A 134,267-nucleotide genomic window follows, 5' to 3' on the forward strand; every position below is an offset into this window, starting at 1 on the left:
CTCATGGAAGTGTCATCTGACTGTGGGCTCCAGATTAAGTTTGCCGCATCCACACTCACACAGTTTTGGATTTGTGTGAAGCAGGAGCACCCTGACCTGGGAAAGAAAGCTTTGGAGCAGCTACTACCCTATGCCTCCACATATTTATGGGAGGCCTCCTTCTCTGCAATGACTGTGATCAAAACAAAGCAGAGAAACAGACCGTGCCTGGAGAAGAGCTTGATCACAGCTGTTGCCTCCTTGCCACCAAGACTGACAAAGATTTTCAGTAAAGCACAAGTTTCTTACTAAAATGTAATTGCAAACGCAATCAGTTCAATGCAACAATGTTCAATGTTCAATCTTCAGTGCTGACAGTTTAATAAATCAGACAATGATGGCATAGCGCTGTGTATAACATATTTTTTTCAATCAAAAATGCTTTGCGCTGGTTAGGGGGTACTTGGCTGAAAAAATATTTCACAGGGGGTACAATACTGAAAAAAGGTTGAGAACCACTGTTCTAGAAGACCTCATCAATAATATCATGTAAGTAAAAGGAATGTAGTAAAAAAATAAAGGTAGTCACAATCAAAGAGGAGGCTATTAAGCATGTGCAGACCAGAAATCCAAGATCAGGCTTGCCGTGATTGTAAAATATGTAAGATATACCAACTCTCTGTTCCAACGGTCTGCCACTGCCGCAGTGGTTTCAATCTAAAAGGAAGAGAAGCTAAATCTCGGTTCGGGTCTGTTCGCTAAAGCGACGAAAAAAAGTTACGGTCAAATTTAGGTTCAATCTTGTCAGTAGGCTACTCACCTTAAGTGTGTAACTTTCCGAAGTCACCTTCATCCCAAAAGGTGTTGACTGTAGTCAATCAGAGAAGCTTGTCGACCAGGATACATGGAAACAGAGTGTCATTGTGGCAATACCTCGGGAAACTGTAACACCAATACCCAGGTACACTTGACACTCCCTTATTATGGACAGGAAGTAGGTTACTGTCTTTTCCACTCCCACTTGAGGTCATCAAAAGCAACCAGATCAGTCATTCACGGCAGAGAAACACATACAGTTTCACCTTGTCTGTTGCGTTTATAATAAACTCCTACATACATTTAGATCAATCAACGTAGTAAAAAAGACTGATCATTTAAAGAAAACACGAAGGAAACTAGGCATTCGCATTAACTGTTGTGGAGAGGGAAGGCACGCTTCTTAACGAAGCGCGCGCACCTGAACTATGAGGAAGCTTGCATCATTTGGGAATCCCCATATTTTCTGCACACATCGGCGTTAATATTGCAACACAGGCACTGGCACAGTGGCGCCCCCTGGTGTATACATGTGTCCCTTCTCTCATGTTGGATGTCTGCAGGTACAGACTGCACAGAGCTCAGTAAATGCCTTGTTATATTTGATTGTAGTAATTGTTAAATGTCCAAATACATTTTCAGAAAAAGGAAGAGCAAGAACGTCTTTGGAATGTTTTGATGATTCACGTTATAATTCGGAGACTGATATCACACTTGATCTGAACCAAATGATGTTAAAGGCACCCAGTGCAACTTTATGTAAACATTCAATGAAAAATAAACATTCAATTTCTAGTCTTTTTTACACGTAGTAAGTTTCAATAACTCCATACCATTACATATCGACATTCAAGGAGCAAAGATGAGACGTCGTTGTGTGGTGAGAACTGATAGAAAATCGTAAACAACAACAATCGCCGGTGGGGAGAAGCCATTTTTCCATTGACTGGAAGCCTGCTTTATTTATTGTAGGTAACAAAAAATGGCGGCGATTGTTGTTGTTATCGATTTTCTATCAGTTCTCACCACACAACGACGTGTCATCTTTGCTGCTTGAATGTCGGTATGTAATGGTATGGAGTTATTGAAACTTACTACGTGTAAAAAAGACTAGAAATTGAATGTTTATTTTTAAGCCTCGAAAGTTGCACTGGGTACCTTTAATGTTTCAACAATATTGTTATGTATATATATATATATATTAAAGTAATGCATAATGCTTTAAGAATGATAACTCTCCTTCTCCCTCTCTTGCTCTGTACCTATCTTTCCCTCCCTCTCTCTCTCCCTCCTTCTCTCCCTGTCTCTCTTCATCCCTCTCTCTCTCTATCTCTCTCTCTCTCCCTTCCTCTCCCTCTCTCTCTTTCTTTCAAGGGAAAATAAAGTCTCAAAGTCTCAAGTCTCAAATAAAATCCCAGTCTCAGTCACTTCCAAGCTCAAACTATAAACAGTGGGTCTAAGTATTTTAACAAAGTCAAAACAAGTGACATTGAGCAGAAATGGAATGAAGGGAGATCTTTTTATTTTTCCTTAAGAGGAACATTATGACTGACCTAGGGTAGCTGATTCCACAACTCAGGAAACATTGACATAACACAGTGGGTTGTCGTTGAAGTTGTTGTTGTCATTGAGGCTGAAATATCAAAACCATTGCTCCTCATGCTTTTCCTAAATCATCGCTCCTCATACTTTCTATTAATCATGCACCATATTTCTTATGCACCTCCTCATACATTTATTTTCCTTTCAGAGTGTTTTTTCATCCTTTTTCATCATGACTTAGTTACTCCTCTTAAATTGAAATCAATAACTGTCTTGATGAGCTCTGGACCTGGGAAATCCATAGCAATCACTCCAAGACACGGCGGCCTATTTGAGTCCTTTAGGAGCATCTCTAGATTGTGGCTGACCACTGAGTTTAATTTCTTTGCAACCTTTTCTGGCACATCAAATATATTAGTAGAGCTTGTATCTGTGACAACCAAATGATCAACACAATACTTCCCAGCCCGTCTGAGGTTTTCCGGTAGTTGTTCCTCCTTTGGTTTTCCATTATGGAAAATAAACGTGACACCATGGGCAACTCCTAGATGAAAGGTTGAGCTTTGAATCAAGACGATTTTGCCCCTGACCTGAGAAACTGAGGGTACGTTTGGTTCTTTCCATACATTTAAGTCTTGACTGAACAGGTCTTTTACAATGTGAACAGCGTTTCTATCAGGAGTGACTCGCAGAAGCACAGTTTCTAACTCCTGATTACTCAAAAATACTCTAAATGTCTTTAGAACATCTGTGAACCTGACATATTGGAAGATCGTTCCAATCTTGACATAAATGGTGGTTCTATCAATAATCCCTATCTTCAGCTCCATGTCAAAGAATCTCACTCCAGCATTGAGCTGAGCTTGTAAATCAAGCTCCTGGCACCTGTACAGCATTAGCCCATTGTAAGAGAGACTTTCATGTGTGCCGGGGATAGTGATGGACGATAGGCTCTTGTCCTCAGGTAAGGATGCCATCCAGTTGACAGGACTCAGTGGTTCTGCCATCCCTGTTTCGCCTTCTTTTTCAGGACTTTGATTATTTTGGTCTCTTGTTTTCTCTTCTTTGTTTTTGTCTAGTTGTTGCCCTTCTTCAGTCTCCGATTCTTTTTCATCTTGTGGTTCTCCTTCAGTCTCCGGTTCTTTTTCCTCTTGTGGTTCTCCTCCAGTCTCAGTTTCTTTTTCCTCTTGTGGTTCTCCTCCAGTCTCCGATTCTTTTTCCTCCTGTGGTTCTCCTTCAACCTCCGGTTCTTTTTCCTCTTGTGGTTCTCCTTCAGTCTCCGGTTCTTTTTCCTCTTGTGGTTCTCCTCCAGTCTCCGGTTCTTTTTCCTCTTGTGGTTCTCCTCCAGTCTCAGTTTCTTTTTCCTCTTGTGGTTCTCCCTCAGTCTCCGGTTCTTTTTCCTCTTGTGGTTCTCCTTCTGTCTCCGGTTCTTTTTCCTCTTGTGGTTCTCCTTCATTCTCCGGTTCTTTTTCCTCTTGTGGTTCTCCTCCAGTCTCAGTTTCTTTTTCCTCTTGTGGTTCTCCTCCAGTCTCCGATTCTTTTTCCTCCTGTGGTTCTCCTTCAACCTCCGGTTCTTTTTCCTCTCGTGGTTCTCCTTCAGTCTCAGTTTCTTTTTCCTCTTGTGGTTCTCCTTCAGTCTCCGGATCTTTTTCCTCTTGTGGTTCTCCTCCAGTCTCAGTTTCTTTGTCCTCTTGTGGTTCTCCTTCAGTCTCCGGTTCTTTTTCCTCTTGTGGTTCTCCTTCAACCTCCGGTTCTTTTTCCTCTTGTGGTTCTCCTTTAGTCTCCGGTTCTTTTTCCTCTTGTGGTTCTCCTTCAACCTCCGGTTCTTTTTCCTCTTGTGGTTTTTCTCCTTCAGTCTCCGTTTCTTTTTCCTCTTGTTCTTTTTCCTCTTGTGGTTCTCCTTCAGTCTCAGTTTCTTTTTCCTCTTGTGGTTTTTCTCCTTCAGTCTCCGTTTCTTTTTCCTCTTGTTCTTTTTCCTCTTGTGGTTCTCCTTCAGTCTCCGTTTCTTTTTCCTCTTGTGGTGTTTCTCCTTTAGTCTCCGTTTCTTTTTCTTCTTGTGGTTCTCCTTCAGTCTCCGGTTCTTTTTCCTCTTGTGGTTCTCCTTCAACCTCCGGTTCTTTTTCCTCTTGTGGTTCTCCTTTAGTCTCCGGTTCTTTTTCCTCTTGTGGTTCTCCTTCAACCTCCGGTTCTTTTTCCTCTTGTGGTTCTCCTTCAGTCTCAGTTTCTTTTTCGTCTTGTGGTTCTCCTTCAGTCTCCGGTTCCTTTTCCTCTTGTGGTTCTCCTTCAGTCTCCGGTTCTTTTTCCTCTTGTGGTTCTCCTTCAACCTCCGGTTCTTTTTCCTCTTGTGGTTCTCCTTCAGTCTCAGTTTCTTTTTCCTTTTGTGGTTCTCCTTCAGTCTCCGGTTCTTTTTCCTCTTGTTCTTTTTCCTCTTGTGGTTCTCCTCCAGTCTCAGTTTCTTTTTCCTCTTGTGGTTCTCCTTCAGTCTCCGGTTCTTTTTCCTCTTGTGGTTCTCCTTCAGTCTCCGGTTCTTTTTCCTCTGGTTCTTTTTCCTCTTGTGGTTCTCCTTCAACCTCCGGTTCTTTTTCCTCTTGTGGTTCTCCTTCAGTCTCCGTTTCTTTTTCCTCTTGTGGTTCTCCTTCAGTCTCCGTTTCTTTTTCCTCTTGTGGTTCTCCTTTAGTCTCCGGTTCTTTTTCCTCTTGTGGTTCTCCTTCAACCTCCGGTTCTTTTTCCTCTTGTGGTTCTCCTTCAGTCTCCGGTTCTTTTTCCTCTTGTGGTTCTCCTCCAGTCTCAGTTTCTTTTTCCTCTTGTGGTTTTTCTCCTTCAGTCTCCGTTTCTTTTTCCTCTTGTTCTTTTTCCTCTTGTGGTTCTCCTTCAGTCTCCGTTTCTTTTTCCTCTTGTGGTGTTTCTCCTTTAGTCTCCGTTTCTTTTTCTTCTTGTGGTTCTCCTTCAGTCTCCGGTTCTTTTTCCTCTTGTGGTTCTCCTTCAACCTCCGGTTCTTTTTCCTCTTGTGGTTCTCCTTTAGTCTCCGGTTCTTTTTCCTCTTGTGGTTCTCCTTCAACCTCCGGTTCTTTTTCCTCTTGTGGTTCTCCTTCAGTCTCAGTTTCTTTTTCCTCTTGTGGTTCTCCTTCAGTCTCCGGTTCCTTTTCCTCTTGTGGTTCTCCTTCAGTCTCCGGTTCTTTTTCCTCTTGTGGTTCTCCTTCAGTCTCCGGTTCTTTTTCCTCTTGTGGTTCTCCTTCAGTCTCCGGTTCTTTTTCCTCTTGTTCTTTTTCCTCTTGTGGTTCTCCTCCAGTCTCAGTTTCTTTTTCCTCTTGTGGTTCTCCTTCAGTCTCCGGTTCTTTTTCCTCTTGTGGTTCTCCTTCAGTCTCCGGTTCTTTTTCCTCTGGTTCTTTTTCCTCTTGTGGTTCTCCTTCAACCTCCGGTTCTTTTTCCTCTTGTGGTTCTCCTTCAGTCTCCGTTTCTTTTTCCTCTTGTGGTTCTCCTTCAGTCTCCGTTTCTTTTTCCTCTTGTGGTTCTCCTTCAGTCTCCGTTTCTTTTTCCTCTTGTGGTTCTCCTTTAGTCTCCGGTTCTTTTTCCTCTTGTGGTTCTCCTTCAGTCTCCGGTTCTTTTTCCTCTTGTGGTTCTCCTTTAGTCTCCGGTTCTTTTTCCTCATCTGGTTGTTTTCCTCCAGTCTCTGGTTCTTTTTCCTCTTGTGGTTCTCCTTCAACCTCTGGTTCTTTTTCCTCTTGTGGTTCTCCTTCAACCTCCGGTTCTTTTTCCTCTTGTGGTTCTCCTTCAACCTTCGGTTCTTTTTCCTCTTGTGGTTCTCCTTCAACCTCCGGTTCTTTTTCCTCTTGTGGTTCTCCTTCAACCTCTGTTTCTTTTTCCTCTTGTGGTTCTCCTTCAACCTCCGGTTCTTTTTCCTCTTGTGGTTCTCCTTCAACCTCTGTTTCTTTTTCCTCATCTGGTTGTTCTCCTCCAGTCTCCGGTTCTTTTTCCTCTTGTGGTTCTCCTTCAACCTCTGTTTCTTTTTCCTCATCTGGTTGTTCTCCTCCAGTCTCCGGTTCTTTTTCCTCTTGTGGTTCTCCTTCAACCTCTGTTTCTTTTTCCTCATCTGGTTGTTCTCCTTCAGTCTCCGTTTCTTTTTCCTCTTGTTCTTTTTCCTCTTGTGGTTCTCCTTCAGTCTCCGTTTCTTTTTCCTCTTGTGGTGTTTCTCCTTTAGTCTCCGTTTCTTTTTCTTCTTGTGGTTCTCCTTCAGTCTCCGGTTCTTTTTCCTCTTGTGGTTCTCCTTCAACCTCCGGTTCTTTTTCCTCTTGTGGTTCTCCTTTAGTCTCCGGTTCTTTTTCCTCTTGTGGTTCTCCTTCAACCTCCGGTTCTTTTTCCTCTTGTGGTTCTCCTTCAGTCTCAGTTTCTTTTTCCTCTTGTGGTTCTCCTTCAGTCTCCGGTTCCTTTTCCTCTTGTGGTTCTCCTTCAGTCTCCGGTTCTTTTTCCTCTTGTGGTTCTCCTTCAGTCTCCGGTTCTTTTTCCTCTTGTTCTTTTTCCTCTTGTGGTTCTCCTCCAGTCTCAGTTTCTTTTTCCTCTTGTGGTTCTCCTTCAGTCTCCGGTTCTTTTTCCTCTTGTGGTTCTCCTTCAGTCTCCGGTTCTTTTTCCTCTGGTTCTTTTTCCTCTTGTGGTTCTCCTTCAACCTCCGGTTCTTTTTCCTCTTGTGGTTCTCCTTCAGTCTCCGTTTCTTTTTCCTCTTGTGGTTCTCCTTCAGTCTCCGTTTCTTTTTCCTCTTGTGGTTCTCCTTCAGTCTCCGTTTCTTTTTCCTCTTGTGGTTCTCCTTTAGTCTCCGGTTCTTTTTCCTCTTGTGGTTCTCCTTCAGTCTCCGGTTCTTTTTCCTCTTGTGGTTCTCCTTTAGTCTCCGGTTCTTTTTCCTCATCTGGTTGTTTTCCTCCAGTCTCTGGTTCTTTTTCCTCTTGTGGTTCTCCTTCAACCTCTGGTTCTTTTTCCTCTTGTGGTTCTCCTTCAACCTCCGGTTCTTTTTCCTCTTGTGGTTCTCCTTCAACCTTCGGTTCTTTTTCCTCTTGTGGTTCTCCTTCAACCTCCGGTTCTTTTTCCTCTTGTGGTTCTCCTTCAACCTCTGTTTCTTTTTCCTCTTGTGGTTCTCCTTCAACCTCCGGTTCTTTTTCCTCTTGTGGTTCTCCTTCAACCTCTGTTTCTTTTTCCTCATCTGGTTGTTCTCCTCCAGTCTCCGGTTCTTTTTCCTCTTGTGGTTCTCCTTCAACCTCTGTTTCTTTTTCCTCATCTGGTTGTTCTCCTTCAGTCTCTGATTCTTTTTCCTCTTGTGGTTCTCCTTCAACCTTCGGTTCTTTTTCCTCTTGTGGTTCTCCTTCAGTCTCCGGTTCTTTTTCCTCTTCTTCTTCTTTTCCTTCGTCAGTCTCCGTTTTTATGCCCTCATGTGGTTGTTGTTCTTGTTCAGTCTCTAGTTCTCCTCTTGTTTTACAATTAAGATCAATGAGGGCTTTTATGAGTTCAGGTTCTGGAAAATCCATGGCAACGATCCCCAAACAGAGTGACGTGCTTGTATCTGTCATCAGCTTATCCACCAGTCGGTACATCAATCCATTCATTACATCAGCTTCTTTATGTGGAATTTGAAATCTATTTATGACTGTAATTTCTGTGTATACCAAATGGCCGGTGCAATAGTTTGCAGCTTTTCTGAAATTCTCTGTCAGCTGTTCCTCTTTTGGCTTGCCATTGTTAAAGGTAAACGTGACTCCACTGGCAATTCCCAGAGTTAACATTGAGCTTTGCATTAAGACAATTTTGCCCCTAACCTGACCCATTGAAGGGATTCCTGGCTCTTTCCATACGTCTGGATCTTGATTGAACATATCTTTTGTCTTGTGGACATCACTCTTCTCTGGTGTGACTCGCAGAAGCACAGTCTCGGACCCGTGGTTGCTCAGAAATGTTTTCAAAGCCTTCAAGACATCTGACAAATCTAATACCTTAACACTTCCTGTTTTAACATACAGAATTCCTTTTTTAAACACATTTTGAATCCCCTCTTTGGACACACTTTTGAACACATTTTTAAGCAAACTTCTCTCAACATCTACATCAAAATATCTCACTCCAGCATTAAGCTGGTCTTCTAAGCTCCAGGCCTGGTGCTGGTACCAGACAAGTCCAGTTTCCGTCAGGCTCTTATGAGTGCCTGGGATAGTCATCGATAAAAGGCTTAGATCGTTAGGCAGGGCAGCCATCCAATCTGTGCGTCTGATTGCAGGATCAAGCTTAGAGCGCTTATTGAAAGGTAGAGCATCACAGTTGAAAATGGATACCCTGAAAATAGAAAAAAACAAAAACAATCTTTGTCATAAATAAATTAGCATAACAGTACTTAACGCAGTACTGAAATCCAGTATTGCAATTTATGTACAAGAAAATGTGCACTGGTACTTACATGGCAAAAATGCAGGCCCACTTGGACAAAAACATGATACTTCTATCCTTAAAGGGGTTGGATGCAGGAAGTCTGTTCAGCAATAAAAACAATATTATTAACATTAAACATATCATTAATGTTGTTATTATTATGGAATGCTGAAATGTTGTACTCTGTGATCATGCACACTGAGGAACTGTGTATGAAAAAATCAGGAAGTACTTCATCCAGCCCATGCACAATCCTTATGTCAGGAATAATTCACTAACTACCAGTGAGGCAATTTGTATTTAAAGAAATGACAAGGAATCAGTTAGTTTGGAAATACACTTAGTAAAGGGAGAAGTAATTACAAACATGAACACAGTTAAATTCATCATTCATCAAACTGCATTAATAACTGTTTCAGCTTATGATAAAATGATAACGAAGGACAACTTTCAGTTCAGCATCAAACTCAGGAAATGTATTTGTAGTGTTAACTCTTGCAACTGGACAGTCAATAATGCATATAACCTGGAAGCAGCTGTCAAGAGAGACTTATGTACCGTATGGAGCTTTTTCCTTTTTATAATCCACCCTAGCAATGATATACTGCAACAGTAAATGGTATGATATATAGATAAAACATACCATATATACAGTACATATCTAACATAAGGTATCCTATTTCAGACATTGCTTGACTTTCTGGCAATTCAATCTCATGAGACAGGGGTAAATGGGCTATATAGCTTGTTGATTGGTCTCCAGATCATTATGTTTGTGTATATAAATGTATAAAATACTCACCTGATTATCTGAAGCGGCAGTAAAGAGTAACTTTGTACCTTCAGTCTTCTGTAGTATGTCAGTATACAATAGAAGCAGTCTAATGTTCAGCGATCACATCACTCTCCTTCTCTCTCTCTCTGTTCACACTCTATCCCCTACACACACACACACACACACACTTTCTTACGAAGTGATGGTTGGAACATTTGCATAGAGAGTTGCAAACCTCTTAATCACACCAGTGAGAAAGTACAGCACAGTTGACCTATGAAAATACCATAGCGTAGACTACTACCACTTGGCGGACTTGCTATAACCCTAATGTTTAATTGGCATTTGAAGTCTATTCTCCCAGTCAAAGAAAAAGTATGTGTACAGGTCCTCAGACATTTGTTGTCAAAACAAAAACTTGTAAGTGAACGGTCACTTCACAGGCGTTGGTCCAGGTATTCCTTGTCTATGGTTGAGAGCGAGGACATTTTTCAGAATTCAGGTCGAATTTTCTATAATAGGCACAAAAGAGGCAAATTAGTCTAATCTAACAGCATACTGCACTAATCCTGTGACTAACACCACACACAGACACTCTCACACACACACACACACACACATAGAAGCAGACATACCCACACTCACACACATACACACACCACACACACACATCACACAGAGACATTCTCACACAGATACATTTTCATACACACACACACACTTACGCCCACACTCACACACATAGAAACACACATACCCATACTCACACCACACAAACACACTCTCATTTGATGTGTAAGTGGTATTGCACAGGGGTGTACTCACTTATGTTGTATGTTACCAGGATACATGTACAGATCCAATATGGTATAAAGATATTCTAATCTCAATAAGCCTTATTCCCAATGAATTGTCTATCGGTAGCGCCTCTATATTAGTCTGTAGGGTTATACCTAAAAATGACAACCCAGGTGAAAAGGTGATGGCCAACATAAATCACAATTTATAGCCTAATGCAAGGCTTTCAGTAAACGTCATCTCATGTGTATTTTTAAAGATTATTAAGAGACTATCATATACCATTTAAATTGTGTAATAACGGAGATTATTAAGAGACCAGCATATTACATTTAAGTTGTGTAATAAAAGAAAAGGAGGTCAACGTGTGTGCTGCGTGGACTGTCCTATCCAATAGACTCGTTAAAAGGCTTTAGACGCGTGATGAGGCGAGTCGGTGCGATACTTATTCTTGCTGCTGAACTGCTGACGGTCTTAACGACATAACTACCGATGGTGATGGCCACCCCGAGAGCTGCAGGCTGTTGCGCCTTCTTTGCGAAACTCTTTATAAAATCCAGGTTTTGATGGAAGTTGTACCATGTTAACGGATGACCATGATAGCTAATAACAAAACCTGATTTTTTTTTTGTTACGTCGTTGTTAAATTATACAGGTCGGTAAAATGTCTTTAAAAACGTTGCCACTGCTGGTTCTGAATCTCGGAGGAGAAATGCTTTACGTTTTGGATCAACGCCTTCAAGTTCCGAATATCCCAGAGGATAAAGCGCAAAAGGGTAAACATAGGATAGTGACACTTTAAAGGAAAATTGGCTTGCTAGCTGGCCGGCTTTGTTAATCCCTGAATGTAGCGACAGTAGCATGCTTCCAAGTATGGTATCCCTTCCTTTCCTCGACCACATATGACCTCCCATTTCTCACTCAGGATATATCTTGAATGTTGGTTATTCGTGATTGTCATATGGCAGCAAGTCACGTTGGCTATACTCAACATCAGCGCTTCTTCAAATATAACGGTAATAGTGGCTCAGAAGTGGCTCACTGAAATGCCCAATGTACATGCTCAAAGTAGTAGATAATCCCATCCGATCCGTACAGTATGCGCCTAGCTCCTCACCGTAGCTGTTAAGAGCAGAGCCCCGAATCATTTAGGCCTTCTATGCATTGCCGTTGGGAGCCCTCAACGTCCTTCTGGTGCGTCAGACCAGACATTAAAAAGCCCACATTCACAGTACTTTTAATTCAGTTGGTGACACCAACATTTTGCATTGAACAAATTATCTTTATTCAATCTTTGCTTATTTTGCCACAGGTGTTTGGTCAGAGGATGACAGAAAAAGAGGTATATTGGTCGTCTCTCTGCCCCTGTAGATAGTGGTACCATCTCTGTCCCCCCTTGTGAAAGTTGAGCTGTAGACATCATATGTAGTTTCAATGTTCTGTGCATTAAGCGCCCTCTCCCATAGGTTTGCCTTAGAGTATAATCACCACCGCCACTAACACATACCTTTCCTTTTTTGATTGATCAACACTGTCTGCAGTGATGAGTGACATAATAAGTGCATTGTTTAACAAGCCCTTCATGGAAGAACTGTTAAAGCCTCAGGATATTTACTCACACAAGGCAATGAGAACTCTCCTGACACGCATAGCACACTCTTCAATAATGAGGCTCAACCCTGCCAGCATGGAGAAGGTATGTATGCCTCCGCCTCTCCACCGATTTGGCTATTATTGTCACAGCTGGGTGGTTACATTGACACGTATTGCGATGACAGACACTTTCATTCAAAGGTGTGGTTTGGGTGGTTAAGTGCCATGATGACAGACACCTTTATTCAAAGCTATAGTTTAGGTGAGGCACATTTAGTGCCATGACAGACACCTTCATTCAAAGCTGTAGTTTGGGTGAGGTACATTTAGTTCTATGACAGACACCTTTATTCAAAGCTATAGTTTAGGTGAGGTACATTAAGTGCCATGACAGACACCTTCATTCAAAGCTGTAGTTTGGGTGAGGTACATTTAGTTCTATGACAGACACCTTTATTCAAAGCTATAGTTTAGGTGAGGTACATTAAGTGCCATGACAGACACCTTCATTCAAAGCTGTAGTTTGGGTGAGGTACATTTAGTTCTATGACAGACACTTTTATTCAAAGCTATGGTTTAGGTGAGGTACATTTAGTGCTCTGACAGACACCTTCATTCAAAGCTATAGTTTGGGTGAGGTACATTTAAAGTGAGCAGATGATCAAGGATGAAAGAGTCAAGGGTCACTGGAAGAAAAGAGTCGTAAAAATGACCCAATGGTTGCACCAGAATCCCGATAGCTGACAGTGTTTTTGTATAATATTGCATAATATACATTGTGTTTGTTTCTGATTGTTCATAAGGGATAATACTCTACTTATCAACTTACAAATAATGCATTTATTGAGAAGTGATAGCATTTTGAATCGCTTGGCATGGAAGGGGTATTGCACAGGGGTGTATTCACATCTGTTGTATTACCAGTAGGTACAGTACATATTATCCAATATGGTATAAAGATACCAAACAGAAACAGCTTATGTCTAAGATCACAATAAGCCTAAAACATATAGTTTTCCCAATATATTGTCAATGGGTAGCGCCTATATATTATTCTGAAGGCTCTATACTCTTTTTAAAGAAAAGCCTGTGTATTTTGAAGTTAAAGCTTCTTATCTGTTTTTGTTATTTCGAAGCAACCAAAGGAGAAAATGACTACAACCCACATCGGTTATAGCCCAAGCCAACCAAACATATAATCAAATATTGCTGAAGTCAATATCAACTCTCCCCCCAACTAAGCCTGTTTTCCGTCCCCTACCATACATTGGAGACTGCAGCACACTAACAGTTTATCTGTTTTCCTTTCTATCTCATTCAGCTGTATGACCTCATGGTCATGGCATTCAAATATCAAGTGCTCCTTTGTCCAAGACCTCGGGACTTGTTGCTAGTGACATTCAATCACATTGACACCATCAGGAATTACGTTAGACACAACCCCAGACTTTCCAACCAGATTGATGAGTCTCAACGACAATTCATTGAGGTATTTGTCAAATCTGTCTAAGTCTGAGTATCAGTTCACCCAGAGTTCACCCAAATAGCTTTGCTGACTGAGATGTCCTTATAGTATCATGATAGATGTTTTCTCGTCTATTTTTTTAAGATTGTAGATTGTATTTCACTCTACCATGCCACCGTGTGAGTTTCACTGTGATGAAGGGCTAAAGGTTAATGTCTATGTACGTACTGTATGTGCATGTATGTAGTACCATGTGCTGTGGTGTTTTTTGTGGCCGTTTCAAACATAATTTAAGCATCATGCTCATCTTTGATTATAGATGTATAAACATTTGACTGACGGCGAGTTCCAACTCATCCGACAAACTCTACTAATCTTTTTCCAAGACGTGCATGTTAGGGTAAGTTATATGTCAATTTTGGCTAGATTCTTGTTTAGTTCATGGACGTTGTGAAATTTAAATTAAGTGACTGTCGGCAGGCAGATTCCTGCGCAGGTCAATGGAGAAGGATGCCATGAATACAGACTTACTTTTCATGCCATATGGTATACAGTTGAATACAGACTTTCATGCTATATGGAATACAGTTTAATACAGACTTACATTACATGCTATCTGGAATACAGTTTAATACAGACTTACATTACATGCTGTATGGAATACAGTTTAATACAGACTTACATTACATGCTGTATGGAATACTGCTGCACAACAAACTCAAACAGCCAAAACAAACAGCATCAGGCTTTACCATCCTTTGTATTACAATCCTACAGAATCAGATTGTATAATGCATAAAAGTGTCTGCCATTGTTTATGACAAAACGTAAAAGTAAAGGTTTCTACTGCTGGCTTGCATATTTTGACATGCTCCGTTCCGTGCAAAGGTGTCATTGTTCCTCAGAGAGAAGCTACAGAGTCCCAACGGACGATTTGTACTCAGCACCTCAGGGCCTGTACCTCAAGGCTCAGATGTTCCAGGACTAATCAGGTAATCTCAGATTGACTTGGGTGAAGGAAGTACCTGAGTTTATGAGGCTGGCATACCTTACCTGCACGGTAAACACGTTGGCTTCAGGGCAACAAGTGCACAACGTTCTCTAGCTGCAGATTAGACTGAGACAAAACGGCCGATGTGTTAGTTAATGTTTAGCCTTTGACCTTTGACCTGTGCTCTGTGAGTGAGATGCTAATAGTAGCGGAAATTACTTTTAAAGGGCACATGAAGGAGGTGGAGTAGTCCAAGACCAACAATGATGTTTTATGGGGTTTAAGTGTTGGGCATGGAGCACTCTGGGGACATGTTAAGTGTTGGGAATAGGGCACATTGGGAACATGTTAAGTGTTGGGAATAGGGCACATTGGGAACATGTTAAGTGTTGGGAATGGGGCACAGTGGGAACATGTTAAGTGTTGGGAATGGAGCACTCTGGGGACATGTTAAGTGTTGGGAATAGGGCACATTGGGAACATGTTAAGTGTTGGGAATAGGGTACATTGGGAACATGTTAAGTGTTGGGAATGGGGCACAGTGGGAACATGTTAAGTGTTGGGAATGGAGCACTTTGGGGACATGTTAAGTGTTGGGAATTGGGCACATTGCGGACATGTTAAGTGTTGGGAATGGGGCACATTGCGGACATGTTAAGTGTTGGGAATGGGGCACAGTGGGAACATGTTAAGTGTTGGGCATGGGGCACATTGGGAACATGTTGCCAGGACAGTTCAGTAGGGAAGTTTCGACAAAGAAATTACTCTTTCATTTGTCTGCTATCCTCTGCATGTCTATACTAAACATGTGGGTTGAATGTGATTACTTAGGGTGAATTAAATGTGTGGGAGTATTTGGATAAACTGTAAGTGGCTATTTGTGGGACATGCCCAGCTTAATATGTAAACGTTTGTGTTACTACTCCTTGTGAGGCATAGGTATACTGAGTTTCTGATCTGTTTTCAAATATTTCCCTCTCTCCAGTTTAGTTATATTTTTGTAATTGTATCATAATAGTCTTTTTATATTATAGTCTTGTAAAAGTGTCATTACATTATAGTCTTGTAATAGTCTCATTATATTATAGTCATATATATATAATATATATATATATATACATATTTGTATTTTTATATTATAATAAGAGCTATTCTTAGTTTTAGTAATATTGAGTCAGTGCCGATCTCCACAGGTCATTTAGCTGTAATGGGAAGGAGCTGAAGAGGCAGGAGTTTCCCAGCGGTGGCACCTACACCAGCCATATGCGTGAGGGCTCCTTCGACATGGCGGGGGACAGAGTCATCCGCCTGGGCACCAACATGTACAGAAACGCATCCTGTGTTCTTCATGTCTTTACTTCACATTTGTGTTCTGTCTACATTTGTGTCCTTAACCTTGAACTTTTAAAACCATCTGCCCAATGTGGTAGTTGAAGTGTACTCAGGTGCTGAACCTTTAAAACAATCTGCCCAATGTGGAAGTTGAAGTGTACTCTGGTGCTGAACCTTTTGATAGCTTTAACACTGTTAGATATTTATGTAACATCTGAAAACTGTGTGTTAATTAATGTTACATCCAAACTTTGTGATTTGTAGTAAATGTTATTTTTATTATGATATTCGTCAAAACGGACAGGTATAGTGAGTCAGCTGAAAACACACAGACCACAGGAACTCCCAGAAGGTTCAACCAGAACTCCCAGGTACAGGAACTAGCCTCTCCCCAACCTTATCTATTCAATTTAATTCAATTTGATTGATTCATATAGCGCCCTTAACAACAGACATTCAGACTAGCATGAATCAGAATGTGTGAGGTGTACACTATGTGTCTCTGTGTGTCTGCATCAGAATGTGTGAGGTACTAGCATGAATCAGAATGTGTGAGGTGTACACTATGTGCCTCTGTGTGTCTGTATTGCTAGGCTAACGCAGCACCCAACCTTTTGGCCAAAGAGGAGCTGAACATGCTGGCTAGGCTGATGGGTGGCATTGAGGTACAGGACCCCAACAGCGGGAACTCTGGCTTCCGCGTGAACCTCTTCGCTACAGACCAGGAGGAAGAGGAGGCGTGAGTAGACGTTTGTGAACAAACCTTCAAAAGTTGTAGTTGAGTTTCCAGGCTAGTTGTGATATTGGGAATGTGTGCGGCCATTTTGACACGTGATAACGGTCACATTTGCATTAAGATGTATTCATGGGGCAGGGGTATTTTATCCAGTAATTACGTCCAGTTTCATCCAGTTGTAATAGTTTTTCAACGTTTTAAATCTTTTTCAGGGAGAGTGAGACAGATGGTGGATTCGCTGTCATAAACATCCAAGCCACCCAGGTGAATATTTCTGCGTAGGACGTCTGCCTGTCTGTCTAGGACTTCTGCTGTCTGTCTGTGTAGGACTTTTGCTGTCTGTCTGCGTAGGACTTCTGCTGTCTGTTTGCGTAGGGCTTCTGCTGTTTTAATGACTGTTGGATAAATGGAGGGGCTTTCTCTCTCTTTTTCACAATACTAAATCTTCAATAAAGCCTTGGACAGTTTGTAGGACAAATAGGTCAACATGGAAGGTCAACAAGTATGAACTCCACTTTTTAAGGCACCAAAAGAAAGAACACCCAGGCTTTCATGTGAATGTTTTCAAACGAGTATATCTACAGTACATGAGTCATAGCTACATGTGAGGTTGTCTGGAATTAAAAAGCTTGCCAGTGGAGAGCTCCACCCAACAATAATTAATTTTGTTGGTAGATACTTGTTAGTATTTGTCTGAATACTTAGCTAATCCCTTGTGCGTGTGTGTGTGTGTGTGTGTGTGTGTGTGTGTGTGTGTGTGTGTGTGTGTTTGTGTGGGTGTGTGTGGGGGTGTGTGAGTATGTCTGTCAGTGAGATTTATTGTCGTGTGAGCAAGTTGGTGTTTTAGTGTGTATGAGTGCAAGTGTGTGTGCGTGTGTGTGTGTGTGTGTGTGTGTGTGTGTGTGTGTGTGTGTGTGTGTCCATGGAAACCCCCAGATCATCCCCTTTGATCCTTGATGCGTGCGCGTGTGTTTATGTGTGTGCGTGTGTGTGTGTGTGTGTGTGTGTGTGTGTGTGTGTGTGTGTGTGTGTGTGTGTGTGTGTGTGTGTGTGTGTGTGTGTGTGTGTGTGTGTGTGTGTGTGTGTGTGTGTGTGTGTGTGTGTGTGTGTGTGTGTGTGTGTGTGTGTGTGTGTATGTGGTTTAACTTTCCTAAAGAACTGCCCTAAGCACCTTTTAAGCCTTCTACCCACCTGGCCCCTACTACTACAGTGAAGACCTGATTTTTTAGTAAACCATATTTTCTTGATGTCTTTCCTCTGAGGATCACCATGCCAACTCTGAACTGGCCCGGATTGCTGGCGAGTTCACAGATCAGGAAGAGACTTCGGACGCCCCGAGCAGCAAAGGGGACCACCTGCTGTCACTGATGGATGAGCTGTGAAGAAGAGCAGAAAGGGAGAGGAGAAATATGTTTGCATAAGATGGACAAGAACGACGCTACTCATCAACACTGAATCCAAACCGTCACTCAAGCTTGTGGTTAAAAACTGGAAAGAGTCTGTTTGTATTTAAAATGTGGGTGGATTCCACAAGAGCTTCCTCACCTGTTTTGGTGTTAGTCACGTGCTGCGGTTTTCAGGGTTTTATGAGTTTTTTTGAGACTTAAAGTGCAATAAATAAGTTACTGAAAAAGTAATTAATTGTTATCCAGTTAACTTGACTGGTTCATGATATATTTTCCATGACTTGATAATTATTAAATACAGACACAAAGTATGCAAAAAAAAACTTTACAAAGAGTTTCAAAGTGCAAATAAATAATATTCACGTCCATGTAAAATGTATATTTAAAGCAATGAATAAAATGCTCTTACCTCTGCTAGGTTGTGTTTATGTAATGTGACATCCTTTAGTCACTAGGTGGAGCAGCTATCCTGATAGTTTGGTGTACTGAAAAAGGAAATGACGTTTTCATCAACGTATACCACCGGTGTCATGTGACAAACGATAGGGACGCCAAACTGGAAACTCCAGGGATGACTGAAGTGCAAATAGTCTGACATCTTTATCACTTGCTTACTGAGATTGGCCTCGAACGATTTCATCTGTACAGGTATAGACGTTGTTTGTGGAAGCTATTTTCCCGTAACATTAACCTGCTTCCTGGTCTTTTTCGTTTCCATCTACACGTAGTGCTTTTTTTCTAACACAATGCATTTGTAACGTGAGCGTAATGTCTCCACACGCTAAAACGGGCTTGTGAATAACTTCTAACGTCACTCCGACATCACCGTGTCTTTTTAAAAGTTTTATACGCTTTTCCTTGACAACTTCTTGAAAGTTGCAAATACATTGGCTTGACCCTGAGAGACAGACTATTGTCAGCTCACCAAACGTCAGATAGCCTGATATTGTCGTCATAACTACAGTAAAGGGTCAATTTAATGTGTAGCTTTCTCAAACCAGCATTCCTGGACTTAAAGAGCAGTCAGTCTAGTTCATCTTGTACAAAGTTTCAATTATTTGACTTTATGCAACAAATGTTATAAAAAAAAAAAATACCATCCTGACAAGTGTTGATGTAGGCTACTTGTTCTATGTGTTTTACCAACATTTCACATTGTAACAAAGCTTTGTATGGGGAGATGCTCACTCGCCACCAGGTCAGTCCGATGTATGGCCTGGGATAAGAACATGTGTTCTGCACTCTAGGCTTCATTGTGAAACAAAAGCAACCTACTGAGAACTGACTTTGTACCCACAGTCCAAATAGTAGAAGGACTCATCCATCCAATCATCAGTCATGTGTTCTAGGTGCACACTGATGGAGAGATTCTGGCTAATATCACATAGAATGGAAGAGAAAGATATGAGATATATTGTTCACATTGTACTTTGTCTGACAGGACCAATGGAGGTGTCGCACTCTATTCGGGAGCGAACAATCTCAGAGAACAGTCTGGTCATCCTCCTGCAGGGTCTGCAAGGCCAGGTGACCACTGTGGACCTGCGTGACGAGAGTAAAGCCAGGGGCCGCGTGGTCAACGTGGACGCTTTCATGAACGTGCGTCTAGACGAGGTGCTGTACCAGGATCGCAAGGGACGTCTCACCAACATGGCCGATCTGTTCATCACCGGCCGCAACATCCGCTACGTGCACATTCCGGATCACATGGACATCGTGGAGACGATCAAAGCCCAGCTGGCCAAGATTCACAGGGTGCGGGACTTCGCCGGGAAACAGTCTGGCAGAAAGGAGTATGCAAAGGCTAAAGGCAAGAAATGACCCAAAGGCCAAAGGCAAGCAATGACCCTTGTTTATGGTTGTGGTCAAATAATAGACTAGTGCCACAGTGCCTTTGTGGGCAGGTGCTGGCCCGTGACTGTTAAACTGTTGTTGGCCTTGGACTGTTCTAAGGTTTGGAAGAATGGGTCTCAGGCCCCCCCCCCCCCCCCCTCATGGCAAGCCGAAGTTACCAACCCATCATTTTGGTCCTTGGTGTTCGATTACTCACAGCTGAAGTATCCTGAGTCACTGGTTTTGAATGTATTCATTAGACGCTCAACCATGTGTTTTGTGCTGAACAAGAAGTACTTATGCGCACGGTTAGCAATGATGGGTAGCCTGTGCACCCCCTCAAGGGCTCTACCTTCTGTTTTAATAACCTGATTTTTGTTTTGTTTTGTTTAGGATAGCAAGGCAAGTAATGTATGCCTGACTATCAGTTTATGTTCAGTTTTGTGCTTAACAAGAAGTACTAATGCACACAGTTCGACATCAATATAGGGAGCTAGGCTCTGCCTTCTGTTTGTTTTGTTTTGTTTTGTTTAGCATAGCAAGTCAAGTAAATAAAACCTGACTATCAGTTTCTGATTAGTTATAGTGATGATGTAACAAATGAACCACCTCCTTTTCCTGAAGAATAAACGACTTGAACTGAAGTTAAGTGATGCGTTGTCAGATGTGTCAGTTGTGCATCATGAAAGTGGATATTTAATTTCCATTGTCGTACTTTAAATGCACATTATGCAGGATTTTACCTTTTTTTGATTATGTAAGTAGCTACTTCTCTGGACTGTTCATGTCCGATCTTCAGACACACACACACACACACACACACACACACACATTACACACTTCAGGTATGAACATCAGCATCCTATGAAAAATAAAAGGCTGGGAAAGCCATGACTCAAACCTATGAAAGAAAACATACAAAAACTAAATTAGAAAAACTTAACCAGCTATCTTCATGTGAACTCTCACTGACATACCCGGACCAGCGACACAAAGGGCTTAAATGTGTCGGTACAGATGAATGCCCACTGGCCATCCTCGTGCTCGTTGCTGTGTGCACTAAACCAAAGCCAAGATATTTAGATAATAGATGAAATGGCATTCTATCACAGATATCCATCAAAATATAAAACCTCTTTACAGAGTAATAGTAGTAGCTGATGGTATGGTAGAAGGTTGCAGTTTATATTAATTAAAAAGTCCTAGGGCTCCACTTGAGGTGGAGAGATCACACAATAATGCTTAAAGGAGTTAATCGGGGAGTAAAAAACGTTATTGAAGTCAAGCTTGATTACATTCATGAATGGATACACTTGTCTGGTTGTTTTAGGCTTCAAAGTTTGGATACTAAAAAATATAAAACCTATTTACTGGAAAGCAAGCTGAGGACCTGAGGTTTCATTTTCTTAATGAGTCTAGATCTTCACACAATACAGTAGAGAGACTTACTGATGTCTTTATGATTAGAGTGCAGCTATTGGCGATGAATTTCATTGGAGACGTTATCATTTTTGACTGTTCCTTCCCCCTGTTGTCCTTCATAGTGTGTACACTTGCTTAAATGTTTGCCAGAGTCATGATCGATAATGATGTAAATTAGGTTAAGGGTGGTGCTCTATATGCTCTATTGCCGGATGAGTTTGGTCAACAGCAGATTAATCATCACATTTACTCTTTCATAATGTGTGAAGAAGTGTGTTCAAAATGTAATGAGGCCATTTTACAGGTGTGTTTCTTTAGATTTTAGCAGTGTTGAAACATGTCAGAGTCGGAGGTGCACTGTCATTCAGATGGGCAAAATATTTTTCGGACACAATCTGAATGGCCTTAGTGTCTGGTTCCCCTTGTGGCTGGTATTTGTAAAGCTCTTTCATTCAAAACAATGCAGCTCAAAGTGCTTAACAGCAACGAAATTAAGTGCACAAAGAAATAAAAAAATGATATGCACAGTGAATAAGTTATGACAGGGTTATGTCCCAGTTATTGAGAATGCATTGATTTTCACCAAAAGCCTGGCCAAATACAGCACCAGGCCACATACAATGATCCAGGGACCCTTCAGCAAACTTTTCTACACAGTCATAACTTTATTAAATTATTTAATCTGAAATGAAGTACATCTGAAATCTTGTTTTTAAAAACAATTGTTTTGAATGTGGTTTGGTCTAGGGTTAGGGTGAATGTGGTTTAGTCTTGACATTTTAGGGCATCATGTTTGGCAGTCAATAGTGGTGTGTTACGGATCACGTTGAAATGGTGGCATACCATACTAGGGCAAGGCCCTCCCAGAGGTCTCGGCCTTGCCCTCAAGGGGCATTAAATTGGCTTTCATTGTTGTTGGCACAGGGTTAAGTGCCCACTGGCATAATGAGCCTTGCATAACGAGCCTGGTACTTGGCTCTCATGCTTGTCTTTAATGTAACAGCAACAAGGGAAATTGTTAGTCACAATTCATCATAGTGGCTTGGCGGGTCAAAATAAACAAGACATGTTTCCTTTTACAACAACTAAACAAACTTTCCCATGTCCCCCCTCTTTCTTCTGGATGCTGTTCTTGCCAATGATTAGTAGAAACTTCCTTAAAGAAAGCTTTCTCTAGCCGCTGAAGTTCAACAGAGTGAGAATAAAGAGGGTTCTTTTACTGCATTGGAGTTCTGATGTTTACATTACCGGCTCTTAATGTGTGTGTGAGGGAAAAGCGTATGTATGTGTTGGAGAATTCTAGGAATTTATATAAGAGGAGGGGTGTGTGGGGGTGTTATCAGAACCAGTCTTGGCTGACGGAACACATGCACAGAGACACCAGAGTGGAAACCATTTCTGGACCCAGAGCAACGTTAACACTGCGCTGATCAACTGCAGGGGGGCTTCATCGAAAGCCAATTTATACAGCTGTTTGTTTTAAAAGCCAACGATCATATCAAAGCTTGAGGTGTCTCATAACACTGAAGGAATTACCCATCTGAAGATACTGTCACTCGACAGAGAATATTGTCTGGCTCAGGGTTTTAAATCTTTAGGGCCATCTGAATCTTTCACTGCCATCAGTGGGTTTGTTTGTGTAATTAGCAGCTAGTGGGAAGAGATGAATAAATCACACACAATATCCAACGCACAGAGAAGTGAGCGTGTGTTTTTCTTTCTTTCTTTTTTCTTCCTTTCTTTGCTTTTATCCTGAGAGTGATTCATCTGTACCTCTAATTTGACTCGAGTGAATTGCTGTGTGAGCGACCTTATACTCTGCGCCTGGGACGATGTGGGAGCATTCCTGTGTCACAGTGTTTTTGTCAGGCTGCGGTTTTGATGTTTTCTCTCGTTCTCATTCTTTTCAAAAGCAAACAGCCTCCCTGCAGGACCCACGGTGGCTATGAGCAAGGCAGACCTCTTAGGGATGGCCACCACATAATGAAGGCCTCTGCAGTACTGCTCTACAAAAAATGGCCCGTACACACATAACTTAACCCGTTGGGATGATGAAGTCCAAAATAAGTCATTCCCACCACAAGGATGACATTTAATGTGTAAAACAAACACAGCACACCAAATAGCCTTCCTAGAAACTACATATATACATATAGAAACATATATATTTTTTAATATCTATTCCCAGCATGCACCTGTCTGTATGGTATTTTATGCGCTCACTGATTCCATAGCCCCCTCCGTGCCAGAGCCGTGCGCACTCTGTCCCGTCCCATCCCTCCGACCGAAAACACAAAGATCTTATTTAATCCCGTGGCCTGAGGGGGCAGGCCCTGTGCCCGGCTGCCAAAACTCAGCAGCTATTTCCTGTTACACCCTCTTGACTTAACGCTGAACAGACCTTTCATTGGCACCACTGGGCTTGACAAAGCAAGAGAGGGGGGGGGGTGGGTGCAGACCTCTCATTGGCACCACTGGGCTTGACAAAGCAAGAGGGGGGGGCAAGGTTGGAGGGGGGTTATGATCTTAGTTACCATGGCCACGCCTGGATCCATCTCTGATCAGATGAGCACCACTCCTCACAGACCCCTACTAGGCTGAAAGGCTGTGTGGGATCTGGTGTGGCTGCTTGTTTACAGTGGGGAGACTAGTGGGTTAAATCACCAACAGTTAAACATGACAGTTAAACATGACACAAGTGTCTGGGTTTGTGTTCTCTTCAGTAATACCACTGCTTGCACCTCCCTCCTCATGCGTTCTCTCCCTCCCTCCCTCTCTCTTGCTTTCTCTCTTTCCATCTCTCCCTCCCTCCCTCCCTTTCTCTCTCCCTCTCCCTCCCTCTCTCTTTCCCTGTCTTTCCATCTCTCTAGCTCTAGCCCACTCTCTATCACTCCCTCTCTCTCTCTTTCTCTCTCTTTCTATCTCTCCCTCCCTCCCGCTCTCTTCTTTCTTTCTTTCCATCTCTCTTTCCATCTCTAGCTCATGCCCATCTCTCTTTCACTCTCTCTGTATCTCTCTCTCTCTCCCTTTCTTCCTACTCTGTCTCCCTCCTTCTCTATACAGCTCTCTCCATTTCTTTCTCTACCTCTCTCTCCATGTCTTTCTCTTTCTCTGCTCTTTTCTCTCTCTCTCTCTCTCTCTCTCTCTCTCTCTCTCTCCCTTTCTTGCTCTTTCTCTGCTCTTTTCTCTATCTCTCTCTCTCTCTCTCCAGGAAACACTCCCCCTCTTCCCTGACTCGGCCCTCCCTGGCCGCTCCTCCTGTGTGTGTGTGTGTGTGTGTATGTGTGTGTGTGTGAGAGAGAGTGTGTGAGCACAGAGGGCTTGTATTGTATCCCAGGCCTCCCTGGAGCAGGGGCAGAAGGGGGCATGTGTGAGGAGTGCACTGCTTCTCTTTCACTCCAGAAGACAAGCACCTCCTCGACTCGGCTCGACTCCCTTTCCATCCTCCCCTCTACCTCACAGAGAGAACGCCGCTGACGGCACCAACTGCTCCTGGAAAACTACACCTCTCCGTTTACCCCCACGGCTGTTGTTTATAGAGTCTACAGAGCGCCTGGGGCAATTCCAGAGGCTTCTATTTAAAGTCGCCGGTCTGTGGAGAGATGACGGAGGTGAATTAAGGTGAGTGATATTAGACAACAGATGTGTCTTGTTGGTATGTGGTTGTAGGTGTGTGTGTGTGTGTGTGTGTGTGTGTGTGTGTGTGTGTTTTGGAATTGTTCTCTGGGTTTGATTAAGCAGTCACTCAGGTGTGGCTCAGGTTCCCAAAATAAAGACACTGTGCAACTGTTCCACAGAGCGCTCCTACCCGGGATGGTAAGACTACCCAGCTCACTGACCCTCCTGATTATACTGATCACGGAGGGAAGTAGAGCATCTCTGATTATAATGATCTTCAGAGGATCACGGAGAGAAGTAGAGCATCTCTGTGAAATATAGACTCTCCGTCTCTGCTGTCTCTACTTTGAGGGAGGTGTGGTGTGGCATTGACTAGGGCTTGGCTTGGGTTGGCATCTTGGCATCCTTTCTTTATGTGTGTGTGTGTGTATATATATAATTTGTTTATTATTTTATTCTGTGAAGTATATATTTACTCTTGCTTTAACTTGCTTTTGCTGTACGTACAGTATATGACCACGAAGAACTGTCATTGTCACAAACTGATATTGTCTAATGAGTTTGATATGTGGAGTGGGAACATCTGTTCAGCTGGCTGTGAAACCTCTCTCTCGCCTCCTATTGGCCCGTGTGGACCCGAGCAGCTACTGGTTCTGGGAACTGCTTGGCCCGCTCGGAAGTGGTTTGTGTTAAAGATGTTTGCCTTTGCCCGTACGAATCGGTTCCCCACCACTGGTATGCTGTTTCCTTCTTTATTTAAAGAAGAAAAGATATTTTCAGACGTTGTTGTGGCTATGTGTCGACACAAACTCCCCTGTCTGGCTGTGACACATGTTTATGGGCTCTTGGATGGTCCGGTCATGGCAAATCTGGAATGTGTTTGTTGTGTGGGCAGGTGGGTGTTAAAGAGGTTTGTTGCCTTTTTATGACTTTAATTTGGACAACTGGGTCTTTATGGGTCTGCTTGCTGAGACTGACAAGGGGAGCAGTGGCCAAGACCTCATATTTATTTTTAAAATAGAGTTAAAATCCCAGTGGGAGCATAGGGTGACTAATTGTAAAGAAGAAAGAAAGAATAAAAACAACTAAAAAAAACGCCCAAAGAATTTAGTCAGAACCAACAGATTCACTCTCTGTATTAAGGGCCACTACCTGATCCAAATCCACACGTCGCCTTGTCATCTCCAAGCAGCTTTTTTTGTAACTGAAAAGTACAGGGAGTCCACAAAAATGCTTGTGAAAAATCTGAATATCCTATTCCTGCAAAGAATCTCTGGCTGAAAATATGGCGTCGGTGAAGAGTAACTGGCCATTTGGAACTGGTTGGTGGTGGATGTGTGGCTCTGGGAGTCAGTAGGCAGACACCTCACAGCGAGGCAGCCTGAGAAGGCAGGCTGAGATGGCAGACAGCAAAGCAGTGCAGAGACTGCTGAAATATCCCAAGGCTGTACCCTTCACTCCATCCACTCCGAACATTATGTAACACATTTACTTATTTATTCATTTAAATGTGAGAAAGAGGAACTTTTCTCTTCAGATGCCATGAGGGATTTTTTTTTTCTTTTTTTTTTCTCCAGTTTGCTCAGTTTTGCCAGCCAGCAGCAGGAAGAATCAAGGTTTGGCCGTGAACCTGAAATTGAAGCAGTAACTTTGTTAATCATAGCTTAGACATGTCAGAAAACGTGAAGAAGACTCGTGAAGAAGAATGGAGACGCAAGACCTCATCACTGAACTTTTGGCAGCTTCACACTTCTGTACAGTCAGTGGATTAAAACCCTTATTTTGAATCACTAGCCTTGCACTGAAAAGCACCTCACTTGAGTCAGCCATCTTGGCAGGGTTAATTGTTACTGCCGGGCAGAGCTCTGGCTAGATAGGGATCGGCGTGGGGGAGGAAAACAGCGTCTCGATGAAGTAGATTAAAGCTAGGCGTAATTATGTGCTCCTAAGAAAAAGAGTCAGCCAAGGGAAGCAGACAACCCATTACACTTTAAGCTCTACGCAGGCAGCCCAATTGGTCATTAGTTAGCAGTTATCATAAAGCGTGAGCAGCCGAGGCAGCTGACATCATGGCTGTTTAGACAGCTTTTGTCCTCTCTGGCCTGGAGAGTCACCATCAGGTCACGTCTGGGTATCAGCATGCCTTTAATCATCTGCACATGCATCAATCATCACGTTACGTAAGACTGAGCCGAAATCTGAGTGTGGAGAACAGGCACCACATGGAAAGTTCTTCCTGGAGCTGTTTTTCCTTTTCTCTCTCTTCTCTCTCTCGCTCTCTCTCATTGCTCTCTCCTCTACTCCTTCGAGAGAGTGACATGTGTTGGACCCCTGCCAGTTTCTCAGCGGCGAGTGTGTCGGTGGGGTCTCTGTGCAGAGGGAGGACCGGGGGAGAGGGAGCAGGCATGTGAAAGCTGACATGCGGGACTTCCTGTGGGAAACATGGAACCCTGGGGCACTGAGAAAATTCAGAGGGGAGAAAGGGTCACTGCATCGTAAACAACACTGCGCATGAGAGAGGCTGAGAGGGAAAGATGAGAGAGAGAGAGAGAGAGAGAGAGAGAGAGAGAGAGAAAGAGAGAAAGAACATCTGCGCTTGGAGTCCTCATGTGAGAATAAGATGGTTATAAATAACATTACCACCTTGAGCTGGCTGGCTGGCTGCTGCTGGGCTGGCGGGATGGCAGGGCTGTAGTCTACGTGATACGCAGGTATACCGTATACGCCGTATTACCACCTAAAACGTTCGTTTGTTTGCGTATATCCACTAAAACCTATGTCTCCACTAAAACCTAGGCCAGCGGGAGCTGTGGCACCGACCCATCACAGACAGTATACCCACCACAGAAAACTAGACTACAGCACTGCTGGATGGCACAAGGTGTATTCAAAGGTTCTGATAACCACTGGTATGGCGTCTCTTACCTTCTCTTGATTACCATTTGGACAGTACAACACTGTGACAAAGTGCTAGAGTTAATGTACAGTTAATGTAGACATGTTGTGCACAACATTACTGTGTTGTGGGATCTTCCTTTATCTTCCTCCTACTTACGTCGTGCATAAACAGCAACACTGACCAAGTAGTATTGGCCTGGCTTGAAATGAAATGAACTGAACTGGAAAGAAAGAACCACCCTGTTGCATACACTATGTTAAAGAACCACCCTGTTTCATACACTAAAGAACCACCCTGTTTCATACACTAAAGAACCACCCTGTTTCATACACTAAAGAACCGCCCTGTTTAATACACTATGCAAAAGAACCACCCTGTTTCATACACTAAATAACCACCCTGTTTCACACACTATGCAAAAGAACCACCCTGTTTCACACCCTATGCGAAAGAACACTGCTACTGGTGTGGACAGTCTCTTGTTTGCTGTAGAAATGAAATTTGCCTGCCATCAGGATCCAACCAACCTCGCTGCATTGGTCACTGATGGCCAGGTCTCAATATGCCTCTACCATACACCAGTGCAGATAACATAATATCTCTCTCTCTTTCTCATTTTCTCTCTCTCTTTCTCATTTTCTCTTTCTCATTCTCAATCTCTCTCACTCATTTGTACATGGGAGGGAGAGAGGGGACACAAGAGAGAAAGAAAGATGCATAATCTGTGTGAGTGTGTAAAAGAGAAAAGGCTAAGAATATCCTCCTGGCATATTTGAACATTACTAACTTGAAAGCTTGAAAATATTCGGACCTGCTTGTAAAACTGTTACGGCACACACAAAAAAGTTAATATTCTCTCCTTTTTCTTTAAAGACGAACCCATATAGAACACATCACTATGGCAGTGCAGACACCCTGAGAAACAGAGGGGCTGGAGTCTAAAATGAATGCCACAGAAGCTGAAATGGAGCTATTGAGCAACAGCATGGCAACCTATGCCCACCTCAAAGGTAAATGCATTTACATTTTTTGGGGTTTCACATTTTGTGCTTTTAAGGAAAAAGTTTTCAGTGGTTTCATGGAGTGTGTGTGTGTGTGTGTGTGTGTGTGTGTAGGGGGGGGGGGGGGGTTGGTTGGAAAGCAGAGACATTGTGGGCAGCTCGAGCGCAAATTCAGGCCCAAATTAGAATTTCCTGCCTGAAATCTGCAGCAGTTAGGATCAACAGCCAGTCGAGTGAGCAGCAAATCATTCCTGGGACTTAACTGTTCTGTTTGACTTGGCTTTACACCTCAGGTCTATGAAAGTGTCCTCAAAAAAAGGTCCCTGTGTTTTTTCTTCCCCCAGTGTGTAGGTTTGGAATGTAACTGGCAGATTTTCTTTTTTTCTTCTCCACACACACAGTAAAAAATGCAACAGTCACTGAGGAGACACTAAGCAAGTGTAAAATGTTTTTTGTTTGGTTTAAATCTTAACAAATGTACTCTGTAGTCTTAAAAGTTCAAACCAAAAATTGTATTATGTAGTCAAAGTATACATTTATTCAGCTTCATCTGGGGGTGTCCTGGAACTTGGCCCAGGACAGCTTCATTTGCTCATGTATGAACACCATTGTTTAAGACAAACATACAGTATGTATCCTGTCAGCTCATTTTGAAGTAATTTCTTTTTCTGTTTATTTTTCCTTCCATTTCAGACAACCTGGAGAGCTTTGCTCTGTACTTCATGCTGGGCGTGTGTTCGGGCTTACTCATGGCCCTCTGCTTGCTGGTGCTGGGACTCGCGTGCCGGCCGCGCGTTAAACAAGCTCCTCGCTCACCTGACATGCGGCAGCTGCGAGAATCGAGCGAGGAGGACGAGGATGAGGACGACGGGGATGAGACCAGCCAGGGGAAAGAAGACGACGAAGAAGCGGAGATTCCGCGAGTGACAGTGGCGCCCATGAGCGATCTCAGCCAGTCCAATGGCACCTTACGGAGTGTAAACGTCTTTGCCTCAGCTGAGGAGCTCGAGAAAGCGAGACGGCTGGAAGAGCGGGAGCGCATCGTCAGGGAGATCTGGAGAAACGGACAGCCGGACATACTGTCCACGGGCACGGGCACCCTCGGACGAGTACACTACCACTGACCACCTCAGATTGAACATTGACTTGATGGTGGAGTTTGCCATTGACCTGTTCTATGCAATATGGGTCGTTTGTTAATATACATTTTCCGTTTAACACCACCCTTCAGAAAAAAAGGATCAAACGTTTGTTTGTGAAAGCTTGTATGATTTTTGGAATGGTCTGGCTTGTTTGTTTTTCTTTCACTAAGTTACTCCCTCGGGGGGTCTTAGACTTAGACATCCTATGCATAGTTTAAATCCAACAACCAAATTACTGTCAGTCTTCAGAGAATAATTACAACATTTCTAGACCTCCTTAAACCACTGAATAGAATGAAGGTGGTAACGTTCAGTAATTCATGCTTCCAGTTTGGCCATGTTGTCGGCTCATACATAAGCTAACATGTTGAGCCTTGATTTATTAGGTTTCTACAGTAGTTATTTGGGTGTGGTTGTGAATACTCTTTTTAAATTTGACAAATTTAATACCACAATCACCAGACCCCCTGGTCTTGCATTAATAATAATCCTCTGTTATCATTTTCTTAATTGTATTCTTCAACTTCACAGCTTGTTTGTGCCAATGCCATTTCACAACCAGGTTAAGGTACAGAGTTTACATTATTCTGTAACAAAAGCAACTTTGTAGTCCTAACCAACATCTTGAGGGGGGAAACTATGTAACCCCGGTCACCCCTCAACTTGTCAGCACCTTCCCGCCTCTCCTCGTCCAAGAATAACACCCCAGACATCCTCAGGCCTCTGAGGGCCTTGCTCTGTGGCAATCTGGACCCGAACACTGAAAAGCATTGTCAACCAGGAAATGCCTCTGGAATCTGACTGTTGTGAAAGCCGTTTTTACGCACTCCTACATGCATGCTAAAATATTTTGGATTTGACAATTTAGTATATTTGTGACATTGGATGTAGACTGTTACCTTGCCTGTAGCCTGTTGGCATTGGATGATGTAACTGGTGAGGTTTGTTCTCCAGCAGTAATAGGGCACAACCCCATTGCATAAGTGCTTTTAACCTCATCGGCACACACATAGCAGCAGTTAAGTCAGGTTGAGCCCCCTGGCCCATCCACAGGACCAAAGGCTAACAGAGGACAGATGTGCCTCACTGCAAGAATGCCATTCCTAGAAACAGGAGGCCAAGCGCAGCACTGCGAGGCACAGCCCGCTCTGGTCGCTCTCAAGACTGATAAATGATGAAAACCAAGTGTTACGTAAACGGATTTATTGAAAAATCACTAGGAGGACGTCCTTGAAGCACAGTGGAAGCAGGTTTTTATTCACATAGCTAGAAATTATATAGATATGTAAAGGGGTGAAACAAATGTGGATCACAGTTCTACAGCAAGATCAGTAGCCAACACAGAAAGCAAGTCCAGCAAAGACCAATAGCCCAATGACATATCAATATCTGTTTCACTCTCAGGAGGCACTGAGATTCCAGTTTCCCTTCACATTACATCTCTTGAGTGGGGGAGGGGTATGGTATACGGGCATTTTTTTTTTTACTCATTTCTTTGAACTACAAGAGACAAAACTGTATAGGGCCACTATTAACTTTCAACACTTTTCATACGAAGGCCACAATAACTGTTATACAAGCATCTATATCATTGTTTGTTGTTGTCGCTTTCTGGAAGTAAACTATGTACACTTGGAGGGCATCTTATTTGCATTAATGTTAACACTGGAGTCACAGGCTTCATTTGAAGAACTGAAGAAATCAAAAACTATTTAGTCATAGTCACTCCACACTAAGAGTTCTTATATTCAATATTAAGGTCATTTTCACTGCTGGAAAATATCTCAGACTAAAAATGAACAATTAAATGCAATTATGGACACATACTTCAAAACAGCATGGATATACTTAAGAATGAACATGAACCTGTACAGTTTAATGGGAGTCTGTTTGAGTGACACTGACAGGGGGTGGAGCTCCTTCAGGAATGAGCTGGCAGCTCACAGTGTATTGGTCCCAGAACAGGGGCTTAACTGACCACACCCCCAGAGACGCACATGACACACATCCCCAAACAAACAAACAATCAAACAAACGAACAAACAAAAGAAACTATCAAAATAATGTTTGAGAAATACATTACTAAGAGTACGCATGTGAAACTGTGATACGTACAGTATGTGTAGTTGTCATCTCTAAGGCACAAATTATTTAACTCCTCTGCCTATTTTGAAAACAAAAACAGTGACTTTGTTTTTGGATGATAATCAAATATTTTGATGACTATTTGTCAATCACAAGCAGTATCATAATGCAGTCGTTCATTATGATCCATAGTATTTCAAATGGCTGAGCAGCAGCCAACAAACAACAACAAATATACCAGGTATTGCATGAATCTAAACGATATCAACAAAAGAATATCTCTGATAAAAGGCGGTGAAGTTGTAAGGTCTTTTGCTCTAAATTTAAACCAATAATAATAATAATAATAATAATCCCTCCCTCCTTTAAAAGCTCCCACCGCCAGTGGCTACCACAGTCCACTGGACAGTTACATTCTGACGCTTGAACGCCACTGGCTGAAGCACAGGCCAGTGTGTTTCTGCTGCAATGGCTAGACATTTACAAGTCAAATAAAAAACCCAACAAAACCAAAAAAAATTACAACAATCTTAAAACTCAGAAACTCCAGAAGAAGAAGTGGGGAGGGGGGGAGAAAGAAGGGACCGGGGAACGGTGGTGGATCTACATCTTTGACATGGAAGTGTCTCCTGCCTTCTCCTCTTCCTTGTGGTTGACGTCGGAACCGTTGCTGTCCCCGAGCTCCCCTTCCTCCGAGCCCTGGAACATGTCATGGGTCCACTTCGGGCTGCCGCCCCCGGGGCCCTTACGGAACACGAAGCCCCGCCCACGGGGGTAGGGCCCGCCGCGGCCACGCCCTCGCATGTCCACCCACTTATTCTCCCCATCACGGTCATCGTGCTGAGACACAGGGACACAATCAAACAGTTAACTCATTATTCTCCCCATCACGGTCATCGTGCTGAGACACAGGGACACAATCAAACAGTTAACTCATTATTCTCCCCATCACGGTCATCCTGCTGAGACACAGGGACGCAATCAAACAGTTAACTCATTATTCTCCCCATCACGGTCATCGTGCTGAGACAAGGGAACACAATCAAACAGTTCATTTAAACATCGTGTTTGAGTAAGAGAGAAAAACAAAGACAGAAAGAGGAAAGTAAATTAAGAGAAAAGGGGGGAAGAGAGAGCGAAAGGGAAAGAAAGAGACCCAGGCACACGAAAGGAAAGTCCCACTATGCAAATCTACTTTTATGACATATTTCTCCCTCTTTCTGACTGCACATAAATCAATCTGAATTTTCTAAGCTCATCTACACATCAGTAAGGTACCTAAAGTTTGCCCTATGACGGGATGTTATGGGTTTCCCACATCAGTTAGTGACCTCCAGTACGACCTCTGAAGGGATGTTACAGGTCTCCCACTCACCAGGTAGTACTTCCTGCTCTTAGGGGTGTACTCCGGGTCCCACTCCTCCTCAGGTGGCCGCACTGGCGCCCCCATTTGCTGGGGGTTTCCATTGTTATTGTTGCCAGGGAAATTACCTCTTCCCCATCCTCTGCCTCTTATCCTGGGTTGCTGTCAATCAAACAGTAGATTTTCAACACAGGACAAGCAGACAATGTTATGGGCACCCTTTAATCATGGGTGTTTGATAACCAAGTACCTGAACTGTGCTGTTTAAGGCCTTTGCCATCAATTGGTTTGTTACAAAGCCTATCAAGACTCTGGGTCAAGACACCGCGACAGTGGGAAGAGATGAAGTAGCATAAACAGAGATGAACCCGTAATTAATACTTCCCAAAAGGCGTCTGTCTACTGCAGGAACTAGTGGGCCCTTTAAGGGCGACCCGCACCAAAGTGAGTGTTTCCACTGCAGGAACTAGTGGGCCCTTTAAGGGGGACCTGCATCGATGTGTGTGTCTCCACTGCAGGAACTAGTGGGCCCTTTAAGGGGGACCTGCATCGATGTGTGTGTTTCCACTGCAGGAACTAGTGGGCCCTTTAAGGGCAACCCGCACCAAAGTTTGTGCTTCCACTGCAGGAACTAGTGGGCCCTTTAAGGGGGACCCGCATCGATGTGTGTGTTTGCACTGCAGGAACTAGTGGGCCCTTTAAGGGCGACCCGCACCATAGTGTGTGTTTCCACTGCAGGAACTAGTGGGCCCTTTAAGGGCGACCCGCACCAAAGTGTGTGTTTCCACTGCAGGAACCTCCCCCTACAGGTGCCGTTTCAGGGTGGTTGTCGGAGGAGACAGAAGTGCTTAATTTTGGGGAGGTACTTCTGTGCAGGCCTGAAGCTGCTGGGTGGGGGCGTGCAGTGATGGTTACTGAATGACAACAAGCGCCATTTTTAAAACCAACGTTGTGGAATTAATGTTGTGTCAAAATTATTAGGCTACGTAAACTTGGTAGGTCCGGTGGTTGCTACGCCGTGGTGCAAATGCAAAACACAAAGGAGCAGTGGGCTGTTCCTAAAAAAGTCCCTGCAGTGGGCAGACGCCTTAGATCCCTGCATAGAACTATGAACTATAGTAACCCCACAACCCCTCATTCAGCATAGGAAGGAATTAGACTGTGATGTCACAGAGGCGTGTGCTTTAAGAGATACTCACAAATCCCCCACGGCCGCCGTCGTGCCCTCCACGGCCGCCGTCGTACCCTCCACGGCCGCCATCGTAACCCCCACGGCCGCCGTCGTAACCCCCTCGACCGCGTCCGTAACCCCCGCGGCCCCTGTCACCGTGACCCTCATAATCACGGGGACCTCGGTCCATAGGGGGGTAATCTCGGGGCCCCCCCATGCGGGGCTTGCCATAACCCCCCTCCTCCATATGCTCCATCTCCTCCCCCATGTACTCCTTTCCCTTGTATGAGGGGGAGGGGGAGGAAGAGGAGGAGGACGAAGAGGGGGACCTCTCTCGCTTTTTCTTGCTCTTCCTGCAAAGGTAGAATACAGGTGTGAATGTTTAGAGCGTGGCAACAACATTCTGGGTAAAAATTCTGGATGGAATAACTGGATGGTTACAGTAACATACATGCTGGGATAATTGTGAGAACAGTCAAAAATTACTTTGGCTTATTTCAGAAAGGAAATCATTAATCCACTTTGATTTCCAAGAAGAATTAACAGGTTGTATTGTGGGTAATATAATACTGAACTGAATGATCCAACATTATTTCAATCCTGTTAGGGGAAAAATAATAAATAGTAATAATTATTTCTAGTCAATTCTAAAACATTCTTTGTGCATGACAACAACGTGATAACAAGAAATGTCAAATGTGTGTGCACAATGAACAGACAGGGTTTGTTTGTGTGTGTGTGTGTGTGTGTGTGTGTGTGTGTTTGTGTGTGTGTGTGTACTAAAGAAAGAAGAGGGGACGTGTTTTGAAGCTGTTTGTGTGCGTGTGTGTTTGTGCAGGCATTCAAATACAGCAAAGGGAACACATTTCAATTTGAGTGTGTGTGTCTATGTTTGTATGTGTGTGTGTGTGTGTGTGTGTAGGCATTAAGATACAGCAAAGGGAAAATATTTCAATCTGAGTGTGTGTGTGTGTATAGACATACTTGGACTTTTTGTGGTGTTTGGAGGACTTTTCAGCAGAGCGCTCCCGGCTGGGGCCATGGGACCCCCCGGAGCCCTTGCCCCCATCACGCTTGGGCTCACGTTCCTTAGGGGGGAACTTTTTACGCCTCTCAATGTCCAGACGCAGATCGCCCTCATACTTTTTACCCTCCTGTGGACACAGGCCAATGTAGGAGGTCTGGTTAGCCAAGCACACTAGAAACACACATGTATACACATACATAGATATTTAGATGCAGCTGGGTTAGAGCATTAGGACAGCACAGGACATTCGTGAATTGTGAAACTGCCCCATCTAGTGGTGGGATGAAGCAACTACAGAGGGGCCTTCAGTGACTAGCGCGTGTGCTATTCCTCCAACAGCTAAGTGCATGGCTCTGCATTGGGATGTTTCACGTAATTTCCCGTAATTCTGCTGTCCTGAGTTGCCATTTCTGTTTTCTGAGGGCTAGTATGAATTCAGCTGAGAGTATAGCATAGAATTCACGGTATTGAAAATGACTGGCAACCAACAAATGAGAAGAATGTGGTTGTGTATAAACTTATTTAAAATGCACCTGGTTTCGGCCCATCTTTGCAAACTCTTAACCAGCTTACGCACGTTCTAAACAAACACAGACAGACAGGAATCTGGTTGGACCAACCAGTGGTGTCTGTTGGGTTGGAGCATTTTACAAGGGAAGGTGGGCTCTTTTTGTGCTAAGCTTTCCCATTCAGTACATAACTCTTCCAACCACACACCCACACACCCACACACACACAGGGTCAAAAAGTTACTAACCCTATACCAGCGCAAAGCTCCAGTCGACTAGCACACAGATATGACAGTGATGAATGTCCAACACAGGGGTGGTTTAAAGGACAGGGTACCATCAACACTTTCAACAAACCCAACAACATCTATGCGCCATCTGTCTAAACGCCCCCAGCACAGCCTACAGGACACACAGGGGAGAAGCAGCATGCTCCAAAATGCTTTCCCCACAACAAGTTAGGTCAAGTTAAATTAGGCAAAGAACAAAATGGCATACATTTCTCTTTTTTTTCTTTTCTTTAAAGAACAGATTGTCGAGGAGAAATACTTACTATGTGCAAGGCTTAGTAGTCCAGAGAAAGGCTTTTTTTGGACACTTTTTGGGCATCAATAGTCACTTCCCGCTTTTGATTAGCCTTTTTGCATTGGGGCATGTACCCGTCTAACCCGCTCAGTAATAACACACAGAATTGGCTGAATTAGATTTATGCACCTCCTTTAAAAAGAAAAGCAAAAGCTCAATATGGTTTTTTTTTTTTCTCAGGTTCTCTTTTTTTTTCTTTTTTTTCCTGATTGTTTTCTTTTTTCTGTTTGATTGTTTGGATTGATTGGTTGTTTATTCTTTTCCCAAAAGGGGTCAAAGGTCAAAACGGTCGGTCACCTTGTAGCTGCTCTCCTCCAAATCCTCAAACAGATGAGCGTGCCTCTTAAAAGCACTGGGAGACACATCAATTCTCCTGGAAGAGGGAATAAAAACACACACACGTGAACTGAAATTAAACATTACTTTTATGGAATAGTCTTCATAATGTAAACGTTAACCAAAAGTATTTGAGCCCCGTTGTCCTGCTTGCAAAGTTGAACCAAGTCCAGTGATAGTGGTCCACTGGTAGTCTTGTGTAGCGTGTGTAAGTGTGAGTGAATGTGTAAATGAGTGTTTGAGTGTGTAAGAGTGTGTGTGTATAGGAGTGTGTTTGTACGAGTGTGTGTGTACGAGTGTGTACGAGTGTGTGAGTAGGAGTGTGTGTGTGTGTGTGTGTGTGTGTGTCTGTGTCTGTGTGTGTGAGAGTGTGTGTGTGTGTGTGATTCTGAAAGTGTGTGTGTGTTTGTGTGTGTGTGTGAGTGTGTATGAGCTTATGTGTGTGTGAGAGTGTGTGTGTGTGTGTGCTACTCACCTGTGTATTTCAGGGCTTTTCTTTGGCTTCGACACATCCATCTCAGTGGCCCGTCTTTGGTACATGGCAAAGCGCTCATTTAGTGTCATTCCAGAGGAGCGGAAGTGTTGAGCTGCAGGGAGACACGCCAGCACCATCAAATCACCCATAGCAACCAGTCACCCATAACAACCAATCAAATCAATCAATAGACCTATCGACCACATAAAGTCCTCCTGCACAGAGACCGAATTAAGTGAAGTCCAGGGAGGACTCTTGGTGTAGGTCAGTGTGGCGAAGGATCTCGGCACCACATGCTAACTTACACCTCTCACACCATCTGTCAAGTAGCAGTCCTGAACGGGGACTATTTTTATCCTAACACTTCACAGAGCAGTGTTGTGACTCGAGGCCGGTTAGCAACATGTGCCAGCACCTGGTGACCTGGAACACTAAGGCATGATTATCCAGAGGGGGAAACACAGCCCTTATTTACACACAAACTAAGATGGCTCCGTTAAATACAGGCACTTTGCTGTACAGAAATGGCCATCTGGTATGGTGATATAATAACATATGTACAGCTGCATAGGGATCAACTGGTACATAAGTACTATGACTAGTCATTTGTGCGAAATTGTGTGTGTGTGTGTGTGTGTGTGTGTGTGTGTGTGTGTGTGTGTGTGTGTGTGTGTGTGTGTGTGTGTGTGTGTATATGGGGGTGTGTGTGCGTGCGTGTGTGCATGCAAGTATGTGTACCTTTGATGTGATGTACGATGGTGACTATGTGCTGAGCGTACAGCTCCGAGGGGCTCCGGCGCAGCTGTGTGTGTGTGTACCTTTGATGTGATGTACGATGGTGACTATGTGCTGAGCGTACAGCTCCGAGGGGCTCCGGCGCAGTTGCGCTGCCTGAATGTGCTGGAAGATGGAGCGGAACTCCTGGTCCTTCTTACTGGGGTGGACCAGATCCCGAGACAAGCGCCGCTCTTTAGCCATGGAGCCTGAAGCACTACTGCTGGCAGGAGGAGAGATGGACACAGGGTTGGTGTGTGTGTGTGTGTGAGAGAAAGAGAGAGTTAAGAAAGACAGAGACAGAGAGAGCAACAGACATCTATGATGTCTGAGATTAATAAACAGTAATCTATTTAATTAGGGATATTGGCAGTAAAACCCTATTTAAATCAACTATTCTGGTGACCTACCCCTCTCCCTCATCCTGGTAGGATTTGATGGTAAAGTTAAAATCCTCGTCCTTCTTTCCAGCTGTTCGGAGCGGTGGAGAGGGTTCGTCTCTTCCTACAGGGAAAAGCGGGCGTGTTCGGGCCTCAATCCCTCTAGGGGGCGCTGTGGGCGAGGACGGGCTCACCCTGTTCTTCTTCTTCTCTTTCTTCTTGGCGCTGCGCTCCTCCTTGCTGCGCTCCTCCTTGCGCGCCGCCTGCTTGCGGCTGTGATACAGCTCCTCCTCCATGTGCAGCAGGTCCTCCTCCACATCCTCCGGAGGCTCCTTATTGGTGGAGGCGTACTCTGAGTCATCCCACTTGCCGAAGCGCTCCTCGGCGAGGTCGCGGGCCGACAGCGACGAGGTCTTGCCCTCACTCTTTCTCTCCTGGTTGAACTCCGCGTCCACATCCTCGTCCAGGAACGGCAGGCTCTTGTCCGATTTGGGGGCGCTGTACCCTGGGCTGGGCTCGTAGGAGGAGGAGGGGGTGTGGCTACCGCGGGCCTTGGCCCCCCCACTCTCTCCCGCCGCTGGGCTGGACACAGCCTCTCCCTCGCGCCCATTCTCACGCTCCTTTTTGCCTTGCTCTGCTAAAAACCTGCCGGACAAAGACATCATGCATGAAGACACTTCCGTTTCCGTGGCAACAGCTGTATCAGAAGTCATGCATCAAGAATCCGCCAGAGGAGAACAGAAACATTAATTAAACATCAATTTGTAACAAAATACAAAATATTAATTCATTATAGATTACATCATTAATTATACCTAAAACCGTGTAATTAAATCAAGGTTCTTTACAATAACACTGGACTAGCACAATGCGACTTGTCTTGGGCGAAACATTCAAACTGGCACCACAGAAGCACATGAGTCACCTGGGTTGAGGCTGATCATACTTACAGCGGTTAACTCATCGCCTCCTAAATTATGGAATTGCAAACAACTTCCCCTTAACGCATAGCACAGCCAGCATGTTTTTGGAGTTTTGTAATTTTGCTTTTGAAATGAGCAGCGTTTCTAGGGCTTCCAGTTTAACCTGAATTCTTCCAAGGCTCTTTGTAGCTGCACACAGAGACTAGACAGATTTGAAAGAATGATTATAAATCACATTACCGTGAAGGAGAGAGAAAAATTTACAGAAAAGACAAAGTAAAGAAAGAGTGAACAGGTGCATGAATGTTGACATACTTCTTGAAAGCGGTTGAGATCGCAGTCTTCTCTCCTGGGCGCGACTCTCCTTTGGAGAAGAACCCGAAGCCACCGGCAGCCGAAGCTCCCCCAGACGTTTTGGGGGACGTCTTGGGGGGGCTCTGGTCAGGTGGAGCCGCAGGGCCGATGGTCCTCCAGAGCCCTGCGGGGGGCTTCTGGTCGGGGCCTCCTGTGGTCTCCGTAGGGGCGGACCCCTGGCCCCCGGGCCTGGACCCGGCGTTGATGCGCTTGGGGCTGGCCTCATACTCAGTCAGACCCTTCCACTTGCTGCTGTCCAGCGAGCTGCTTCCGCTGGGGGCCTCGTTAGGCAGGGCCCCCCCGGCCCCGGGTCCTCCTGCGCCTCCCCCTGTGACTCCCTCTTTGCTGGCCCTAGAACCGGAGCGACGCTGTTGTTGCTCCTCCTCCTGCTGCTGTTGTGGTTGCTGCTGCTGCTTGCCACCACGGGAGGCGCGCTTGTTGCTGCGGCGCCGCGGGGAGCGGGAGGAGCGAGACGAGGAGCTGGAGTGGCGTGAGTGTCCGGACGACGAGCGGTAGGAGCGTGAGCGCGAGCGGCTGCCGGAGCGTCGGCGGGGAGAACGCGTGCGTGAGCGTCCTCGGCGCGGGCTGTGCTCGCGGTACGAGTCGTGCTGATCGCGGCGATCGTGGTGCTTGTAGTCGCCGCCCCGCCAGTTGTTATCGCGGTAGCCGTAGTTACCGCCGCCCCCGCCACGCTGGAAGCGACGGGGGTAGAAGCCACGGCCACGGAACCTGGGGTAAAAAGGGCGACGGAAGCCCCGGTTGTAGCCCTGGTAGCCCCCACGGTTGTTCTGGTAGTCCCGGCTGGGGTAGTTCCTTTCACGACCGTGGGGCGGAGAGTGTGACCTGGAGCGGGAGCGAGACCTAGAGCTGTGGAGAGAGAGAGAGGTAGAAAAGATCAAGACGAGGAAGAGATGGTGAGAGAGAGAGTGGGAGAAAAGATCGAGACGAGGAAGAGAGAGTGAGTAAGAGAGGGAGAATAAGTGAGAGTGTTTGAAACGGGAGAAAAGAAAAGACTGGAATTAAAATCTAATTTCAATAAGTTACAATACAATTTACAATATACTTTCAGTTTACATATGGCATATTACTTCAACAATTTCTCAGCAAGGAATTCTGATTGGTAAAAATGTTGGTAACAACTTCACCACCACTCTACTATTCAATAGGAGGTTCTATGTAAAACCCTTAATTTAAATGTTCTTCAGAGGAATCAGCCAAGAGGCTGTAAAATCCTCAATCTTTTCCCCTACTCATTTTTGTAGAACCATAAACTATCGCTTACTGATGGATAAACTGTCCACTAGGGGGAGATGCCAAGCAAAACCTCCCCTACCCTCCTTCCCAAATTACATGTACGTACACACACACACACACACACACACACACACACACACACACACCCCCCCCCCCCCCCCCCCCTCCATCCCGTATGAAATGCACTCAGAGAAGGCACTATTAGCCCTGGGGTCTGTGAAGTCTGGGCTAACATCATTACTCACGGCTATCAAAAATTACTGTAGCTCAAAAAAATCGAATCGGTCTCTACAGCTTCTGCTACCCTGCAAATGCTACCATCACATAAGACTCCATACTGCAGCCGTCACTTCAGCTTTGATCAGTCATTAGACTTCTGCAGCCATCACCTCAGCTGTGAGCAGTCATTAGACTTCTGACATCAACATTTCACTCTGGTCTGATGATGCAAATTCGAAAATCATCATCATCGTCGTCTTCACTGAGACATCTCATTTTTAAATTTAAATATTAAATGTGTCGAGTGAGAGAGTGAAGAACCAGTAAACTAGTGAAGGCATCCCTCCAAGGCGGCCCTACTGTAGTGCCACATGCTGCAGTTTGAGGAGGCTTCGTTTCTTCCTCACAGCGTATTCATTTCTAAATACAACCTGACCCACAAAGCGAGCAAAAACAACCTTGAGAAAATACGCATGATGGCCATATATGAAGCAAGGCGGCCACACAGCCCCATCTTTCAAACAAACGCTCGTTGCACGGCTTCTGCACAGACCGTTTCAACGCAATTCAATTAAATTCAATTTTATTTGTATAGCGCCATAACAATACAATTGCCTCTAGGCGCTTAACAGAGGTTGGGTCCCTGCTCCCTTCCCAGAGCCTAAACAACGCACACAGATAACGATCAGGGGTGCTGTTTTGCACCGGGAGAGATACAGGTAAAATAACAACACAGTTACGAAAGCCTTTGGCAACATGACTCAAAACATCTAACAGACAGGTCAACGAGAGGAAAAATTAGGTTTTTCCTGCTCAATGATAATTGTGATAATCTGCATTCGAGAACGAGTGAGGCAGAGAAAAGGAGAGAGAGAGTGTGTGATACAGAAGAGAGGAGAGCGAGAAAAGGACAGAAAAAGTCTGAAGTGCAAAAACCACAGGACAAAACACGCAAACTCTATTAATAGGCGTAAGAACACAAGCAACCGAAATGTGAAAACCCTACCCTGGCTTACCGTTTGGGTTTTTTCATCTGGACAGAGAGTGAGAGAGCGAGGGAGCGAGTGTGCGTGAGGGGCTGGCGAGGAGAGGTAAGAGTGTGCCGAGCAGCAGCGACAGCGATGGCATACTGGCTGACATTCACCCCGATCAGAGCAGGGACCCAACCTCTTGATCACCACATGGGGGTCGGAGGGAGGGGGCGTGACTGGGTAGGGTGGGGGGGAGGGTGGTGGAGTTTAAAACTAATCCTCTCAGGACCAGCGAAGGGAGGGAACGAAGAAGAGCAGCGGGGGAACTGTGTGATATGAGCGGGCCCTGGTCTGGAGAGACTGCATCAGAACCCGAGCAGATCTGGGCCAGACTGCACTGCACAGCCATCTGTGAGGGGTTCTGACCCAGTTTAGACTTCTGCAGCCACTAAAGGAGAGGCGCTTCTGTTAGGGGCGGTAAGGGAAAAGAGTCTCAGAGTCTCAAACCCCACCACATGCTCCTATGGAAACTCACACGAACACCACAACACACAACCCCCTCTCACATGTCTACACAACCCCCTCTCATGTCTATTCAACCCCCTCTCACTCTGCACACTTACACAACTAACACCACTTCAGAACAGGATGCAGTGTCACTTCCCCTAAAAGATGAATATTTAAAAAGCCTAATGCGCTCAGTCTTTTAGTTCCTCTTACTCGCTCATCTTCTTCCCCCTCTCTCCTCCTTTTCTCTCTCTCTTTCCTTTCCTCTCCCCATGCATTACACTCAGGCACTAATTCTTCTGCCCTCTGCAGAGCATAGTACTATCAATTAGTGAGAAGAAGACACACTGTTACAAAGTAAAAAAAGAAAAGTTGAAACTAAAACAAGATGATTAAAAAGTAAAGGAAAAGTCAGTTTTTAGGTGCTGCATGGTGACATGGTTTTTGGCATCCACTTTTCAAAGAGTTGGGAGCGACCTTTTTTGAAGTCGTTTGTTTGCAATTGGATGTTGGGTCACTCTTAACCCTGTCAAAGGTAAATACAGGTCTTTGTCATCAATTTATTTTAGTTTAGTTTGTAGTTACCTGTACCGGTGCTTCCTGGAACGGGACCGGCTTCTGGATCGTGACCGGGAGTACGAGCGGGACCTGGAGCGAGACGCTGATCTGGAGCGCGAACGCGAGGGAGAGTTTGGGGGCTTGGACATCGCTGCAGTTACGTGTTGCAGTCCTCCTCAGACCTGGCCGGTATGGGGAAAAAAAAGACGAATCAGGAGAGGATTGGATATTCAAAACTAGTCAGGTCAATTCACAGAGACACTTTGCTGCCTCAAGACACACGGGCCTTGTGGCTATAAGCCAACACTTTCCATCCACACCATTTGTGACACAATGACTGACCTTTTAAATTTCAATAGCCTACTGGATTTCACTAGGATTCTGACAGACATGTATGTATTTATGTTTAATTCCACAGCATTCTTTATTTATTCGATTCTGGAATGAATTTTAGAAGTCTTTTCCGCTGCTCTGCGGCTGCCTGCACTCCATGCACTGAAGACTAATCTGGCGTGTTGTTCTAGAGCCTTAGAGTCCAGGAGTCAGGAGTCCAGTCTAATGACATCACGCCTGACAACACTGGCTCTGCCAGCCAAGGCAGTGATCTTTAGATGACCCTAACAGACACACACACGATTGAACAGACTCTCGCACACACAGACACACACTGACAGAGACTCACACGCTGACAAGAACACACAAGACATGTACACAAAAACACACAGGTACACAAACACAAATAAACACGCATGCATGCACACAAGCACACACACACAGAGATCTTGTCGGACATCATAAACCCTGCGCAGTCCACGGTCATGGAGACACAATACTTTGTCTGTGAGCAGCCTGCTCAAAAAGCCCCCCCGAGCCAAAATAGCCAAATCAAGAGCCTTTATGAGGGTCAGACAGAAACAGTGCACCAACTGCAGGACAGGATCCAGTTCTGCCCACAGGGACCCAACCAGGCCAAAAGCACATTGATTGAGCCTTGTGGTCACGGATCAGAGAGGCATGAGGCCTGCTAGCAGCGGAGAGCAACAAGGCAAGTGGAAAGACAGCTGCGTGAATCATAACAGAGAGACAGAAGAGGTACCAATGGACTTGGAACAGAGAGAGCCTAACTATAGGGGCCCTAGGGTACATCCATGGCATGTGTTGATGACATGCAGGCCCAAAGACACCAGGCTGCACACAGTAGGCATACTCACACAAACCAGCTGCTTTATGACCTATGCAAAACAAGCCCTGCATTTCCTCAGCTGTGCATACAGAGCTCCAGTGCATTGCGGTTCAATTATACATAAAAAAGCCACAGTTTTCTAACCCATTGTGACAACTGAATTGACACAAGAGTGCAATCGATGAAATATAAAACCTAGCGTACCTATGTGACATAGGCTATGTCAGTTATCGGACAGTGTCAAACATCGGCCATTCTGTTAAGCAATCAAAATGCTAAGTTTAATAATGGATTAACAATCTATAACTTCAGTTTAATAATGGATTTACATGACAATGCGAACGTTTGCAGATAACGCATGCCGTCCGATAATTAACACCTTTGCGATAGGTGATAAATTTGACATTTTTACATGTTCCATGTTCTAGAATGTTCCAATGCAGGCAACAGGACAATGGCACAAGCACCAACAGCAGTCCTCAATGTGGCAAAACTGACAAGTCTTCAATTGAATTACCAATGACACAATAATAAAGACAACAGCTGTCTAGGAACGGCAGTTAAACAGTTGGATAATTAGCATAACACATCAGGAACCAGGAGGCATCCCAACAAAGGGTATATAAAAAAGCTGCAACACTTACAGAAACCATTACACGTAAAAAAAAAAAAAAAAAAAAAAAAAAAAAAAATCACCAAACATTTACAAAACATTTAAACAAACACCTTAACCACCGAGCTTCCAGTAAACTGATAGGATCAATAACCTCAGGAGCACAAACGATGAAGCAATCACTGACTGGCTGGCTGGCTGACTGACTAACTGAACCACTGAACTCCACACACAAACAAAGACTTTACGGGAACCCGACTACAACACCACGTCTCAGTTATCAACTTCCAAAGGTGAAGAGATTTTATTTGCACATTATTGTGATGGCATTACTATATCAATAGAGCACCACAGACAACATGAGATAGCAACGAGATGGGGGGGGGAGTAAAATATTAACCAGCGGAATATCAACTATATTACCTTCAGTGCGTTTGTAGAGGGAGACACTGAAACCTGTGCAGCAGGATTCTATGGAATGTACTGCTGCAAGTGGCCTGCATACAATGTTATCTAGCTGATAGTAGCGGAACACTTTGAGAAAGTCATGTGGAGTTAAACTTAGTGACCATTAATATTTCACAGCATTTATCCAATAGCACAAAAAGGCCACGTGGAAAGTCTGTGGGGGTGTGTGTGAGAGCGAGAAAGGAAGCATGAAAAAGAGAAACGAGCATGAAAGCTGGGGGAATAGGTGCATAATCTGTAGCTGAACTGTGTGTGTGTGTGTGTGTGTGTGTGTGTGTGTGTGTGTGTGTTGCACAGGTTAATGTACAGGCTCACACCATCCCCCAACATTATACTACAGACAATGTTCTCTACACTCTGAATACAACCAAGTGGATTGTAAACCTACTTCGAACCAACTTTTAGAGCAGGAAATGGTGACAATATCTAGTTAAACCAGACCAACGTGTATGTTGTGACATATCTGGAGGGACATTATCACACATCCTTAGATTACATTGAAATATGATGCCATACGACACTACAAACGCAGAGCAGGAACATTTATCTACATATCAAGAATTTGTAGAGATATGCTACAGCAACCTTGCACGGTAACGTTAGCTAGAAAACTAGCTATAATTGGGAAATGCATACAATAAAACCAAAATGTACTAGTAGCGTTAGCCTACAACACTTGGTTATAATTAAATGAGCACTTGCTGGTGTACAACGTCAATTCACTCAACCAAAACCTTCAAAAGTAAAGGGCAGTTCGTATCCAGTACCCACATATCAATGCAGAATCGCAGTTATTAGCTACGGTTTCTTCTATTAATGACAGTTATTTTCCTAATTAAAAGTGTGAGTGTGTGTGTGTGTGTGTGTGTGTGGGGGGGGGGGGGGGGGTGCAAACGTTAGCCAACTGGCCAATACAAATTATATCATTACCAGAGGCAATAGCGTTACCTAGCAAGCTAGATTGCTAATCAGCTAGCCTAAGTCTCTGGTAACCTAGAAATGAAAAAACACAACAGCTAACGTTAGCGATACTATTTAGCTATCTAGATAGATGAGTAGATCACCTTACATACACCTAATTAGCAAAGAAGCTGAAGTCAACTTCACTATTTTCTCTACGCTATCTGACTAGATTAAACTGAACACTCGTTCCCAGAAATGCTAGTTAACTTTGATGGATCACATTTTAATACAGGTACAATCAAGACAGCTTGCTTTATCCGAGGAGATTAGAGACACTTACCACAGACCCACACGGCAAACCACACAAGCTAGCTACACAGGTAGCTGTCGTATGAATATCAGTCAGGTTTGCTAGCTGGCTAATGAGCTAGCGCCGTGCAAACAGGCTTTGATTAATTGGTTAGCTTGTTGGCTACCTAGCAGGATAGCCCCCTTGGAACGCGACGTTGCAAACGAAAAAACGAACCTCCTCGAGGCCAAAACTAAAGTCTGTCACAATCCGTTTATGCACTGAAATATATTTTCATGCTTTTTTTGTAAATATAATCGATATTATCTCCCGACAAACGGATCTTGCAACATTATGAACCTTTTATGGTTAGCCATTTGGTAGCCTCAGCGAGAAGAGCCACAATGCAGGAGGTCGAATTTCCTTCCTGGTTCCTCCCATAGACAGTAAAAGGTTCCCCCTTGCCCGCGGTAAAACAAAAAAGTAGTGCAAAAGCCTCGCGGCTAGGTTGTTGTACTTCAAAGGCAAGGTAGAGGCGGGTAAGATCGAAGTCCTTCTAATCAAAATGCGACGGAGACAGTCCAAAGCAGTTACCGTTTAAAGCCTGTTGCTATAATATGCGACAGATTTTTTTTCAAGGTGAACAGACAAATGTTAACCGAAATGGTTTAGTTTTAAAGGAAAAGTCAGAACTGGCTGACTGGATTAAAGACAGGGTACTCAAGGCATCAGTTCCTCCATTTGAGACATAATTCAGAATTTCTTTTTTAATATTTTTTTTTTAGTTAAATAGGTTTATTAAAGACTAGGCTATTACCTTATATAAGACAAGTGTAGCCTATGGTTACAATTATATGCTGGTGTTAATTTAGCCTAAATATCCATGTCAACCTTGCTACTCTAGCTAAATTGATTATGTGTAATCTGCTAAAAAGTAGGTGTTATTGTCAGATTAATACAAACGACAACTGAGTTAGGCTACATAAGTGGAGCTGCTTGTAATGTAAACTTGTGTTATAGCAGAGTATCCATTTTCTATGCTGATGGCATATGCAGAAGCAGAAGGCTTATTTGCTCCTGATAATGATGCAGTTTTAATTAAAGTATTGGTTGATTTGGGATGGATATACAGTGCAATAAACTATACAGGCGGTTATAATTTATAAAGTTTAATTTATAACTTTAGTTGTAAAACAGTATGTCCAGAGTTTGTCATAGGGAAGTGATTACTGCTCTACGAGCAGAAGTAGGCCAAGCTACTGTGCTCTATCCTTAATGGACAATCCTGAAAAAAAAGTTGTAGGCCTACTCAGCAAGTCACTTTAAGTATTTAAGGATGTTTTCCCCTATCTCAAAATGTCAACTCCAAAAACAACTAGGTTCTACCCAGGGAGCTGAGGTCAACACTTGCATTTTTTAGTTCATCAAGTAAATTATGCATCTGTAGCCTATTACACTCTATGTGTCCTGTGTGTTGAGTCAGGCTATTCCACTCTATGTCCTGTGTGTTGGTTCAGGCTTTTCCACTCTGTGTGTACTGTGTGTTGGTCAGGCACTGTCACATACACCTGCTCTGCACCGGCTCAAATCTGATATTTTTGTTCTGACACGAAGATTAAGAAGCCAGCCAACCTACAGAATGCATTCAAGATCAAATAGCATGTGTCAGGTTGTAAAATGTGCCAAAAATGTGTCATTTGATGTTTGTTTTTTTACTTTATAGTGTTGCTGGTAGTATGGCTTCCCAGTTCTGCTTGAGAGAGTGACACTGAGGGGATTTTGCCGTGTTGGACTGAATTTCTTTGACATGACTGAGACGTATCGATTTGTCTTGCTCACTTATGCCTCTGGTGTCAGGCCTGGATCAGTATTACAGCCAAAAATACTGGCGAGTAAGTTTGATAATCCAGAACAGCTGGGTACACATCTCCCCGGGGGAAGAGGAGTCATCCTACCACGCTCAGCTTAAGGGTTCAGACACATCGTATGATATTTGATACAATCAGGCAACAGCCATTTTGTCAACTTATCCGTTTTAAAATCCCCATGTGGTTATTTTATTCAGCCATTGGAGTATGAAAAATTATGCCCTTGAAAATGTCAAAACAGCTTGTGTCTACGTGGTCTGGGATTTTAGTTGCAGTTGGGAACTTCAAAATCAGAAGCAATTTTGACAATAAAATAAAAAGAAACAAGTTACCCAGAACAAGGAACAAGAAGATAACTTGACAGTTGACCTCTGCTATTGTGCAAGAGAGGATCAGTACATCCTTCTCTAAAGTAAAGCCAACAGTATATTTTAGCAGCACCAGTAGTGTTGTGAAGCCAATACAAAGGAGGCATAATTAAACACATTTGCAGATGTTTTACATAAGCAAAGCACCCTTACTTTTTCAACATGGCCTCAAAATGGCCACATTGTTTATTTTTGTCTATCTCAGCCCAATTTTATTTTCAATATCTATCTGATTTACTGGCAACACAGTGAACACTTCCATATCATCAGTGTCTGTGCTCCCTAAGGACACCGTGACCAGTATAGTTAGCAGTGTCTACTGTAGTCTGCTAATCATGTAAGATGTAAGTCAAAATTGTGTTTTGTTCAGAGATAGTGGTGGATTATGCAGGTTGCCTAGGTAACACATAACTCTGGAACAGACCAAGGCCAGATCAGTGCCAGAACCGCACCAGATTCTTTCTGGTCAGGTTCTATCTGGGAATCCAGTACTGCCTGAAGGGTTATATGACAATGTGGCAAAATTCAAGGCACATGCCTTTTTCCTTTTTTTTGTTTAGAAGTATCTGAATTTGGGCCCAGCTTTTTAAACCAATCACATTCACCCAAATGCATTGCTGTGCACATTAGCTAAAGGCATTCGCTCTTACTATAAGACAACGATAAGCAAGATTAATGTCTCTTAAAAGGCATTGAAAGGAGAGAGAAAATAGTAGATCAACCTAATTCATGCACAACAAACTCTTTTGAAGACATTAATGAAAATAACATTCATAAATGAACACAGACCCTCCAACTTCACCTGTTAAATAATCTCTCCATATTTAATGGAGGTCACTTTGTTACATAAGGCCAGAATCATTAAAATATCGTCAACAGGGAACAAGCTTACCTCGTTGCTGTTAGTGAGACAGAAACCAAAAGTAATGCCAAATCTCTGGTGGAATGGGAAGTACATCCTCTGTCACTATACAAGCAATGTGATTGGTGAACCAACACATCAATCAGTTATCAGCAAACCAGTCCCTCAGAAAAAAAGAAATGCATGTGTTTCTTTGTGCACGTCCTCCTAATGCCGAAACACGTACCAGGAAGACTTTGACTTGAGCATCTCACTTATTTGCTTGTTATTTGAGAGTAGTTTGCATAATCCTTTGCCTCTACACTGAGAGGGGAAATAGGTAAATAGCTGCCCTTAGGGATGACTATATTAAGCAAAACATTCTTTTAAAAATCTTCATACTGGTTAAAAGACAAAGGGTATCATTTTGTTCTTCATAACCTCATTCGCTTCATGGATGTGTTAGATCTCATCTCTTTAATTAATTAGTTCATATGAACATTTGAATGTGCTCACATTAGTACCAGTCTACTTCTGCATCTTTGCATGAGAGTTTGCTATGAGAAGCCATCTTTTAACTCAGTTAGCTGACCATACTGAGTCGAATCAGAACCTTTTCAGAGTCATTTGATAACAGGTAAAATATATCAAATATATAAAGTATAAATCTAACTTCACTAATTAGCAGTGAAGAGGATGTGTTGTGACAGAAAACAGTATGGTCTTAGACACTCATCAAGCATGTAGTTACCCAGCGGCTGGGTTGATTTCAACTGGAGCATACTGGATCTCGTTAGCATGGTCATCCATGGCTAAATGGGGGACGTGCTCATAATATTGTTATGCCATGGGTGTTGCAATGGCAGGGACAGACATCGTTTTTAGCATAGCAATTCATCTTAACAAAGCTCTTTGCAAAGCTGTGTTGACAGGTAGAACATACTGCTCCTAACTGCCTGGTCGTGCTCTTAAATGCCTGACATAGGGTGCCGGGCCGTGCTCTTAAATGCCTGACATAGGGTGCCGCTTTAAAACACCATAATGTGCTGCATGTATAGCTAGGAGAGAATTCCACCAAAGTTCCAAGAAAATGTAAATGACATTAGGACTAATAATAGAACTAATACACTTAGAAAATGGTATTACTGAGGAAAGCGTTTACCTACTTGGTCATACATCCACACACCGAGCTTCATTTACACAAGTGTTTCCTGTTCATCAAACCTCTGTAACATTTACAGGAGCTTCGCACCTTGCTCTTCTCCGCATTGCTTTAAGCATTTGCTTTTAAAAATACCCAAACAAATATCATCTACCACTTTCATTAATGACCTCGAATCAGAATATCATGGCACAGTTGCATGACCTTTGAAGATTAAAGGTCAAAGATAAATGGGTGCTCCTTGTAAAACACAAACGAGATCAGACCGGGTCTTCCAGCTGGCCTCGGACCAGCCCTGTGTCAGATTTGCACTTGAGGAATCTGACTTGTAAATACAGGCCGGGTCTTGTATTTCCAGCATTCCAACCACGTGGAGATTTGGGATTCCGGAAAGGAGATTGACATGGCATCCAAACAGATCTTTGTAATTCTCATATCTGGCGTTCTGAAAGACATCTCTTTAGCGACACGCAGTAAAAACAGTCACCCCCCACCATGACAGCAGCAGCAACAGCATCTGTTTCAGAGACTGGTGTAGAGTAGAGAGGGTGAGACAGAGACTGGAGTAGAGAGGGTGAGACAGCACACAGAGACTGGTGTAGAGTAGAGAGGGTGAGACACAGAGACTGGAGTAGAGTAGAGAGGGTGAGACAGAGACTGGAGTAGAGAGGGTGAGACAGCACACAGAGACTGGTGTAGAGTAGAGAGGGTGAGACACAGAGACTGGAGTAGAGTAGAGAGGGTGAGACACAGAGACTGGAGTAGAGTAGAGAGGGTGAGACAGAGACTGGAGTAGAGAGGGTGAGACAGCACACAGAGACTGGAGTAGAGTAGAGAGGGTGAGACACAGAGACTGGTTTAGAGAGGGTAAGACACAGAGACTGGTGTAGAGTAGAGAGGGTGAGACACAGAGACTGGAGTAGAGTAGAGAGGGTGAGACAGAGACTGGAGTAGAGAGGGTGAGACAGCACACAGAGACTGGAGTAGAGTAGAGAGGGTAAGACACAAAGACTGGTGTAGAGTAGAGAGGGTAAGACAGGACACAGAGACTGGAGTAGTGAGGGTGAGACAGGACACAGAGACTGGAGTAGAGAGGGTGAGACAGGACACAGAGACTGGAGTAGAGTAGAGAGGGTAAGACAGGACACAGAGACTGGAGTAGAGAGGGTGAGACAGGACACAGAGACTGGTGTAGAGAGGGTAAGACACAGAGACTGGTGTAGAATAGAGAGGGTGAGACACATAGACTAGAGTAGAGTAGAGAGGGTGAGACAGAGACTGGTGTAGAGTAGAGAGGGCGAGACAGCACACAGAGACTGGAGTAGAGTAGAGAGGGTAAGACACAAAGACTGGTGTAAAGTAGAGAGGGTAAGACAGGACACAGAGACTGGAGTAGTGAGGGTGAGACAGGACACAGAGACTGGAGTAGAGAGGGTGAGACAGGACACAGAGACTGGAGTAGAGTAAAGAGGGTAAGACAGGACACAGAGACTGGAGTAGAGAGGGTGAGATAGGACACAGAGACTAGTGTAGAGTAGAGAGGGTAAGACAGGACACAGAGACTGGAGTAGAGAGGGTGAGACAGGACACAGAGACTGGAGTAGAGAGGGTGAGACAGGACACAGAGACTAGTGTAGAGTAGAGAGGGTAAGACAGGACACAGAGACTGGAGTAGAGAGGGTGAGACATGACACAGAGACTGGAGTAGAGAGGGTGAGACAGGACACAGAGACTGGAGTAGAGTAGAGAGGGTAAGACAGGACACAGAGACTGGAGTAGAGAGGGTGAGACGGGACAGAGACTAGTGTAGAGTAGAGAGGGTAAAGAAGGGTGAGACAGGCCACTGCCTCATTACTTCACACATGAAGGTGTAGTACATGATTCTCTTTGATTGGCTATGAAACTCAACAGCCAATCAAAGTCCACCCCTTGTTTCCATGCTCCTGAACCAATGTGTTGATTGGCTGGCATTGTTTATGGCTTGGTTACACTATGTTTTTTTATTCCATTGACCGACCCTGGACTGTGTCTGAGCAATGGAGTTGCTTGCGCTGACACATGGAATGGGCAACTAAAGGACCATGAGGAGCATTTCACTGAATTTGACAAATAGTGTATTGGATTAGAATTGTGGACTATACCTTTAAAGACCGGGTCTTCGGGACAGCGTCCGGCTGGGACGATGTCCAGGTGCATTCTCTCCGTGTCCACTCCTGCTGCTCACTCTCTGTCAACGCCCGACTAAAAATACAGGCAGGCAGGGCAGAGCGCCTCTCCGCACGCCTATCACCACCCGCTCCCAGGCCAAGATGCTTTCAGAGACCCACATGTGTCGAAAGCTGTGCTACATCAGTCATTTAATGATACCATTCTTTCATGATCCAAAACACAGAGTTGAACATGGATTCATCGGAATAATGCTGTGATAAATGATGTCATGACTGTATGGGCTTTCTGTACTCTTGGAGGCTAAACTGTGCCGTACCAGAGACCAAGCCCAGCAGATATAGAAGGTCATATGCGGCCCATGAGGGGCAACATCTCTGTAAATTAAAATCTCGCGGACAGTCACATTTCAGGACTAGTACTGCCCTCTGTAGGAAGAGATGTGTACTGTATATTGACCCTGATACAGCCAAAAGTAGCTACCTATTTTTAGGGTCATTTTCGGCTGACATAAAGTCCAGAGAAGAGAGAGGAGAGATACGCTGCGGTAGTGCTGTTCAATGACTCGCACTCAGAATCACAGATACACAAGCAGACAGAATCAAACAAGCTTCCACACATAGGTACACAGTAGGTAGTAGTAGTAACTGCTTGAGCTATTTCCAAGCATACTTAATCTTCAGAGATCTCAAACAATACTTTACCCAAGTTTGTACTGTTTTATTACCTTGTATTGGATATTAGTAATTTTTGGCGTTGTATACAAAAAGTATACTTCCAATTTAGGAGCAAACATACACCCACAAACAAACAAACAAACAAACTCCCTTTCATAAAGCTTTATTCCACATGTCATCCATGTTCAGGCTCATATACATTTACATACACTGTTCCCCATTCCCATGATGCATCTGAAATTAAATAACTCAACAATTCAAGACAAAAACACACTGTTTATCAACGGAGGAGAACAACAGCCATAACAATAACAACAATTATAATTAGAACAATACTGTATTTTTCTTAGATTTATACTCTTCTAAAATTCATTATATTGTCAGTCTCTTGAGGTGCATGACAATATCTGCAGGTGACGATTCAATAAAACTCAACAATGTCACACCATGTAGAGCAGTGAAACAGCCAGATGTTTTTGTTGATGTTTGAATATTTATTTTTTTGTGTTTTTCTTCTTTAAGATAAACATCCAGTGGCAGAGTTGCAGATTCTCCATGTTTGACTGCTAAGTGCTGGCCATGGATGTCTCTATAGTGTTGTGTTTCTACGGTACGAGCAGTCTTTCGGATGGTTTGTGTTTTTTTTGTTTGTCGTCTTTCAACATGATCATTTGGCACACCTCACTCTGGAAGCTGTTGCTGTGTCACACATATCAGTTCGCTGTGGTGAAGGCCAAAGATGGACGCCTCAGAGGACCTCTGGAGGGAGACAGACAACAGAGAGACAGAGAACAGAGAGACAGAGTTGCGTCAAAACCACACAGCCAAGGCATGTTTTAAAAGCAGTACCATATTTCCTATACAGTAACCATTTTCACAAACCTTAATAATTGCGTTTGTTCAATCTTAAACACAGACAGTTGAAAATAAAAAGTTTCAAGGGCCTTATGTTCATCTGCAACACAGCCTCTCCTGGTGAGAGTGAACACAGCCTCTCCTGGTGAGAGTAAACACAGCCTCTCCTGGTGAGAGTGAACACAGCCTCTCCTGGTGAGAGTGAACACAGCCTCTCCTGGTGAGAGTGAACACAGCCTCTCCTGGTGAGAGTGAACACAGCCTCTCCTGGTGAGAGTGAACACAGCCTTTCCTGGTGAGAGTGAACACAGCCTTTCCTGGTGAGAGTGAACACAGCCTCTCCTGGTGAGAGTGAACACAGCCTCTCCTGGTGAGAGTGAACACAGCCTCTCCTGGTGAGAGTGAACACAGCCTTTCCTGGTGAGAGTGAACACAGCCTTTCCTGGTGAGAGTGAACACAGCCTCTCCTGGTGAGAGTGAACACAGCCTCTCCTGGTGAGAGTGAACACAGCCTCTCCTGGTGAGAGTGAACACAGCCTCTCCTGGTGAGAGTGAACACAGCCTCTCCTGGTGAGAGTGAACACAGCCTTTCATGGTGAGAGTGAACACAGCCTCTCCTGGTGAGAGTGAACACAGCCTCTCCTGGTGAGAGTGAACACAGCCTCTCCTGGTGAGAGTAAACACAGCCTCTCCTGGTGAGAGTGAACACAGCCTCTCCTGGTGAGAGTGAACACAGCCTCTCCTGGTGAGAGTGAACACAGCCTCTCCTGGTGAGAGTGAACACAGCCTTTCCTGGTGAGAGTGAACACAGCCTTTCCTGGTGAGAGTGAACACAGCCTCTCCTGGTGAGAGTGAACACAGCCTCTCCTGGTGAGAGTGAACACAGCCTCTCCTGGTGAGAGTGAACACAGCCTTTCCTGGTGAGAGTGAACACAGCCTTTCCTGGTGAGAGTGAACACAGCCTCTCCTGGTGAGAGTGAACACAGCCTCTCCTGGTGAGAGTGAACACAGCCTCTCCTGGTGAGAGTGAACACAGCCTCTCCTGGTGAGAGTGAACACAGCCTCTCCTGGTGAGAGTGAACACAGCCTTTCATGGTGAGAGTGAACACAGCCTCTCCTGGTGAGAGTGAACACAGCCTCTCCTGGTGAGAGTGAACACAGCCTCTCCTGGTGAGAGTAAACACAGCCTCTCCTGGTGAGAGTGAACACAGCCTCTCCTGGTGAGAGTGAACACAGCCTCTCCTGGTGAGAGTGAACACAGCCTCTCCTGGTGAGAGTGAACACAGCCTCTCCTGGTGAAAGTGAACACAGCCTTTCATGGTGAGAGTGAACACAGCCTCTCCTGGTGAGAGTGAACACAGCCTCTCCTGGTGAGAGTGAACACAGCCTCTCCTGGTGAGAGGGAACACAGCCTCTCCTGGTGAGAGTGAACACAGCCTCTCCTGGTGAGAGTGAACACAGCCTCTCCTGGTGAGAGTGAACACAGCCTCTCCTGGTGAGAGTAAACACAGCCTCTCCTGGTGAGAGTGAACACAGCCTCTCCTGGTGAGAGTGAAGCAGGTTGCTGTCGTACATCTTTCTCTCTGACAGGATACTCCTGGCTTCTGCACATACACTAATGGATCTGGACAGCAGTCTTTAAAACATTACAATCTGTTTTGCCAACAAACCCTCCGACACTATGTACCTGTTTGATGAACACCCAGATAGTAGATAGAACAGTAGAAACAAGAATAAATCTGGTGCTAGTTCAAGGCTGGACCCGTTTCAGAGTCAACTGTCTTCTGGGTGTCTATCTGATCTACCGGAAAGAGTAACGAGTAGCCAGAAGAAACGTGAACACCCATAACGACATCTCATTTGAGCTGCTTCATCACTAACATTATATCCCCAGCTGCAGATGTGAAGCATATTACCGACGGACTATAAGTCCTAGCATGCTTTGGCCAGCACACAGTGTGTGAGAGAGAGTGTGTGTGCCCTACGGCCCGTCTCCAGCACACAGTGTGAGAGTGAGAGTGTGTGTGCCCTACGGCTTGTCTGGCCAGCCTGTCTGCAGTCTGCTGTGGTCTGGTCTGTGGGGGGGGCCTGGCAGTTGGCACAAGGCGCGGTGGATGCTCTCCAACATCTAAACTGTGTGCAAGTGGATGCCAGGGCAGAGTGAGACACATAATCACTGCAAGGCACTGGCTGCCCACCCTTAAGGCACTGAGAGGACAGTGTTACATATAACACATAGCCACTGCAAGTTCACTAAGTGGACAGTGTTACATATAACACATATAACACAAAGCCACTGCAAGTTCACTGAGTGGACAGTGTTACATATAACACATATAACACCAAGGCACTGCAAGTTCACTGAGTGGACAGTGTTACATATAACACATATAACGCCAAGTCACTGCAAGTTCACTGAGTGGACAGTGTTACATATAACACATATAACGCCAAGGCACTGCAAGTTCACTGAGTGGACAGTGTTACATATAACACAAAGCCACTGCAAGTTCACTGCCTCCCCTTAGAAAAAGCCATCCCCATCCCATTCCATATCCCACTAACAAGAGCAAACTATCTTGACCCTTGGTTGTAACAAGTAAATACATGACTAAATTGGGGGGAAAAGTGTCTTTGAGTTGTTAAAGTCTCTCAGTAGCCCCTTATACATGCGTTAATGTAAAGCTGTTACATCGCGTCTACCACGATAGAAACTCGCGAACGTGTTACAATTGCCTCATGTATAAGGGGTCTAGATGTAAACCGTTAGTTTTTCCGCCGATCGTCTGAAGCTTTCGAGAGAGGTGGTTTACCACGTTCCTTCGGCTTAGAAAAGGGCGTGTCAAATCAGGCCGATGTGTCATGGGGGAGGCCGTGCGTGACTGGGGGGGAGACGGTGACAGGAGGCTAGAAAGTTAGAGGCTAGAAAGTTCACTCCATCATCTCTTTGAAATTCCTTATTCCATGAGTGGTAGGCTACAATGTCACTGGCTGTTTTAAAATATAACTAATAGCCTAACGAAACAAAATAACCCAGGAAGTTTCATCTTCGAGACGTTAAGGCTTCTTCCAATACTGACAGCTGACTCATAGCTTGCAGGTTTGCGGGAGACGCGACATTTGAGGGATGTCACTTAATTTAAACCTTTTTTGCTTCCGTTAGTGTGTGTGTGTGTGTGTGTGTGTGTGTGTGTGTGTGTGTGTGTGTGTGTGTGTGTGTGTGTGTGTGTGTGTGTGTGTGTGTGATAGAGACAGAGAGGACTCAGTAAAACATCGGAAAACACCGTGTCTCGTAAGCTATCAATCACCCCCACAATGAAATATGCCATTACAGTCGCGACAAACTTCTTGGCATTGTGGTGCGCCCAAAACGCAAGCTATAAACGTAGCCATCCTAATGTAACCAAAATATACCTCTGCTGATATGCCTAACCTTCGTTCTATTTAGAATTTGTCTTAGCACTATGCAGGAATAAAATAGCATCTACAGTGTCAGGATTCAGGCGAGAGCGCCTGGCTTCTATAACGCGCCCTGCTGCACTGAAGGAGCGCTCACTCGCAGCACCTGTTGATGGAACGCATATAATTCGTTTTGCAAGGTGCTGTAGTCGTGGGAACGACTGGCCTGGTTTCTCCCAAAAGGAAAGTAGATTTTCCTCTGCTGATCCCGCGTCTATATGGAAGTTTGTAGAGAGATTGCCGGGGAGTAAAATGCTCCCTTTCCTTTACGTCTGCTGATGGCTAGTAATACAGACAGCCGGAAAGGTTAATAAACGGAATGAAATAGCTACACATTACACACGCTATGTTTTAATAAAAGCCACGTTACTCACATACTGGTTAACACTGTTTGTTACAGCACATAAATGTTTGTCGCTACATCCAAACTGCGTCACCGTTGTCCCTCCCTGTGCTCCAGCCGCACCATTTTGCTTGCAATGTGAATCATTTAATTTAAATATGCTTATTGGCATTTGTTGCACCTTAATCATTTTCTACAAACATGATATGCTATGTATGGTATAGTAGACTGAGACTCTATTCACTACTGCACAAAAACTAGACACGTTTGAAAAACTAGACGTTTGCAATGAAGTAGGTTAAACAACTTTCGCCAAAATCTCCGTAAGGGAGATGGGTTATGTGCTCAAATTTCCTGGGATCAAAGAAGACGTTAGTATTCATGTGCAAACTAAAAATCACGTCTCAGGATTGCTGCCCATGCAAGTTATTTCGGGTGTCTCAACTGTAACTAATACCACTGTCATATAATTATGAGTCCAGTAAAAGACTGAGCAAACACAGTTTTCTACCGTTGTTGAAACACATCCACGCGTAGACTCGTTTTCTTTCCATCCGAGTGGTTATTCAAAGAAAATATTAAGAACTACAGTACTGTGCAAAAGTTTTAGGCAGGTGTGAAAAAATGCTGTAAACTTAGAATGCTTTCAAAAATGGAAGTGTTAACAGTTTATTTTCATCAATTCTTCATAAATTAACCAAATGCAGTGAAGGAACAGAAGAAAATTCTAAATTAAATCAATATTTGGTGTGACCACCCTTTGCCTTCAAAATAGCATCAATTCTTCCAGATACACTTGCGCACAGCTTTTGAAGGTACTCGGCTGGTAAATTGTTCCAACCATCTTGGAGAACTAACCACAGATCCTCTGTGGATGTAGGCTTCCTAAAATTCTTCTGTCTCTTCATGTAAACCCAGACAGACTCGATGATGTAGAGATCAGGGCTCTGTGGGGGTCATACCATCACTTGCAGGACTTTCTGTTCTTCTTTAAGCTGAAGATAGTTGTTAATGACATTGGTTGTATGTTTGGGGTTATGTTCCTGCTGCAGAATACATTTGGTGCTAATCATACGCCTCCCTGATGGTATTGCATGATGGATTAGTATCTGCCTCTATTTCTCAGCATTGAGGACACCATTCATCCTGACCAAATCTCCAACTCCACTTGCAGAACTGCAGCCCCAAACTGGAAAGGAGCCTCTACCATGCTTCACTGTTGCCTGCAGACTCTCATTATTGTACCTCTCTCCAGCCCTTCGGCGAACAAACTGCCTTCTTCTACAGCCAAATATTTCTAATTTTGACTCATCAGTCCAGAGCACCTTCTGCCATGTTTCTGCACCCCAGTTTCCATGTTTTCGTGCTTAGTTCAGTCACTTGGCCTTGTTTCCTTGTCGGGGTAGAGCTTTTTGGCTGCAACTCTTCCATGAAGACCACTTCTGGGCAGACTTCCCCGGACAGTAAATGTCTGTACCTGGGTACCACTGGTTTCTGCCAGTTCTGAGCTGATGCCACTGCTTGAAATCTTCCGATTTCGAAGGTAAATAAGCTTGATGTGTTTTTCATCAGCTGCATTAAGTTTCCTTGGCTGACCACTGCGTCTACGATCCTCAACAGCTTCTTCAAAAGAGCTTGAACTGCACATTTTGAAACCCCTGTCTGCTTTGAAATCTTTGTCTGGGAGAGACCCTGCTGATGCAGTATAACTACGTTGTGTCTTGTTGCTGCGCTCAGTCTTACCATGTAAATGGATAAAAAATAAACATTTATTGCTTACATTTTTTAAAGCATTCTTAGTTCATAGCATTTTTTCACACCTGCCTAAAACTTTTGCACAGTACTGTATATGCTGATAGAAAGAAGGGAACTTTAAGCCACTACACTGCCTGTGCCCGATGAGGATCCACGTTGATGTTGTTAGTAAACAAACCAGGTGGGAGCACATCTCCGTGGTCTTTGCGCATGCCCGAGGCAATGTAACAGCTTCACATTTTGCACATGTATACAGGTAACGACAAGAGCCGTTTCCCTTGAAAATCTTCACACCTACACGCGAATACGATACGATAAACTGATCTGATCTCAGTGGCACATGTATAAGGCCTAGTACTGTCAGTAACATTGACAGCTACTAGGAACTTTAAAAGATGTGAGCAGTACCTGTGACATGGTGAGTCTTCATTGCACCACCTTTCATCAGGAAGGGGTCCCCTTCATCGAAGGCCAGGATTGTGTTGCTATTGGCTGGTTTGTCCGGGCCAGCGTTGCCACTACCACTGTGATTGGACATCTGGATGATGTCATCAAAGTCAGCTGCGTCTCCATTGGGTGACAGGCCGTTCTGGTGTTTGGCAGGCTGGACCCCGTTCAGAACAGGGGTGGAATCCCAGGCTGCAGGGCTGAGAACACAGGTACATGGGGGTGAGTTCTAGAACCCAGAGATAATTCCATGTTCCATGGACACATTTACGTTGGATTTCTATTAATACACTTTTGCTGAATGAACATTTAACCCTTTTTGCTCATGATGATATTTTGATATACACTTACTATGGATTTAGATACTAGTTTTTTTTCAGTTTTGTAAATATATGTTTTTTTTATTTAATTTTCATAAAGTGTTGGGTGTGCCTTTGGGAAAGGCCTGTGTATGGCTCCTTAAATTCAAATGCTGTGAACATTTTCTCTATATGACAGAGTCACTTCGAACTGGTGAGCATTCATCCTTCCAACAGGCTCTTTACCTCTCTTGAATCTGTGACTGGCCCATATTTGCGGCACCATTTCTCAGCATGTCAGATGATCCCTGCAGATTTCCAGGAGCTGTAAATAAACAAAGGCAGATTTTTCAAAGAGAGACAGAACTGCACTCAGTCCTTCAGGGGGATATGATCCTCTCTCTTCATTCCAGCATGTGAACAGAAGAGTCATCAGAGTAATGCTGTGCTAAAACGCCAATCTGCTCCAAAATGTGGTCATTACTGAGCTGCTGTAATCCTAGTCTAATCTGTCATCCAGTCTATCTGCTAATTCAAATAACACTAGTTGTTCACTGAGGAACAAGGAACGTGGCATTGAAATAGCATGAAATTATGGAGGAGTACTTGATTTAAACTCACATTTAAGCAGCATTTAAACTCACCTCTCTCGGGCAGATGGTCTGTGTTTTCTGTGTCCTTTCCATTTGTTTGGACCGGAGGCTTGGTGTCTTTCTGCAGGACAAAAACAACAACAGAGGAAGGAATTAATCCCCTGCCAAAATGAAGACTGTGAGATTTTGGGACGTTCATGAGAGCAGAGGTAAGATTTAAAGCCATGAATACCTTTTCGCCTGCATCACTCTTGCGAGTTCTCTTCATGATCTCCTCAAGGCGCTAGACAGACAGTGAAAATTAAGAAAAATTTAGTTTTAGTTTAAAGAAAAACTGATATCTTACTCTCTCAATATCAACATTCAAGGGCTGCTTATTAAGGTCATCTAAAGGCCCTATGCTAGAGCACAAACTGGTTCCAGAATACACTCTAGAACACCAAGACACTTCTAGAACACAGACTGGTTCCAGAATACACTCTAGAACACCAAGACACTTCTAGAACAGGCTGCAGTGCCTAACGATCCATTCCTCTCCTTCTTCTTTACCTTCTTCCTCTCCAGTCGTTCCTGCTCCTCCTTCTGGAAGTGTTTCTCTCTCTCCATCCGCTGCTTCTCGGCCTCCTCCCTGGCCTTCGATTCGGCATCCTCTCTCTAAACACACAGCAGCACGCAGCACATAAACCCCTCTTCACATGCCAACACTCTTCCCCCCTCCATCTCCTATTCACATAACATCCCCAATAAACTAATTTGACAACATGCAATTATAAGAACATGCAATTATTTGATTCAGCCCAGGCTCTCTAAATGCATAAACAACGCAGCACATAAAACCCCTTCACATATCAGCATGTCTCCACTTTCCATTCACATAATATCATCAATAAATTAATATAATAACTGTGTAATTACATAACTGACGTCTAAGAAAAAGCAAGGCAAGGACACAGCGTTCTTGAGGCATTCATTTTAGAGCTGAGTTGGTGTCATCTTTGACCACACGGGGGCAGTAGTGCTCCAGATTTCTCTGTGAGAAGTGGTGTGGGATGTCCTGCCTGCACTGGGTCGGATTACTAGCCTGACTGAGCACTTTCACTCAGCATCAGCCGCACAGCAGAGCAGCTGAGTCTGGATCAAGTCTGGCTCAGGTGTGGCTCAGGTTTGGCCCAGATGAGGCCCAGAGACAGCTGCTGCCTGTGAGGGGCTGGGAAGCAGGAGACTCAGAATCCAGCTCAAAGATGGAGCCTATCTGGGTTGTTATGGTCAGAGTCACTATAGGCCAACCCTACGCAGACACAAGCATAGCCATATGAACTAAAATACTAATATCTAATAAGTACTAAAATCAGGCAATCAGTACTGCTAAGTATTGCTGTCATGGTATCTGACAGACATGGTAACAGACCGACATGGTAACGGACAGACATGGTAACGGACAGACTTGGTAACAGACAGACCGATGAAGGGCAAAGCCCCTCTGTCTCTCCTGACGATTAGATTGCATTAATTGCTCCAACCAGTGCCTGTGTGAGGGACACCAGCTGGTGGACGCCTGAGGGCATAGACTAGGAGAGCAGTCACCAGAGTGGCCCTGTCTCCGAGCAGACACAGCCATGACATTGGACTGAGAGGCCAACACCACTGTGTCTTTCTCTATGTTAAGACACAGCCATGACATTGGACTGAGAGGCCAACACCACTGTGTCTTTCTCTATGTTAAGACACAGCCATGACATTGGACTGGGAGGCCAACACCACTGTGTCTTTCTCTATGTTAAGACACAGCCATGTTATTGGACTGGGAGGCCAACACCACTGTGTCCTTCGCTATGTTAAGACACAGTCATGACATTGGACTGGGAGGCCAACACCACTGACTAACAACAGACTGTCCCCCTTTCTGCCGTTTCATTTAGGTGAGTGGTAGTCTGTCCTTCTTGCTGTCCTAACATTTTTTTTTTAATTTTGCTCGAAGGGAAACACCAGTTTGGTGGTCCATTCTTCCTACAAGACTTTAATTTGGCAGCAAGATCAACAATAGCCAGTCGCTCCCTCGATACGGTTGTTGCATTCAGTTTGGATTTTGGATAATTCTTCTAGTTTGTGTAGAATCCTGCCAGTTTACATATTTTGAGAAGACTACATTTTTTTCAAAAAGGAACACAAGCCCAACTTCCCTATTGTATCACACAGGGCCAGGGAAAATGTTTTAAATTCTACAGTTTGGATGCTGAGCTTTTTTCACCCAAGGACTACATTTCCCATGTTGCCATGCTCCTCACCTGTCTCTGGAGGCGCAGGTTCTCCTCCTGCTTGGCCTGGGCCATCTGCAGTGCCTCCCTCTCTTCCTGCAGCCTCTGGGCCTCATCCCTCAGCCGCTGCTGCTCCACCATGAGGCGCGACTCCTCCTCCCTGCGCCTCCTCTCCTCCACCTCCCGCGCAGCATTCTCCTCACGCAGGACCCTGTGGCACGGAGCATGCTCAGTATGGTTCACATGACATCACTCGTAAGGAAGTCCATTTAGGACAAAAATGTTTGTGTGAGAAACTCCACTACAAACATATGAAGTAATTTCATGTTCTGAAGTACTATGACAGGAACCCTCCTAGTGTATCTGGATTGATCTCATGAGTATAAAGTAAGAGAGTCTGTGTTTGATACAGAGGCAGGAAGTCTATGTATTTGTGTGGGTCTTCCTGGGGATGTGCGACTCACAAGTGCATGTGTGTGTATGTGATTTGTGTGTGTGTGTGTGTGTGTGTGTGTGTGTGTGTATGTGTGTATATGACTGACCGGTTCCTCTGTTCCTGCTCCAGACGTTCCTGTTCCTCCCTCTCGCGCTGCTCGCGGGCCTGACGCCGCTTCTCCGCCAGGACCCGAGACGCCTCCTCCGGATCGTTAGTACCAGCAGTTGTCTTGGCAACTGGGGTGGCCGTGGCAGCTGGAGCAGCCGGACTGGTCGCCGCGGCAACTGGTGTTACTGGAGTGGTTGTTACTGGTGCTGGCGTAACGGGGGCAGCTGGGGAGGGAGCCTCGGCTGCTGGAGGGGCGGGGACCATGGGGTCTGCCACTGGAGAGGGCGCTGTGATTGGTGGGATCACAGAAGGGGGTGTGGCAGGAGCCGCTGACACGGAAATGGAGGGGACACTGGTTGTGTCTGAGTGAAGAACAGAGACAAAAAAATATGGCCAAGCACCATCATGTTTTAATATATAGCACAGTTACAATTCTCCGTCACAATTGAATTAGTTAACTGCCAGTTATGGTACACAGGATTGAGCAGCTCCTGGGTTGACTAAAACATCAACAAAAGCCTGTCCTGAATCATTTGAAGGCCTTTAGCGCTACGACACAGTATCCATGACGATCCAAAGTCCTTACCCTTAGCTGCCTCTGGGGTGTGTGGCCGACTGGACTGTTTCTTGGTCTCCACAGCGACGGCAGTGACCGCCTGAGGCGGTATCTTGGCGGGGGTCTGGGATCGCTTGGGCCGGGTCTTGGCGCCGGTGGAGGCCCGGCCGGTTGAGGGGGGTTTGGGAGCGGTGATGGGGCACGGGGACAGGGGCCTGCTCCTGGAGGGCGCTGGTGACGGAGCTCTGTGTTTGGGTTTAGCCGCAGTACTGGAGGAGAAGAGGAGAGGAGAGGAGGAGATGAAAGAACAGGACAAAACAGCACAAAAGGAAATAAAAGAAAGAAGAGAAGAAGAGAGGAGAAGAATGGAATAGAATAGAGACGAGAGACGATATAAGCAGAGCGCTCTGCTCAAAACGTGGTGAAATGATCCCAAGAACATTCCCTGCCTTGACAATGAGCGCAGTAAATTCCTTCCTGCAGCCGTGGAACGGAGAGAGTCGGCGTGTGAAATAAACCCGCTGAGCCTTAAACACGTCACGCAGATGGCTCATTATTTTCTCTTCCCCCTCAGCCTGTGCATCTCCCAGGTCAGCTCGGTGCTGTTACCGTGGGCTCCGGCCCCTGGCCTTGGCAGGAGAGAGGGTTCAGCTCGGTGCCGTTACCGTTGTCTCCTGCCCCTGGCATTGGCAGGAGACACGGTCCTGAAACGCTTCCAGCAGGGCCCCTTTGGGTGGAAGCAGGACCGGCTCCAACCATCTGTCAGCGGGACGGCCCGTTTAACCTGCCCTGGGGCTGAACTGGTTTCCATCATTGGACTAGACTGCATACGGAGCTCACCGCCTCAAACCTCTTAACTCAGCTCTGGGGTGGAGTGGGGGGTGGGGGGGGGGGGGGGGGGGAGTGAATGTAGGTCATAATCCGATGGGTGTTTGTTTATGAAGACTGAGCTAGTTGTAAAGAACATTCTGGAAGATTTCAGTCAGTGAGAATAAATTCTGTACTGTATTCTCATAGAACTGTACTGTATATTTCAGAACCTCAGGAAGCAGTGTTTTATATCTGTCCTTGAGGAAGAAGAGTGTTATATCTGTACCTGAGTTCTGCTCTGGTTCTGGGAGTAGAGAGGGACTGCCTCTTCTTCGTCACCTTCTCTGTCGTCAGTGCGTTCTTCTCTTTTTCATTTTCCCTCTCTTTGTCTTTCTTCTCCTTGGTCTTTTTCTCCACCTTTGGGAATTTGAAACAAAGTAGAGACCATAATTAACACTGCTTTTGGAACAATGTAATTGTAAAAAAAAACCAGCACAGTATTATTTCTGTACGCACTGCGGAGAACATGTTCACTGTTCATCTGCTATATTTTCAGGCTTTCTTTTTTTTTTTCCTCAGCGCTGTTTTATCTAAAGTTCAGCGTGTACATGTGAGGCATTGCTCATCCTACATTATTTAGGTGCTACAGATTCATGTATGTTAATGCAGATGTTGGAATGTCTCTGTGTATTAGTGTGTGCAGGGTGCGATTTGCCGGGGGGGATGGTGGGGATTTACCCCCCCTCTGGTTTTTTTTTGTTCACTGAATTAGCGAGTTCTGTCCAAAACAGTTGCGTTTCTGTTTCAAAGTTTCAGTTTCGGTTTCAGTATTTCAACGTGAATGAGAGGGAGCACAAGAACTGAGCGTCTAGCAGCGATTATCATATCATAGACATATATGATGCATGTATATGAAGAGAATTAGGCCTATGTATTGCTTGTTTTTTTTTTTCATGATAAAAAAAAAAAAAAAAACATCCCCCCCTCTGGTTTTTGGACAAATCGCACCCTGAGTGTGTGTATGTGTGCATGTGTGTACCAGTGAGTATTTTGTGTATGTGTTTGAACGCACGCATGTGTGTGTGTGACTCACCAGTGTGAAGTGGCATCTAGACCAGTGTTGTGTGATGTTGGACATGCTGACTTCTGTCTGTATGTGTGTGTGTGTGTGTGTTTACATGTATACATGTATGTGTGTTTTGTATGTGAGCATGTGTGTACGTGTGTGTGTGTGTGTTTACATGTATGTGTGTTTCTATGTGAGTGTGTGTGTGTGTGTGTGTGTGTGTGTGTGTGTGTGTGTGTGTGTGTGTGTGTGTGTGTGTGTGCGTGTGTGACTCACCGGCGTGGAGTGGCGCCGGCGCTGGCGTTGTGTGATGTCGGGCGTGCTGCTGGACACCCTCCAGCGCTCGGAGCTGTGGGGGTGCTGGTGGGAGCAGACCGTCAGGGGGCTCGCAGACGGAGAGCGGGAACACTGGGAGTCTGGGGAACAAAACACGACACTAAACCAGCGTCCAGCTTCCCAACACCATGACACCCATCTAAACCAGCGTCCCCTCAACCAGGACCTATCATCTAACCCAGCGTCCAGCTTCCTTCGCCATGACACCCATCTAAACCAGCGTCCAGCTTCCCCTACACCAGGACCTATCATCTGGATTGGGCTTTTACTTCCACTGTTCTACTGGTCCTAGTGATTTGCTGAGGGGAAGCAGGATCACTGGAACCACAAGGTCGAGGAAGGAAACACAACATAGCACCCGTCCAAACCAGTATCCAGCAGGATATAATATAGCTTCTACTATTCTTTTATTGTTTTTTAAGATTTATTTTTGGGCTTTTTATGGCTTTTGTTATTTGGATAGGACAGTGAAGTTATGACAGGAAGCGAGGCGGAGAAGAGGTGGGGACAGGATTGGAAAATGACATCAGGCCAGTCTTGAACCCGTGTGCCCTCGGGCAATGTAGCCCGTAAGTGGGGGGCTTCTTCTACTATTCTGTAGGGGGCTTCCCGAGGGGTCAGGGGTCACGCTGGGAGTCTAGGGCGGTGGTTCTAAAACTGTGTGCCGTTTGAATTAGTCTAAGTCCATGACATTTAAACAGAACACATCATAAGGTCAGAGGTCAACCATTACTCAGCGGGATTGCTTGGATATCAGCTGAAGACCCAAATGGGCTCCCAGCCCACAATGACATGTTTTATATCTATGATGACTGATAACAGGGCTGTAGACTTGTATGTATATGTATATTATGTTTTATATCTATGAGGACTGATAACAGGGCTGTAGACTTACATGTATATGTATACTATGTTTTAGATCTATTATGACTGTATAACAGGGCTGTAGACTTATATGTATATGTATGTATAATATGCACAGACCCAATGATCTAATCCAGTAGTCCTATATGTATAATGTGTATGTTCCTAGGACAGAAATAGAATAGACACTTAATACGTAGAAGACACACCACCACAGATAACTGACCTACAAAATACTGTGACATTTCAACCCAGTGTGTGTTTTCCTCGAGGTCAGAGGTTACTCACGGGGGTCGCTGCTGTTGAGAAGGGTGGCAGCGCTGCGACTGCGCGCCAGGAAGGAGAGGGTTGGCGTCATGAGCCGCTCCACGATGCGGCTCTCCCACGGGCTCAGACGCAGGCTGCGGGCTGGGAGAGAGAGAGGGGCGAGGGATGGTGTCATTAGCGTCCGTGGCACACTCACTTACCCACAATACACTGGGCTGTGTGACCCTGCCTGATCTGGAGTCAGTTTCAATAACACATAGCCTCAGATAACATCCCTAATGAAGCTAAGAAAAGCAAACAAAAACACCTATCCCTAGACATTAGATATGATAGCAATAAATGCACTACCGTTTAACAACTACCTTAGCCTAACTAGCTAAATACACTGCACCCAAACCCTCTCAGATCAAAGGCATCTCTAGAGACAGATTTTCATGTTTACTCTATGGAATGACTGTTGGGATAATGTCTGATCATTTACAGTCACTTCACACTACCCACTGCTCCAGACAGAGACTCTGCTCAAGTATAAGTCTACAAGGGATCGCTGTAGTTTGGAGCGAATCTAACCCAAAGTCTCTATGTCCTAAAGGATCCTAAACAGAGACTTTGGGGAGATAATGAGTGTTATTATTGAGATCCCAACATGCACAGGCATGCCATACTGTATCTCAGTAGTATGTTTGCATTAGTGGTGTTTGTTTGAATCAAAGGGACTGCACCTTCACGTTGCAGTTTTGATGTGCAGGAATGCAGATTTAGTCCCAATTATTGTTGATTAAGTGCAACCCCACACTGAGTTGCTGCAACCCCAAGAAGCTGAAAGTGACTTACATTTTTGGAGGTTTTTGAACATGGAGTTTCATGTAAAAAGCTATCTACCTCACCAGTAATCTGCATCAACAACAACAACTCCTATTCTAATTCAGTTAATTATCTAAAATCAGTGTAATATTTCCTCTGCTCATCCATGTAACATACTGTATATTTGTGGTCAGCATTAGCTAGACTTCTGCGATGCGCTCAAAAGAATTGACAGAGATTTTCGTTCAGTTTAATGATGTTCTTTTTAGGCCTGTGTGTCCCATAGCTAATACCACTGCGGCCCTATCAGTAACACATGTTCATACATGAAGAACAACACTTGACACAGCGACAAATACAAACTGGGAAAGGCACAGAATACACAAACAGACATCTTAGGGTCTATGCTCTATTCTGCTAGAGATGGGGGACTTTAACGCGGTGGGACACAAACCTGGCAACACAGACATCTTAAGGTCTTTGCTCCACTGTGCTAGAGATGGGACACTCTAACATGGTGGGGAAACAAACCTGGCAACACAGACAGACCTTAATCTCCAGCTCTGTGCCACGGTGTCTGTTTTACAATCTCTGAACTGAGCAGCCATTTTCTGGTCAGTTACACAACAATGGTATTCGTACCCAGACAGATGCATAAACATATGGGCACACGAAAGCTCACACACACACACACTAGCAGAGGGATTACATTCCTGCCCACGCTCACCCAAACCAACTGCCGATACACACCTACACACAGAATGTCTGTGAACGATGATAAACTGCTTTATTTGCACACCCACACACATATATATATATACATATATACTGTACATATATATATATATGTAAAGCACAATGGAGATGGTATTTCAAGCCCACAGAAGAAAAGCTCAATCCAAAACCATAAGAGCCATGGCGTTGTGGCTGAGTGAAGTACATCCAAGGTCGTAGCTCAAGTGTGCACTTCTCCGGCTGGACATTTTTACTACATGGTACACCGCTCCATCACCCCCCCAGCCCCACCCTCCCCCGTTGCTAGGCAACTGCAGGCTCCTCCAATGCAGCAGGATGATCTCTGCACAGATGTCTGCTGCTGCGGCTACAGGAGGCTTGCTCTTAAGAAACCCCACTCCACATATTACACCTGGGTTACACACTCACTATACACAGTGCTATAGGCTTGCTCTTAAGAAACCCCACTCCACTCCACATATTACACCTGGGTTACACACTCACTATACACAGTGCTATAGGCTTGCTCTTAAGAAACCCCACTCCACTCCACATATTACACCTGGGTTACACACTCACTATACACAGTGCTATAGGCTTGCTCTTAAGAAACCCCACTCCACTCCACATATTACACCTGGGTTACACACTCACTATACACAGTGCTATAGGTTTGCTCTTAAGTAACCCCACTCCACTCCACATATTACACCTGGGTTACACACTTACTATACACAGTGCTATAGGCTTAAGAAACCCAACTCCACCCCACATTTTACACCTGGGTTACTCAGACCATTCACAGTGCTATACGCTATGGCTATCTATTCACAGTGCTATAGGGCCTAGGCTATCCATTCACAGTGCTACACACTATGGCTATCCATTCAGAGCCACAAAAGACACAACAGGCCCAAATAACGAATGACATTGTGACAAAAAGCCTACGGTCTTATAGGCTATATAGCAATTGGTGTATACATTTACACACAAAAAATTACTTAATTATGTGAAGCTGTTTAACTCTTCTTCCCATTCATATATTCCATGGATTGCTTCAGTTTATTTATTTATCTAGTCCTGTATCTGCAGTAGCCTCCTCTGTGTAAGGTGATTAAGACACCTTGCTAATATACTGACTACATATAATATAATATATACTTGCAATTATGTCTAGGCTGTAAAAGATTGCAAGCGCACAGTCCTCTGGTGTAGGCATTAAAGTTTTAATTACTTCCACATTTTTAATTAAACAACTCAACAGGGATAAAATGAAGTCTGTGTCAGATTGCTAGCACAGCAGCTAGGGACTTAGCCTTGGAGGGGTAACTTCATCATATCACACTATAGATATCTTGCTACTTGTGGCTACGTGGTTATATGCAAATGTACCCACTCCCTCTGCCACCAACACATCATCACTGACAGAGAGGAGGAGTGGACATCCACATCAACACAAGAGAGGAGGAGATTGTCATGACAACCTATCAATGGTGTCGCTGTGGATACAAGGAGCCATCACAAGGGCATGGACAGAGAATGATGTGAGGTTGATCAAAATGCACTCAGGGAAGGAAAATATGTAAACAAACAATAGAGACCCAAACAAAAACAACAACAACCACAACCCCCACGATGCAAGAACAGGCGTGGGTGAGAGGATGAGGAAGAGGAGGAAGAGGAATGTGTGAATGACCAACCACCAAGCACAGGCAAGCAGACAGAAGCACCAGAAACCAAACCAAACACCCCCCAGCCCAAATTAACTCAAAACTGACCAAAAAACAACAAACAAAAATCAGATCGGGTGAGGATTTGGAGGACGGTGAGGGGCGAGTGGGGGGAAAGGTCACAGGTCACAGGTCACAGGTGACACTGACACGGCTCGTCCTTACTTCTGCTGGGCGAGTTCCAGAGCGTGGCAGAGGACTTGGACAGCCTGTTGTTAATGACAGGTTCCAGCTGCCTCGGCAGGTTGACCGTGGAGGCCGAGCATCTGCCTGCGACGGAAGAGAATGCAACACACAACACACACACACACTCAGTTCACTTCACAAGGAGTGCCAGGAAGGGCCTGGTCAGGGCCCCATCTCCCGGTCACGTCGCCATCATCTGAAGAACCCCCCCCCCCCCCCCGCTATCTTTCCCACCCCTGCTCTTGTTGAGGGGGGCAGAGAGGTAGGATGTGAGTGCTGTAACTTCATGCAGTCCGGAAGGACAAAGGCTGGAGAAAACTCCAGAGGCCCATCTAGAATGTTCTCTGGCTCTCACGTCACAGTTTTAGCCAAACAGTCATGAAGTCAATGACTCATCAAACTCCCCTGATCAGGGTCCGCTCAACAACTTAGAACCTGATAAAAATAAATTAAAAATAGAGGAACTAGACTTTTACATGAGAAGGTGTGAACAAAAACACTCAAATACAGACAGACAGACAGTTTAAGACAGACACACAGATAAATACACATACGTATAGTAATGGGACAGATATGGACAGACTTCAAAGAAAAGCGAATGAAAACAGCAAAAATGTAGAAAAAAAAAAAAAAAAAAAAAAACATAAATCCACATAAACATTATCAATGAACAAACTAAGCCAGTAGAAGGGTACTGTAACTTCATCAAGAAATGTTTCATGAACCCAGATTCTCCTGTATGTGACAGAGGGCCGTACACATCCAGAAGAACACAAGCGCTTTAATAAAGGAGTGCTTCTCGTAACCTCGATGAGAGAGAAGAGCTCCGTGACCCTCACAACACCATGTGGGGTTCTAAGCCGGGCTTTCACACGTAACCCCTTAAAGAGACAGGTTCTCACAGACCCCTGTTACAGTAGCCCTTCTCAGCCTCACACTGCCTGACTAATGAGACACGTCCTCTCCTCCACTGCCTGAAGGAGGGAAAGGATCAACAACAAAACAACATAAAAAACAACACAACGAAGAAACAACCATGACGACAAAGGTTGAAGGTCAGGTAGCCATGGTGATGAAACCAAAATAAAATCAAATAATGTAACATAAAATAAATTAATTAATAAATAAAAATACAGAATTGGTCAGTTCCTCTTCCATCACTTTAGTTTCTGTGTAACCTCAGAACAGATCACAGCAAAGTAGCTAACTGTAGAAATAACAACAAGGCTGCCGTCACTGTGGACTTAGCCATGTTAAAGCAAATACCTCAGAACAGACTTACAGAGGTATTATCCATTCCTCTCAGTCTCCATTTCTCAATGAATAGCCTGATTACATAGACTATAGGCTGCTTATTATGTTTCATCAAGTTCATCGGTACCATTGAGTTTTGTGTTTTGGAGTGTTTCATTGTGTGATGTTGTGTAGAGTTTTGTGGTGTGCAGTTGTGTTTGTGTCATTTTGTGATGTGAAGGTGTAGTACCATTCTGTGTTGTGTTGTGTTGTTTAGTACTATGTTGTATTGTGTTGTGCTGTGTGGTGTCCGGTTGTAGTTTGGGTCACTCACTTTCCCTGCGGGACGTCTGGTTGAGGCCGCCAGCCCAGGACCAGCGCTGCTGTCGAATCTCGGCCCACGTCTTTTTGGTTGACCTCTTGATGGCCGACTCATACCTCTCCTGACGTGGGGGAGAAGGGCACAAGTAAATGCAGTGTTTCTGAACGCTTCAAGTGAGTGAGCCACTATACAGCATGCTGTTGAGAGTCCCAATAAACAAAGTGTACCCTCTTAACTATCCTTAGATAACCTTAGATAACACTCTGTCCAGATGGTTAGGTGGGGTGTCTGAGAGCCCGGAAGACAAATACTGCATTGATATCTAACTCTGGGTCTGCCCTGGTCTTCATTATGACTGTTCCTTATCCTCCCCTCATCTCTCTGCAGTGTCTTTGAGGAAACAACCAATGCCTTTACAGTGACACCGTGATGACTACGTGTCTTCATCTTGTGGAATATGCCTTTTAGAAACACGAAACACTCTTTTTATAGACACACGTGATAACGGAATATGCCTTTTAGAAACACACGGACACTCTGTTTATAGACACACCTGATAACGTCTTCACCTTATTCCTCTAGACTAGAGTGTGTCAACCAATGCTTTTACAGTAACACCACTATGATTGTGTGCCCTCATCTTGTTCCCCTAGCCATTATGCCTGTTAGAAACACAGGCACTCTTTCCACTGTAACGGCATCACGGCTGCCTGTCCTCACATTATCTCTCACAGAGAGTGTCTTTAAGGAAACAACTACTGCTTTTACAGTGACACTGTGATGACAGCCTGTGCCCATGTTGTTCCTCTACTCTGTGTGCCTAGTTAGAAACATGGCCACTCTTAACACAGTAAAGGTCCATCCATACTGTCAACAACAAATAACCATAACTGCAAAAGCTAGTTTTGAATATCGCTATTCAGCTTAAAGAACAGCAACGTCCACACCATCTATTTTAATGGTAATGACATGAAAAACGATAGTTGTGGTCATCACTTTCAGAGCAAGTGTGTGAACGACAGAAACACTGACAGCCAATCAGAATCCATCGAAATTTTAAAGGCTTTTTGTCGTTGTTACAGTTATTATTCTAGTTATCATTGGTCAGTGTGGATGCTCATATTGTCATTGTTACAGTTATTGTTCTAGTTATCATTGGCAGGGTGGAGAACCTTTATCACTGGGTGCTATTTGCCACTGTACATTTTAGTAATTTTAACAAAGTATAGACCAAGTATAAGTAAGTATAAACCAAAGGCATGCACTTTATGCACTGTGTGCAAATTTTTTTTTCTTTTTTAAGACCACGTTGTAATCGCGCACGTTGCGGTTAGAAAATCTCGTTTTATCATATTGCGATTTTATCGCAAACGCAATGAATCCTTCAGCCCTACTTATCACTATTTCCCCTCACCTTGTTCCTCTCCAGCTTCTCCCTCTGGCGTTCCTCCAGGAGGGAGCGTCTCTTCTCGAGCTTCAGACGCTGCTCCTCTAGCTTCCTGCGCCGGTCCTCCAGCTGGCTCTCGCGCAGACGCCGGGCCTTCTCCTCCTTCTCCAGCCACTGGGCCTTCTTCACAGCTGCAGAGGGGCAGAGTTCACAGGTCAAAGGTCAAGGTCAAGTGGGTTGGGGTGCGGGGGGTTGGTGGCAAACATGGATTCCATTCCACTTCTCTTCGCTTCCCACACCTGTGTGAGACATACCTTACAGAACTCACCTGAGGAGAGAGATGTACGTATATTGTACTCAGCCTAGAGCTCACTGAAGCTAACACTTAAACACTTGTAGACAGTGGGCTGTAGGCCTGGATTGTGTTCCACCTCTCTTAACTAACTAATCCCTTACTTGTGTGACAAACACATGGGTAAAGAAATGTAAGTTGTATTTCAGTATGGAGCTCACTAAAGTTAACTGTAAAATGGTGGCAAGCCTGGGTAATAATCCTTCTTTTTACTCTCTGACTTAAGGGCAGAAATATCAGCACACAGCTGCAACTGTTACTGTAACCATGGGAATTAGAATGAAGGCATGGCAACCCTGTGATGGGTTTGAATCTTTATTTTATCAGAATTCTACTGATCTTCATTGATTTTGTATTTATGTGACACATGTGTGCATTCACTACATACATACGACTCACAACGGACTTGAGGGCAGAAATGCATGCTGGTGTACTTGGTGCTCTGAAGTTAAGTGATTTGTGGAGTTGTCCCCCTGGGAATTTGAGAAAAATTGTTTCTACATGTCACTTGGCTACACCATTCTACAAAATGGTGGCAAATGTTCTCCTACTAACTGGAGTAATAATTTGGGAGTGCATGCTGCAGTTCTTCACTGTGGGAAGGAAAACCACTGGTGACTCATTTAATTTCACTTTGTTGTGGAGGTTCTCTAGCTCTCTTCCCCCAGTGTGGACATCATAATAATAAGATGATTTAGATAAGGGGATGCTCTCAAAACAAACAAACAAGCAAAAAAACAAATAAATAAATAAACAGACAAGGCTGAATGGGACCACCGGTGCTGAAGGCAACAGCCTTCCGCAGTATGTAATTAAGTTCCAGCTGACTACAGCAGTGATTCCATCTTTAAGTTCCAGATTCTAATAACCAATAAAGTGGCAGTCTGGGTTCCTTATTTAAGAGCTGCAGCGTGTGGCGTACCGGCGGTGAGCTGATCTCGGCACAGCGGGCCTCCCCTAAGGCAGCCACGGCACATTACACGCGCATGCACACACACACACACACACACACACACACACACACACACACACACACACACACATAGACACACACGCTGGAATTTCCTGTTTTTCAGTCACAACCCCACACACTCACACACAAACACACTTTCACACAAATACACACAGTGTCACACACACACATATACAAACACACACGCATCAACAATACACTTGCCTATAACACAGCACAAAGCCACATCCAGTGAGATGTGAGGGGAGTTTAACATGATAAAGGGGGGTTAGGGGAACGACAGGAAATACTACAATTGGCCTCACACAGATGTGGAGAAGGGTGAAGGATTGGCTCTGAATGAATGCGTGAATTTATGAATGAATGAGTGAATTAATGCACTGTGTGCATCAATGGAAGGTCTGATAAGGATGCACCCTTTTGACTGACTTTGACAGTTCTTTCTTGTTATTGTTACCAGCTGTAATTCAGTAAAATGAAGTGAATTAATGCATTAATATTCATCGCTTCAACTTAGCAGTCCAATTCTGAAGCACTTACCCTAATACTCTAGCAGCTTTTCTACTTCACATTCCTTACAATTCTCATGAATACGGATTTGGATTTTCGAGGACATAGAAATTCCCTTTTTATAGTAAGAATAAATGGAATTAGCCTGGTTTACTTCCCCTCTAACATCTCTGCCTTACTCCAACATTAGCTCACAGTAATACGGGCAACACTAGCACTTAACACTGTAATCACATTAGGGGGGCTTGGTACAGCAATACAGAGATGGGGCTGCAGTGACTTTGAGCTGTAAAGGTTTAACACACCGGTATTACAAACATCCCCTCGCACTGGTAATGGAGGCTTGGAGTTCTTTTCTTTGGGAGCTCTGCATTTTTTACACGCTGATTTACAAACACACACACACACACACACACACACACACACACACACGCTGATTTATACACACAGACACAGCCGAGCCTCTGGAGGGGTGCATTGTTGAGGCTACATGTGGCATTAAGGTCTCATCTCTCTCCCTCTCCCTCTTTCTCTCGCTCTATCTGTCTCTCTCTCTCCCTATTTGTCTCTCACTCTCACTCTCTCTATCTGTCTCTCTCTCTCTCCCTATCTGTCTCTCCCTCCCCCTCTCTCTATCTGTCTGTCTATCTGTCTCTCTCTCTCTCTGTATCTGTCTCTCTTTCTCTCTCGCTCTCCCTATCTGTCTCTTACACACACACACACATGCAGTACTGTATATATAAACTATAAACACACATTTATATATATATTATATGTTCTCACTCACATACTGGCATACTTTCACACAATAATCTAAACCACACAAACACACACACACATACATACATACACACACACACTACACTACACTACACCAGCCACACACGTATTTGACAACAAGCTGCCACTGCATTTAACATCGCAAACGTCTCTTCACTCTCTTATACTCTCGCTACAAAGTCTGCCTCTATCAGAAACCTCCCGCGGCTGCCGATTCACAGTGGAATATTTCAGCAGGGTGATAGCTGTGACTGAGAAAGGGTAATTACACCAGCCTCTGCTAGAGGCTATGCCTGACTAGTTTAATGGCTTCATCTTTCTAACTCAACACAGCACCTCTTCAGACGCTCTCCATAAAGTCATTCAGGAGCAATGGGGAGTAAAGGTCTGATGCAGGAGGCGGACTTGTTAAATGGATGTTACAGATACAATATTGAATATTGGAATATTTAATTATTTTAATGTTACAGATACAATTTTGAATATTGGAATATTGAATTATTTTAATTAAAGCAATAATTCAAAATCGCCTCGTTATTTTTGAATTTACACAACAATGGATGTGGCAATCATAATATCAGAAGCACATGAATAATCAGCACGCCCCGGTCTCAAACCCCATCCAGGCAAGGAGAGGTCTATTATCGTGTGTAAGAAATGCACAGGCACCTCTTCACATTTGATGGACCACTTACTTACTTCAGCTAACCATGTCATTAACCCCATCAGGAGATAAGGACCAAATCGATCACATAAAAACGTAAGAAAGTCTTTTCTGAGTGTGAGGCGAAAGTGAGGGGGCCATTTCGGTTGCACTACAGGTTTCATTTGGTCCTACATGGCAGCTGACTGACACCTGTCATCTGTCTGTGAACTGTTATATAAGTTGTCTGTATGGATTATAGCTACGGCTGAAAGATGAAACTATTTGCAATCTTATAGCATACTACATTAGATATGCAATATAGGTTTCATATTTCTGTTGACTGCAGTTATCCGCCATACACTCTCTACGTGCCGCTGCTCTTGCAGCTCAGTTGCCATAGGAACCGGTGTTTAAAAAAAATAAAAACACAAAAAGGGATCAAGTTGATTGAGATGAGCGGCGTGATGATGCATCATGGGGGATTAGCACTGAGACACGTCACGTCACGGGACTTACCTTGCTCTAGGGTACGCTCCTCTGCAGCGTCAGAGAGAGAGCACAAGCACACACACACACACACACACACACGTCAGTCACCCCACAGAGGGCAACACACACACACACATGTCAGTGCCATAAAACACACACACAGTGGTCAGTGGGTCAGGCTTGCAAGAGCAGGGATAGATTTGGGTTGGCAGTGAATATCAAAACAACGTGGACAAGGAAGTCGGTAGACTGCTAGATTATGTCTGTTTTGGTCGCTCTGGTTAAAACAATCTGTCTTTATAACAGATGTGAGGGGTTGCAATGTCACTGCATCACAGGAGATTCTAACCTTGACCCTTCATTATGGGAATTCATGAATTTCATCTTTCCATGGTGGCAAATGTCTCACGGAAGTCAAATAGATTTCTATCTAAATCAAGATATAAATATATTCTACATTATTATTATTATTATTTTATTATATTATCATTGTTATACGACTATAATTGAGTTGGTTTTCTCACCTATGTACTTGGCCCTCTCTTCTCGGCGCTGTTTGGCCTGCTTCTGCTTCTGCTCAGAGTTCTTCCCATCTGAAACACACAAACATACATATAATATACTATAATATAATATAATATCATATAATATAATATCATATAATATAATGATATAATATAATGGAATATAATACAATATAATATAATATAATACAAAATATAATATGATATAGTCATCTGAAAAACACAAACGCAGGAGACCACACAGATTCAGACACATGCTTACGCTTTTGTTCAATCAGCACACACTTCTATACCAAGCCAATTACAAAGACTATGTAATATATATATAGAACGTATAATACAATATACTATAATATAATATACAATAATATTATATAAAATGATATAATAGAACACAACTGGTACCAGCATCCTAATAAATAATCCTAATTAGCAAACCTCTCACAGGTGTACTGTGTGGACAGACACAGCCCGCTGCACTCTCACAGGTGTACTGTGTGGACAGACACAGCCCGCTGCCCTCTCACAGGTGTACTGTGTGGACAGACACAGCCCGCTGCCCTCTCACAGGTGTACTGTGTGGACAGACACAGCCCGCTGCCCTCTCACAGGTGTACTGTGTGGACAGACACAGCCCGCTGCACTCTCACAGGTGTACTGCATGGACAGACACAGCATGCTGCCCAAATGTCTAACCTAGTTTCCAGTCATTAAGTCTGTGCAACCCTGTCAGCGCTCATGAAGGCAGCATCCATATGTGAAGCCTGATGAAGATGTGCAGACAAGAGACGAGATGAACTGGAGGATTATAATAGCCTGCTACTGCTACCGTCTATCACATACGCAGGGCAGCTGTAGATACGCTAGATGCTAGATATGCCTATTAGTGAAACCATAGTTATAACAGTATTATGTGTCTACAATAGTTTTCTAATGGGAGGAATATACTGATTGGAAAAGTTGATGAAGGGATGACTCTTGAAGTGACTTTTGCAGACAGAAATGTGTTGTTGTCTCCGTTTAAGGATGACTTCATGGCCTAATGGGGCGTGCCTCATCACACACTGATGACTTCTCTAAGGCTAATCGAATCCTGGCGAGTCTACTGCTTTAATTCAAATCAATGCCATTCGGGACATTTTCCATTCGTGTTTTAAAACTGCTTTGCTAATGAACCGCATTTTTTTCTCTCTCCCTCTTAATTCAAGGACAAGCCTTCCCCCCTTGCCTGGTGAAGTTTTTGATTATCACTCAGTCGTCGGCGGTAAAACCCTCAAATTTCAGTCAGTCTTTCGTCACCCTGAGGGCCGGTCCCATGTTACCGTCCTCAGGCTCCTGCAGAAGAGGCTCTGCTTTGATGGCACCCTGTGCAGAGGGAGGGAGGAGGCCCTAAGGCCCTAAGGAGGTGCAGAGCTCCATTATAAATGTCTCTCCGCTATGCAATATGTATGCGACGCTTTTCTCCGAGAAGAACGCTGGTGCAGCCTAACTGCAACGGACCGGTCTCCATGGCAACAGGCCTCTCACTCCACCCCCTCATTTGCTCTCTCCCTCTCTCTCTCCCTCCCTGCCTCTCTCTCCCTCCCTCCCTTTCTCTGACCATCAAAGAGTTCCATCACTGAGCTTGTCAACCATCAAGATGGTCCAACTAGTGAAGCACACACACCCTACACACACACACACACACACACACATACCCTACACACACACAAACACACACACACACACACACACACACACACACACACACACACACACACACACACACACACACACACACTACACACACACACACACACACACACCATTCCTCCAGTCTGTCTGCAGCTCCGGCCCCTAAAACAAAAGTGAACTATCTAAGTGTCTTTCCCCCACTCCCCCTATCCCACTTCCCGTCCCGGCACATTTGGCTCTCTGCCAAAGCCATCTGTCTGGGGAGGGGGAGATGGGCAGGGGGGGGGGGGGGGGGGAGATGTGGGGGGCACATGCCACAGAATGTGCCTTCTGTGGAGGTCCACATGTTCTGTTCGCATGTGACGACTGTGGGAAAGCAGACTAGGTGCAGTTCATTAGGGCTGTCAGTAGCTCCTCTCAATTAACAGCATTTGCATTTTACGGACATTAAAAGGACCGTAAAATCTTCATTTTTGTACTCCTCTAATTCAAGACAAATATCTATGCCTGCATATGGCTATATTTATACTTCATGAAATCACAAGGCACTTCATGAATGTTTGAACATATATGTTATGGTCTGATCTCTTAATTTAATATAATCTGGGGATTTTCTGCAACAGGGGTACCAGTCAGCTCGCTGCACTCTCACAGGTGTACAGCATGGACAGACACAGCTTTCTGCTCTCTCACAGGTGTACAGTGTGGACAGACACAGCTCTCTGCACTCTCACAGGTGTACAGCATGGACAGACACAGCTCTCTGCTCTCTCACAGGTGTACAGTGTGGACAGACACAGCTCTCTGCTCTCTCACAGGTGTACAGCATGGACAGACACAGCTCTCTGCTCTCTCACAGGTGTACTGTGTGGACAGACACATCTCTCTGCTCTCTCACAGGTGTACTGCGTAGACAGACACAGCTCTCTGCACTCTCACAGGTGTACTGTGTGGACAGACACAGCTCTCTGCTCTCTCACAGGTGTACTGCATGGACAGACACAGCCCGCTGCCCAAATGTCTAACCTAGTTTCCAGTCATTAAGTCTGTGCAACCCTGCCAGCGCTCATGAAGGCAGCATCCGTATGTGAAGCCTGATGAAGATGTGCAGACAAGAGACGAGATGAACAGGAGGATTATAATAGCCTGCTAGTGCTACCGTCTATCACATACGCAGGGCTTATAGCCTGCTAGTGCTACCATCTATCACATACGCAGGGCTAAAAGCCTGCTACTGCTACCATCTATCACATACGCAGGGCAGCTGTACTGGAGATACGCTAGATGCTAGATATGCCTATTAGTGAAACCATACTTATAATAGTATTATTTGTCTAATACTGAGTTCTTTCTCAACACACTCTCTTTGTACAACAGAAATAGTAATACGTAAATTATTTCTCCTTTTACTGCAGCACGTCTCAAGGTCAAAGCATTTTCTTTCACCATACAAGACAGAGACTCCTTTATTAAAAGGCATCCGGTCCCACAGGATGTCCCCCCCCCCCCAGGATGTTCCGTAGGACAGTTCCACAGGACATTCACAGGATGTTCCCCCCAGGAGGGTCTTACCTTTCTTGGGCTGGGGGCTGCTGCTGTTGCCGGGTGTGGAGGGTCGTCCATCTGACTTGCTGGCGGGGGCAGTTCTGGAGGGGGGGTCTGTCACCAGAGAGGAGTCTGTGATGGTGGTGTCGTCTGCCTTGAGCGGGCTGCTGGCGTCCAGGTCGTTAGGGCTGGGGTTGGGGGAGGGGGGCAGACCTGGGCAGAAGACAGTCTATAGTTAGATTCACAAACTACTCCAACATGCAGGAGGGCCTTTAGAGTTCAACAGGTTTGGTGCACCGACAGGTTCAAGCCTTCTGACAAGCATTAATCTGTTTGGTGAGTGTATGTTGAGCGTGTGTGGCAGGCACTTTTTAAACAGTTTGGTGAGTGTATGTTGAGCATGTGTTGCAGTCATTAAAAAAAAAAAGTGGTGCAGTCATGTTTGTTGTCTGAGGCCACCACTACTTGATTGTCTTTTACGTCACAGGACATCGTCGCAGGACAGGTATCTGCCTGTCTGCCTCTTCCACTTGTCAGGTCCAGGCAACAGGAATTCCCTAATCCCCACTTTTTAATCTCTTGTTTTGGTGAAGGTGTATTGGTGTGGTGTTTGTCATCAGAGCCCACGGCTGTATGTTTATCTATGCCAAATGTACCTCACAGGGCAAGGTCAATGACACATCTACCTACCTACCTCTACCTCCATCTATCGCTGTCCTTACACAGTGGCTATGACCCTGCTGACAACAGCATTTCTTTACTGTAAATCCTGAGGTGACCTTCTTCTGTGGTCTACCATCAGTGGAATTCTTTATTGATTTTATTCATGCTTTATAGTACCAGTCAGTAGCATTAAGGGCATCTCCTAATTTACAGCAGCTAGAGGCTAGAGGCTGGAGGCTGGAGGCTGAGACTAAGGCTGAGAATGAGAATGAGGCTAGAGGCTGAGAATGAGGCTAGAGGCTGGGGCTAAGGCTGAGACTGAGGCTGAGGCTGGAGGCTGAGGCTGGAGGCTGGGGCTGGAGGCTGGGGCTGGAGGCTGGAGGCTGAGGCTGGAGGCTGGAAGCTGAGGCTGGGGCTGGGGCTAGAGGCTGGGGCTAAGGCTGAGGCTGGGGCTGGGGCTGAGACTGAGGCTGATGCTGGGGCTGGGGCTGAGGCTGATGCTGGAGGCTGAGGCTGGGGCTGGGGCTCTTTACAGCAGTGCTCTGGCTCCATTAGTGCCCCATTAACATCTCATTCACACCCCAGCCCTGGCATCACATCAGGCATCAGTCAGCCCACTATATTAAAGCAGACAGACTTCTCCTTGGAATCTCCCTCTCTCATCTTCCATCTCTGTCTAACGCTCTCTCTCTCTCTCTCTAGCTCTCTGGAGTGTTGTTCATATCCCCCTCTCCCTCGTCTCTCATATCTGCCTAACTTCCTCTCTATGTGTGAATGGAGTCTCGCATCCCTGTCCTTCCTCCCTCTCTCTCTCTCTCTTTCTCACTCTCTCACTCTCAATCTCTGTCTCTGCAGTTTCTCTGCCTTCTCTCTCGGACTCATATACACTTGCTATCTCATACCACAGATACAAACACACAATTTTACATATACAGAATACAAACACACACACAATTTTACATACCGGTAATACAGAATACAAACATCACACACACTCAGGTATTCTTGCTATTTCCCACACATACATTGTACGCATCACACACACAAACAAACCCACACACACACTCATTCGACCTCATGTAAACGTATTCACACGCACTTATGATACAAACAACTGCGCACAGGCACACATGATCAGGGCAGCGCAAAAAAAAAAAACATACACACACACACACGCCTGGGAGCACAGAGAGACAGCAGGAAGACATGCATTTTAGGTCAGTCTTTCTCCCGACCACAGATATTACGGAGCAGGCTGTGAGGTAATCACAATAACATACCCGCTAATCCCATCAAGAAATCAGAACTGAAACGCCATGAAGTATATTTATAAGGAAGGGTACATTTGTGCTTACTGTTACAGACAATGTTTCTGCAGCAGGTTTCTTTTGTTAAAATGAATCACATAAAAACAAATCTCCTGCAGAAAAAATATATTTTGATACGGTTTACCAGATGCACCAGATGCACAGTACAAACAACAAACTAAATCATCTTCAGCAGCAACTCCAACAAAGCAAGAGGAAAATAACAAGAAGCTGGAGGGGTCATAACAAAGACCATAATATCTTGGAGAGCCTCACTAGTAAATATCTACAAGATGAAGTCAGAAACCCTGTGAAATCATTAGCATGTACACAGAAAATGAAGCCCATCAAACACAACAACCAATCAACCGATGGAACCAGGAACACTGTGAATATCTCATGGTGTAGAAACAGCAGGTTATCCTATTTAAATATCAACTACAGTAGACAACTTTGGTGTCCTGTATTGCACTGTAGGGTAGGATAAGATTGGATAGGATAGTACAGGACACAAGAAGGACACAATGTTATAGGATATAATACGATACGGTACAGTACGATACGATGCGATGCGATGCGATAGGATAGGATACAATATGCTACGCTATGTACGATACAATACAATACTTGTGAGTAAACCAATGCACAACTGTCCACCACTTGTGTAGTTTGAGGCAAAGTCTGTCAGTCTGTAGTACTCCAGACACACCAGTCTACAGACATGGCTGTTAACCTTTGACCTCTGAGGGGTAAATGGCAGGTCAGCTCAGACAACCATCAAAATACACACACACACACACACACACACACACACACACACATAGGGGGTTCCCACAGACACACACCCTTAAATCGTTTAAATAACAACAATAGGTAAGAAAAATCAAGAAAATGTGGTCTGTCACCAGAGATAAAACTGAGTGTGTAAATGTCTGAGTGAGATATTCTGTGAATAAATACTGTGAATAAAATGATTACCACTCCATATAGGTGGAAGGAACATTTCAGTTTGTTGCACAGTGAGCAAAACCTTCTCGCAACTGTTACGCAAGTGATTTACTGAAGAATAATTGCCATACTCTGTGCTTCATCTAGAGATAATTCAACCCTTTTCTTTCGTCAAGAGGAGGGTCCCACATATGATATTGTGCTCACTGAAACACAATATGAAGTATCCTGTAAGCCTGAACACTGGGGCTATTGTGTGGCCGGCTGTAACGGCAGCTAGCGGAGGAGCAGTGGTGGATTGTGGGAAGGGAGCAGATTATTGTGGTGTTGTCTTCTGGCCCGGGGCAGCTCACGAAGCCACGGGGGCCGGAGCGGAGGACGGACGCTATGACGACCGGTCTGCATGGCAACAGGAACTCTGCCAAAACCACATGAGTCTCACACTGGAAAAAGCGGAGGGTCTGCTGTAAGGAAGGTTGTGTGTGTGTGTGCGTGTGTGTGTGTGTGTGTGTGTGTATGTGTGTGTGTGTGTGTGTGGGTGGGTGAGGGTCGGGTTGTGTGTGTCTGTATGTGCAAGGGATGGGTGGAAGGTTGTGTTTATGCACCTGTGTGTGTGGGGGATATCTGTCTGTATATTTGAAAGCGTGTCTGTGCATATTTGTCTGACCGTGTGTTTATGTCAGGATGTTTTGCAGAAAGACAAAAACTTTAAAGAGAAAAGAAAACGCACCTACAGCACACACAGACAGAGAGAGAGAGAGAGAGAGAGAGAAACATGCTCCGACAGGCCCAGTCTGGGTGAGCCAACAGTATAAACACTAGATTAGTGAAAACACTGCAACACTGATCATTAAACTAATGAAAGGTCTTTCATTGGGCCACAGTACTTACATGCTTTATTACATACTGTATACTTATGACAGAACAGAGGTTTTGCTATCCCATAATACTATCCTATTGCACCAGTACTGTCTACATGGAGTTTTCATAGTTTCAGTTTGCCCACGAAGATGAAGCAGTCCACTGACACCAGCCTAAGCAGTCCATCCAGTAGCCCAGCATATTATATACATTACATTTATGTCCAAACTTTGGCATGATGCTCCATGCCTTTTTTACTCTCTAAATGATATACTAATCTTAAACTAATACAAAAATATTATGCCAACTTTGCTTAAAACGTTGAAAAGAATGTTTCATCTTTAACTTCATGTCATGAGACAAAGGCACACAGAGGTCAAAGGTCAGCTCAGACACACCAGACTGCCCGCTCTCTTCTCTCTAACTGAGACGAATAACGCTGAAGGCCTGGACTGTTCAATACCAATCAAGTCCTTCTCCATGGGAACCTGCTGCAAATGTATCAGATTCGTCCACTCATCAAGCTGTATCTCACTGGTGAGGCACATCAAAGATTCAGCGAAGTCTATTTTAGCTGCTGAAACACAAGGGAGTTAGTCTGGGCTAAGCCTTTGCCACATGCGCACCAGTCAGCTCCTGTAACGCCAGACCCCCACCCCCCCTACCCCGCGCGCCTCTACAGTACAGGAAATGGGGTCTGTGGCTGAAGTGTGGTGAGCTTTCACAAGAGGAGTTTTATTGAGGGAGAGAGAGAGAGAAAGAGATGGAGAGATGGAGAGAGAGAGAGCGATAGAGATAGAGTAAAGAAATGAAAGAATGAGAAAGAGAAAAAGAGGAGAGGAAAGAGGGAGGGAGAGAGAGATGGGGGAGAGAGTTGGAGAAAGATAGAGGGAGAGAGAGAGGGGGAGATAGATAGAGGGGGGAGAGAGAGAGATAGAAAGGGTGGGGAGAAAGAGAGAGATAGAGATAGAGAGGAGGGTAGAAAGAGATAGAGAGGGGGGGAGATAGATAGAGAGGGGGTAGAGAGAGATAGAGAGAGGGGGGGGGGAGAGATAGATAGAGAGGGGGGCAGAGAGAGATAGATATAGAGAGGGTGTGGGAAAGAGAGAGAGAGGGAGGGGGGGTGGGGGGAGAGGGGTTGAGAGGGAGAGAGAGAGGGGGGGGGGAGAGATAGATAGAGAGGGGGGCAGAGAGAGATAGATATAGAGAGGGTGTGGGAAAGAGAGAGAGAGAGAGGGGGGGAGAGAGAGATGGCTATTCAGACTCAGGTTGCAGTCCCAGAGGCGCGACAGACTTGTTAAAAATAGGAATGGGTGACTGAGTGCCCCACAGAGGGCCACACCCATAAAAGGTACTGGGTTTACCATTGGGCATCACGAGACCAGCAGACACACACACACACACACACAAACACACACACACACACATGTACACGTACACGTACACACACACACACACACACACACACACACACACACACGTACACAGATGTACATATTTTCTGTGATGTGTGCTATCCATCATTCCACCAGTGTCACTCAGCCTGTAAACAAGGAAGGACAGAGGGCCCCCCGCAACAACAAATGCTGAAATGTACGACAACTACAACCTCTCCACAGGTACCATAATACCACATCTGCACACTTCTGAAGTACTGTAGTACCGCACTCACATAAGCCTCCATAAGTGCAATAGGGTCCTGCCTACACACTCCAGCAGATAAGGCTGATCAAACATAACCTTCAGCTGCGTCAAGGCACAGTGAAGCAGTGCAGGGCAGAGATGCAGGTAAGAGGACTCAACATGGGAGGACAAGCAGAGACGCAGGTAAAAGGACAAGCAGAGACGCAGGTAAAAGGACAAGCAGAGACACAGGTAAAAGGACAAGCAGAGACACAGGAGGACAAGCAGAGACACAGGTAAAAGGACAAGCAGAGACGCAGGTAAAAGGACTCAACACGGCAGGACAAGCAGATACGCTGGGAGGGGAGCTTCAAATGTATGTATGTGTAAAGGCAGACACTAATGGGTAACTGCAAGTCAACTATGAAAGTATCAATTCAAACCACCTTTTTTTGTGCCGTTGTTTGCAAGGCAAGACTGTTGGCAATCAGCTAGCCTGCTACTTTTCAAACACACTCCGTAGTGGCTCCTTTCATGAGTGCTTGCTGAACCATACACACACACACACACACACGCACACACACATCCCACCGTGACAGATAACTGCTCCCCAGGTTCAGAAGCCTCTTCAAGGAGGGAGAGATTTGCTATTGTGTCTTTCCACTCCATATCTGGCCATGCTGTGTGTGTGTGTGTGTGTGTGTGTGTGTGTGTGTGTGTGTGTGTGTGTGTGTGTGTGTGTGTGCCACTGTAGGAGGAGTGTTCAAACAAGGAGGCATTTCAAGCAGCAGTCCCTACAAGATTAAGCGATGTCACATTTTCACAAATTCAGGTAAATTCAAGGATGTCTTGCCTTATAATTGTTCATTGCACATTTCTCTTAGTATTACCGCCAAAAAAACCATGGAATTCCTATATTACTTGTTTTCACAAAAACATGACATTCAAGGATTTCCTGCTATTGCGTGTTGCAAGTTCTCCCGTATTACAGCAATATTTACACAAACTGCAATGCAATGTCAGCATTATTTGCAATTGATTTTAATTCAACCCAAAATCACCACAACTTTGACAATTCCTGCAGCAAATTCAGTCACTTTCGCCGAAACAATCACAACAAACCCTCACAACAAACAATCACAAAAAACCCTCACAACAAACAATCACAACAAACCCTCACAACAAACAATCACAACAAACCCTCACAACAAACAATCACAATAAACCCTCGCAAGGCCAATGTGAGACTGAAACAGCACAGAGGTGGAATTAGGTGGGGGGTGATGCCGTGCATGTCTATGTCTGAATGCGTGTGTGTGAGTATGTGTGTGTGTATATTTGGATGCCTGTCTGTGTGTATTTCTGAATGCATGTGTGTTTGTGTGTGTGTCTGAGTGGTCCTGTGTATGTGTGTGTAAAGTGACGGTGTGAGCAAGAGAGAGAGAGAAAGAAAAAGTGAGTGAGTTTTCAGTGTGTGTTGTTTGGATCTTTGTGTGAAAATGGCCATTTGCATGTGGGTTTGTGTGTTAATATGTTCCCTGGCAGGGACAGGCACAGGAGTGGGCTAAGGTTGCTTGGGCAACTGCCCGTTTGCCCTCCTCAACGGAAGTTGCCCCTCCGAAGGAAATATATATATTTGCGATGAGGGGACGGGGGCGTGGCAGCGGCGGTTAGTGAGAGTTTAAAATGATATTGGCAAAATTTGCGATCAGATGACGGGGGCGTGGCAGTGGCTGTGACAAAAAAAATTATGTGTTGCCCCTTTTTTCCAGGGCAGAGCAACTGCCCTTCAAAATTCCTGTGCACGTCCCTGTTCCCTGGCAAACACCTAATTGTGAGTGTGTGTGTGTGTATGCATGCGTGTGTGCCTGTTAGTACCAGCTGAATACTTGCTCTTGTCCCTGTTTGTGTATATCTAGTGTTTACATGAGACCGGAAGTGGCGATGTGGCGTGTGTTTACGTTACATCGTTACATGTGAATCTGTAGGTATGTGTCCATGTGTTTGTGTGTGCAGATGTTCCTGTGTTCATGCAAGATTGTGTCAGAGTGTTTGTGTGTGTGTGTGTATGTCCATATGTTCCTGTGTGCATGCAAGAAGTGTGTGAGTGTCTGTGTGTTTGAGTGGTCCTGTGCATGTGTGTGTATGTATGTAAATGTGTGTGTGTGATTGTGTGTGTGTGTGTGTGTGTGTATGTGTGTGTATGTGTGTTTGAGTGGTCCTATGTATGTGTGTGTGTGTGTGTAAATGTGTGTGTGTGTGTGTGTAAATGTGTGTGTAAATGTGTGTGTGTGTTTGACGAGCCATCAGCATTAGTATGACAGGGCAGAGAAGAGGAACTGGGTTAGGCAGCCCTCAGGCATGTGCAGTATGTGCTTCCCCTCTGTCTTCACCGATGGCAACTGCACAGTGGAAAGAGCACGGCTCTAACAGCCAATCCCACGAGGAGCAGAAGAGGCTGCTTCTGTGTGTGTGTGTGTGTGTGTGTGTGTGTGTGTGTGTGTGTGTGTGTGTGTGTGTGTGTGTGTGTGTGTGTGTGTGTGTGTGTGTGTGAGAAAGCAAGAAAGAGAGAGAGAGAGAGAGAGAGAGAGAGAGAGAAAGAGAGAGAGAGTACAAGTGTTTTCAACTAATTCAGTATCTTTAGAAAATCTGTTAAAACTCCCTACCCAAGGATTGTATCTACTGTCGTTATGGCCTGTGTATGCTTGACACTATGATTTGTGTGTGTGAGTCTGTGAGAGTGAGAGAGAAAGAGAGAGAGAGAGAGAGAAAGAGAGTGAGAGAAAGTCTGTGTGTGTAATGCATATAACCCTCCAACATATTAAGAAGGTGGCCCTGCTGCAGGATGTACTCAGGCAGAGGCAGAAAGCTCACCTGAACAATACGGAGATTCAAATCCACAATGCCCTTAACCACAACACTAGTCACCTTAAGATGCACTCAAACCTCTGCCCTTTCACAATACACAGAGCAGCTGACATTTGACGCTCCGCTTAAAATAGAGCATAACATTAGCTGACATTTAACTCCTGAAATGAAACCAACTATTTATGAGCATATCAAGGGCTTAATCCAAACCAGACACTAGCATTGCCCTATTGTTGCTGGAAGCTCCTTTTCCAAACAGGTCTACAGACATGCAAAAGTCTACAAGCAAAAGATGTGTTCTGGTTAGGGCTTTCCCAAAACATACAGCAAATTCAACCCATTTACCACTACACCTTATAAAAGAAACAGGTATATCTCCATATATAGTATGTATATCATCATTTTTATATATATTTTTGATCCGTAAAGTGAAAGATGATGTCGACATTGGTGTGAAACACACAGAGGCCTGGGGGAGACTGCTGGGTTAGCCTCTGAGATAATAGCGTAGCATAAATGGACTTAAACCCTCAGCAGGTACCGTCACTCCAGTGTGTTTAGAATGTTGTAAAATAAACATTCTAAAGAACACCTGGGTTCCTCAAATATAATGAGGAATTTTAGAATTTTTCATTGTTGTTGATGAACACACACACACACACACACACACACACACACACATTCATCCACCCTCATTGGTTTAATTCCATCATTGTTGTCTAGTGTATTCTAGTTGCATAACATAATGCTTCCTGTGGAAATGCTTCCTGAATGGCCGTTTAAAGGGCGGGTTAAAAATGTCACCCAGCAGCGCCCATCATGCATCAGATGGGTAAGGAGGCTTGATGGAGAACCGCTGCTGCCGCTGCCACGCCTGGCCTGAGGGTGAGTGGGATGTCAACAAACACCACGGCCTGACGAGAGGGGAGGGAAGGGCATGATGGGAAAGGAATGGGGACGGGGCTTTGGGGGGGGTCAAAGACGCAGGAGGGCCAGCATTCTTATTCCTCCAGCTGAGTGGAATGTGATCCTCCAGCCACACTTCTCCCACGGACCCACTGAGTGTGTGTGTGTGTGTGTGTGTGTGTGCAAGTGTGTGTGTGTGTGTGTGTGTGTGTGTGTGTGTGTGTGTGTGTGTGTGTATGCTAAGGCCTGTGTGTGCATGTCTGTATCTGTGTGCATGTGTGTGTGTCTCTGTGTGTGTGTGTGCATGTGTGCATGTGTGTGTGTGCATGTGTGAATGTTTAGGCCTGTGTGTGCATGTATGTACAGTATGTGTGTGCATGTGTGTATGCTACATGTGTATGTGTGTGTGTGTTTGTGTGTGTGCATATGCTACATGTGTGTGTGTGCGTGCATATGTGCATGCTTAGGCCTGTGTGTGCATGTATACAGTATGTGTGTGCATGTGTGTATGCTACATGTGTATGTATGTGTGTTTGTGTGTGTGTGTGTGTGTGTGTGTGTGTGTGTGTGTGTGTGTGTGAGTGTGCATGTGTGTATGCTACATGTGTGTGTGTGTGTGTACATGCTTGCCTGTTGAAGTGGGTCACCCACATGTGCAGTGCTCACTCACACAGAGAATATGGAGCGGAGCAACAACGGCATGAGCAGGCATGAGCAAACGACTGAAGGAGCGCATGAATCATGGATGGCCCATCAATGATGTAGCATCTTCACTCAGCTCACGACCCCCCTCCCACACACACACACACAAACCACCACCCCCCCAGACTCAAACACACACACACACATACCACCACCACCCCAGACACACCACACACATACCACCACCACCACCCCCCCCCACACACACACACACACCACCCCCTCGACTCCTACTGCTCATTACTGTGTCAAGTTCAGATCAAAACGAATGAAAAGAGGGAAGAAGTTAAAGTGCTAGAGGTGCTAAAAGATGAAAGAGTCCAAGAAATGAAAACCAGATTAGTATGCCCCGCCCACACACACACACCCCCTCCCCCCCCAACACCTATCCTCCAGCTCACGATACTGAAAGAATGAAGTTCATGTCGTTATCATAATCATAATCTACCCCAATGGCACTGCATGAGGAGCAAGCAGGGGTGAACAACGGATTGCAGAGGCATCTTGTTAATGGAAAGCTTTAAGCTCACAGATGGAGAAGGGAGACAAACGCACCTCCTGCTCGTCATCGATCAGCAGCCGCATGGAGTTCAAATTAAGAAGAGATGAAAGGAGGAACAGGGAACACAGACCTGGGAGGGGTACGGAATGACACAGCAATATATCGCAAGGACGGCTGAGGGGAAGGAGTGACACAGCAATATATCACAAGGACGGCTGAAGATGCAAAGATGTGTGGGGAGAGGTAGGGAGTGGTTGGCGTGGCGATGGCTGGCCAGGGTGTGGCGGGGTGTGGCGGGGTGGGTGTCGGTGGTGGGGGGGGGGGGGGGGGGCATCACACTTGTCAGCTCCACAGCTGAAAGCTCCCGTGGAGGGGGAGACACTGGCACAGTACCAGCTGGATGCAGATGATGGCATGGCACAGCACATGGGAAGCCACGCCACACGGGCACAGAGCCAAACGCCAAAGCGCCACCTGTGCCATGTGAAACGCATAAAACTGTTCCCTCCTGTACACCAGCCATGGAGAGCTCAAGGACAGACAAGACAAGGTCAAGCACTAAACTGATAAGGCTGCACTTTCATCGCTCAGACAAAGAGGAGGTATGATACTATCTACTGAGTGCACACCATGTTGCAGAACGTCTGTATGTGGTCTGCAGTATGCCAGTATGCAGGTAAATGGTGAATAGACGGCTCTAGAATTGCTGATGATTTCTGAATGAATTGATTTTTGGTGAATACTCACATCCCTACAATTTCCTGAATGACACCTCACAGATGATTTGCAAACCAGCACTCATGACACCCTGCTCAAATCAATTCCAATTTTTAGGAGCATTCCCAGTATTCCTGATGACTAGTCTTCTATTCCAAACTCTAAACCTCCGTAGATAGATCAGGCTGACAATAGTTTTTCTTCTCCCCACACCTACATCACCAATGTTATAACTGATAACCTCCTACAATACTAATGTGATAACTGATAACTCCCTACATCACTAATGTGATAACCTCCCACATCACCAATGTGATAACTGATAACCTCCTACATCACCAATGTGATAACTGATAACCTCCTACATCACCAATGTAATAACTCCCAGGGGGGCGTCTCTCCTGGAAACAAGAGTTAGCACCACCTTCTCCGAAACACAATCAGTTGCCATGACACTGAATGGACCAAAAAGAACCTAACCAAAAGCATAAACAAAAAGAAATTAATTAAAAAAAGACACAAAATCCACTGTGGAACTAATGCATGCGTGACATGAAGTATCTTTGTTATGGTCTCCAGCACACTTCTCACTGTTACTAATAGAGCACACTACACACAACGTGCCAGCGCTAACACAGAAAGCTACAAACGCACACCTTTGTGTGTCTGTGTGTAAATATATGGTATGTGTGTGCATGTACGTGTGCAAATGTCTGTGTGTATGTGTGTATGTGTGTAAATGTGTGTTCATGTGTGTAAATGTGTGTGTGTGTGTGTGTGTGTGTGTGTGTGTGTGTGTGTGTGTGTGTGTGTGTGTGTGTGTATGTGTGTGTGTAAATGTGTGTGTGTGTATGTGTGTAAATGTGTGTGTGTTTGAACAGCCGTAGCACATGTGGAGGATGTTTCTATGTCAGACATCCGTCAGGAGACATGCTTACACTCGCAAGAGGAAAACTACTGTATGCCCTGTAACATTCCTGAGCGGTTGGTCAAACTAAACTCTGTTTGTGTTCACATAAACAGCCTCCGCCCTATTGTGACAGGTCTTGTCATGGCCAATAAGGACGGTGTTGCTGAAACTGTGACTGCAACAGAAACCAGTACATAGCCCTGTATTTCAAAGCAGAACAAAATGTCCGTATGGACTAATGAACACACCCAACCTCAGCTGCCTTAAGGCAGGGAAAACTGCAGAATCAGCAACACTTGATCTTCAGTCTCTAAAACATGTGGCTGCCATCTTTGGGGTAATTGTTCATGATGTTGTGTGAGAATGGTCCTTCTGTGTGCAGCATCATGTGTAATCTCGGATACGTTTGTTTGCGCGTGTGTGTGTGTTAGTATGTTAAGGTGTGTGTACGTTTGACGAAACAGCATGTGTATAGATATGCACCAAAAATAGGGTGGGCATGCTTGTTTGTTGTGCATGAATACCCTTGGTTGGGTTGCAAGGTTTTTTCGTGTCTGTGTGTGTGTGAGTGTGAGAGAGAGAGAGATGTGTCTGTGTGTGTGTGTGTGAGAGAGAGAGAGATGTGTCTCTTTGTGTGTGTGTGTGTGTGTGTGAGAGAGGGACAGTTATTTACAGCGTAAGTATCTGGCACATCCCCCATACTCTCCAGATGAGATGAATAGGCTCGGCCATAGCAACTACACCTCACTTCACCCCAGGCAATCTATGCAGATAGCAACAGTATGTCATAGCCATCCTACTGGCCTACTGCCATGTGTCTGTAAGCTCTTAAAGGGATAGTTCGGTTTTTAAGACATGAATCTGAATAGCTTCCCCGTCACCAGTGTCATGCAATCATGAATCACTTACCCCCGACAGCGTCCTGTGAGCAGAGTTCTCGTCCAGTTTTGGTCAAACCGAAAGTAGTCCGGCAGGTTTGCTAGACCCAGCAAAATAAAAAGTTTCTCTTCCCAAAACATTATGTGTTCAAAAGAGTGATATATTTGCATCCCAAAAACATTGTAGTGGAAAAAGTCACACCTCGTTATCACTTGGCCCTATTTTCAATACGCTCGATACTGCAGAGTCTACGGCAGATACTACTAGAGTCTACCGAGTTTTGATTCGCGAAAGTTGATTCGCGAAAGTTTGATTTGCCAAAGTTGCCTGAGAGAAACGTCCATCACAGGAAAACGATGAAAACTGAGACAACATTTGATAAAATTGACATAAAGCATCGTTTTTCTGTGATAGACGTTTCTCTCAGGCAACTTTGGTGAATCAAACTTTCGCGAATCAACTTTCGCGAATCAAAACTCGGTAGACTCTAGTAGTATCTGCCGTAGACTCTGCAGTATCGAGCGTATTGAAAATAGGGCCAAGTGATAACGAGGTGTGACTTTTTCCACTACAATGTTTTTGGGATGCAAATATATCACTCTTTTGAACACATAATGTTTCGGGAAGAGAAACTTTTTATTTTGCTGGGTCTAGCAAACCTGCCGGACTACTTTCGGTTTGACCAAAACTGGACGAGAACTCTGCTCACAGGATGCTGTCGGGGGTAAGTGATGCATGATTGCATGACACTGGTGACGGGGAAGCCATACATATTCATGTCTTAAAAACCGAACTATCCCTTTAAATAATCTGATTTGATCAGTCTTGCCATGTCACCTATGGGAGAAATATGCTGCATCTTAGGCCACATACCATTTCATTTACATTGGGGATGTTGATAAAAAGATTGCATCTCCTCCAATAACAGAGTTGTCAGACCAACAGACCTCATTATCTTCCCCGTCACCTTACATGGACCACCACACACCACAACAAAACATCTACCTCAGCTACAAGACACTACTGGGTTCAAGCAGTAACTGATTGCATCCAACCCATTTGAAAAACATGATAATTTATACAAGTGGTCTTGTGATAAGTCAAACTGGCCTCTCTAGGCCTCCATAGATCTACTGCAGCTACCACCCCCCCCCCCCCCCCCCCCCCACACCCCGGCCCCCTACTCCATAGATCTACTGCTGCTACACCCCCCCCCCATCACCTCCTCCCATCTTGCATGTACAGCAGAATGCCCATGACCTCTGCAGCGCTCACCTTATCTAGCTGTTGGCAGGGCTACTGTAAGTGGAGCATGGCGGAGCAGGAATGACCTTCTTGGCAGCACCGGGTGGCCAGGACATGGGGGAGAGGGATAGGGGGAAGGGCGTTCTCATGGTGGCAAATAAAAACAGGGAACAGGAGCTAAAGCGGGTCACTGTGCCAGCCCTGTTATTATGGGATGGCTCCTTTACAGGTTTCTGCCACAGCTGGAGGTAAGGGGTCGGACACAGGCACACAAGGCTCTGCTCTGGGGAACAGGACAATGAGAGGAGTGAAAGTCACTTCCATATCACCGCAAGACTTAAATCAGATGGGTAGCTAGCAATCCTTCAATATGAACCCTTGCTAATGATTTTCTGCCTTCTTAATCAATTACACTTGGAAACTCTGCAATTCTTATTGATTAGTGCAGCGTGTTAATTTATCATCAACACCTTTTTGTTCAGCCATGTTGATGTGAAGTGCTATAGTTGGCAACAAAGACCTCCTTAAAATATTCTAAAATTGATTTGGACTGGACTTTGTACTTTTACCTCACATAGGGAAAACTCAGAGAGGCAGATGTCTAAATCATTTCAACCGAGCTCAGTGTAGTTAGCCTGAGTTGTTGTTGGAAAAATAAAATGGAAGCTAAAAATATTTTAAAACTACGAATCCCATGTAAATGTAACATGAGTGCAATGATTCATATGTGGATGAGTGAGAGGGGATCACATCAGAGCTCCTTCCTTCACCACAAGGAAGTGGAGGTCAGAAGAGCACCTGAACTTCCTGCCTAAGCAATTCCGACCAAAACACACATCTCTTTCTCTCTCTCTCTCTCTCTCTCTCTCTTTCTCTCTCTCTCTCTCTCTCTCTCCCTCCCTCTGGGAGGTCAGGTCACATGACACAATGAGCAAGCGTTTTCCTGGAGCGAGGATGGATGGTGACCTTTCCCTGTGCGTTTCCAAGGAGACGTGACGGGAAACAGACGTATCCACGGAAACAGTCTCCTTCGTGAAGCCCTCTGAGTCTGAGGCAGCCGGATGTCGTCACGTCACGTCCTTCACAGGACATCTGAGGCCGAATGAGTAGCACAGCGTGCCTCGCACCCCTTTGCAGAAGTAACAGGATGGAACTAATGACATTCGTTTGGAATTCACTGATAACAACGAGACTGGATAAATGACTCGACGGTGCTACACTTGTTTCCGATGCAGACCTTGCCTCCTGGTTAGAACACGTCCTGGTCAGCCATGTAATAAAGAGATTAGAGACATCGGGACAGGAAAGGACACTTCCATGTATGTGTGTTCGGCTGTGCTCCAAAAACCGAAATGATCCGAGACAAATGTCAGGCTCAGCCCTGGTCAGGAATGACTCTGTTGGTGATACATCTAATTTATGTGGGCCAGTGGGTGCACAGTGGTCTGTGCCAGGCCGGGTGTGTGTGTGTACTTGGGGGGGGGGGGGGGGGTAGAGGGCTGGTGTGTGTGTCTGTGCAGGTGTGTGTGTGTTTGGTCAGAGGTTGTAGGAGTGATTGGAGAGTCAGCTTTAGGGGGTGGTGTGTGTGCATGTGTGGGGTGGTTTGGAGGGTTAGGGTAGGGGGTGGTGGTGGTGCAGGGGGGGAGGGGTTGGTGGGTCTCTTGTGGTGCCCAGATCCCTAGCTCCTCAGCTGTGGTGCTAATATTAGCACTCGGGTCCTGTGACCGAGCACAGCGTTGAAGGGTGACAGTGATGGTGGCAGGGCCTGGGTGTGAGTGTGAGTGTGTGTGTGTGTGTCAGAGAAATGGAACGTGTTGAGGAACACAGGAGTGTATATAAAGTCCACATACACAAGCATGCTCACACACACACACACACACTCACACACACACACACACACACACACACGTGTGTGTGTGTGTATGTGTGCGTGTCTTGGGGTGTCTTATCTTGAGTCCACACACACGGTACAGACTTGCACATAAACAAATAAATCCACGTACGCTTCCACCCACACATGCATACATACTGCACACATTTGTCCTCCAGTCCACACACACACACACACACACACACACACACACACACACACACACACACACACACACACACACTTCAAAGGCACAGCGGGGCTACAGCTGCTCAAGAGGCCTCTGTGCCTACACATGAAATATGCTGCTGAGAGAACGCAGGGTCACAAGAGCAGCTCCTGAACACAACACAAACAATGGAGCGATACAACAAAAGATAGATAGATAGATCGATTGATAGATAGATAGATAGATAGATAGATAGATAAATATATAGTTAGATAGATAGATAGATAGATAGAAAGAACAATAGATAGATAGATAGATAGATAGAACGATAGGTCGATAGATATATAGATAGATAGAACAATAGATATATAGATAGATAGATAGATAGATAGATAGAAAGATAGAACAATAGATAGAACGCTAGATAGATAGAACGCTAGGTCGATGGATAGCTAGATAGATAGAACAATAGAACAATAGATAGATAGATAGATGGATAGAACAATAGATAGATAGAGCGATAGATTGATGGATAGATGGATATATAGATAAAGAGAACAATAGATAAAACGATAGATAGATAGAACAATGGATAGAACGATAGGTCGATGGATAGATAGATAGATACCGCATGTAGAGTAGCCTAAGGCATGACCCAGCCAACATGAAAGAGACCATTTTTTGTGTCAAGAAAAGAGCAGCAACCCCTTCACTGGTGTAGGCAGAGCAGGGAGAGACGGGTGGGGCTAATAGTCAACAGGGCGGGGCAGAAATACATTAAACATGCCAATATCCATTAAAGGCAAAGGATATAAACAGCAATGCTGAACCGAAGAGGAATTATAAACATTTATGCTGAACAAAACGTTCAGCTCTTTCCTTTTCAATGAGCTCCTCCTCCAGGGAGGGCCAAAACACTATAACAAAACAATGAAAATATAATAACAAAAAAATCAACATACAGTAAATCTAACAGGAATGACATATATTAATGTTTAATGAAACAATATATTCAACATATAGTAAATCTAACAGGAATGATAAATATATGTTTAATGAAACGCTTGGTGAGGATGACACATGAATGCCTGTCCCTTCATTAGGGCAAGGAGACTGCACTAACTCTGATGGCATGCAAAATCACTCTCATAAGACTAGAGGAAAAAAAGAAAAAGTCTTTTGTCTTTCGTCCAAAAGCCTATTCGCCAAGAGCAGAAGGCAGATCAACATGCTGAATCTGGTGTTCTGTCAGAAACCACCAAACTCAACGACACAGGACCAGTTTAAAAACAAATAAAAAGCTCCGGCCAAGCCAACAGCACAAGCACAATCTGTCGAGCCACTTATTCCCACCAGTCCATCAATACTACTGTACAACACAGGTCTGTACTGACTCAACAGGGTTCACATAAAATAAAAAATAAAAGCTTTGATGTTGGTGAAAAATAGGTTATCTCCTGCAGACATTTGTCACAGTATCACTGTGTTAACTCCACGGGCATGTAATTGCCTCGGTCCTAAAGAATGATAATTTAGTGCCTAATGACATACGCAATTAGCCATTAATCTGCATAAATATGCACGCAAGTGGTGATTAACATTTTGAAGTGGAGCACAGGACAATGACACACATTGTACAGTTTCTCACCACCTCTCTCGCCCCTCTTCAAACCATGACCTCTTTTTTTTCCCTACAACAACTGATCACACGAAACCCTAAAATGACCTGGGCGTCCAATTATTTTCATGTTTAAAAAACAACAAAAAACACAAAGGCAATTCGGGAACCGTAGATGTTGTTATATAACGCGAGCATGCCTCACCCACAAGCTACAGACATGGCGTTCTGCTGGAGGGCGTTAGGCTGCTAACACACACACACACACACACACACACAAACACACACACTCACACACCAACACACTGTGCTACTGGTGTCCTCATTAACTAACTCCTCACTGTGTTATTATAACACTCTGTTATTATGGGATTCGCCTGGTGCTCTCAGGCCATATTTCAGCTGAGGTTTACGTTGGGACATATTTTAGTCTGGCCGCCCTCGGGTCGCGTGGAGCCAGAGTCGTGTATACTTTCTGATTTTCAGGAGCGCCAATCGTGTCTGACCACATGACTGCACGTCCGGTTTCCCATCCTGTGTGCCCTCCACTCCCCTGAGTTACTTTTACAGAACGAGGAGGAAGTAAAGAGATGTCGGAAAGGACCATTTACATCCTTCCTTTTTCACATGCTGCATTGGAAACTGAACTGGAATTTCCGTGAATGCTGCAATAAGCCACCACAAAAGCCTCTCCAGCTTCAGTTGTGACTTTAGCGTCCTATCTGATCTGTCATCCCTCAAAGTATATCAGGACTTGTAGCACTCCTAAACTCAACAAAGACACAGCTCCATTTCGTCTAGTGTGGACTGTTTTGCAGTAATTTATCAGGTTCTCTTCACTTCAACTACGTCCCAACCATACACAAGCATTAATTCATCATCTTGGTAAAAACTAAAAACATGAGAATGAAGCCTTAGCCAAACATCTTTAAGGGGCAATACACCATTAACCAATACACCATCAAGCAGCATCAAGTTGGCAACATTTCTTTTTAACTGAATTTTTAAAAAACAGATGAGCAACACAGCAAGCAGAAAAACTAAGGATGAGTAAAATATGCTATTTACAATTTCAACTGAATAAAGATAATATCTGTATAGCCTGTAAGCTATAGGCCTTCTTTAGTTGTTTGCAATACAGTGTGTGTGACTTGTTTTTACATATAAACTACAAAAATGATTTATTATTTTTAATATTTTTTTCTTTTTTTTTGTGAATTTAAATGATTCTACTGCTTTCTCAAATATATCTATGTTTGGGCTAGTCTAATTCATTTTGGACACCCACAATCTGAATAATGGCTACCAGGAATTTAGAAATGTTGTAAGCCTGTTAAGGTGTATAGGCCTGGCCAAAATTGGCAAGAACTGCTGGCTTTGCTTGCATAACTCTTACGGAGGCATAGAAGAGGTTCTCACAGAAGCATTTCAGAAACAAAGTGCATCAGGAAGAGGCACAGGATCCTTGTTTCCCCTTTCACATGATGTTGAACCGCAGCCAGGAATACTGAACCAAGAAGAGAGGAGTGCCTGGGAAGGTTATCATTTTCATCTCACGACTGCTTGAACAGAAATGCTAGGACTGCAACTCAAACATCTGCTTTTAAAGACATGTATAATGCGCTAACCACATCTGATACTAGCACATTAACACTTTTGAGATAAATTCAAATCTTTTGAATCTCATAATTCCTCATAAATGCACCTACAAGTAATCTTAAATATATGGTACCAATGGTAGATCAAAAGGGGGAAAAGCTGTCTTTGAAGGGAGCTCCCAAGCCTCCCGTTGTAAAGAGAGACGAACAACATCTCTTTGAACATGTCAGATCTTGGCCTGTGCTGGGGATTTTTTTTCAGCCCACAACTTGGCAACAAAGCATCTAATGTTGTCAAAGAGAAGACACTCAGACTCGTCCTCCCCTGCTGCGGATCCTGAAGCTCAATGGGCAGTCAGGATCTTGGGCATAAACATTTCCTCCTCACAAAGTACACTGTCAGAAGGTCAAAGGACGACGCAAATTAACTTTAGGAAATGGCTGAGGACCAAGGCCCCCTACCTATCCCACCTATCCAACACACGTCTGACAGAATAGACATGGGACGTTCTGTATCTCCTTGGAAGAATAAACCGTAACACGTTCGATATCTCCTTTGAAAAGTAAACCGTGAGACGTTCTATATCTCCTTGGAAGAGTTAACCGTGAGACGTTCTATATCTCCTTGGAAGAGTAAACCGTGAGACGTTCTATATCTCCTTGGAAGAGTTAACCGTGAGACGTTCTATATCTCCTTGGAAGAGTTAACTGTGAGACGTTCTATATCTCCTTGGAAAAGTAAGCCGTGAGACGTTCTATATCTCCTTGGAAGTGTAAGCAGTGTTGGCTACAGCAAAGATAGACGTAATGAGTGCACAGGGGGACTCCTCTCCCCATGGTGAGTCATGGGAAAGGAATGCAGCTCTTCTGTGTTCCCTTTAAACAATGGGTCTTTGACGGAACACGGAACACAGAACACAGAACTCAATAGCATCACCTGCACTGAAGCCCCTACATTTAAAACCCTATACTGTCCTGTCACTGCACAGTATGTTTGTAATGATACAGGCTACCAGCATTCTCTCAGTTATTCATTATCCATCTGTCATTGCTGGGGGGGGGATTGTTGGTATGTCTTTCTGATATAATTATATTACAATTTTATATTAGAATTTTTAGGACAATGAAAACTACATTGCAGTTTTAAAACATCATACAGTACATCTCATAGGTTGAAGGTAGCTTGCAATTCAAATAGACCATACTGACACACGCCTAAACCACATATTCCAAGCCTATGAAGCCAAAGACGCAGTCAAGGTAGTGTTACACCTCAAGTAACACACAAGACTTCATACCAACTGATACACTTGATGCCTTAAAACTAGGTCACTGATATGATGTTTTTTTTCCATGCAGATTTCTGGCATGGCGGCTGAGCTTGGCACCCTACAGCATAAACAAACACCAAATACATGGCCTATGGTTATCTCTCAGTGAGATCTGGGAAATAATTATCTTCCTTTATTACTATCACAAGCACAAGCACAGTCACTGGCGTTCTGTCACATTTCGGTGGCGCACAGGCTGGCTATTTGGGTTCTATCAATGGTGCACTCTGCAATTTTTTTTTTGATGGAAACAAGAATGCTTATAAGCAACCAATAATGGTGTTATTCTTTAGAAACAATAAAAGATGATGTTCCCAAGTCTTCCGCGCATGTTGCATCTCAGCCTCAGGGGACTGGAATGCCTTCCAGGCTTGAAAAATGCAAAAATGCTACAACCCCTCAATGACAAGATTCACAGCATTGCCATTTAAAGATCCAATGAGTGCACAAGGATATTTGTAAACTGTCTTTAAACAGTTGCATTGTAGATATACCTTGACACCCAAATCAACTGCAACTTTAACTTGAAAATCTGCACTTTATTTTATCCGCTGGTAGGCCTACTGTTTGGTTCAACACTAGATGATGTGTTGGCTGCATAGTGGGGGCAGGTCTATGACATGAGGGGGGAAAACGCATCTGATGGAAATCATCTAAACATGTATCAAGGTGTAGTGCTGGTGTAATGGGATGAAAAGAGGTAGGCTACAGTGGTTTACAGGGGTGTATTGCAAACTGCCCACGCACAACGTATGGTGTAAACGGCTCATAACGCGGGAATGCATTTGCATTTCGAAAGAACTGGCGTTCTACCGGCCGTTCCGCTCCGGTTCGTTGTGATGTATTGAGCTTGGGGTGGGGGCCGTAAAATCAAGGTGTCACGACAAAAAACGTCCACATCTGGTCCATGAACTGGTCTGTGTTACCTACAGCATCATTACATTCATCATGACTGTGCCATGAGAAATGCGCATCGGTCTGAGATTGCGCGTAATTGTCCTCATACGCCCGCAAGCTTCCTCAGCAATAATGAAAATGAGATTGATGACATTGTATGTGTCAACATTTGACAATCTGTTTGTATGTAGCCTACGCGATGTAACAACCGGGTAGCACGTCGTAAGACTCGAGTAAAAAAAAACGTTTGGCCACGTTTTCATTGAACTACAGCATGTTTTTCAACAAGCTGACATCCAATAGATCATCGAACAAATCATAACTCGTAATGATTTAGCGTATGTGAATATTACACTACGTCTATATGACATTCCCTGTGAAGACAACGTTTGAATTTCATTTTTACACTCGACACAACCTACCTTTGTCTGACAGTGTTAGTTTTTCTTCGAAATTGATCTCGAGATCTTTGTTCTCCATTTTCTCCATTCAAAAGCCTCGGTATCCTTTTCCAGATTTAGTCATTCCTTCACTAAACTCACGCAGGAGGAGGAGAGAAGGAACTCCCAAGATTTCTCACTTCAACACACCCAGCAGCGGCAGCCTAATGACTGCAAAATCGGAAACGTAAAATAAGTTTCCTGTTAAACAAACGGCAGTCTTGGTAAATGAATAGTTCTCGAGCTAAGACACTCGTCGTCGAAAGCTATACTACTTGACAAAATGTGCAGTTTAAAAACCGCTCTGAAAAATAAAACCGTAATGAGGGGCCACGTCCACGGACAAGCCCATCGCAGCAAGACTGCTTGAAGAATGTCTATGCGGGATGGTCTTTGACTCTCCGGCGGACTGTACCATATGGTAGGGACACACTTTTTAAAACAGTATCATGAAGATCGCCCACGTTTACTCTGCCTACTGTAACCCCTGACAGAATAAAGGTTGATGGGACAATGATGTCAAGTGGCACATGTGTTGACTCTGCGTGGCACACATAACGGACATGTCAGCCGAAATATGGGCATAGCCGAAAGATCCGATTCCCCTCTGGTTGACACTATGCGTCCTCTTCACTTCAGAGCGAACGAACGGTTGGCGGGGAGGTAGACGGTCGTGGAACGTCTGCATGAATGCCTCATGATGAATGTTGTATGTGCGGTGTGAGATGCTGGAGTGTGACATTTCGTAAACCGTTATTTAGTCAGGGCAGGGATGAAAAGCCCTTAAACAAACTGTGGTGCCTATAAATTAAATGTTGTGAAAATTATTGAATTTTATTTTTCAGTGTTTTAAGTTATTCTGTTATGATGACGACAATCGGTTCCACATTTAACCTATTCCTTGCAAACAGGGAACAGGTTAAGTGATATTTAATAATCTTAATCTGCAATGCCAATAAATCTTGGCCGATTGCTTCAGTATATATTTTTGCTGCAATGCTGACATATGTCTGCACTTTTAGTCTAAACTGTCTAAGCCTAAGGACACCACATCGTCTAAAAAGCCTAATCATCGTTCTACTTTACACATTTGCTATAAGGCTATTTCAGAGTGCGCCATGACTGTCCCCAAAAGACACAAGTTATAGAGTAGGCTAAACTGTATCCATTTTTAAAGAGTTGAGAGTGTAAAGCCCGATTCACTCATCTCACCTTGGTTCTTCTGATTCAAATTCATATGAATTATAGATTAAGTGTCAAGACAATCTGGGAAGCTACTGCAACAGGAGAGAAAAAATACACACATAACATAAACAAACTCAAAGATGGGCAAGCAGACGACTGACGCAGTGAAGCATAACTGATGTTGTTATGAAAATCGACAGGGTTTTATTCAGTTAAAGGAAACTTTGACCTACTTCATGCCAGGCTGATACTATATTTACCCATGGCATTTTAACCTTGAGGCACACTACACCTACACAACCCCACGCTATGAAGGGAAGCTTTGGCCATGCTTTATTTCAGACCGTAATCAATATTGATTATCAATAAAATAAAATATTTCAAGGTTCAGTAAAATAAAACACTAACAGAGGTGTGAGTCATGACAGACACACATTATCAAGGGTGTCTTATAAGGACTACTGAAATAAAGAAATCTGTGATATACTGTATATGCTTAAAACCTTTGGTATTATTTAACTCCTAGCTGATTACACAAATGAACTGTTAAAGGTACTGTATGTACAGTAGGGTTAAGGGTGCGCTATTAGCAGAAATGCAATAAAGGCTATTTATAATCATGTTTTCATATAGTGTATATTCACCTGTAACTACAAGTCGCTGTGTTTTCGTTAGCTCAGAATGAAACCTTCATATCTACATAGGGATTGGGTCCTCTTCCACAAGGCCCGCCATGTTTTTCTACAGTAGCCCAGAATGGACAAATAAAAAACACAAGCACGAGAGGGCTTCTCATACACGCTGGGAAATGGAGAAGTATTCAGTTGGTTGCAATCTGCAGCCTCACCCCTAGATGCCACTAAATCCTACATACTGTACCTTTAAAACCAAGTTTGTGTGCTTATAAAACACAGATTCTGTAATCATGTAACATTAAAAGAAAAGGCTGTAGGTCTGTTTATTGGGGCACTTCTGAGAGAGATGATGAAGGTTCTTGAGAGTATGAGAAGGGTTGGTCACCATGGGGATTTTGGTGGTACTTGGAGATATTATAGACTCCACACAGTAATAGGAATTTAGGTTGGCACAGGCAGTTCACCCCATGATTGGATTTGAATAAACGACTGGAAATACAGAGAGCGAGAGAGAGAGAGCCTTGAAAAATGGGTGTCACTACCTACATGTCACTTTCACCATGTTACTAAGAGTGGCAGCCTCTGACCCAAGAGACAAACACTACTTAAGTTTAATCACACTGCTGTCCCGTCTCGGAATACAGTGCTCCCCCATTTTGTAAAGCATCATCAGACTACCTCATTGTTGGACTAAAAGAGCTCAGCTCTTGCTGAGGTCAGAGTTGTTCCTGGAATGAAAATAAAAAACACGGTGTGTCGTGTTGTAAGAAACAAAGGCAAATCCGGGGACATCTACCTCTCCAAAACAGTGTGTTTACATGCCCTCGGTGAGAGCAGACACCAGACTCTGTGAAAGGATTCATTGTGGAAGGGATAACCATACGAGGAGGACTATAAGTGTAAGAGGCCTGTGTCAGGTGCTGTGGTTAAATGTGGTGTATGTCTGATATTTTTTTCAGTTATTGTTTGTACTTACATAAGCCTCAGCCAAAGGCATTGGAATCGTAATCAGATTATAGAACTGTTTTTACACTTAGGAAATAAGAGGCCGTCGTGAATTTTCTCGATGTGGCACAAAGCTTTGCTAAAGAGGAAGGCCTGGGTGGTTATTACACAACCAAATATTATTAATGCTAAAAGCTAATCTTAGCTTTGTTTAAACCATTTGGAGGATTCTTCAAGTAACACAAACAAAGCACTTCTCCATTCACTGCACTCCAACCAGAGCTATCTAATACAGATGCAGGTCAGCACAGACACACACAAACACACACACACACACACACACACACACACACACACACACAAACACACACACACACACACACACACACACACACAAGCCAAGCACTTCTCCAGTCATTTAGAACAACCAGAGCTGGTGGTGGAAAGTGGATGTGGGGATTGGCAGACTGGAGCAGAGTCTTTTTCTTCCGTCTGCTGGTCAGATTCATATCTAATACAGATGCAGGTCAGCACAGACACACACACCACACACACAGACACAGACACACCACACACACACACACACACACACACACACACACACACACACACACACACACACACACACACACACACACACACACACACACACACACACACACACACACACACACACACACACACACACAAGCCAAGCACTTCTCCAGTCATTTAGAACAACCAGAGCTGGTGGTGGAAAGTGGATGTGGGGATTGGCAGACTGGAGCAGAGTCTATTTCTTCCGTCTGCTGGTCAGATTCATATCTAATACAGATGCAGGTCAGCACAGACACACACACCACACACACAGACACAGACACACCACACACACACACACACACACACACACACACACACACACACACACACACACACACACACACACACACACACACACACACACACACACACACACACACACACACACACACACACACACACACACACACACACATACCACACACACAGACAGTCCGGCTAATTGCTGAAACAACGTTCAGAGTGCCCTATTAACTGGCCCTGGGTCCTTGTAACTGACCCGTAACTGCTAGGACAACTCTAATAGTTCTCATATGCCCACACACACACACACACATCAGCGGCGGCCACGCTCGGGTGTTTCACTTCCCTTATGGCCCCTTTGATTACAGCTATAGAGACAGTTGCTCCCCAAACACAGACGCACACACACACACACACACACACACACACACACACACACACACACACACACACACACACAGAGACGCACACACACACACACACACACACACACACACACACACACACACACACAGAGAGACGCACACACACACACACACACACACACACAGACACATGAGTCATTAATTTTGTGCCAGTACAAAAAAAGCAGCAGGTCGACACAGATCTCTTTTCTCAGAGGCCTGGCTTTCAGGCTATGCTAAAAGCCTCTCTCTACTTCTTTCTCTATCTCTCTCTCTCTCTCTCGCTCCCTCTCTCTCTCTCTCTTTCTCTGCTCTCAAACCAGAAATGTAGGGCATATTTTATGTATTTTCCAGGACGGTCATAAAGGCTTAGTCAGTTGTATTGCAAGATACTGTATAAACTTTTTTTTAAATAGTTTTTCAGTTAAACATTGCACGAAATGGCATATTGTGGAAGATGATTCTTAAATATAGTTTCCAAAGACAAAGAAATTGAAGAAGTGGGATCAAAATGAGATGAAGATAGGATTAACAGTTTTACACAATGTGATCCTGAAGTCTGAATTTGAATGTGTCCTCAGCTGTTAGAGAGTGGGAGGGAGGCATCTGCGGCCACAGTTGCTACGGCAGCAGCAGAAGCAATGAACCTAAGGCTGTGTGGAAAATGTTCCAAGCAACGTTGCTGAACTGGACAGCCCCAATGGAAAGATATTGTTTGGGTTTACCAAGCAGTGGTCTACTGCAATTTCACAAGATACCAGAAGATGGGACGTGTCTTGTGTTTGAAAGGAAATTTGAGGACAAGCCACACGCAATGGGTGTTTTAGTGTTCATATGATGTTATTGCTTGAAGTGACAATACTGGTATATTATCAGAGCATATGGCCTGCATTTGAAACCAGGGTATACATACATATATATATCAAAAGGGACGTATTGTGGTTGGGCTTGAAGCACAGTCCAGTTGCATAGCTCAAATACAGGCCTAGCCCAAACCCCCATCCAACTAACAACAGTTGTTGCAGTAGGCCAGTGGCAGCCCCCACCTTCTGTCACTGCTGCGTGGATGCTGACTGTCAGACCACACTGTCAGCTGTCCCCCTCTGAGGGAGTGTTCTGGAATGCCTGTTAGAATCAAACCAACCAACCAACTGAATACATGTGTAGGAGACCCTATGATGGCCATCAGATGCCATGAAAAAACACAACACCTTAAGTGCCAGTGTTTCTGGTTTGGCCATTTTGGACTCCTGAAAAAGAATGGCGGCACTCTGTAGATACAAAGGGCTCTTTCTAAGCTAACGAAAACACGATACATAGTTACATGTTATATTATACACTAATGAAAACATAATTTTGAATACTGTAACCCATTTCTGCTAATTGATCACCCTAAATTACATTGTGCTGTACCTTTACATTTCTATTTGTATGCATTTAATACTATTATGATGTGAAAGGGCTATCTATGGGCATATTTAAATTTAACTGAAATGCCACTACCTCGCCCATCAGAATGTGTGATTTAGAGCGTTGATAATAAGCAAGTTTGGCTTGGTAGTTGGCCATAGTCCTGGGATGCCTATAGCGGAGATCGTGTGTGACTGAGATATGTCCACTGACACCCCCTACAGATAAGACAAGGAGCGTAGAGCTACCAGTGAGAAGGAGGAGAATGGGGAGGAGGTGGGATGCTTTGCTACGCATGTGATGTAGCAGACAGGTAAGGAGGGTTTATATCTCATAGGAAGTGGAAGAGGGAAAAGTGATGCCTGCCAATCAACCCTATATATTTTCAAACCTCCTTGCAGTTCCCCGGACAAAATAGACTAAAATGGGAGATCGTGCCTTCTCCTCGCTGGGGTCACGACTCTGGAACAATCTCCCGGAGAACATTAGGACCTTAGATTCCCTCACTGCTTTTAAATCACACCTCAAAACTCATTTATTTATCTCTGCCTTCACCTAAAGTCCTGGTTTTTGTTTTAGTTTTCTTTTCTGTGTTGTTTTAAGACTGCATTGTTTTAATTGCTCTGTCCAAAATTACTCTGTTTTTAATACATATTATGCAATCTCATTATAATCTTATTAATTATTTTAAATTAATGTATTATCTTTTAAATGTTTTATTTTATATTATCCTATTTTCTGCACTTCTATTACTTTGTATTATTGTTGTTGTGACTGTCTATACTAGCACCTTGAGACGTATGTAATGAGATAACGGTGACTAAATTTGACAAAGACAAATAAATATCATATCGGACAAATAAATCAATAGAACATATAAATCACTGATAAAATGATTAAATCATGTTTTGATTGTACTCCATCACTAATTAAATGTTTTAAAATTACTAAACTCATGAATGTTCTTTGTCTCCAACCAAATAAGCATCCTTGCCCAGCTCACGCTGGTATCCAGGTCTTCCCATAGTTGTATAAGAATGACCTCTTTGACATAATCTCAGGATCATAAAACCCTGTGAGGGAAAACAAAACACTTTTAGACTGAGTAGCTGTTTTAGGCATATTTTTGTTCTAAATCAAACAGATAATTAACTAAATTAACAGCTCATTAACACTGCACCAAAACATATCAATGTTACCTGGACCAGGAGCATCCTGTCCTTTTGGGTCTTGTACCCATCGGCTTGTTCCTGAGACGAACGCAGCACTGGACATGAAGTGTTTGGGAGGCCCCTCGTAGTTCACAATCTCATACTGCCCAGGACCGGGTAGAGGTGGGTTTTCAGGGAGTTTCAAAGCAGGTGCTGAGAGTCCAAGATAATGTCTTCGTCTGGTATATGGGTGGCGAAAAATTATTCATTCATTATGTACTCTTTACACCTGGATGCTAGATTGATAACTGGCAATTTAACTTTGAATCCAATCTGAAAGTGATCACATTCTTTAGGGTTCTAATAGTATGTGTGCTCTTCTCTACTGACTTCTGATTCTGGAACGTATCCTGCCCTGAACTTACCTGGATCCTCAAGATTTGTGATCCACTGCAAGTCATCGAGACAGGACTAGATCCTAACCAAATCCACTCCACGGTCTGCTAATAACTGGGTTGGATTCTGATTGTGAACTTGCAATTGCAATTACCTTGCTCTAATAGAAAGTGTACACAAATGTGCTTCACTTACGGTAAGATTGTTCTTCTCACCATCTCTGGGATCTGATAGGGGTTGTACGAACCAGGCCCGGGGCCTTCGCTCCTCAGTGCGAGTGGGTTGCGGGCCATGTTTGATTTGAAACAGGAATAGGGCACCTTTGGGTCCTTCTGTGTTATGGAGTCCTTTACATTATAATGACCTTCAACAAGATAAAACGTTAAGTGTGTTAAGCGATTGAACATATGCTAGGCTGCACAGAACCTAAAACGTTATTACAATACTGCTCACAATTGATCTCATCCTCACTCATACCACTTACAGGGTGATGGTCCTTTTAAACCGCTTATATTGACCACATCTCTTGTTGTCTTTGAGAGGAAGGCAGAATGGGCTGATATAGTTGCGTTTTTCTCAATACCGCTGTAAGACACCTGTAAATAATATTTAATTAAATAATTTAGTAGTAGTTATAAATGATCTATGTTTGTGACTATTGTCAACAATTTCATGTGGTCCATCTGCAATGAAAAAGAAAAATATTCTCGTTTTAAATTTCAGTGCCTTTGCATTAGGCATGTCAGACAATGCACCCACATTGTATTGGTTTGGAGCGGGAGTTCTCTTGGTCACATTATCCGCTTTCACTGCAATAGGCAGACAGAAATTTCCTGTGCTTCCCCTTAGAAAGGTGTGTTTAGGCAGCAAACTGGATTGCAGGTTATATGCATTGGGTCCTGGGATACCTCTCTGTAAGTTCCAAGAAACTCTCCGAGCCTGATGAGATAAAACAATCAACAAAGTTGCATAGAAACTGGAAGAAGGAAGTGTTTACATTTCACATAAGGTTTGAATTTATGATTTTTCCAACCTGTGATGCAAAGCCCCCAGTGCCTCTCTTAGAAAATGAAGGGCTATTGAATTCTGCAGGGGTATGTGATAAGTATGCGCCAGGACCAGGATTTTCATTCTGAATGATAATGTATAAATGAAAGAGTCTTCACACAAGTCTTAATACAAGTCTTATTCTACATGCTTTGTTAATTTATCTGTGTAAGCTGGGTAACGTGTTTACCAAACTGTCTTCTAAGAGAAACCTCTTTGACTTGGAATAAAAGCCCTTCTTTTCTTCATTGCTGATGACAACTGTTTGATACTTCACTGGAATAGATGAGGTACATCCAGGTGGCTTGTAACCTTGATGAGACAGGTATACATACATGCATTAACTCAGAAAGAGAATAACAGCATTTCAGCAATGGTACAAGAGAATGCTATCAATACTCACAATCACTCGAACCTTTGTGTAGTTTTCTCATTATAACCTTTGCACGTTGAGATAAATTCAAATGTGTTGTTTCATGCCAGGCTGTGAAAACATTTAGAGCACAATTGCGAGCAAGCACTGATTCGTTGCTAACACAGTTCAGTAAAAATTGATAACAGAACGAAGCACATTAAAAATACCTGCTTTGCCCAGAAGTAACGTCACCCTAGTTATCTGTATATTAACGTCAGAAATAGTAAATGTGCTGACAACGTTACAATTAAACATTATCTATGATAAACTTTAACGGAGTGACCCAGATTCATTGCTAAAATGAAGTTATGTATCCTTACCGCCTCATCAAAAGAAATTAAGTTTGTCCAAGGTGAGATTGTCGCAACATTCTTGCAGTGATACTCGCGTTACCATGGTATCATACACGCGTTGAATGTCACATGTTCACGGGCAAACTACAGAGATTTTTACAGAAGTTGTATAATATTGCCCCCCTGTGGCAAATAGTGGAACTCACTTGGATCTCGGTTACCTTCCCGGATGTCGCTCGTCGTTTTGCGTGTTGTTTTTATGAGAAATCCATCATGGCAATGCATGCGAAAGCTACACCGCCACAGATTCCTGACACACGTCGGGAATTATCGGAACTTGTAAAGAGAAAACAAGAACTAGCGGTAGGTTTATATCCATAAGACTATATACAGTTCAAGTATAACGTCCTTGTCTGCCTAGATGATTTGTAAGCCTAGATGAATGTACCGACTCTGTCAAGCTAGTAAGTTAGCATGTACTTTAGCTTGTATAACGCAAGGCCTACTAGCAAGCTAACTCAAGGCCTTCTAGCAAGCTAACTCAACGTTAGCTAAATATTCAGAAATTGTCAGCCAATGGCATAGGCTAGTTAGCATAAGCTAAGAAAGCGCTCAGAAAACCTAGCCAGACTAAGCTTAATGAAGCGAACCATTTGAAGTAAGCGCGCCAACACGTAAAGTGACAGCTGCCTCAGAACTGTCTATGTTAGATGGTTATATTGTTATTAACTATCTAGCTTGCTACATTAGGAGTGCGGCCTATTCCCCACATTTACAGGCAGCCAATATTAGATGAATCTAAAAGTTAATGTTTAGGTTAATTTGTGACGTTTACGTTATTCCTGCAGGAAACGTTGGTTAACCTGGAGAGGCAGATCTATGCATTCGAGGGGAGCTACTTGGAGGACACTCAAATGTATGGGAACATTATTAGAGGCTGGGACCGCTACCTCACCAATCAAAAGTAAGAACTGTGGAGTTGCCCCGAATTTTGTTGCTATCATATCGGCTCTTGGTCGTGTGTGTTGATGAAGTGTGGCAAATATCTGCTCTCTTGGAAATGTGGAAAATATGTCTTCTTAAATCTTCCTGCACTTTATATCTTAGGAATTCCAATAGCAAGACTGACAGAAGAAATAGGAAGTTCAAGGAGGCCGAAAGGCTTTTCAGCAAGTCGTCGGTCACTTCTGTGGCTGTAAGTTCATTTTACTATTATTTCTGTTTTATAGCTCTTTCGTTATATTCTTTCTTTCTTTCTGCCATATTTTTTTATTAGTATTATTTATAGTTTTTGGAAACATTGAATTTCTTTTGTGTTCTGTCAGGCTGTCTGTGCGCTTGGGGGCATCCCAGATCATATGAATGAGAAACGTAAGTAATACTGTCTTTGACATCGATTGGAAATCGTACACACCTGCTTGAGGTGGGCAAAGAGTAATGTGATTCAGAGATATCTGTGCCCACCCTGAGTGTCATTGTGTGGAATGGCCTCCAGGGGGCGCTTTTTGCATAATGCATCACCCTACTAAACTTCTACACACTTCTAAAATACCTGACAGCCTGTACTCAGTGTATTGTAAATGATCTTATTTTACTCATTGTTTTATTTAAACAGAAATTATTGGGATGTAGTAGATCAACTTGTATAATCCCTTACAATGGCTTATGTGGTAATACACATGTACAATTACCAAACTACATATATAACTGAATTTAGGAAAGGGTTGTTGTTTAATATAAACTGTTTTACTGGATTCACAGGTGAGCCAGGCAGCGGAACCGAAAGTGACACTTCCCCGGACCTCCAAAACCAGGAGAACGAGCCCAGTCAGGAGGACACGGAGGACGGTGACGGGGCAGCCCAGGACCTGAAGCCCCAGAAAGCAGCCTCCTCTTCCTCTGGTAGTCACCACGGCAGCCACAAGAAGCGCAAAAACAAGAACAGACACAGGTACGTCAGCATCTCCGCATACACAAGACGGGCAAACACAAAGTACTGACAGAATCATCATACCAACTAGAGGACTTTAAAAACAAAAACAGACGGACACTTAACGGCCTCCACATAAATAAAGAGAACTGGCTTCATAACCACTGTGGCCTGTTCAAATTCTACAAGAGAATTATATAATGCCACTGGGACCATAAGAATAGATACATCCCAGAGATGTTATCCCTATAATGTCTGCTACATGTGCAACTCTTGAGAGGTGTATTTAAACTTCAAGACATAGGACAAGAGATATACCTTAAAATAAAGTGTTCAGGGCCACTGTTTCTTTACCTCTCTGTCTCCCATGCCTTCCCTCTCACCTTCTCTTGTCATCTCCTGTAGTGACATAGGAGTTGTTTGTGTGTCCACTTTAGTTAAACAGACGGTAAGATAGAATTAATTGTGGTTTGAGAGGAACAAAATTCACAGTTTTCCCATCCTGAAGTTGTCCTGGGCTGAAACCAAATGTCCATGGGTTGTGTTCTTTAGATGCCAAGATGGGATTCTAAATAGCTGTAGAGCACCTCATCTGGTCTGCATCACACCTCAGTGTGTGCGTTAGACATATATAACGCACAGTTTACAGACTATAATGCATGGTCAGTTTACAGTGTCTAAACTTGTGAACATCCTGGGATGATGCTCCGGCTGCTTTCCCTCGCTATAGAAGGCACTATATTAGACGTCTGTGACGTTTGCTCACGGTAGGAAATAGCAACTGTTGAGACATAAATTCCGGTGTAGGTTACACAGGCCTTTTTTTTTCCTGTCAAGCAACGTTTAAGTATGAGGTAGTAGCGTTGCTTTAGCTGTTCTTAAAAGCATGCCACACTTCCTCTCGTGGAAAATAAATATGACACCACTCGATTAAAAAAGATTCCCTCTGAAAATACTGGATGGAAGTGTATACCGGGTCGTTGCGTAGGGATTAAAGCTCCCATGGTGCCCGGCGGTAACTTTCCTCTGCCGGTCCAGTCACGGCTACAGGGGAGCCGTTCACCGGTGATCTTTAAATGAATATCCCACGAACGGCCCGTGTGACGTCGTACAATGTCATCAGTCTTCCTCTGTCTCCGGGACATTGTGCTCACACAGCTGGTGGTTCTAAGATCACATTCTGCCTGTTGAACAGACAGAGAGCGGTCTGAGTGCGGTCCATTCCGGAAGGTACCTCTTAAGACTTGTCAAAGATGTTCTGATGCAGCAGAGCCGGTGGGGGGGTGTGGGGTGGGCTGGGGTGTTGTTTCGTGTCGTGTCGTGTCATGTCAGGCTAGGCTGAGATACTAACCTCTTCTGCTCTCTTCCTCTCTTACTGCTGCTCCCCTTACAGTCCCTCTGCCATGTTTGATTATGACTTCGAGTAAGTCCCAGTTCAACGTCCACGCTTTCTGTGATGTCACTTCCTGCCACGGTGCCCCTTGCTCTGTCCTTCTGCTTGCCTCACTGTCACCTCAGAGTTCCGTTTGTCATCGCTAGTGGCCATTCAACTGCCTGTCCTTCACTGTGTGTCTGTTCTCCGTTAAGCATGTTTTGTAGGTGATGCAACCTTTATTTGCGTTTTCTTGTTGAAAACACGTGTTGGCACTTGTTTTTATTTTTGTTTGTGTTTTTCATTTATGTATTTATATATTTGTTTTTCTTTATCTTCGATTTTCTTAGAGATTTATTATTTTTGCAGTTTGACACCCTGAAATATTATGTGTCCTTCAATATGTCAAATCATCTTCATATGCATAAGATGAAATTGAAGGTGTTCATTGGATGATCATGCTTGAGTTCGTTGTCTTTCTCCATCTCCATCTCCTCTCCCTCTCATTTCCCAAGTGTACTTCTGTCCTGATATGTTCTGTGGTGTTTTGAACTCTTTCAGGTTCGACATGAAGATGAATAAGAAGCCCCGCGCGGTGAGTTGACCTCTGACCTTCAGCATGGCACGGCGTGGCACAGTGTGTCCCGTGCAGAGCGTACGCGCTCATTGTTCCGGACGGCCCTCATGATGACGTAACCTGTTGTGTCCACAGGACTACTCGGCCTGAGGGCTCCTGGAGGATCAGACAACAGATCACACAAGGAACACTCAAGAGCTCCATACACGCAGCAAACCGTGTTCTTGTGCTGAATTATTGTTTCTTTAACTTTTTGTTTCTTTTTTTTTTCTCCTCTCGTTTTGAAAAGAAGTGGGGCTCGCCTGCTCCTAGCAAACAGTGTAAAGATCGCTTGTGTTTGTGTTGCATAGAAGAAACGTCTTCTTGGTCTGCTCATTAATGTCATGTTATCCGTTTGTGATTTGAGCGAGGGCCATAGGATCGCCTTTGTGATGGGAAGGTCTTTTGAAAAGCTTTGTACAGAGAGTTTGTCAGTCGTGCATGTTCCAGTTGACTCAAGGCAGGAACACTAAGCATGCACTTTGTATTTTGTGTCATACCATAAGGTGTTTTATTTTTTTCATAGTATTTTTTATTTGTTTTCTTACTGTTTAGATTTTTCAGAGAACTTTTTTTTCTTTCTTAACGTGGGTTTGAAATTATTCCTTGTGACTTAATTTTGTCATTGTGGATATTATTTTTTACCATGTTTGTTTTTGCATAAAAGTGTAAAATTGTAAAAGTGTAATAAATTTCAGAACATCACCACGGTCTTTCCAAGCGCCTCTGTTGTTTGAGATGGAAAAGCCATTTAATCCCTAGTAGATCTCCTTACGAAAGCAAGAGTACCAGCATCTGGCCTTTTGCATGTGGGGTGGGAAACATATTTGAGATGACACTCTCCACAGGATTATCACATGCAACCCATTATTCTCCTGGCAAGGGTCTGCCCTTTGCCATATATGGACACAACCACAGAGGGGTTAGGAGGCGCATTTCCTCTTAAGTACCTTCTAAGTAGCAATTATCAATTAAGTATCCTTAAAGCATGTACTTCAGCCTTAATTGAGAGTGATTTACTTGTGTGAGCCATATTGCTGCAAGATGTACATTGTGTTAGCGCTGAAATGAAGTATAGCATTAACATCATAGAGTTGTAAATCCTGCTTGGGGACAGGAGCACCTCTGCCCTGCAAATCCTGTCTATCTATCCCTCCTTCCTCCAGACACACCTGGTCAAAGTCAGTGCAAGTGTGTGTAGTGTGCTCTTGAGAAGCCAAGTCACGTGTGCTCAGCTAATCAAGAGAGCCCCCCCTGCAGAGCCCCGTCATGTATGGAGAGCACGGAAACCTCTGTGTGTGTGTGTGTGCAGAGCACGGAAACCTGTGTGTGTGTGTGTGTAGAGCACGGAAACCTGTGTGTGTGTGTGTGTGTGTGTGTGTGTGTGTGTAGAGCACGGAAACCTGTGTGTGTGTGTGTGTGTGTCTCGAGCACGGAAACCTGTGTGCGTGTGTGTGAAGTACGGAAACCTTAAAAGTGTGATTGAGAACCTCTGCTAATCAAACTGGGGAGTTTTCTTTTGTAAGATGGCAGTCAGTATCCACGGAAACCGAACAACATCTCTGACCTCTTCTCAGCCAGTAGCCTCCCGGACAGCTGTGAAGAAATATTCTTTTCGTCTCTCTCTCTCTCTCTCTCTCTCTCTCTCTCTCTCTCTCTCTCTCTCTCTCTCTCTTTCTCTCCTTCTCCCTCTCTTTCTCCCTTTTTCGTTTCTCTCCCTTACTCCCCCTCTCCTTTTCTCTTCTCCCCCCCCCTCTTTCTCTGGTGATGTGCCACCCCGGACCGTGACCCTGTCAGAATGGCCTTTGACAGAAAGTGGCAGTTCCCATCAGATTCACCCTCACCCGCACCCCACCCCCCCTTCTGCCGCCGCACTCATTACCCAACCCCAGTGTTTGAGAAGGCAGGGAAATCTGACCAACACCATTTTCAGTCAAGCCCTGCTGGTATGATTGGAAAGCCACTGTTTGTTCAGAAGATATGAAATTGTGCAGGCATTCCTGTGGTATGAGTTCTCACCGCAGAGGGACGTTTCGAGGGAGAGGAGACAGAACAGAACCGACGGTGAGTTTGACGGAACATGGCTGACGCGGTGAGAACCAGGATATTACAGATGTTCCTTTCACTCAGAAGTGATAAGTTAATCGTGTGTAGAGAAACTTTAAAGACATTGATGGGTTTTTTATTTATTTTGTATTTATTGATATAGTACCAGGAACAACTAACATTGGCTCAAGGCACTTTACCAAGGCTAGGGCCTGAACCTCTTACGGCAAGCACATGGTAGACACGTGTAAGACTGCGTGAGTGTAAAAATGAACCCAGTTGGTGTCTTCAATGAAGACCAGTAATAGTTGGATTCCGGCTGACTGGGACTGAATTGGCCTTGAACTGACTAGAGACAGCCACTCTGCCTTGATCTGACTAGAGTCAGCCACACTGTGTTGATCTGACTGGAGTCAGCCACTCTGCGAAGCACCACTTTGTGATCCCATAGGATGAGGCACCACTGTGTGATCCCATAGGATGAGGCACCACTGTGTGATCCCATAGGATGAAGCACCACTGTGTGATCCCATAGGATGAAGCACCACTGTGTGATCCCATAGGATGAAGCACCACTGTGTGATCCCATAGGATGAAGCACCACTGTGTGATCCCATAGGATGAAGCACCACTGTGTGATCCCATAGGATGAAGCACCACTGTGTGATCCCATAGGATGATGCACCACTGTGTGATCCCATAGGATGAAGCACCACTGTGTGATCCCATAGGATGAGGCACCACTGTGTGATCCCATAGGATGAGGCACCACTGTGTGATCCCATAGGATGAAGCACCACTGTGTGATCCCATAGGATGAGGCACCACTGTGTGATCCCATAGGATGAGGCACCACTGTGTGATCCCATAGGATGAGGCACCACTGTGTGATCCCATAGGATGAGGCACCACTGTGTGATCCCATAGGATGAGGCACCACTGTGTGATCCCATCGGATGAGGCACCACTGTGTGATCCCATAGGATGAGGCACCACTGTGTGATCCCATCAGATGAGGCACCACTCAGTGGTGTAGTGGTCCCTGGAGAAGCGGGTATACTCTAAAGCAGCACATACAGCACAGGATAAACGCCCTGTTTTGAGAAGTGGCTATACGCAATGTTGACTGAAAAATAAGTGGGTATACTCCGTATACCTGCGTATACCCTGGACAACACCACTGGCCCCACTGTGTGATCCCATAGGATGTCTGTGACTCATTTCAAATGGTCCTCCTCATCAATGGAGGCACAGCTTTACCACAGCAACGAAAGATCTGTTAACCCAAGCTTTGAGGTCAAATGGTTGTTCTCAGATGTTACGGGTTGGTTGACACACACTGATTAATGTATAGGCCTGTGTTCTTGTGTCCAAAGTGCGGTCTACCACAGCAACCAGCCCCGCAACATGGCCTTGCCTGTAGTTTCAGTTGACATGAGACACCCACACTCAAATGACCCCATAGCTCCAACATGAGTATACAGAAATATATCCAGCGATTTCAACTGAATTTGTCATTTGTTTAAATAATGCGTGTGCAGTGAGTCATAAGCAGGCTTAAGGGTGAAGATCCCCCTGTAACAGACGACCATCTGGTTGAGCCAAAGCCCAGATCTCATGATGGAGAGACTTCCTGGAATCACCCCCTCTCACAGACCTCAGCCTCTGGCTCCTCGTCAAAGCACGCATTAAAAAGTGACACTAGTTTATTTGCTGCTTTGGCAGGCCTGACAGCTTTTAGCACACTCTCTCCTTTGGCTCTGCCGTGTAGCGCGTAAACAAACAAAAGCTTCCCTTGAACGTCCATTTTGTGCAACCGTAACTCACCGTTAATTTGAAATCAATCACTAAAACGTTCACAGCCCATTGGCCCTACTGAAGTTCAGTTAAGTGCAGCCGATGGTAGCCTGAGCTGGTGTGGCTCTGGGTTAGATCTGCAGCAGTGTCAGATACTTTAGGGCAGGGGTCTCAAACTCAGGCCCCCCAAACGATTTTATCCGCCATACAAAGTCCCATTGATTTAAAAAAAAAAAAAATAGAAAAGTTCCATGGGCCACCCCAACGTTTACCGTAAAAATCTGGCCCCCCAATGACCAGACTGGATGCTCATCGGCCCCCGGGTAATTTGAGTTTGAGACCCCTGCTTGAGGGGTCAGTCAGTCAAATCTACATGCACCGCTGGTCTCCAGCTATGACCAGTTAAATCATTTACATGTACTAAACCTGCTCCCAGATGCACCTGACAGTAGTGAATGACACCCGTATCTGGCTCAGGTTTGGGCCCCATCCATTCCCATTGGCAGATGCAAACAGGGTGCACTCTGGGTAGGATGATGCATTGGGCACATTAAGACTCCCAGCTCACCCTAACTCACCCCTTCGGTCCTAACTTCTACCCTTGTCAAAACAAAGTGATGGATCTTTCCCGCGGCCTGTCTGTGCTTGTGTCAAGTAGCTTACGTCTGGCTGGAAGAAGTACCAGTTAGAGCAGGAGGAATGTCAGACTTAGATTTATGACTGCGGGACAGGTACAGAAAAGTGGCAACCTGCTTTTATTCTAGTGTGCACTCGGAATGGCTGAACTCGGGGCCAAAATACCTTCAAGGCAACGGCATGCAACGATTTGCTATTTTATGAGGTATGTCTTTATAGGCAACTATATTAAAAAATTCATTTTGATGGTACATGGGCATGTGAATGACAAACTTCTCTGCCGCTACACCAAGTAGTTCTGTGAAAACGTAAGAACAGTTTTCACAGCATGACATCTTCTAACTATATCTCCGTGCTAACAAGCTTTAATCAGTGACAGCTGTGCTGTTGTTGGTGTTTGCAAGGTTTTTGCATGCCTTTTAATTAGTCAGCTCTCTAGTTTTAAAACAGACCTTGCTGCTGTTTTAAATGGGCACACCTTAGTTATATGGAATGATGCAAAACAGCAGAAGGCTCGTGTCAGGCTCTTCTGGGACAAAGCACACACAATAGTGAGTTAGCGTTGATGGTGCACAGCACACACAATAGTGAGTTAGCATTGATGGTGCACAGCACACACAATAGTGAGTTAGCGTTGATGGTGCACAGCACACACAATAGTGAGTAAGTTTTGATGATGCACAGCACACACAATAGTGAGTTAGCTTTGATGGTGCAGAGCACACACAATAGTGAGTTAGCTTTGATGGTGCACAGCACACACAATAGTGAGTTAGCTTTGATGGTGCAGAGCACACACAATAGTGAGTTAGCTTTGATGGTGCACAGCACCCACAATAGTGAGTTAGCTTTGATGGTGCACAGCACACACAATAGTGAGATAGCGTTGATGATGCACAGCACACACAATAGTGAGTAGGCTTTGATGGTGCACAGCACACACAATAGTGAGTTAGCTTTGATGGTGCGCAGCACACACAATAGTGAGTAAGCTTTGATGGTGCACAGCACACACAATAGTGAGTTAGCTTTAATGGTGCACAGCACCCACAATAGTGAGTTAGCTTTGATGGTGCACAGCACACACAATAGTGAGTTAGCTTTGATGGTGCACAGCACACACAATAGTGAGTTAGATTTGATGGTGCACAGCACACACAATAGTGATTTAGCTTTGATGGGACAAATCACCCACAATAGTGAGTTGGCGTTGAATGGCACCTTTATTGTATTGTCATGTGGTGATGCGATGGTGTGTGGTCACATTGCTGGCCTTGAGGCCTAATCTGTTTAGCAGATCCCACCGGGGAGATGGGCTGGGAGCGACCCCTTTAAACGTCTTTCTCCTGGCGGGTCAGTGGCTGGGAGCGACCCCTTTAAACGTGCATCTCCTGGCGGGTCAGTGGCTGGAAGCGACCCCTTTAAACGTCCATCTCCTGGCGGGTCAGTGGCTGGGAGCGACCCCTTTAAACGTCCTTCTCCTGGCGGGTCAGCGGAGATGAGTGCCAACGGCGTTCGTCTTTGATCTCTCCTCATCTAACCCCCCCAGTCTTCTCATGGGACTGAGGGAAGAAAGAGTGACTGGGAGGGTTTCTGTTGGTTTTTGTTTTTTTCTGGTGTTGTTTATATTTCTGAAAACAGGGTCAGCTGGGTTTCAGAGCAGATCATGGGAAATTTTCTAAAATAACACACATGGTTGATTATTAAAGAAATAGATCCTGGTTTCGTGATACATGTTTTTGTTTTCTGTAGAGATTAATTAGCTTGGGACCCACACATAAGAATATATGGTACAAACTTTACGTGTACCATCATATGCTCAGCCTATATAGTTTGAAGTTTTAAAACATGAGTCTGAACATGTCTTCCAACATGTTGTTGAGAAGTCTCAACTATATTTTCCTGTCAGGAACAATAATATATATTCTTTTCTACAGGTCGCCTGTACCCTGCATATAATCCAGGTTCTGAGATATGCCTCCTCTTCCTTGAATTCTCCCAATGACATTCCAGAACCTCGGGGCTCAGATGACCCTGTCAGAATAATTCTCTGTCTTTCCAGACCTTTCAGAAGCGCTGTATTAATGTGTAACCACACAGCCATGTCATCGTAGTGAATCACCATCGCAGGAACCTCAGTGGAGATCCTCCTCATCCCGGGCTGTAGTAATCCCCAGCCTTATTTGGCCAAAACGATCTTGTTACAAAAGCAAGAGTACCAGCATCTGGCATTTTGCATATGGGGTGGGAAACATATTTGAGGTGACACTCTCCACAGGACTATCACATGCAACCCATTATTCTCCTGCCAAGGGTCTGCCCTTTGCCATATATGGAGACAACAAACAAGGGGTTAGGAGGTGCATTTGTCAGCCCCACTACTAGTCAGTCCCTACTATTAAGTAGCAATTAAGTATCCTTAAAGCATGTACTTCAGCTTTAATTGAGAGTGATTCACTTCTGCTAGCCATATTGCTGCAAGATGTACATGGTGTTAGTGCTAAAATGAAGTATAGTGTTATCATCATAGAGTTGTAAATCCTGCTCTGGGACGGGAGCCCCCCTGCCCTGCAAATCCTCTGTTTATCTATCCTCCATGTTGTGTCATTTCAAGAGCAGAGAAGAGCATGAGTATTGCATTACTGAATTCTTATGTGTGACCAACAAGTCCCCTGAACGTTTCAAACCATTACATATTTCTATTGTTTTTTTTTTTTCTCTCCAAATGTTATATCTATTTCTATGTACATATTTCTATGCTTTACATTCTGTTTTTTTCTGTGCAGTCCTGAAATATCTGAAGCCCTGGAGTTCCAATAACACAAACAAACTTGAAAAGACTGAAAGGCCGTCTACTGACCTTTGACCTCTCCCTGTCTCTTCTGACAGTATGAAACAGAGTACCAGTCAAAAGTTTGGACACACCTTCTCATTTTTTGACAATTTTTTTCTTTACTTTTATCATTTTCTACATGGTAGATAACACTTTTTTAGTTTTGCACATCATTCCATATGTGTTCGCTCGTAGTTAAAATGTCTTCAGTATTAATCTACAATGTAGAAAATAATAAAAGTAAAGAAAACACTTGGCATGTCCAAACTTTTGACTGGTACTGTAAATGCAGGCCCAGGTGTGCCAGTCTAGATTATAATAATAATAATAATAATAATAATAATTAATTTTATTTTTAAAGCACTTTTCATTCAAAGGAATCTCAGAGTGCCTACATATTAGAAAATAACTATAATAATACAATAAAATTAAAAACAAATTTAAATATTAACATAAGCATAACAGAAAAGATTCAACACAAGGCCAGAAATGCCTTCCTGAATAAAAAAGTCTTAAGTCCAGCTTTAAAGGAATCCAGCGTCTGCGTTGCCCTTAGGTGGTCAGGGAGGCTGTTCCATAAATGTGGCGCTGCCGAGCAAAAGGCCCGGTCGCCCATGGTGCGACGCTTGGTTTTGGGGACGCGGAGGAGCAAACTGTTTGAAGACCTGAGGGTGCAGGTGGAGGTTTGGGGAGTAATTAATTCTTGCAGGTAGGGAGGTGCATGTCCATTTATGCATGTATGGGTGATTATAAGGACTTTGTAGTCTATCCGGAAAGAGACAGGGAGCCAGTGTAGTGAGTGTAATATTGGTGTTATGTGCTCATATTTCCGGACCTTCATCAGAATCCTGGCAGCGCTATGTTATGTTACTTTATCTTATGTGTATCAGAAAAGGGATGGGGTCCAATCATCTCTCATTAAGCATCAGACACACATGAAAGTTCATCAGATACCATGTAGCATTTTATTTCAGTGTTACAAAAATCTTTCAAAAATACTTTGTCCTCTTTCACAGTTGGACTACGTATTGAAACAATCCGACCAAAAGCCTTAAAATACACAGACTATGCATTAGGCCTTAAAATACACAGAATATGCATTAGGCCGATGTATAGAGTGCTATAGCATGAGAGTTTGGGAAATGCTGTACAACATATATTAATAAACTAAATAGAAAATATATTTGGGTATTCGCTACTTCCACATTTAACATAAGCTTCATAGGAGAGCCTTCCACCCATCACCGTCTTTCCAGACCTTTCATATATACACCATGTATTTCACTGGGAAGTGACAGTAGACCAAAACATTATTCTTTTTTAAGGCCACATACTGACATCAAATCAGTTTAGAAGTTAAATATTTTAAATACCAGTGTGGCACGGCACATCAGATATATGCAGGTGTATTATTACACGTATAACTTCACAAAGTCTGAGAGAAATAGGTCTCGCACATAACTAAATACGCCTCCCTCTCTTATCGACTTTGACATAGGAGGACTAAATAGAACTTGCATTGCATTGCGAGCGTCGATACATTCTGGCTTTTAAAGCATCTGCGTTATTGCTTTTGTTACAGAAAAGCACCACACAAATAAAATCAAACTGAATTCAAGAAAGCAAGAAAGACACAACAAAGGCGACTATTTGGCACAGTACAGCCATTGTATCGTGATAAGGTATCATACGTAGTGTCGCTCCAGCCCCCAGGTTGTCATGTGGTTCGCCAGGAGTCCACTACTTCTCGTTGCAGTCTTTGCAGAGGACGCGCTCTCCGTCGGGGAAGAACCCGGCTCCCACAAGGGACACCGAGCACTGGGCGCACTTGAAGCAGGGCTGGTGCCACTGGCGCTCCTCGAAGGAGATGTACTTCCCCTCCCCGAACCCTGCAAAGAACCACACATCACTCAATCATTTCATAAACACTTCCATATAACACAAACACTTGCAGCAGATGACAAATCTGATGTACTTCATCTCTGTAAACCGCTCTGAAAGGCAGTCCATCTGTTTGTTTGGGTTCACCTCACCCCGAGTGATAGAGAACTACCAGTAAATGGCCTGTAGTTTATTCAGCATATTTATTGCAATTATTGTAATAAATATGACATTTATGTGATTTGAGCACCACCGTGAAGACTTTCAGCCAAAAATCCATATGCTGAGAGTATATACTGGTCCATGGTCAAATTGAACTACAATGTGCTATGGAACCAGCAATATAAAGCCATATTATTTGATTCTGAAATTGTATTTATTCTTAACACTCGTGACATTCACTAAGCAATTTTTCCTGGTATCTATTTCTCATGCTGGCATAGCCTGTGGTGGTGGCTCCCGCCTGACGTGACTCCAGTCCCTCTCGTCTCTGTCCTCAGCTATGCAGACTATAAAAGCCCTCTGTGCTGCCTTTCCCGACAGTCAGACACAACGGTGCCCAGCTCTGAGCACTGAACAAGTGGCTACAATGACCGCGTGTTGAACCAAACATCATATGATTAGTGCCTCACTCGGAAGGACGCCAGTTCAGAAAACAACACGCTAGCTAGCTAGCTAGCAACCATGCTGCAGTTATAGCAACTGTGTCTGCATCTGGCTTTTGCTGGCTGAGGGTCACAGTCACAGAAAAAGACACTGAGTCCCAAACTGTTCCCACCGAACAGAACACAGCATCTTGTGTGCTTCAGCCTCAGCCCTTGGGGTACACAGACAACATGAAGCACAAAGTGTTTAGAGTACCCTTAGTGTACTACATAAACAGAGCCCAGCTTGCACAAATGGACCAGAAACAAATACACTGCATGAATCGCCAAGACTACACGGTCTGCCACACAGATAGAGAGACTGAGTCTAGAATGGACCTGGTCCTCATATAGTCCTCATCCTGTCCTCATCCTGTCCTCATCCGGGCCAGATCTGGTATCTGCTCTCTAGGCCCACAACCTAGTGTAAAGGTGCAGTCAGTGGTTATGCTTAGACCTACGATAGTGACATTTATCTCGAAGACAGTGAGGATTGTGCCTGTGCCTTTTGTGCATGCTTATTCTTTGTTTGAGCGCTTTTTGCAATTGGTTGACAATTTAGGGGGCCTTGACATGTAAACAAATATTTAAAAAAGAGCTTAGTAACATTGTGGAACAGTGTTTATGTATCATGGCTTCGTAGTTATATTATCTTGGTAAGTTAAGAAACACTTCAGACGTGGCAGGTGGGAAACTAGATTCTGCCCCCCCCCCCCCCCCCCCCCCCCCGCCCCCGGTTCCACTCGACTGTGATTGGCTTGCTGTAGACGGCGTACGTCTACGCGTACATGTTGCTGAAGCAAATGGCCAATGCAATGCTAGCTACTCCAGCCCAGGAAGGATGAAAATGCCCGCCAATGTCTTGTTTCATGGTGCACCAAAACTATGACGACACAACTGTCTGTACTGCAAACGCACTACACTAACTGACTACAAGGGTACCCTGTGGGATACTAGATCCTGCCCCCCTTGTGTCACTCACCTGTGATGGGCTTGCTGCAGGCGGCGCACTTCTGCGCGTACATGCTGCTGAAGCACTTGACGCAGTAGGGGTCGTCCCCCTGGGAGGTGAAGGGCGCGTTGGCCAGAGGGCTCTTGCAGCTCGTGCACAGGAAGCACTCCTTATGCCAGGGCTCGTTCCGATAGGTCACCCCTCCCTGGGTCAGAGCCTGGTAAAGGAACAGGGGGCAGAATGTCAGCGTGGTTGACTGACTGACTGACATGGTACACCAATCCTGACATATAATCAATGACACAAGCAAAGTAAGTGGCGTGGGAGAGGTGGTGGAGTGATGGAAGCCTCACATGGGAGAAGGATAAGTGATTGCTAATGATGTTTCTTTTCTTGTGACTGACTTGGGGCATGTTTCCCAAAAGCATCACGGAACAGCTACTATTGCTAAATGATAGGCAGACTATCATTCTGAACTCTCTCTATTCGTTACCATGGTGATTTGCTCAATTACACTTTTGGGAAAGGCACCTTTGACTGATTCATTGGTCAACTGCTAAGGTACAATCACCTGTAATCCACCTTCTGTCTCAAACAATCACATTTCAACGCTACTTGTAAACGTCTATTGCTACATAATTCCCTAGGGGATTGTGATATATCGTGGGAATTGTAGGATATCGTGGGAAATGTGGGATACCGTAGATAGTTAAACTCACCTGTTTGCAGTGGCTGCATCGAGGGGAGAACTTGCCCTCATAGCAGGGCACGCAGTAGTACTCCCCTTTGTCTGGGATGAAGGCCTGGGCGCCGATTGGCTGCTCACACGCCCGGCACATGAAGCACTCCTCGTGCCACGCCGAGTCGCCGTACTCCAGCTTTCGGGAACCTGTCGTAGGAGTGGAAAAAAAACAAAGGGGGGATGTATAGAGAAGGAGAGAGAAATGGAGGATTAAAGATCAGGTTGAAATGGGTGGAGGAGGGAAGGAGAGTAAACCCATTGGAATCCACACCTACAGGTGTCATTATGTATTAGTCACCTTTTATCAGAGTTTGCAATCGCAATCGATTGCGCAATCGTTCATCAGCACTCACACGCAATGCACCTCGTGCCCTGCAGCTAAACCATGAGCATTGTGGGGGGAAAAAAGCAAATCAATCCAACCTGTCTGTACAACACGCTGCTGGTGCAGTCTACAGCCCACAGCTTGCATTGTGTGAACGCCACGCATACTAGATGGTGAGCCCCCCTGGCCGGGTCATCCCAGGGCTGGCCGAGTCTTCGCAGGATTGGCCGCGATTTGTTTTTAGCTGCAACAATGCCATTCCCATGGGCGCGTACCCGCGGACAAATATGGCCTGCCCACACAAACACGGGTGGGAAGACGTGGACATTTGGAGAAGAAGGAGGCGCCCTACTTTTTTTTTTCTCTGCTGGTTTTATCAAAGGGGTTGGGGGTTGGGGGGGGGGTTGGTCTGTCCCTCTCACCACAGAAACCCCCGTAAGCATAACCACTCATTCGACCAGAAACTCTCGAGGAAGTAAAAAAAAAAGAAAGGAGAAAAACGAGAGAGGAAGAGAGAGAGAGAGAGAGAGAGAGAGAGAGAGAGAGAGAGAAAGAGAGAGAGAGAGAGAGAGAAACGTTGCCCCGCCTGGCCCAGAACTGGGTGTAATTGTATGTCATCTAAAACCTGTCTGCTCACTGGCTCCTGCACCGCCAGGAATCCGACCGCGACTCCAGACGCTCTCAGTCAAGTGAGTCAATCGCTCTGTCACATCGGAGCTGTCACACCCAGAACGCACAAAAGTCATTAGCTGTCTTTCTCTTGGGTATGACATTTAACTCTACGGCCCTCTGCTACGGTGAGTGTGTGACGATTACACAACATGGTTAAAAACCCTTAGAACTGAAAGCAAGGAGAGACTAGGCCCTGAGTTTGATTGAAGGTTTGGAGTTTACGATCTGATAAGAAGTTCAATCTTGTGCATCGGATTTAAGTTTCATTTGAGACCTTCTTGTGAGAAGTATAGTTTCTCATGATGTCACCAGGAGTGTTTTGAAACTAAAATGACTGAAGGTGTGATTAAGCTCCATGATCCGTCTCACAAATACAAGCACAAATCTCTTCTTTGTACACAATGATCAATAAATGCTTCTTTCTCTTTGTGCCATCATCTTTAACCACAGCACATATTTTCTGTAAGTTCACATATGTAATCTTTTGTAATTGCACGAATATGAAAGAAAAAGACAGCATGCAGGCAGCAAGTATGCAGGAAAGAAGAGCTTGTAAGAAAATACGGCTTTAAACACTTCAACCCAGTAGTCACAAAGCCTTATATACATGTTCATAAAAGGTTTTAACGTATTCATAACACCTCATAATGATTGACATAACCTTATATAATTATTAATACATAGTAATGACTGTATTGTTAAAGTGTTAAAATGTTATATTTCAAGCCCTTGAAGTATCAGAATGCATAATGAAGCTTCTTTTTTCCCTTTGGTAATGTAACTGTTGACATCTGTGCCTCATGTTAAATACTGTTCTTTATGTCAGTCACTATAATGCATTATGAATACTTTATAAACATGAAAGTGTTTATAATGCTATATGGATACTGAATTGAAGTAAGGTGTTGCTGAAAATACTATACAGAATGCACAAAACTACTAAAAGGAGTACTCTTATTAGTAGGGATTCATGCTCTGGGCTCTGTAGAGTGGCTAGAAAACTATTTTATTACTTTGGCGCTATATAAATAAAACTGAATGGAATGTAATTTAATTAGTACTGCTTTAAGGGACTTAATGTCCGTTATTATGTCTCATTCTCCGTATTACTAACATTAGGCTACTGTAATAACATATCCCTGTGCAAATCATCTGTAGAAACAGCGCTCTGGCTCTCTCGATGCACAAGGCAATGATCAAGTAGCTCCTTCTTGAGTTCTATCCCCCCTCGTCCTCTTACATCACTGTACTCCATCACTCAGCTCTGAGTCTCTCGACACTTTAGTTATAGATGTTGAATAGAGCTCTGAGTCTCTCGATACTATAGTTATAGATGTTGAATAAAGCTCTGAGTCTCTCGGTACTAGGTATAGAGGTTGAATAGAAATGGAGCTCTGGCTCTTAACCCGATGATCCAACCAGGCATGATGGTGTTGTCAGAAGCCACACACTGGGAGTTGCAGTCACTCTCATGTCTCAGCATTGCTAACGCTAGGCTACTTTATTAACACACCGTGCATCAGACCCTTTCAGGTTTTCCACATTTTGTCATGTTTAAATTGATTTTTTTCTCATCAATCTTCTCACAATACTTCACAAAAACAGGTTTTTGGAGTAGATTTATTGAAAATAAAACACTGAAATAACCCTTCACTTGGCTTAAAAGCACCTTTGGCAGCAATGACAGCTTCAAACCTTCTTGAAAAATGATCCTACAAGCTTGGCGCACCTTTCTTTTGGAACTGTCTCCCATTTGTCTTGGCAGAATAATCCAAGCTGAAGCAACAATTGTCAGGTCTCTCCAGAGATGCTCCATCTATTGGGTTCAGGTCCGGACTCCAGCCGGGCCACTCCAGGACTTTCAAAGGGGGCTGGACCATTCTAGCACTTTTTTTCTGACACCATTCCTGTGTCTTCTTGGTGTTATGCCTCAGGTTTTCTTGTTGAAATGTAAATCTTCACCCCAGGCTGAGATCTTGAGCACTCTGTAAAAGGTATTCACTCAGGATTGATCTATTTCTCTGTATCCATCTTTCCCTCTATCCTGACTAGTTTCCCAGTCCCAGTCGCAGAAAGACATCCCCACAGTATGACACTGCCATCACCATGTTTGATGTAGCCAAATATTTTGCTTCTCATGGTCTGACAGTCGTTCCGGTGCTTTTTTGGCAAACTCCCAGCAGGGTGTCATGTCCCTTCTAGTGAGGAATGGCTTGCGTCTGGCCACTCACAAACAACAAAAACAAAAACAAACAGACAAGGCTGACTTCAGAGAGTTATTTTATTGCCACAAGCGACACACTGCAAACACACACGTGGATTTTATGGAGGCAACACAGGACACACACACACGCCTGAGGCCTGAGGTCGCTGTGAATTTTATGCATTGCTTTTTTCCCATCCCGGACTGTCCTTCCTCCAAGACCCTCTAGGAGCAGTGGGCAGCTTCTCAGCGCACGGATACCAAGTGAACCGTCCGTCGCGGTCATGGACGGACAGGAGAGTGTTCTGTTTTGCATGTTTTTCAGTTGGGGTTCTTATTGGAGGAAACCCCTTGTGAACACGGGAAGAACATGCAAACTCCACACAGAAAGGCCCGGGAGATGAAGGTCAATCACAAAGGCCTGTTTGGTGGAGTGCTGCACCGATGGGTCTCCTTCTGTAAGGTTCTCCCATCTCCACAAAGGAACTCTGGATCTCATTCATAGTGACCACTGGGCTCGTGGTTACCTTGGTCACCTGTCTAAAACCAAGACCCCTCATGCCCAATCGCTTAGTTTGGATGGCCGGACAGATCTAGGGAGACTGTTGGTGGTTCCAAATTTCTTCCATTTTAGAGTGATTAAAGCTACTGTGCTATTGGGCACTTTCAATACTACAGAAATGTTCTTTTATCCTTTATCCTCAGATCTGTGCTTTGACACAATCCTGTCTCGCAGGTGTTCACTCTGACATGCACCATCAACTGTGAGACCTTATACCGACAGGGGTCTGCCTTTCCTAATTGTGTCCAATGAATTCAATTAGGCACAGGTGGACTCCAATCAAGTTGTAGAAGCATCTCAAGGACTATTGATAGAAGTAGGATGCACCAGAGCTCAATTGGAAGTTTCATAACAAAGAGTCTGAATAGTTATATGAATTGGATATTTAACATTTCAAACGCCTGTTGTCATTAGCTTTATCATTGGGGAGTACTCTGGGTAGATTGATGAGAAAATAAAATGAATTGCATCCATTCTAAAATGAGTCTGAAAACTTGAAAGGGTCCGACAACATTTTGTATGCACTGTAACGTAAGGCTAACAATACCCAGCAACGCTTGGCTTGGCTGCTACAGGTAAATAAATATCCGTCTGCACATATTCAGTAGAAATTAAGCTCTGGCTCCCACTGATCCTACCTGGCATTACGGTGTTAGCACAGCCCACACATTTGGAGTCGCAGTCACTCTCATGTCTCAGTCTCTACAATGCTAACGCTAGGCTACTACAGTAATCTACAGTATATAGTAAACTACGCTAACAATATGTAGCAACGCTTGGCTGCTATAGTTATAAATGTTGAATAGAAACGGAGCTCTGGCTTTTCTCCCACTGACCGTACCTGGCATGATGGTCTTGTCACAGGCCACACATTTGGAGGAGAATTCGTTGCAGTAGCAGTCGTTGCACACCAGCGCGTCATCCTGGCAGGTGAAGGGCTCGTCGGCTAGCGAGCGGTCGCAGCGCATGCAGCGGAAACACTGCTCATGGTAGTGATGGTCCTCATACACCAGCTCCTGGAAATGGAAGACATTACATATGAGACCTGGGCCAATAGCTATCGAACCCACGACCTTGGTGTTACTAAGCATGACCTTGGTATTTCTTAGCTACAGGTGCACTTAAAGGGATAGTTCAGTTTTTAAGACATGAATCTGTATGGCTTCCCCATCACCAGTGTCATGCAATCATGCATCACTTACCCCCGACAGCGTCCTGTGAGCAGAGTTCTTGTCCAGTTTTGGTCAAACCGAAAGTAGTCCGGCAGGTTTGCTAGACCCAGCAAAATAAAAAGGTTTCTCTTCCCAAAACATTATGTGTTCACCAAAGTTGCCTGAGAGAAACGTCTGTCACAGGAAAACGATGAAAACTGAGACAACATTTGATAAAATTGACATAAAGCATCGTTTTCCTGTGACAGACGTTTCTCTCAGGCAACTTTGGTGAATCAAACTTTCGTGAATCAACTTTCGCGAATCAAACAGGTAGACTCTAGCTGTGAGGTTGCAGTATCGAGCGTATTGAAAATAGGGCCAAGTGATAACGAGGTGTGACTTTTTCCACTACAATGTTTTTGGGATGCAAATATATCACTCTTTTGAACACATAATGTTTTGGGAAGAGAAACTTTTTATTTTGCTGGGTCTAGCAAACCTGCCGGACTACTTTCGGTTTGACCAAAACTGGACGAGAACTCCGCTCACAGGACGCTGTCGGGGGTAAGTGATGCATGTTTGCATGACACTGGTGACGGGGAAGCCATACAGATTCATGTCTTAAAAACCGAACTATCCCTTTAACAACTAACGTCTTATATAAGTCAGGACCAACAACAATTCAGATCAGTGAGTGTCCTGGCTAACTTGGCACCCTAGCTGAACACACAATCATGTGCTTTCTCCATTTAAACCGCACAAAACACTGAGGGCCTGATTTACTAATATGCGAGCGCTTCTTAATCTGCGTTCGCAAATTAACGCACAGTGTTTTTGCGCATTTTACTTGGTATTTATCAAACCAGATCTGCGCTGGGCAAACTGTGTTTACTCCGCCCTATATAGGGCCTGATTTACTAACATTGCGACCGCTGCTTAAACTGCGTTCGCACATTAACGCACAGTGTTTTTCCGCATTTTCCGTGGTATTTATTTAGGAAGAGAAAATGAAGCTTCAGCGAATTGG

General features: G+C 44.3%; 9 protein-coding genes across 10 annotated transcripts in view; 4 read left to right on the forward strand and 5 right to left on the reverse strand.

The window, feature by feature from the left end:
• Positions 1-2,567: 2,567 nt before the first annotated feature.
• LOC308381215 (1-phosphatidylinositol phosphodiesterase-like) lies at positions 2,568-3,344 on the reverse strand (the record flags this gene model as incomplete). The annotated part of the gene is made up of 1 exon (XM_080858736.1): positions 2,568-3,344. One exon carries the CDS (start codon positions 3,342-3,344, stop codon positions 2,568-2,570), a length of 777 nt encoding a protein of 258 aa, XP_080714862.1.
• A 7,632-nt stretch (positions 3,345-10,976) lies between these two features.
• Positions 10,977-17,811, forward strand: oscp1a (organic solute carrier partner 1a; the record flags this gene model as incomplete). Its single annotated transcript, XM_080858738.1, has 10 exons — positions 10,977-11,088; positions 11,854-12,008; positions 13,227-13,394; positions 13,690-13,770; positions 14,259-14,362; positions 15,555-15,683; positions 16,213-16,222; positions 16,287-16,432; positions 16,642-16,693; positions 17,692-17,811. The coding sequence occupies 10 exons, from the start codon at positions 10,977-10,979 to the stop codon at positions 17,809-17,811; spliced, it is 1,077 nt and encodes a 358-aa protein (XP_080714864.1).
• A 563-nt stretch (positions 17,812-18,374) lies between these two features.
• Positions 18,375-20,255, forward strand: lsm10 (LSM10, U7 small nuclear RNA associated). Its single transcript, XM_080859533.1, has 2 exons — positions 18,375-18,483; positions 19,277-20,255. Exon 2 carries the CDS (start codon positions 19,282-19,284, stop codon positions 19,654-19,656), a length of 375 nt encoding a protein of 124 aa, XP_080715659.1. The 5' UTR covers positions 18,375-18,483; positions 19,277-19,281; the 3' UTR covers positions 19,657-20,255.
• Positions 20,256-24,424: 4,169 nt separating this feature from the next.
• eva1bb (eva-1 homolog Bb (C. elegans)) lies at positions 24,425-30,547 on the forward strand. Its single transcript, XM_080859093.1, has 3 exons — positions 24,425-24,711; positions 28,481-28,617; positions 29,302-30,547. The coding sequence occupies exons 2-3, from the start codon at positions 28,551-28,553 to the stop codon at positions 29,730-29,732; spliced, it is 498 nt and encodes a 165-aa protein (XP_080715219.1). The 5' UTR covers positions 24,425-24,711; positions 28,481-28,550; the 3' UTR covers positions 29,733-30,547.
• Positions 30,548-30,743: 196 nt separating this feature from the next.
• On the reverse strand, positions 30,744-47,075 carry thrap3b (thyroid hormone receptor associated protein 3b). Its single transcript, XM_080859092.1, has 11 exons — positions 46,749-47,075; positions 43,269-43,423; positions 39,694-40,599; positions 38,486-39,100; positions 38,120-38,295; positions 37,302-37,413; positions 36,788-36,863; positions 35,354-35,523; positions 34,398-34,722; positions 33,211-33,360; positions 30,744-32,675 (listed from the first exon to the last, which is right to left on the reverse strand). Exons 2-11 carry the CDS (start codon positions 43,388-43,390, stop codon positions 32,439-32,441), a joined length of 2,889 nt encoding a protein of 962 aa, XP_080715218.1. The 5' UTR covers positions 43,391-43,423; positions 46,749-47,075; the 3' UTR covers positions 30,744-32,438.
• A 6,851-nt stretch (positions 47,076-53,926) lies between these two features.
• LOC308381474 (uncharacterized protein) lies at positions 53,927-104,525 on the reverse strand. 2 transcript variants are annotated; one of them, XM_080859046.1, is made up of 18 exons: positions 104,155-104,525; positions 82,146-82,331; positions 78,900-78,968; positions 74,653-74,816; positions 73,251-73,359; positions 71,663-71,767; positions 68,250-68,369; positions 67,038-67,177; positions 65,982-66,112; positions 64,916-65,154; positions 64,328-64,691; positions 63,816-63,996; positions 62,080-62,184; positions 61,763-61,813; positions 61,582-61,651; positions 61,184-61,262; positions 60,600-60,838; positions 53,927-54,538 (listed from the first exon to the last, which is right to left on the reverse strand). In XM_080859046.1, the coding sequence occupies exons 1-18, from the start codon at positions 104,219-104,221 to the stop codon at positions 54,528-54,530; spliced, it is 2,430 nt and encodes an 809-aa protein (XP_080715172.1). In that variant the 5' UTR covers positions 104,222-104,525; the 3' UTR covers positions 53,927-54,527. The 2 variants fall into 2 exon arrangements, with proteins under 2 accessions (XP_080715172.1, XP_080715173.1); XM_080859047.1 differs by lacking the exon at positions 71,663-71,767.
• A 6,047-nt stretch (positions 104,526-110,572) lies between these two features.
• Positions 110,573-112,875, reverse strand: stpg1 (sperm-tail PG-rich repeat containing 1; the record flags this gene model as incomplete). The annotated part of the gene is made up of 9 exons (XM_080858739.1): positions 110,573-110,646; positions 110,773-110,963; positions 111,316-111,484; positions 111,605-111,716; positions 111,880-112,059; positions 112,154-112,252; positions 112,358-112,479; positions 112,571-112,651; positions 112,866-112,875. The coding sequence occupies 9 exons, from the start codon at positions 112,873-112,875 to the stop codon at positions 110,573-110,575; spliced, it is 1,038 nt and encodes a 345-aa protein (XP_080714865.1).
• A 267-nt stretch (positions 112,876-113,142) lies between these two features.
• On the forward strand, positions 113,143-117,498 carry meaf6 (MYST/Esa1-associated factor 6). Its single transcript, XM_080859132.1, has 7 exons — positions 113,143-113,238; positions 113,724-113,839; positions 113,983-114,070; positions 114,201-114,246; positions 114,637-114,826; positions 116,739-116,772; positions 116,890-117,498. Exons 1-7 carry the CDS (start codon positions 113,149-113,151, stop codon positions 116,902-116,904), a joined length of 579 nt encoding a protein of 192 aa, XP_080715258.1. The 5' UTR covers positions 113,143-113,148; the 3' UTR covers positions 116,905-117,498.
• A 7,565-nt stretch (positions 117,499-125,063) lies between these two features.
• fhl3b (four and a half LIM domains 3b) overlaps positions 125,064-134,267 on the reverse strand; it is a 23,497-nt gene continuing 14,293 nt past the window's right edge. Inside the window, exons 3-6 of the mRNA XM_080859659.1 lie at positions 132,928-133,102; positions 128,302-128,471; positions 127,613-127,799; positions 125,064-125,994 (exon numbers count right to left, since the gene is read on the reverse strand). Coding sequence (XP_080715785.1) covers positions 125,846-125,994; positions 127,613-127,799; positions 128,302-128,471; positions 132,928-133,102 — 681 coding nt within the window. The 3' untranslated portion in view covers positions 125,064-125,845. The remainder of the gene's footprint in view (positions 125,995-127,612; positions 127,800-128,301; positions 128,472-132,927; positions 133,103-134,267) is intronic.

Source organism: Sprattus sprattus (genome assembly GCF_963457725.1).
Source record: "Sprattus sprattus genome assembly, chromosome: 20".
Classification (NCBI taxonomy): Eukaryota; Metazoa; Chordata; class Actinopteri; order Clupeiformes; family Clupeidae; genus Sprattus; species Sprattus sprattus.

Coding starts and splice junctions, on each gene's coding strand:
- LOC308381474 (XM_080859046.1), bottom strand. CDS start 104,221: ATGGAGAAAATGGAGAACAAAGATCTCGAGATCAATTTCGAAGAAAAA. Junction 78,969..82,145: donor CAGCCCCCAGCCCAAGAAAG/GTAAGACCCTCC, acceptor TGTGTGTTTCAG/ATGGGAAGAACTCTGAGCAG. Junction 63,997..64,327: donor GAGCAGGAACAGAGGAACCG/GTCAGTCATATA, acceptor TCCGTGCCACAG/GGTCCTGCGTGAGGAGAATG.
- lsm10 (XM_080859533.1), top strand. CDS start 19,282: ATGGAGGTGTCGCACTCTATTCGGGAGCGAACAATCTCAGAGAACAGT.
- meaf6 (XM_080859132.1), top strand. CDS start 113,149: ATGGCAATGCATGCGAAAGCTACACCGCCACAGATTCCTGACACACGT. Junction 114,247..114,636: donor AGATCATATGAATGAGAAAC/GTAAGTAATACT, acceptor CTGGATTCACAG/GTGAGCCAGGCAGCGGAACC. Junction 114,827..116,738: donor AAAAACAAGAACAGACACAG/GTACGTCAGCAT, acceptor GAACTCTTTCAG/GTTCGACATGAAGATGAATA.
- eva1bb (XM_080859093.1), top strand. CDS start 28,551: ATGAATGCCACAGAAGCTGAAATGGAGCTATTGAGCAACAGCATGGCA. Junction 28,618..29,301: donor AACCTATGCCCACCTCAAAG/GTAAATGCATTT, acceptor CTTCCATTTCAG/ACAACCTGGAGAGCTTTGCT.
- thrap3b (XM_080859092.1), bottom strand. CDS start 43,390: ATGTCCAAGCCCCCAAACTCTCCCTCGCGTTCGCGCTCCAGATCAGCG. Junction 40,600..43,268: donor TCCAGGAAGCACCGGTACAG/GTAACTACAAAC, acceptor CTCTCTCCACAG/CTCTAGGTCTCGCTCCCGCT. Junction 33,361..34,397: donor ACGGCGGCCGTGGGGGATTT/GTGAGTATCTCT, acceptor TTTGATTGACAG/CAACCCAGGATAAGAGGCAG.